The sequence below is a fragment of the Lagenorhynchus albirostris genome, chromosome 1, assembly GCF_949774975.1.
Source record: "Lagenorhynchus albirostris chromosome 1, mLagAlb1.1, whole genome shotgun sequence".
Classification (NCBI taxonomy): domain Eukaryota; kingdom Metazoa; phylum Chordata; class Mammalia; order Artiodactyla; family Delphinidae; genus Lagenorhynchus; species Lagenorhynchus albirostris.
The window spans coordinates 88,397,436-88,536,042 of NC_083095.1; the positions used below are offsets into that span (position 1 = coordinate 88,397,436).

At 40.6% G+C, this 138,607-nt stretch overlaps 2 protein-coding genes and 1 pseudogene across 16 annotated transcripts; 1 reads left to right on the forward strand and 2 right to left on the reverse strand.

The window, feature by feature from the left end:
* Positions 1 to 16,571: 16,571 nt before the first annotated feature.
* SLC30A4 (solute carrier family 30 member 4) lies at positions 16,572 to 49,217 on the reverse strand. Of its 10 annotated transcripts, XM_060149294.1 has the most exons (9): positions 48,679 to 49,217; positions 48,064 to 48,568; positions 39,989 to 40,135; positions 27,286 to 27,439; positions 25,622 to 25,823; positions 24,801 to 24,906; positions 23,884 to 24,018; positions 23,065 to 23,268; positions 18,059 to 18,181 (listed from the first exon to the last, which is right to left on the reverse strand). In XM_060149294.1, the coding sequence occupies exons 2-8, from the start codon at positions 48,452 to 48,454 to the stop codon at positions 23,114 to 23,116; spliced, it is 1,290 nt and encodes a 429-aa protein (XP_060005277.1). In that variant the 5' UTR covers positions 48,455 to 48,568; positions 48,679 to 49,217; the 3' UTR covers positions 18,059 to 18,181; positions 23,065 to 23,113. The 10 variants fall into 10 exon arrangements, 8 of the variants coding, with proteins under 8 accessions (XP_060005299.1, XP_060005290.1, XP_060005281.1 ...); XM_060149307.1 differs by lacking the exon at positions 23,065 to 23,268 and having other exon boundaries at positions 17,964 to 18,181; positions 48,679 to 49,216; XM_060149298.1 differs by having other exon boundaries at positions 18,038 to 23,268; positions 49,064 to 49,217.
* Positions 48,909 to 109,074, forward strand: BLOC1S6 (biogenesis of lysosomal organelles complex 1 subunit 6). 6 transcript variants are annotated; one of them, XM_060149358.1, is made up of 10 exons: positions 48,909 to 49,114; positions 50,843 to 51,110; positions 60,607 to 60,772; positions 61,122 to 61,320; positions 92,122 to 92,263; positions 96,546 to 96,633; positions 98,856 to 98,942; positions 99,651 to 99,766; positions 106,592 to 106,640; positions 107,317 to 109,074. In XM_060149358.1, the coding sequence occupies exons 4-10, from the start codon at positions 61,245 to 61,247 to the stop codon at positions 107,431 to 107,433; spliced, it is 675 nt and encodes a 224-aa protein (XP_060005341.1). In that variant the 5' UTR covers positions 48,909 to 49,114; positions 50,843 to 51,110; positions 60,607 to 60,772; positions 61,122 to 61,244; the 3' UTR covers positions 107,434 to 109,074. The 6 variants fall into 6 exon arrangements, with proteins under 6 accessions (XP_060005341.1, XP_060005335.1, XP_060005346.1 ...); XM_060149352.1 differs by lacking the exons at positions 48,909 to 49,114; positions 50,843 to 51,110; positions 60,607 to 60,772; positions 61,122 to 61,320 and adding an exon at positions 86,286 to 86,463; XM_060149363.1 differs by lacking the exons at positions 48,909 to 49,114; positions 50,843 to 51,110; positions 60,607 to 60,772; positions 61,122 to 61,320; positions 106,592 to 106,640 and adding an exon at positions 86,286 to 86,463.
* On the reverse strand, positions 66,015 to 67,011 carry LOC132507125 (large ribosomal subunit protein uL3m-like; annotated as a pseudogene).
* Positions 109,075 to 138,607: the final 29,533 nt, after the last annotated feature.

Below are 138,607 nucleotides of genomic sequence, written 5' to 3' on the forward strand. Positions count from 1 at the left end.
TTCTTCTTTTCCAATTTGTATTCCTTTTATTTCTGTTTCTTCTCTGATTGCCCTGGCTAGGACTTCCAAAACTATGTTGAATAATAGTGGTGAGAGTGGACATCCTTGTATTGTTCCTGATCTTAGAGGAAATGCTTTCAGTTTTTCACCATTGAGAATGATGTTTACTGTAGGTTTGTCATATATGGCCTTTATTATGTTGAGGTAGGTTCCCTCTATGCCCTTTATGGAGCGTTTTTATCATAAACGAGTGTTGAATTTTGTCAAAAGCTTTTTCTGCATCTATTGAGATGATCATATGGTTTTTATTCTTCAATTTGTTAATATACTGTATCACATTGATTGATTTGCGTATATTGAAGAATCCTGCATCCCTGGGATAAATCCCACTTGATCATGGTGTATGATCCTTTTAATGTGTTGTTGGATTCCGTTTGCTAGTATTTTGTTGAGGATTTTTGCATCTATATTCATCAGTGATATTGGTCTGTAATTTTCTTTTTTGTAGTATCTTTGTCTGGTTTTGGTATCAGGGTGATGGTGGCCTCATAGAATGAGTTTGGGAATGTTCCTTCCTCTGCAAGTTTTTGGAAGAGTTTGAGAAGGATGGGTGTTAGCTCTTCTCTAAATGTTTGATAGAATTCACCTGTGAAGCCATCTGGTCCTGGACTTTGTTAGAAGATTTTTAATCACAGTTTCAATTTCATTACTTGTGATTGGTCTGTTCATATTTTCTATTCCTTCCTGGTTCAGTCTTGGAAGGTTATACCTTTCTAAGAATTTGTCCATTTCTTCCAGTTTGTCCATTTTATTGGCATAGAGTTGCTTGTAGTAGTCTCTTAGGATGCTTTGTATTTCTGCAGTGTCTGTTGTAACTTCTCCTTTTTCATTTCTAATTTTATTGATTTGAGTCCCCTCTCTCTTTTTCTTGATGAGTCTGTCTAGTGGTTTATCAATTTTGTTTATCTTCTCAAAGAACCAGCTTTTAGTTTTATTGATCTTTGCTATTGTTTTCTTTGTTTCTATTGCATTTATTTCTGCTCTGATCTTTATGATTTCTTTCCTTCTGCTGACTTTGGGTTTTGTTTGTTGTTCTTCCTCTAGTTCCTTTAGGTGTAAGGTTAGATTGTTTATTTGAGATGTTTCTTGAGGTAGGCTTGTATAGCTATAAACTTCCCTCTTAGAACTGCTTTTGCTGCATCCCATAGGTTTTGGATCGTCGTGTTATCATTGTCATTTGTCTCTAGGTATTTTTTGATTTCCTCTTTGATTTCTTCAGTGATCTCTTGGTTATTTAGTAGAGTATTGTTTAGCCTCCATGTGTTTGTGTTTTTCTACGTTTTTTCCCCTGTAATTCATTTCTAATCTCATAGCGTTGTGGTCAGAAAAGATGCTTGATATGATTTCAATTTTCTTAAATTTACTGTGGCTTGATTTGTGACCCAAGATGTGATCTATCGTGGAGAATGTTCTATGCGCACTGGAGAAGAAAGTGTAATCTGCTTTTTTTTGGATGGAATGTCCTATAAATATCAATTAAATCTATCTGGTCTATTGTGTCATTTAAAGCTTGTGTTTCCTTATTTATTTTCATTTTAGATGATCTGTCCATTGGTGTAAGTGAGATGTTAAAGTCCCCCGCTATTATTGTGTTGCTGTTGATTTCCTCTTTTATAGCTGTTAGCAGTTGCCTTACGTTGAGGTACTCAACATATATATTTATAATTGTTATATCTTCTTCTTGGATCAATCCCTTGATCGTTATGTAGTGTCCTTCCTTGTCTCTTGTAACATTCTTTATTTTAAAGTCTATTTTATCTGATATGAGTATTGCTACTCCAGCTTTCTTTTGATTTCCATTTGCATGGAATATCTTTTTCTTTTCTCTCACTTTCAGTCTGTATGTGTCCCTAGGTCTGAAGTGGGTGTCTTGTAGACAGCATATAGATGGGTCTTGTTTTTGTATCCATTCAGCAAGCCTGTGTCTTTTGGTTGGAGCATTTAATCCATTCATGTTTAAGGTAATTATCGATATGTGTGTTCCTATGACCATTTTCTTAATTGTTTTGGTTTGTTTTTGTAGGTCCTTTTCTTCTCTTGTGTTTTCCATTTAGAGAAGTTCCTTTAGCATTTGTTGTAGAGCTGGTTTGGTGGTGCTAAATTCTCTTAGCTTTTGCTTGTCTGTAAAGCTTTTGATTTCTCCATCAAATCTGAATGAGATCCTTGCAGGGTAGAGTAATCTTGGTTGTAGCTTCTTCCCTTTCATCACCTTAAGTATATCATTCCACGCCCTTCTGGCTTGTAGAGTTTCTGCTGAGAAATCAGCTGTTAACCTTATGGGAGTTCCCTGTATGTCATTTTTCTCTTGCTGCTTTCAATAATTTTTCTTTGTCTTTGATCTTTTCCAATTTGATTACTATGTGTGTTGGTGTGTTTCTCCTTGGGTTTATCCTGTATGGGACTTGCTGTTCTTCCTGGACTTGGGTGGCTATTTCCTTTGCCATGTTAGGGAAGTTTTCGACTATAATCTCTTCAAATATTTTCTCGGTTCCTTTCTCTCTCTCTTCTCCATCTGGGACCCTTATAATGCGAATGTTGTTGCGTTTAATGTTGTCCCAGAAGTCTCTTAGGCTGTCTTCATTTCTTTTCATTCTTTTTTCTTTATTCTATTCCACAGCAGTGAATTCCACCATTCTGTCTTCCAGGTCACTTATCCGTTCTTCTGCCTCAGTTATTCTGCTATTGATTCCTTCTAGTGTAGTTTTCATTTCAGTTATTGTATTGTTCATCTCTGTTTGTTTGTTCTTTAATTCTTCTAAGTCTTTGTTAAATATTTCTTGCATCTTCTCGATCTTTGCCTCCATTCTTTTTCCAAGGTCTTGGATCATCTTCACTATCATTATTCTGAATTGTTTTACTGGAAGGTTGCTCTTTGCCTCCATTCTTTTTCGGAGGTCCTGGATCATCTTCAATATCATTATTCTGAATTCTTTTTCTGGAAGGTTGCCTATCTCTACTTCATTTAGTTGTTTTTCTGGGATTTTATCTTGTTTCTTCAACTGGTACATAGCCCTCTGCCTTTTCATCTTGTCTATCTTTCTGTGAATGTGGTTTTTGTTCCACAGGCTGCAGGATTGTAGTTCTTGCTTCTGCTGTCTGCCCTCTGGTGGATGAGGCTATCTAAGAGGTTTGTGCAAATTTCCTGATGGGAGGGACTGGTGGTGGGTAGAGTTGACTGTTGCTCTGGTGGGCAGAGCTCAGTAAAACTTTAATCCGTTTGACTGCTGATGGGTAGGGCCAGGTACCCTCCCTGTTGGTTGTTTGGCCTGAGGCAACCCAACACTGGAGCCTACCTGGGCTCTTTGGTGGGGCTAATGGCAGACTCTGGGAGGGCTCACACCAAGGAGTACCTCCCAGAACTTCTGCTACCAGTGTCCTTGTCCCCACGGTGAGCCACAGCCACCCCCGCCTCTGCAGGAGACCCTCCAACACTAGCAGGTAGGTTTGGTTCAGTCTCCCCTAGGGTTACTGCTCCTTCCCCTGGGTCCCAATGCACACACTACTTTGTGTGTGCCCTCCAAGTGTGGAGTCTCTGTTTCCCCCAGTCCTGTCAAAATCCTGCAGTCAAATCCCACTAGCCTTCAAAGTCTGATTCTCTAGGAATTCCTCCTCCTGTTGCTGGACCCCCAGGTTGGGAAGCCTGATGTGGGGCTCAGAACCTTCACTCTGGTGAGTGGACTTCTGTGGTATAAGTGTTCTCCAGTTTGTGAGTCACCCACCCAGCATTTATGGGATTTGATTTTATTGTGATTGCGCCCCTCCTACTGTCTCATTGTGGCTTCTCCTTTGTCTTTGGATGTGGGGTATCTTTTTTGGTGAGTTCCATTGTCTTCCTGTTGATGATTGTCCAGCAGCTAGTTGTGATTCTGGTGTTCTCACAAGAGGGAGTGAGAGGACGTCCTTGTACTCCGCCATCTTGGTTCAGGGCCTTTACTCTTGTTTTTGATTGTGATACAATTGACATACAATACCCTGCACATATTTAAAGGGTATAATTTTATAATACATGTATATGCCTGTGAAACAGTCACCACCATCAAGATGGTAAACATATCCATCACCCCTAAAAGTTTCCTTGTGTGCCTTTGTAATCCCTCCCCTTCATGCTTCCCTGTCCCCACCCATCCCCAGGCAACCACTGACCTACTTTCTGTCAGTATAGATTAGTTCAACTTTTATATAAATGGAATTATACAATATTTATTTTTGTCCACTTCTTTTGCTCAGCATAATTATTTTGAGACTCATCCACGTTGTTGTGTGTATGAATAGTTGATATACTTCTTGACTGCTCCTCCTTTGTTTCTGCATCTCCTCCCTTCCCTGATTAGCAACTGTTTGAATTTTCCCTTTGGAACTCAGGGAAGATCAAGGAGGCTGAATGAAGCCTATTTCCTATAAACAAGAAACAGGGGACACAGAAAGGACCTGTACCCATGAGGGCCCCACAGGGTCCTGCTTGGTTTCAAGACTTCTGCTCCTTCTCTAAAATCTGAATTTAATCATTCATCATTTATTGAGCAAAGATCTTTTGAGATCGACTTTGTGCCACTCATCGTGCTGGACACTAAGGATGGGATGGGGCAAGATAGATGTGGACCCTGTCCTCAAGGCACTCACAGTCTAGTGGACTCAGTTTGATTAGGCTATGGGTGTATTCAACATTGAAGTCCACTGAGGAAGGGGAGGAAGAATCCAATGTGATGATCAAGTAGAGTAATTCAGGTCTGTTTAGATACTCTTAACTTGGCCCCAGGAAGGGTGTGGGGTTAGGGTGAGGGATGGAGGCCCTCCCTGTCTTACTGATGAAATAAGTCCTACTGTCCTACTATGAAAATAAGAACGAGGGACAGGGACAGATGGTATGTTTGGAGGATGGGGGTATAGTTGGCGAACTTGATGTTTCAGGTAGGGGGATGTGTTGTTGGGGGGAGAGATGAGGACACATGCTGTCCTAGTACTAATTGCGCTTGTCCGAGGGACATGGTGGGGCACAGTAGGGGGACTCCCCATAATCTGAGCTCTCATTCTGTCACTAGGACATGATATACACACATCTCTACTTGGGTCTCCCTCTAGAGAAAAACTATTTTTGGTCCATGAGTTAGAAGGTGTGTGTTTGTTGAACCAAGAGGCTTCCTAAAAACTTTTACGTCCTTGTGTTCATGGCTTATCAGAGTCTGCTGTGGATACTTCCCCCAGAAGCAGCCCTAAGCACAGGATTTTGGTGGAAGGAAGAGGAAGGGGCTGAGATATGTCATCCTTGACCTGACGGTGTGATCTGTGCTGGGATGGTTATGAGTGACATCCTTGTGAAGCAGATCCTGCACCTTAATTGCATATTTAAGTCTGTGACTTTGAACCTGTTTTTAGGGTGTCAGGAAAGCTTCTGTGGGGCCAAGGAAGATCGGGAAACCAAAATAGGAATAATGACAGCTGCAGCCTCCACTGAGTGAGCACGAAGCATTTGCATGCATCATCTCATTTAATTCTCACAACAGTCCTATGAGGTCAGGTAATATTATGACCACCACTTTACCAATGAAAAAACTGAGCCTGAAGAAGTCAAATAATTTACCTAAGGTCTCACTGAGTGAACCTGGATATAAAGTCAGGGTCAGTTTTGCCCCAGTTAGGAGAAGCTGGTGTGTATGAAACGACCTGACATAAAACCTCTGATAACCGTTAGTTTCTTTCCATCTTTACATTGATCCCTTGATGAGAGAATCTGCCTGAGTTAGACTAAGTTGATTATATGTGTCCAGCAGGGACACTTGCAACTTCTCAACCCCGGAGTTGGGAGTGGAAGAAAGAGATGGCATTTTAACTGAGCATCAAGCACAATGTAGACATTTTATGTACAGTGCTTTAGTTCATCCCTAAAGCAAGCCTGTGAGGCCCAGGGTGTTATCCTCTCGCACAGCTGAGACTTTTAGGCCCTTGCTAAGATCACATAGCTATTAAGTTCACAGAGCTGAATTTGAACTGACTGCAGGCTGGATCCAAACCCTTTCCTTTCCACTGCACCATGCTGTCTCTCCTTAGTGTCTCACCAACAAAGTATACAAGAGAAGAGGCAGTAAGAACATAGCCCCTTGGGGTCTTTATTTGCAAAACGTGTTAGAAAGCCTCAGGCAATCCTGGGAGACATGGGGGCAGAGTTAAGGTAACCTGTCCATCCAGTTGGACAATCACTGATGAAGCAGGTACGTTCCTGCTGTGCCCCTCTTCACCCACATCCATCCCACCCACATAGCCGCCCACAGAGGCAGGTTCTTGCTGTGGCCCAGGGCAGCCACCCGGGGCCCTCAGAGAGCATAGCACAATACTGTACTAGATAACCCATGAGGCCAGTCACAGCTCTAATCACATCATAAAGGGTAACAGCATGGACACTGGAGCCTGACCACCTGGATTTGAATCCCAGCTCAAGGTTACTAGTCAACCTTAGGCGAATTTCTTAACCTCTCTCTGCCTCAGCTTCCTCACCTGTAAAACTGGGGTTATGATAACTCATAGGACTATTTGGTAGGATTCTCAAAAACCTGAAAAGCTTTTAGAACTGTTAATTACTCCAAATGAAACATCTTTTAGAACAATGCCTGGTGTGTACAGCGCTAAGCACTCAATCAATGTTTAAAAAATAATAAGTATTATTATTAAGTATAATATAATAATAATTATTAATAATAATAAGTATTATTAAGTATTAATAATAATAAGTATTGTTATTATTGGCTATGCCACGTGGCATGTGGGATCTTAGTTCCCCAGCCAGGGATCAAACCCCCGTGCCCTGCAGTGGAAGTGCGGAGTCCCAACCACTGGACCACCAGAGAAGTCCCCATTATTATTATTATTATTCAGAGAGCCAGACTGAGGCCCAGAAAAACAGAGTAACTTGTCCGATGAGACACACATAGCAAAGCTGGGATCAGAACCCATTCTCTGGCCTCTTAATCCAGAGCAGTTGTGTATACTTGGCTACACACTTTAACGCTAAGATTATTGATTTAAAATCCATCGATACTTTGAAAGTAGCCTGAACTGTTCCCCCATGTTGAAAATGATCACTTTATTCATTCATCTTTCAAAAAGAAAGAGTCTTTTATAAAAACAAAGAAGCTGTCATCAAGAAGACTAGAACTGATAGGAACCAGCTCAGTCCTACCGCTGGGCTCCAAGAGAGATCATCGGGCCCTGTAAGTGATAAAAACTGCTGGCTGTTAACACCAATTTAGTTGCAGTTAATTGCGTACTTGTCTTGGGTGTTTCAGAAAAGTGTCTAATTTCTGTTGCAATCTTAAAAAGATAAAGAAAACCATAAATACTTGCATGGCTGCAGTATAATTACACATATCATAAGTAGAAAAAACCAATTTGTCATTGGGAGATGGCCAATCTGGAACATTTTTCCGGAAGAGTAATTTTACAATAGGGTTTCAGTTACATTACAGGGAAGAGGTTAGAGCATTGACAGTGGGGGTTCTTAGGGCTCCTTAAAAATTTTCTGTGTATAAATAGATATTTAATGACTGTATAGTTTCCAACCATGGGAACATTCACCCAGCCCTCCTGTGTCTCTAACGTTGGAAATTCAAAGAGCAGACCTAGGTTCCACCCCAGGGGGCTTGTGCGTAATCAGACAGTGGTGCCTCTTCAGGGTGACGGAGACAGAATTAGGGAAGTGAGCACAGAGGAGGGGCTCCTAATTCACTTAGGGAGGGCAAGGAAGGCTTCTTGGAGGAGGTGATGCCTGAGGAGAGTCTTTAAGGATGAGTTGGTTTCTGTGAGGTAAAGAAGTTGGGGAAAAGATCTTTCAGGTAAAGAAGGGGGCAAGGGAGCAGAGGATAAGAAAGTTTGTCTTGTTCTGGGAGCTGCAAGACTGGCAGTGCTCAATTAGTGTTTTTAAAAAAATAAAAGCGCATTTGTGAAGAAATTAACTTGTAGACGATAGTTGACATTTGAGCTTTGTGTATTCTTAATACTTTATGTGGTTCATTTAATCCTCATAAAAGTCACATTAGGTAGAGACAATTATTATCCCCATTTTGCAAATGGAGAAACTGAGGCATAGAGAAGTTTAGTAACTTTCCGCAATTCTTAGGGTGAGAGAGCCAGGAGGGAAATCTAGGCTGCCTGCCAGAGTCCCTGCCTCTGTGTGAGCTCACAATGAAAGCATCTATTTGGTTTGGAGCTACCTAGTAACTAACCCAGATATCAACTAGATTTTGTGCACTCCCAACCAAGATGAGATCGACTTTAACCCATAATTCCATGACTTGTGGGAAGTTCATTGTCTTCCTGGAAATTTCTATGAATTACCAGAGGCTTGTGTTTTCATTTGTTTTGTTTCCTGTGGGTTCACATTCTCTATGCAGCATTTCCGAGCTGTTTGTCTCTGTCCTGTCTTGGTGATGGCTGACTGGTGGGCACAGCCCCTTCTTAATTTAGCCTTCCTTCCCTCCCCCCAAACCATGCATGAATTGACTTAAGATTTGGGGGGCTGCTGTGACCAATGGGTGCCATGGTATGTTGACTGTAACATGGACTGCCCCCACCCCCCTCACAAACAAGAACCAGGTGTGGACTGGGAAATGCAGTGTCCTGGCCTTAGAGGAGTGGCTGGCTACAGAGGGAAGGCCAAGAGGAGTCCAAGCCCTGTGGCTTGGATCCCAACCCTTCCCAGTCATGGCTGTGAGGGCTGAGGAATAAGGACAGGAAGGGCCAATGAAGGGAACATGCTGGGACCCTATTAAGTGCCATTCTCGTACCTCAAAAAACAAGAACTCAAGAAACAGAGTAAACTTTTGGCTACTTTTTTGCCAATCATGCATGAACTTATATAAGGTTGAATGTTCCTAAACTATTATACTTCTATTACTTTTATACATCTATTATTAAAACTTGGTTGTGATTTTAACTACATTAGTCTACATTGCATCCCTTTTGTACTACATGTTTACTAGTTACAACTATATTAAAGAGTTGTCTGTGGTTTCTATTCCTGCATTACTGCTCCACCTATAGGACTTTAGGCAAGTCACTTAACCTTTTCTGATCTCAGTTCCTTCATTTGCAAAATGAATATTATAATATTCTTCAAAGTACCATCACGAGGGTTAAATAATACATAAAAAGTGCACAGCGCAGTGTCTGAAGGGAAGCAAGGCAGTGTCTGAAGGGCAGTGTCTGAAGGGCTCAATACATGTTAGCAATTATTTCTCCCATTAACCAAAAGTTGACTGTGGTTTGGTATGGCTGATGCATGGGAAGTAGGATGGCAGTCATGGAGAGGATGGAACTGTGGGTGGAGAAGTCAGCAGTCACCAATTAGAAGGATTTTGTGTGTTTTTACCAAGAGGATGGGCTTTATCCTTCAGGCCAGTTTCTCAAGCCATCCCTAATGGGAGCGTGATCTATCTATAGGGGTGACCGTATGGCTCAACATGCTCTCCAAAAACATAATATTGTTTAATTTCCTGTTTAATTTTAAAAATACATAGGAGTTTCGTGTTCTATTCCATAACATGTTCAGTGGTAGGGAGGTGACCTTCAAAGAGCAATTCTTAGTTGAATGCTTATAAAATCAGCATCTGGAAATAGTCTCAATCTACTCTAGAAAAAAAAAAAATTTCCAACCAGTTGAACCAACTTTTTGAGATGTCCCGATTTCAATATCATTGTATCTTAAAGATGAGAATGCTTCTAAAACCAAATATATATCAATGGTTAAAACACTATAAATTCTGTAATACTTTGTCTCAGGGGATTTAAAAATAGAAAATATTCTTATACAAAAAAGCAAAGAGAGGATGGAATAGGCTCATGTTCTAATAATACTGAAACTCTGGTCAAGCTGTAACTGATTAAAAACCTGTTGGAACTAGGATTTGCCTTGTAGGCTTCACAGTTGAATATGATAATTAGTAAATGGAAGTCCAGGAAACTCTTGTCTTCACCCCAGTTCTGAAGTTTGAGGCCAAACATTCAATGCAATCACTGTTCAGAGGTAAATATCGCTGTTACCTTTATGCTGTTAGCAAGTTTCTTCTGAAAAGGAAGTAGGGGAAAGGTGATAGAAGAAGGTGGGGACAGAGCCTCAATCCTAGGAAAGTCAAGGGAACAGAGGTGGTCTGTCTTGCTCTAGGGCTAGCCTTGTTTCATGAGGTCTCTAAAAGTTTCCTATTTAAAAAAATCCTACTCTCTTAACAAGAAATACCTCAATATATTTTGGAGAAAAACCTACCCATACTGTCAGCATTTTGTTAAAGTGAACAAAAGTGTTAAAAAAAAAAAATTGGTCCTGCGTGCTGTCTGCCACACACAGTGGGGTGTTTCTCCGGGACCTTGCTTCAGACAGGGTGAGATGACACCGACCTTGGAGCCAGGTTTGCTGGGTTTGTACCCCTGTCCCAACATCGAAGAGCTCTGTGGCTTTGGGCAACTCAGGTAGCATGAATCTCATCAGCACAGAGAGAAAGCTTCACTGAAAACTCATTGCAGAGCGGCAGGGGAAGCCGGATTCCACGACGGCAGCAGCAGGGTTCGTGGCAAGAATCACGGCTTTCAGGCCGCCCCCGGCTGTCTCGTCTTCCTGCAGCTTGTAGATCCTCAGGCTTAGGAGCTGTTTCAAGCACACAACCTTGAGAGAGAAAGGTGTTCTTAAGACCTTCTGTACCGAATCCGTGACTGAACCCAGTGAAGACCTCTATATAAACGTTTAAGATTCAGGCCGCACATGCTGAGACCTACGCTTTTAGCCACCAGCTGCTGGAGACAGCCTCGTAGACAAAGTGCTACCAAGTCAGCCTGTTCTAGCTGAACAGCTATTGTAGACCCTCGTAATCTGACTTCATAATGGAGACCGCCACATTCACTGCTGTGTGGCTGACAAGGTCTTGGTGCTCCGGCGGGGTGTCAGGCCTGAGCCTCTGAGGTGGGAGAGCCAAGTTCAGGACACTGGACCAACAGAGACCTCCTGGCCCCATGTAATATCAATTGGAGAAAGCTCTCCCAGATATCTCCATCTCAATGCTAAGACCCAGCTCCACTCCACAACCAGCAAGCTACAGTGCTGGACACCCCATGCCAAACAACTAGCAAGACAGGAATACAACACCACCCATTAGCAGAGAGGCTGCCTAAAACCATACTAAGTTCACAGACACCCCAAAACACACCACCAGACGTGGTCCTACCCACCAGAAAGACAAGATCCAGCCTCATCCACCAGAACACAGGCAGCAGTCCCCTCCACCAGGAATCCTACACTGAATCAACCTTACCCACTGGGGGCAGACACCAAAAACAACAGGAACTATGAATCTGCAACCTGTGAAAAGGAGACTCCAAACACAGTAAGTTAAACAAAATGAGAAGACAGAGAAATATGCAGCAGATGAAGGAACAAGGTAAAAACCCACCAGACCAAACAAATGAAGAGGAAATGGGCAGTCTACCTGAAAAAGAATTCAGAGTAATGGTAGTAAAGATGATCCAAAATCTTGGAAATAGAATGGAGAAAATACAAGAAACATTGAACAAGGACCTAGAAGAACTAAAGAGCAAACAAACAATGATGAACAACACAATAAATGAAATTAAAAATTCTCTAGAAGGAATCAATAGCAGAATAAGTGTGGCAAGAAGAACGGATAAGTGACCTGGAAGATAAAATAGTGGAAATAACTACCACAGAGAAGAAAAACGAAAAAAGAATGAAAAGAATTGAGGACAGTCTCAGGGACCTCTGGGACAACATTAAATGCACAAACATTCAAATTACAGGGGTCCCAGAAAAAGAAGAGAAAAAGAAAGGGACTGAGAAAATATTTGAAGAGATTATAGTTGAAAACTTCCCTAATATGGGAAAGGAAATAGTTAATCAAGTCCAGGAAGCACAGAGAGGCCCATACAGGATAAATCCAAGGAGAAACACGCCAGACACATATTAATCAAAGTATAAAATATTAAATACAAAGGAAAAATATTGAAAGTAGCAAAGGAAAATCAACAAATAACATACAAGGGAATCCCCATAAGGTTAACAGCTGATCTTTCAGCAAAAATTCTGCAAGCCAGAAGGGAGTGGCAGGACATATTTAAAGTGATGAAAGGGAAAAACCTACAAACAAGATTACTCTACCCAGCAAGGATCTCATTCAGATTCGACGGAGAAATTAAAACCTTTACAGACAAGCAAAAGTTAAGAGAATTCAGCACCACCAAACTACCTTTACAACAAATGCTAAAGGAACTTCTCTAGGCGGAAACACAAGAGAAGGAAAAGACCTACAAAAACAAACCCAAAACAATTAAGAAAATGATAGTAGGAACATACATATCAATAATTACCTTAAATGTAAATGGATTAAATGCTCCACCCAAAAGACACAGACTGGCTGAATGGATACAAAAGCAAGACCTATATATATGCTGTCTACAAGAGACCCATTTCAGACCTAAGGAAACATACAGATTAAAAGTGAGAGGATAGAAAAAGATATTCCATGCAAATGGAAACCAAAAGAAAGCTGGAGTAGCATTCTCATATCAGACAAAATAGACTTTAAAATAAAGACTATTACGAGAGACAAAGAAGGACACTACATAATGATCAAGAGATCAATCCAGGAAAAAGATATAATAATTGTAAATATTTATGCACCCAACATAGGAGCACCTCAATACGTAAGGCAAATGCTAACAGCCATAAAAGGGGAAATCGAAAGTAACACAATCATAATAGGGGATTTTAACACCCCACTTTCACCAATGGACAGATCATCCAAAATGAAAATAAATAAGGAAACACAAGCTTTAAATGAAACAAGATGGACTTAATTGATATTTATAGGACATTCCATCCAAAAATGACAGAATACACTTTCTTCTCAAGTGCTCATGGAACATTCTCCAGGACAGAGCATATCTTGGGTCACAAGCCTTGGTAAATTAAAGAAAATTGAAATTGTATCAAGTATCTTTTCTGACTACACCGCTATGAGACTAGATATCAATTACAGGAAAAAAAATCTGTAGAAAATACAAACACAGGGAGGCTAAGCAATACACTACTAAATAATCAAGAGATCACTGAAGAAATCAAAGACAAAATCAAAAAATTCATAGAAACAAATGACAATGAAAATACGATGACCCCAAACCTATGGGATGCAGCAAAAGCAGCTCTACGAGGGAAGTTCATAGCAATACAATCCTACCTCAAGAAACAAGAAACATCTCAAATAAACAACCTAACCTTACACCTAAAGCAATCAGAGAAAGAACAAAAAACCCCCAAAGTTAGCAGAAGGAAAGAAATCATAAAGATCAGATCAGAAAGAAATGAAAAAGAAATGAAGGAAACAATAGCAAAGAACAATAAAACTAAAAGCTGGTTCTTTGAGAAGATAAACAAAATTGATAAACCATTAGCCAGACTCATCAAGAAGAAAAGGCAGAAGACTCAAATCCACAGAATTAGAAATGAAAAAGAAGTAACAACTGACACTGCATAAATACAAAGGATCATGAGAGATTACTACGAGCAACTATATGCCAATAAAATGGACAACCTGGGAGAAATGGACAAATTATTAGAAAAGCACAAACTTCCGAGACTGAACCAGGAAGAAACAGAAAATATAAACAGACCAATCATAAGCACTGAAATTGAGACTGTGATTAAAAATCTTCCAGTAAACAAAAGCCCAGGACCAGATGGCTTCACAGGCGAATTCTATCAAGCATTTAGAGAAGAGCCAACACCTATCATTCTCAAACTCTTACAAAATACAGCAGAGGGAGGAACACTCCCAAACTCATTCTATGAGGCTACCATCACCCTGATACCAAAACCAGACAATGATGTTACAAAAAAAGAAAACTATAGGCCAATATCACTGATGAACATAGATGCAAGAATCCCCAACAAAATACTAGCAAACAGAATCCAGCAGCACATTAAAAGGATCATACATCATGATTAAGTGGGGTTTATCCCAGGAATGCAAGGATTCTTCAATATACACAAATAAATGAATGTCATACTCCGTATTAACAAACTGAAGGATAAAAACCATATGATAATCTCAATAGATGCAGAAAAATCTTTTGACAAAATTCAACACCCATTTATGAAAAAACTCTCCAGAGGGCAGGCATAGAGGGAACTTACCTCAACATAGTAAAGGCCATATATGACAAACCCACAGCCAACATCGTTCTCAATGGGAAATATTGAAACCATTTCCACTAAGATCAGGAACAAGACAAGGTTGCCTACTCTCACCACTATTATTCAACACAGTTTTGGAGGCTTTAGCCATAGCAATCAGAGACAAAAAAGAAATAAAAAGGAATACAAATCAGAAAAGAAGAAGTAAAACTGTCAGTTTGCAGACGACATGATACTATACATAGAGAATCCTAAAGATGCTACCAGAAAACTACTGGAGCTAATCAATGAATTTGGTAAAGTAGCAGGATACAAAATTAATGCACAGAAATCTCTTGCATTCCTATACACTAATGATGAAAAATCTGAAAGAGAAATGAAGGAAACACTCCCACTTACCATTGCAACAAAAAGAATAAAATACCTAGGAATAAACCTACCCACGGAGACAAAAGACCTGTATGCAGAAAACTATAAGACACTGATGAAAGAAATTAAAGATGATACAAACAGATGGAGAGATATACCATGTTCTTGGACTGGAAGAATCAACATTGTGAAAATGACTCTACTACCCAAAGCAATCTACAGATTCAGTGCAATCCCTATCAAACCAACAATGGCATTTTTCACAGAATTAGAACAAAAATGTCACAATTTGTATGGAAACATAAAAGACCCCGAATAGCCAAAGTAATCTTGAGAAAGAAAAATGGAGCTGGCGGAATCAGAGATAAACTCATGCACATATGGTCACCTTAAATTTGATAAAGGAGCGAAGAATATACAATGGAGAAAAGACAGCATCTTCAATAAGTGGTGCTGGGAAAACGGGACAGCTACATGTAAAAGAATGAAATTAGAACACTTCCTAACACTGTACAATAAACTCATAATGGAATAAAGACCTAAATGTAAGGTCAGACACTATAAAACTCTTAGAGAAAAACATAGGCAGAACACTTTATGACATAAATCACAGCAAGATCCTTTTTGACCCACCTCCTAGAGAAATGGAAATAAAAACAAAAATAAACAAATGGGACCTAATGAAACGTAAAAGCTTTTGCACAGTAAAGGAAACAATAAACAAGACAAATAGACAACCCTCAAAATGGGAGAAAATATTTGCAAACGAAGCAATTGACAAAGGATTAATCTCCAAAATATACAAGCAGCTCATGCAGCTCAATATCAAAACAACAAGCAACCCAATCCAAAACTGGGCAGAAGACCTAAATAGACATTTCTCCAAAGAAGATATACAGATTGCCAACAAACATGAAAAGATGCTCAACATCACTAATCATGAGAAAAATGCAAATCAAAAGTACAATGAGGTATCACCTCACACTGGTCAGAATGGCCATCATCAAAAATCTACAAACAGTAAATGCTGGAGAGGGTGTGGAGAATAGGGGACCCTCTTGCACTGCTGGTGGGAATATAAATTGATACAGCCACTATGGAGAACAGTATGGAGGTTCCTTAAAAAACTAAAAATAGAACTACCACATGACCCAGCAATCCCACTCCTGGGCATATACCCTGAGAAAACCATAATTCAAAAAGGGTCATGTACTGAAATGTTCATTGCAGCACTATTTACAATAGCCAGGACATGGAAGCAACCTAAGTGTCCATCGACAGATGATTGGATAAAGAAGATGTGACACATATATAGAATAGAATATTAGTCAGCCATAAAAATAAATGAAATTGAGTTATTTGTAGTGAGGTGAATGGACCTAGAGACTGTCATACAGAGTAAAGTAAGGCAGAAAGAGAAAAACAAATAATGTATGCTAACACATATATATGGAATCTAAAAATAAAATAATGGTTCTGAAGAACCTAGGGGCAGGACAGGAATAAAGACGTAGACATAGAGAGTGGACCTGAGGACACGGGGTGGGGGCAGGGTAAGCTGAGACGAAGTGAGAGAGTGGCATGGATATATATATATACACTACCAAATGTGAAATAGATAACTAGTGGGAAGCAGCTGCATAGTACAGGGAGATTAGCTCCGTGCTTTGTGACCACCTAGAAGGGTGGGATAGGGAGGGAGGGAGGAAGACACAAGAGGTAGGGGATATGGGGATATGTGTATACGTATAGCTGATTCACTTTGTTATACAGCAGCAACAATGTAAAGCAATTATACTCCAATAAAGATGTTAAAAATAATAAAAAAATTAAAAAAACAAAAACAACCCAAAACCAATGTGCAGAAACGGGCAAGTGAAACACAGACAATAGGAATTTAAAATCAAACCAGAATAAGTCTTTGAAAAGTCCAGGACAGGAGACATCGAAGCTATTTGGTAACTTACAAAGTATCATCTTCATGTTTATTGGGTAATACCCACAGGCCAAACTTTACAGTTTACATTCTGTAAAAGTTACATGAGAGCCTTAAACCAGAGTGCTGCTTGAAAATGACATCTTTGGTTATATTTCACTGAACCTTATAATCTTAGGAGGTTTAAACATCTTAAACAAGATTCACATAGAGATGTCCTAAGGCTTCGTAATTCCTATTTATGCTTAGTTTATTTCACAGCTTATAACAATTATAATAGATCATAGTTGGAACTGAATTATAATAAAAATGTTATTCTAATATATTAAATAAAGCTGAAAGTTTAGCATAAATAAGAGTTTGTATGGCTGGTAGCCCAGATTAGGATTTGTTTTAGCATCTGACATGGACCCCAAAATATAACACATCAAAAACAAATAGAGCTAGGTATATAATCACAAAGAATATGTAACATATCAGTATTTACTAGTATAACTTATCTAAAACTGTATTTATTACTGTTTTCAAAAATAGTTGTCTTTTACTAGCTAGGTAACTGGAAAACTCTAAAGAACATACTCTTTTAAAAGACTGACAGCCAATTTTCAATTTACTTAGCAGATAAAATGTTTTTTGTTTGTGAACTCCCAGTTGGCACCAACTACATAAGGTATTCAACATATATACATTTTTATTTCCTTCATTTTTTTGTCATAACTTAAGTGAGAAATTTAAAAATTCAGGTGAATAAGCTTTACGTTGAAAAATAGTTTTTAAAGAAATACTTTACTTATTTATTTAGGCTGCGTGGGCTCTTAGTTGCGGCATGCATGTGGGATCTAATTTCCCGACCAGGGATCGAACCTGGGTCCCGTGCATTGGGAGCTCCAAGTCTTACCCACTGGACCACCGGGGAAGTCCTGAAGAATATTCTTAAATGATGCTGGTGATCATGGTGCTCTGGGTATAAAATGGCTTTGCTGCTGAACATTACATAGAACATATGGTACGTAGGTAATATTTGAAATCTTGCTACTCTTTCCCTATATTTCGGCCCCAAACTCCAAGGCGGATAAAGAAAAGAAAAAAGGTAAAGGGAGGAGAAGACCTTTTGGTGACTTGGGTAGCCGTCAGATCAACCAGTCACAGAAACTTCCAAGGGGGCTCTACAAGAGCTTGCTGCATCCATTTATGCTGTTATGGCCCTAAAATGGTACGATAGGGTACACCAGAGGCCAGCAAACTTTTTCTATAAAGGGACAGATAGTAAATATCTTATATTTGTCACAACTACTCAATTTTGCCACTGCAGCATGAGAGAGCGCCATGATTGAATGCGTGTGGATGGGTTCAGTGAGTTTATTTACAGACACTGAAATTTAAAGTTTACATAATTTTCACCTCATGAAATATTATTATTCTGATTTTTTAACCATTAAAAAAATGAGAAAACCACCCTCAGCTCTTTGGGCCATACAGACAGGCTGGCAGACGGGCCTGTGAGGCGTGCCGCCGACCCGTGGTCTGCACCGTTGGAGGCTCCTCAGGTCGCAACGCTCACACTTCCCGACGGTCCTCACCAAACTCACTCCCGCTAGGGCCTCTTTCTTTCCTGTCTGCCACTGTTGCTGGGGCTGCAGGGAGATTAAAAGTGATTGATATAAAAAGTAAAGGTTCTTCTAATCTCTCTTTTATCCTATCTGGAAGATGTTATTTCTTAAACATCTAAAAGGCATTACAATCAGAGATTATGCAACTAGATAAGGGGACTTCCCTGGTGGCGCAGTGGTTAAGAATCCGCCTGCCAAGGTAGGGGACACGGGATCAAGCCCTGATCTGGGAAGATCCCACATGCCGCGGAGCCACTAAGCCCGTGCGCCACAACTACTGAGCCTGCGAGCCACAGCTACTGAGCCCGCGTGCCAGAACTACTGAAGCCCACACGCCTAGAGCCCGTGCTCCGCAACAAAAGAAGCCACCGCAATGAGAAGCCCGTGCACCGCAACAAAGAGTAGCCCCTACTCGCCCCAACTAGAGAAAGCCCACGCGCAGCAATGAAGACCCAACGCAGCCAAAAAATAAATTAATTAAAAATAAATAAATAAAACTAGATAGGTTAAAATCTATTTTCCAATGCTTTTCTTTCTAAGAAGATTATCTTTTAAGGCCTATTATGATTATTTATTCAATTTAAAAAGCCTAGAAATTTAAGGCAATGTACACTTTCATTTTTTAATAAACCACATGGCAAAACAATACTTTATTTAATAAATGTATAGGAAATTACAATTTGAAAGTTGCAAATACAGTACATATACATATACTGTACTTCGATCTTAAATTACATGGACAAACTCCAGCTTCAAAATCTTTCTAAAATCAATCATTATGCAAAATACCTAGTTTCTGAAGGTGTATATGGAAAAGTATATACAATTTCTTAAACTGTGATATGGCTTACTTATTAACATACATTTATTTAGAGAAGCATAAGCTTTCCAAATATACATTATTTTTCAGGTGCAAAGCTGACATACTGGCACTTTTCAATTTTGTGTTGCAGTTATTTCGTAATATACTTAATTGCAATATTTAAATCGACACTGTCACAGGTTTAACTGGGAAAGTCTCCATAATGTTTTCCAATCTTACCAAAACTCAGAAAATGTTTGTTGGTCCTCACCACATGACTGGAAGAACGGGTTAAACCTTTTGTAAGCAAGAATTCAATGACAGGCTGGCCCGAATGTGTAACCCAGTTGCACACACACAATTCAACACCGAGGAACTCTCACAACAATTCTTCTCTCCAATTTGCGTGCTCCTATCAACATCACAATATCCCTGGCTAGCGATCTGTTAACATAAATCTGAAGCCCTGTCTGGTGGGATTCACAGGATAGATCTGTAGCCAGGGTTTGCAAATGGTATTTTGGTTATAGAGACATTAAGCTTAATCATCAATTTGGGGATCAGGCTGGCCTCCCCTCAACACAGCATATAGCGAGGTGCCACTATTCATTTGTGACTAATACCCAACAGGCTCAAAAGTGAAGTTTGGTTCAAAGACAAACTGAACCCAATGAACTAATCTTGTATCTATGAACACATTCTATAACTTTAAATTTACTGTACGTACGGTAGAGGCAACAGCAAAAGTGCCTAAAACCTTATTCCAAAGGGGCTCAAATTCCGTAAGAACGCCTTACTCATTACGGTGAACCAATTAATATAAACGCATAAGAAGAAAATAAATTTAGCTAATTGTGCTTGTTTCAGAAGTGAATTCTTCTCTCTTCTAAAGTAGTATGAGCGGTGGTTTGAGAAACACAACCCCGAGTCTTATCAGCAGTGATCTTGGCTTGCTGTTTGTTGTACAGTGCATCCACTTCTACCACACTTACTCTATAGAGCTCAGCATGCAGAGAAATCTGGATCAGGAACAACCAGCTGTTTAAAACAAGGTTCTTCCCTACCCAGAAACACATTTATAAGTGGTGCTTTGTCTCTGAAAGATGGTTTTTCCTCACATTAAAATGAAAGGGAAGCTCAAGTATCTGATCCTGCCTGAGTCTATTCTGGGAAAATTTTACTAAAGACAAACACTGTCGGTGAGGACACCTGGGTTCAAGAGACAGAACCAGAACATTGAGACTCCTAAGAGCAGAAAACTAGTTTTAGAAAAATGGGAACAAAGCACCCAAACTTGAAAACAGTAAAATAAGAAATCCAGTGATTTGGCAAATAATACTGATGGGAGCTGCAAGCTGTGAAAATCTGGGCTCACATTACACAAGAAATAGCTAATGGAAAACGTATGGAGGAATTACAAGCACTACTGGTTCTGCATTTCAAAGCCTTCTGAAATATGCCTTACTCAACTGCATTCCCCACATTATATTTCTAAAGCAGCATGGTCATTAATGAAACAATAGGTCTTTTTCCTAAAATAAATCAAAATGCTGCATCTGGCCAGAGCTGTGAAACACAGGTTATATACACAAGTAACTCTGATTATTTGCAAATGTTAACTGAAATACATTGCAATGAAGAACTGCCCAGTTTTTATGTTGTGATGTTTTCCGTGCAATATTAACAATGCTTGGTATTTATACAAACAGCCACTGCCTTTCCCAGGACAATGGAAAGCCCTTTCTGAGGGCTGGCTGAGGAGTGTAACTTAGGGCTGTAACTAAGCAGGTGAAGGACAGACCAGCTGTGCAGTTCCTGGTCCTATCTGCTAAGTTCACATCCCTCTCTGTGGGTCTTGTGAAGTTACAAAAAGTTAAATCTATCAATCCTCAAATCTTACCCAGTGGAGCACAAGTACAAAGTCTATAGTCTTTGCTACAAAAAGCAAAGCACAGGAAACTTCATGTGTGCCTCACTTAAAGGAGAACACTCTAATTAAAATTTACAAAAGTTTTCAGTGTTTCTGCATTTTACAAGAGGATCCTTTCAATCCTCAAATGGATTTTAGACTGTTTCATCAAATAACTTTCCAAGGAATGAGTCATCATGAAAAGTCATATATAGCTATTTAAGATAAAGGAAAGTTTACAAGAAACAAGCTCCATAGATATGAGGAACAATTAGCAAATATGGGGAAATTCATTAGCATAATTAGCATATATAACGCATATTCTTTTCGTTTCTCTTGCTAGGTACTCAAAGTCCATAAATACCCAGATGTCCACTGAAATGCCTCTCATTTATTCTTACTTGCCCTCTGTATTTTAAATTTATTTTGATTTAAACAGTTTATATGCTTACTGAAATTTTTGAAAAATTCAAAGCATTATTTTAAATAGATTCACAGTAAGAATCCCATAAAGTGAATTTTCAATTCAATTCAACAGACACTGGGTTTTATTAGGAGCCATTAATCCTCATCAACCCTTTTATTGGATACCATCAACTCAATAAATTTTTAGGTAAATCTAGGTTTTATCTTAGGTTTATCACATAGTGAGTTTCTTGGTAGGAAGATGAAATCTGTTTCCTATTCTTCATTTATATCAGAAGTCAACTGCATGCCCACCTGGGATTTCAGTTCACAACTTGTCTAGTACACTCTACTCTGATTCTGAGGAGTCAAAGAACCATATCCATTCTTGGGATAAGAAACTCTTCCTCTTGAAAATGGATTTCTAATGTGCATAAAGATAATCTCAAAACCAACAGTTGCAAAATGAAACATGAATATTCACAGCTGCCTCTTTAACACAACTGTTACCAATTAGTTGCATTTGCTCTGAAAACTTTTATGCTTAGCCTCCCTGCAACACAGATTTCATGTCCATCCCCATTCCCCTGCTTTAAAAAACACACACACGAGGTCAAAAACCCTTGAAAATTTTGTTTTCTCAGAGTAATATCTTGCCCCAATCCCTCTGGGAGTTTCTGTTAAGGTATTATTATTGGAAAAACTTCAAAATTACATCCTAGGGTTTCTGGATTCCATGGAGAATCCCTAATCCATATCATCCAGCCAAAATTCTCTGGAGGAATGTGGTTAATCTACACATGAGAGGTGAAGGGCACACTGAACCTTAGCTTCCCAGAGTTTTACCCTGAAAGGGCTCACACAGATTAACTGGCATGGAAGCAGGAAGGAAGCAAGGTACCAAGCAAACTTTCTGTACAAAAGGTAAAGCAGTTCTTAAAAGGACAGAGGATCATTGTTTACCTTTTGCAGTCTCTTGCTGTTCTTAAAATAATTCCATGAACAACAAGTGATTTCGGGAAGACTTAAATCTGAAACTCCACACCCCATCCTCACTCCCATATTTTGTTTTAAATTATCATATAGTAATTTGAGTTTATGATTAACTTCTGCTATTCAGAATAATAGTGAAAATATTTCCTAAACAATTTAATGACAGTGACCACAATATGTAAAGATTGGGTTCTGATAAGGTTACAAATAACCAAAAATGCTAACTTTGAGATTCAAAACCCTGTAACGTCTGGAAAAAATTGATTACAAATTGTTAACAGTAAGATTAAGACTTATTTGTGAAATCAAACATTTCTGAAACTCTAGGAATACATGCTTATTCCACTCTCTGGATAATTAGTAGTACTTTCTGAAATCTGCTGAGAAATAATTTTGGTAAAAAGAGAGCTGGGTGTCAAATTCCAGAAGCTAGGTTCAAGATTACATAATAAAAAAATTCAGTTTTCCAGCACTAGCTTGATATAAAATGGCCTTTAAAAAGGATTTTTAAATGCAAATACTGAATTCTTGATGCTTCCTTTAAGACATGTACTGTCATAATTAATGAAGTACGGTCTCGGATTGTCTTCTATGAGGTATCTGTAGAGTCATGTCTCATTCTGTAAACAGTGTTTTAGAAACATCTTCATCTGAAAATCATGGTGAAGTCTCATTTTGCCATTAAACAGAAAGTAGCACTGTCAGGCTAGAGTGACTGTTTTGAGAGACCGGTGCTTGATACTGACACAGCTGTCAGGGATTCCATTTCTCATTTAGGTGTGCATTTATTGCTCTTACATCTGTGACTGCAGGATAAATAAGGCGGTAGTCTCCAAAATGTATACAATTAGGGACTGGAACTCTGACAGTTTGCACAAGTTCTGTCCACTTCTTGCCTATAACTCTGAAGCTGAATAGTACATTTATACATGCCAAACGTGTTCAATAATAAATGCTTTGCTTTGGACTGTACTTCCTCCCATTTAGATGAACTTCCAGGAACTGCAAGGTCAAGAAAATATCATTACTATTCATTGTATACAGTTACACATTAGTGAACAAGACAAAGGGCAAAAACAATCTTATTATACTGTGAACAGATTTTTATTAGTTTGATTTCTACCCTCTTAAAGCTATTCTGTTAGAGAAGTATTTCAGTTTACAAAGCCAGAATGACTTCTCATTATTCCAATCTCTCTATTCCACTCTTGGGTAGAGAAAAAATACTAGACATCAATTACAAGTCTTTCATCTTTTGTAGTTTTTAAAATAAACCATATACATGTATTATTTTGATAAAAAAATAAAAAGCTGTGAAATGATATAAAGAAATAAAAACATAGAGTTTACTTTCCTTATATAGAAAAAACATGGTAAATATACTTTGTGCCTTTTATCTGAAGGGAAAATAATCAATTTGTAATATCTCATCAAAGAGATAAAAATTATTGCTCTGCCAACAATAAATTGACCTGCAACTCACGTTCTGAAGAGCCTCACCCTTCCCTTAAAACATATCTTTCCATCAGAAAAGTCTTCCTATTTAATCATAAGCACAGATGTTTAATTCCAAAGATAGAAATCCACCAACCCCAGCATTCACCGTCAGCAACATACTTAGCTGTATGTGTACTGTGGCAGTAGGTTTTCCTGAAGTGAGAGACCAGATATTTAAATCTTCCACTGAATATACATCTTCTATTTTCATCAAAGCTTCTTTGATATAGTCTACATTCAAATGGCTTGGTACACCTATTCAGAATGTATCATTTATAAGTAAAGGTTATTTTGAGAAAACATTTATATATTACTAATAGGACATTTTTTAAAAAAAGAAACCAAATGGCTTTACCAAATTCAGTTTAAATGAACACTTTATAATATATTAAAACTTTAAGATAAACTATGCACACATATAGCAGGATATATACAAGAGGTTAATAAATACTTAGAAAATGTTCATTCTCACTAAAAAGAAATGTCACTCAAACCAGATGACTTCATCTAATAAACAAGCTAGGATAGACAAAAAAGAAAAACGAACATACAATAAAGATAAACCTACTTCTGAGAACTTATAGCTAAATGCTTATACTTAATATCAGTAAGGCAGGGATGTTGGAAATAGAATAGCAAGTTAAATGGGAATTACAGACTTAATAAATAAATTATTAAACATAACTGTATTAAGAATCATGAGCTGCATTCTTGTCCTAGGTCCACAGTTTATTAGCAGCATGACCTTAATGAAGTTATGTTACCTCGCTGAGCCTCAATTTTCTTGTTGGTAAATGGGAATAATAATGTCTGCCTTGCCTACTTTTCTTGGCTATTGTAAGGATCAAATGGGTAATAGATGGGAGAGTGCATTGACTCTCACATGTTTTTTACATGTAAGGTGGTATTATAGACTAATAAGTATCAGTAAAAAGAAAGACATGGCTCCTACCCTGGAGTATTCCTGCCCCTCACCAACAGCCCCAATCTGATTTAGGGAAATAATAAACCCACAGTGGGGATACTAGAGATCTTACCTTCTAGTATTATAACTACTGTGTCCCATACGATTCGAAAGGTTGTAAAAGCCACAAGTAATGAAAACACATATGTACAGATGGGATCAGCAATCTTGTATTCTGGCTGAAAAATGACAGATCAAAATTGCGTGATTAAATACAGACAGTCATAAAACAGTCTGTAAAGCAAAGTAAGGCATACTCTGTCCCCTGTTCTTTAGCAGCACTGGAGCACATCTTTAAAACTTGGATAATGCCAATTGAGAAACGTCTTCACTCTTTCCTAGACTGTTTAAATGCCTTTCTTTGTGAAACCTATTGTATTTCCAGAAATTTAGTCATTTGTTCCACTGTTTTCCTCTGTGCTTTCTCTAAATCTTCCACCCAGAACCATAGACTATCAGAGCTGGAAGGAGTTTTAGCAGCCATCCATCTGGTCTAAGCCCCTCATATTAAAGAGGAGGGAACTCAAGTTTAGAGTTGAGGGACCTGCTCAAGGTCAAAGCATTAAAGGCAGAGCCAAGACTAGAACTCAGATCTCTGGATTTCCAGAGCACTCCAGTGCACATTCCAGTACCTAGCAGTTGAGTGACAAGGTTTAGAATTGAGTTCTTCAGTGAAGGCACCACCAAAGCCAACAGATAAGTTACCCCGTGAGGTTGATACTATTGTGTTTGGTGCTAATAAAAGAGATATACTGATAGTTCAAGTATGCTTGCATAATGCAAAATGAATAGGACTGGCACAGGTGTCTAGTATACTGATAAGACAGTCACCTTTAGTTTTAATGTTGAAATTAAATATATATTTTAAAATAAAAATACTAGCAATCATGTTACCTTGAATCGTATGATGTATGCAGCTATTAGCACACCAACACTCTGTACCAGATCCCCCAAGGCATGTACAAATGCAGCTCTCACTGCCAAGCTATCCTGCCCATGGTTCTGTCCACATCTAGAACCTGTGGTAGGAGAATTTGAAGGCAGGGAGTGGGAATGGGCATGATGGTGACCAGATTGGTTCAATAGCAACCCCATTCTGTTAAAAATAAAAGAAAAGATTATTATTCTTCCTAATATTATTGACAGAAATATTTGTTACTAATCAGACACTAATGAGGCAACATGGAACTCATTCATTTAATAAATACTTGAGCACCTATTATGTATCAGGTACTGTTCTAGGTGTTGGGGTCAAAACAGTGATAAGTCAGACATATCCCTATCCCAGTGGAACTTACGTTCTAGTAGAGAGGGCAGAGAATTAACAAATAAATACATAATGTACTGGTGGGCAATGCGAATGCTTTGAAGAAAAGTAAAGCATTGCAAGGAGGTGGAGAGTGATGGGGAGTGATCAGAAAAGGCCTCACTAAGATTCTGAGTAGAGACTCCAATGAAGTCCGGAAGCAAATGGTGGTGGAAGAGTGTTCTAGGCAGAAGGAACACCAGGGCGAAGGCCCTGAGATGAAAATGTGCTGTATGTGTATGTGCTTAAAAAAGCAAGACAGCCATGGTGGCTAGAATAAAGTGAGCAAGAGTGTTGGGAGATGAGTTGGAGGGGTGGCTATGGTAAAAACTTTTGATTTTATTCTAAGTATTAATGGAGGCCACTAGCACAGGGATTGGCAAACCATGGTCTGTAGACCATAGTTGGCTCACTGCCTGTTTTTATAAGTTTTTTTTTGTAAATAAAGTATTATTGGAACGCAGCCATGCTCATTTGTTTACATACTGAATGTGGGTGCTTTTGTTCTGTAGCCGCAAAGTTAAGTAGCTGCCAAAGAGGCTGTATGGCTCTCAAAGCCTAAAATATTTATAATCTGACCCTTTACATAAAAAGTTTACTGACCCCTGGTCCAAATGATTAGGTATGTAACTTAAAGATTTTGTAGTTTTTAGGAAAAAAAGTTGGTAGTTACAAAAAAATCTTATTAAAATAAAAATATTATAAAAGTTAAAAAAAACTTTGTCCTACTTAAATTCCTGATTGTTAGGCAAACTTCAGTATACCTGAGCAAACCCATGAGAAATTTGTAATTCCAATAGTGTTTTATTAACATTTAGAAGAAAAATTAATGTACTACATAACTTTAAAATACATTAAAATATCACTGCAGGCTACTGAATGCATACATAATAGTCTCTAAGTTCACAGTACTTGAAAATATTAATGTGAAAACAATATAGAGTATATGATACTACAATGGTGGATACATGTCATTATAAATTTGTCCAAACTCATAGAATGAGTTTTACACCAAGAGAGAACCTTCAAGTGAACTACGGACTCTGTGCTATAATGATGTGTCAGTGTAGGCTCATGGTTTGTAACAACTGTACCACTCTGGTGGGGGATATGATAACCGGGGAGGCTATGCATGTGGGGGGGGGCAGGGTATATATGGGAAAGCTCTGTGCCTTCCGCACAAGTTTGCTTTGAATCTAAAACTGCTTTAAAAAATAAAACCTATTAAAATTTTTTTAAAAATAGAGCTTACATCATATTAACTGCAACTCCAACAGCTGCGGTAATGAGCATTATATCTCCATTTATTTCATATTTCATATGGATAGTTCTTTGGACAGCTTCATACAGGAGGAATCCCATAAGTATATACACCAACAGCACACTAATCATAGCTGACAATACCTCTGGAGGGAAAAATATAAAAAATAAATACATTTGCAGAATGGTCATTATACTTTATATATACGAAATACTGTACAATCTCTTACTTATATCTTCTTTCCTCTAAGGAGATAAAAGCACTACATTATTTTTGTCATATTATTCTTCCTACTTAAAAAGTGATTAGTAATTTGCTTTGCATCCTCCACTAATTCACTCCCACCACTCCCCGCCTTCTCCTCATCTCTTTAGGGTCAAATTATGTATATTTACAGACTATACACATGATAAAAAAATGAAAAAACTGAGAATAAAATTTGTAACGTACTTGACCACAGGCTAATTTCCCCATAGATGAGTATACTTACAAATCAATAAAAAAGTGAACAACCCATAAGAAAAATGGGTAAAGGACACAAATAGTAATACACAGAAAATAAACAGAAATGGCCAATTTATCAAAATCAATCATAATACAAGAAATTCAAGTAAGAATTCCTTTTTGCCCCTTACTAAATTGGCAAAGATTAAAAAGTTTGATAACAGCCATAGTTAGCAAGGATATACTGGTGGAAGTATAAAACAGAACTATCTTTTTGGAGAGCAGTTAGTAAAACTAATAAAATTTTAAAATGCATATATTCCTTATATTCTAAAAATCCACCCAGTAGAAACACATCCAAATGTATGCAAAGGTATCTACAAGGTTTTTTACTGTAGCTTTGTCTGTAGTATAAAAAAAGATCTGGAGACATCTTAAATGCCCACCAATGAGGAACTTAATGGATAAATTATGGTATATACATATAATGGGATACCATAGAGCCATATATATAAATATGTATTTTTAAAAAATTAAAGTATAGTTGATTTACAATATCATGTTAGTTTCAGGTGTACAGTAGAGTGATATATATATATTCCTCTTCAGATTCTCTTCCCTTATAGGCTATTACAAAATATTGAGTATAGTTCCCTGTGCTATACAGTAGGTCCTTGTTGGTTCATTTATATTTAAAAAAAAGAAAAAAAATCAGGCAAATTGATAATCACAAGAAAGACAGACGAGAAAATGTTATACCTGAGAAGTGAGACTAAGAGTTTGGGGAATTTATTTTTCACTTTATTCTTTTTGGTAACGCTTGAAAAGTTTTAAGTTTTTACTACAAACACATTTACCTTTAGACTAAAGAAAAACAAACCCATATTTTAAGGCATGTATGAATGCATTTTGACTCAGGATTTCCTTTTCCAGGAGTGATATACACACTCTTGCCAACTGAGCTGCACATGTGCAAAATGAGGTATGTTATGAAGCTATTTATCAAACATTGTATATAATAGCAAACAAGTGAAAACAATTAAAAAAAAGTGATTAGTAGGGGCCTTGTAACATGGAATACTATGCAGCTTGGAAAAAACCATTAGGCTGTTCATGTTCTGATAAGGAGTCATCTTCAAAATAACAGTGTTATGTGAAAAAAGAAAAGTATACAACAGTATGGTATGTTAGCATTTGTGCAAAAAGAAGAAAGAGAATATATAAATAATGATCTGTACATGCAAATTCTGGAAGAATATACAAAATACTGATAAAAACTGATTATGAGGAAAATGGGTGGCTAGGAGACAGGGATGACTTTGCACTATATATGCTTTTATACCATGTGAGTTTTCTACCATGTGAGTATGAAGTAGAAATAATTTTATATCTTTTCAAAATAATAAAAATAGGGCAATGTACATTTTAAAATAATTATTATATAAAACTAGTGTTGACACTCAAAACAATAATAGCAAGAAAATACACAAATTTTTTTTCTTTAAAGAAACCAGATATTAAACTTTTAAGTGTTAAAAGTTAAAACAAACTGGAAAATTGTTATCTGGGTCAACTCATTGCTCAAAGGTTAAAGGCAGTTCAAGTATATTGGACTATGATCATTTTTATTCCACCTCATAAATTACAACACAGAAAAACTAACTAGCAGTAAAAAGTTTTTTCCCAAAGACATTTCATTAATGTAGCCAAAACCCTAATAAAATTCTGTGCATCAACAGGTACTGGAATAAGACAAAAAACATACAACTCCTATTCAAAACCATGATTCATGTATTCCTGATATACTAATTATCATACTTCATAGGAGACACAGGCTTGAAGAAGGCAGAGAAAAAACCCCAACTGAAATATACAAAGCTGTGGAGAGACTACCATATCAAGTCTAGACTCTAAGCCCCTAAGGATATAACCAAGTTACATTCCACATCACATTTACTGTAGCATTCAGCAGAAAGGCTGGCATGTAACATGTACTCATATATTTGTGGATGGATCTGTAGACTAAAGTTAGTTAGGCTGAGCAAGGGAAGAGAAAGGGGTATATATACAATTCAGAAGGTAAAGCTAAATATGAACAATAATTATTTACTAAATCCCCCAAAACAAGAATAGGTTAGAAGAAAAGAATTAAACCAAATAGGGACTTCCCTGGTGGCGCGGTGGTTAAGAATCCGCCTGCCAATGCAGGAGACACGGGTTGGAGCCCTGGTCGGGGAAGATCCCAAATGCCGCGGAGCGACTAAGCCCATGTGCCACAACTGCTGAGCCTGCCCTCTAGAGCCCGTGAACCACAACTACTGAGCCCACGTGCCACAACTACTGAGTCTGTGCGCCTAGAGCCTGTGCTCTGCAACAAAGAGAAACCACAGCAATGAGAAGCCCGCGCACCGCAACAAAGAGTAGCCCCCGCCTGCGGCAAATAGAGAAAGCCCGTGTGCAGTAACGAAGACACAACGCAGCCAAAAAAAACCACATAAATAAATTAAAAAGAAAAAGAAGCCAAATATAAGACTGAAAACACATGGAATTTCTTGTCTTAAGTTATAACTGCTGATGTCAACATATACATATATAAATAATATAAAGAAAGAAGAAATAATTAAAAAATTTTGAACTATAAAATCTCATGTACTAACGGTAGGCTCCTCATTTTACTCGTGAAGAAAGAGAACTTTAATTCTCTTTAATATTGGTATGTAAAAAATATCAATCCTTCTCAAACTCTTCTGAAAAAAAAAAAGAAGAGAACTCTAACCCTGTGTCAAGCTTGAAGCTAGCTAGCAGTTAGGACACCAAAGTTTTAAAAGGTGCCTTAATCAAATTTTTAATATGAAATTATAAAGCAATATACTTCATAAAGATTAACAGCTATACAAGTTAATGACAGAGAGATGTGATTGCTTATGAAAATCTAAAACCAATAATTAAAAATTTCAAAACCCCTTGTAATTAGGTTGGCCATACTTTCCAGTTTTCCCAGATAGTTCCAAGTTATGCCTGTTATCCTGGTATAATTGTTAAAAGTGTCCCATTTAACTCTCAAAAGTGTCCTAGTTTGGATGATAAGATATATTGTTACCCTAGTAGGTCTGCCAGATAACATAGCGGATGCCCAGCTAAATCTTCATTTCAGATAAACAACTAATTTTTTCCATATAAGTATGTCCCCTGCAATATTTCAGACATACTGTCATCCTGAGAGAGAGAGAGAGAGAGAGAGAGAGCAAGCTAAATCTGGCAACACCCACATCCCAGTGATAGTTTTCCTAAACACTGAAAATGATCTTTTTGTGAACCCTCAGATAAGGCAAAACCACATTCAAAATAAAGTAAAATGAAAGTCAAACTAAAGCATAAACAAAGCTCTTGACAAGGAGGATTCCCGCCCTTTGAAGGCCCTAGGTCCCTGCAGCTGAAAACTCAGTTTTCCACCACACAGTTTTCACCCATGTAAGTAGCACAAAGGATCCTAATGCCTGCCCCTAGTTAAGAGTAATGGAATTCAACTGATTCCTAGAAATTCCCAAAATGACATATTAGGATATTGTTATTAAAGATATGCCTTATTCAGCAATTAATAGGAATATGCCTCATATCTAGTTTCCCTGGTGAAAAGCAAAGACATTCATCTGTTATTTTTTTATTCTAATGACCTGTCAAAATGTCTTCTAAACAGAATACTGATAAATGCAAAAGCAAAAACCTCAAAATTTTAAGTAGATTTTTAGGGCTGAGATTTATAATTGAGAAGTATAAGGTACAGTAATACCATATAGCTAAAATTCCTAATAGTAGTTGTATGATCATTCTGATAAAATGAACAAAAAGCTCTTTCACTGTGAATAAATTAAACTTTGGTGAAATATCATGAGTAGAACTAATTAGTGTTTGAATTTTTTTCATAGTATTTTAAATATGATGGAATGCAGATAAATATAGGCAGGATTTTTTTTCTCCCACAACATTTAAGAGAGAAGGAAGCTTTCAATCAACAACCAAATTATGACTTGCTCCAGTCTTCTCATTCTTGCCCTGTTGCCCTGGGCTGGTATCTGGTCACACAACATACAGTAAAATTTTTCAAGATGAAAGGAGTGCACGACAGGTGGATTTTTCATTTTCTAAAGGAGACCCAGGAACTTCCATAAATGAAACGCTGGATTTCTGTGAAAGTTACTACCCTATTCATTTTGGACAAACTTGACTAAATGGAAATTTAGCATAAATGAAAAACTCTTGAAATAGATTTTTATGGAAATTCTAGAAACCTATTATTATAGTAGTTCTAACATATTTTGCTATTTTATTCTACACACAAATAATTATATCACTCCACCTGGCTGAACTGTAGCATTGGAGGATGGAGTAAGATGAATGAATATGTGTTTTTTGTTATAACATCACTTGGGTCTTTTTTTTCAGCTGAAATATAAACAAATGTTTATAGTCAATGATATAATAAAGACCAAAATATACCGTGAATTTCACATACAGAGAATAAACAGTTTTGATTTGAATGGCTAATAAATAGTAAGAGCAAAAATTAAATGGGAGAAAACACAGATGATTATCAAGTTTTGATAGGATAAAATATGAAAAATGTTTATTGCACATTTTAACACATCTATAAATTGCCAAAACTAGAGGTTTTCAAGGTTCACATGAAGAATATTGAGTCCTTCTCTGACATCCTGTTATTCTCCATCATAGTACCTTATTCTTTCTCTTCACAGCATTTAATACAATTTATGATTATGTTGTGCTTATGTACATATTTACTGCCTGTCTCCCCACCTTATAACATTACTCATTCATTCAACAGGTAACTTTTGAGCACCTACTCAGTGTATGAGTAATAATCTGCTTCAACTATGTAAACCACACTCAACTCAAGCATATTTGCTTTTTAACGAGTGCTGCCTAGATGTACTGGCCTATCATAACTGTTATCTTTGCTAATGCTATGATGCCAATAATGTATATTTCCCGTAAATTATATTACACTTGTCTTTCTGTTGCCTCATAGTAAACATCTAAAGTTCAGGTTTCAGAGGTCTATAAAAATGAATAGGGAAGGAAAGTGGAGACATTGTCTTCTACTTTCTTTTTGCTATTTCTCTTTTCTACATTCTTCTAAAAGCAGATAGGAAGGAGAAAAGAAGGAAATCAGTGGGCTGTACTGGATTTGCCTAGGACCTCCAAACTATTGATAGTATTTTAATTTCACCTCATCCACAGATGAGGATGCACTCAGGATAAAGACATCATGTAGGATTTCAGGGGCCCACTGTTGCCACCAGAATGCTAAGCTAAACTGCAAAATTTGTCTTTGGATCCTCTCACCTCCTACTCTGAATCACCTCCTGTTTCCTGCCTTCATACCATTCCCTATAGCCCACATCCAAGGTGCCCAGTGTGCTCAAGTTGACTTTTGGCTATCCAGTGTTGACCACCTCATTCATGTCTTACTCCTGCCTCAGTAAAAATTCCCATTTCTAGCATGTACCTATTCTTTTCCTATAGATGTTCATGTGATATGAAATAACTCTAAGATGTGAATATAATAGGAATAACTCTTGTCAGGGGTGGGAGGAAGTTGTTAAAATGAATCACTAGGGAGAAGCATTGTGGGGCTTTTTTTTGCTGCACGTATGGGGGAAGAGGTTTTTTTAGCTGAATACTTTCTGTTCCTTTAGTAAGTATCAGGAGAAAAATAACAAACTACGTAGAACTAGCATTATAACCATCTACCTACCTCAGGACAACCATCATCTAGTCAGATCTGCCAAGGTCTTTGTTCAGTAGAATGACACACTGCTACTAAAGATCCCTGCACTGTCACTTCATTATTAACCTAGGCTGATGATTTTATTACCAAAGTAAATCTCGCTTTTTATTTCAAATACAGACAACTCTGCTTACTACGGTCCTTTCACATGGTCACTATCTTTATCTAATCCATGCAGTCTCTTCAGCCCAAGAACTGGAATAGTCATATAAATAAAGTCAATTACACTCATAATCCACAGAGAAAGATAAAAGTAGAAAGCAAGCAAGGGATTGGGCTGTTCTCTTTAGAAGAGCATGTCCCCTGAGACATAGGCTATTCTTCCTAAGGATTTGTGGGATTTCTCCTACAGTGTGGCTTCATGAAGTTCTAAGTTTTAGTAGCTTCCAGAATAAGAAGACATACCCAAAGTCAAATAAATCCAGGCATTTAAAAATAACTCACATATAGTTCCTACCCTGCTCTCCCTCTTCCCACAAAAGAGCTGCCATTGTAGCTCAGTGTAGTATAATAAAGAAAGAAGAAAAAGAAAAACCTTGAATGATTTTACACAATCTCTGAGTTCACATGAAGGAAAGAAAGTACCAACAGAATGGACCTGACTCCTGGGACAGTGAGTTTGGCTTACCCCTCAAATCTAAAACTACCTTTCTCTCACCTTGACTGAATGATTTTTGCTAAAATAAATTTTGTTATATTGTCCCAAATGTTACCAAAGACCTGAGTTAAACAGCACATCTTTAAAAATTGTTATTTAATCATCAGGGTGAATCATCTTATTCTCCTCCTACCTAGCTGAGACAGTTTTGCTAAGAGGACAAGAATTCCGATTAGGGGGAGGGGGGAAGGCAGGTAGTTTTGGAGCATGGAGCATTTTGAGAGATATAAAAAGTCTGGGTAAGATGATAAACCGGCAGGTAGAAGAGGGAAGGAAAAGAAGACTAGAACTAACTTTTACTGAGAATTTACTCTGTGCCAGGTACCATGTTAGGAACTTATACATTATCATCCGTATTTTACAGTAAAAACCCATACTTAGATTAAATCATTCTTCCAAAGGTCATATAGCTAGTAAAAGTGCAGATCTCAGATGTGAACCAAAGACAATTTAACCACAAAACTCTAAAAGAGGTTAAGTACCAAAACAAATAGGATCAGCCCCTGACTGAGATAAGGAAGAAGAAATTCCCTTCTGACTAGTTTCTTAATTGGTCCAAAGGACCTATAAGCCAGGCTATATAACCCAGCTATGTTACAGATCAAATAATTTTTTATAGTTTGTGAGCATAAACAGATTCAGAATTACAGATAAATGTTTTCAAGTCCCAAATATTTTTGTCCCAAAATTTCAAAAATACTCCTACTCCCAGTTTAGAAATTGGTTTAATTTAACCCAAACACAAATGATTTGTGGATCATGAGCTATACTAGATTATCTGTTTCAGTTTTCATAACCATATTTAATCAGCTTGAATACGCAACAATTTGATTAATGATATCTTATACAGCACTTATTAGTGCCAGACCCATGGAGTTTAATATTTTCTGTTCCTGTCCCTACTTAATTCATGGTCTAGAAGGAGACATTGTTTCATAAAAATATCTATAAAAATGTGATAAATGCTATTAGGCATGTATAAAGTGTTATGAGAAAACAAAAAGAAAATTTAGGATATGGTACTACTATTATCTGACTCTCATTCACAGACACACACCTCCAGGATGCTGCCTTTGCATAAGAAAGTGTGGCAGGGAGCGGGATATGAACATATATATGTATTTTCTTATACTTTCAAAAGGAAATGCTGGAAGGACAGGCCAGAAACTAATTAAAATGATTGCTAATTAGGAGTGGGGCAGGAGGATGGGTTGGAGGGGACAGAATGAAAGCGAGGCTTCTCTGAGTAAATCTTTTCTTTTAAAAAATAATTTTTGACTTTTGTGACATGTTTTACAGATTTACAAAATAAATCAACAAAGAAAAAACCAACTCCTGTCCTACCACCCATGCCATTAAAACAAAGCAAATTCAACAACACAGTAATAAACCAGAAGTTTCTTAGGGGGGATTCCTTCTGCAGTGTTCTTTAAGACCTGAATTCCCAAGTCTTGGTAGTAGAGGTCATAAGAGGCACACTATCTAAATGTGTCCAATGTAAACAAACCTTTCCCTACAGAACTTAGAGAGATTACTCGTGAGGTGGTGGAATTTTACAGCACACAAGGATAGCCACTGCTTTGGTTTATAGCTTTATTCAATTCTACATATCTTTGTTGTCTTTTTAATCCTCCCCACATCATAAGTTTTTCTTCCATTACTTCAAAGAGCAGGATAAGTGAAATAAGTCTTATCTAGATATATCCTTATAAGTTTTTGTAATACAAAGAAGAAAAAGAAGATCCCAAAAAGGCCCTGCTAGTGTGAGGATGTGATTCCCTCCCTAGCTCTGGAAAATACCTGTCTATATCTTAACAATTCTCTTCCTTTTATTTTTTAGATGACTTAAAAAATTTTAGATAAAATTCAAATAACAAAATTCACCACTTTAACAATTTTGAAGTGGACAAATTCAGTGGCTTTTAGTATACGCACAGGCTGTGCAACAATTACCACTATCTAATTCCAGAACACGCTCATCACCCCCAAAAAGAAACCCTGTACCCCTTAAGCAGTCACTCCCTTTTATTTTGTAAGTCTCTTTTTCTGAGATTCTTAATAATACAACTTTGGACCTCCCAGATTATTCTTTTATAGTTTTAAACTTTTTCTTCCTGTTTTTATTTTTTTGTTCTGTATTCTGGGAGACCTTTTTTTTTTAACTATTTAAAAAAATTTATTGAAGTATAGTTGATTTACATTGTGTTAATTTCTTCTGTAGAGCAAAGTGACTCAGTTATACATATTTATATGTTCTTTTTCATATTCTTTTCCATTATGGTTTGACAGGATATTGAACATAGTATAGAGTAGGACCTTGTTTATCCATCCTATATATAATAGTTAGTTTGCCTCTGCTAATCCCAAACTCCCATTCCATCCCTCCCCTACCCCTCCTCCCCCTTGGCAACCACAACTCTGTTCTCTATATCTGTAGGTGTGTTTTTGTTTCATGGATATGTTGATTTGTATTGTATTTTAGATTCCACATATAAGTGATATCATATGGTATTTGTCTTTCTGGGAGACTTTCTTTTTTTTAAAATAAATTTATTTATTTATTTATTTATGGCTGCGTTGGGTCTTTGTTGCTGTGGGTGGGCTTTCTCTAATTGCGTTGAGCAGGGGCTACTCTTCATTGTGGTGTGTGGGCTTCTTATTGCGGTGGCTTCTCTTGTTATGGAACACAGGCTCTAGGTGCATGGGCTTCAGTAGTTGTGGCTCATGGGCTCAGTAGTTGTGGCTCACGGGCTCTAGAGCACAGGCTCAGTAGTTGTGGCGTATGGGCTTAGTTGCTCCGTGGAACGTGGGATCTTCCCGGACCAGGGCTCAAACCCGTGTCCCCTGCTGGCAGGTGAATTCTTAACCACTGTGCCATCAGGGAAGTCCGAGACTTTCTTGATTATATTTTCTAGTCCTTCTATCGAAAAAAACTTTAAAAAAATTTTAGTGATATTTCAATTTCAAAGAGCTTTTTCTGTATGTTTCTTTTTCAAAACATTTTACTGTTTTATTATTCTGGGTATATTAATAAGATAATTGAAAACATTTTCTTCTGTTTCCTAAGTCACCTCTCTTTCCTGTAAGACAAATTTTTGTCTGTTTGTTTGTTTTTTAACTTTCTTTCATGCTGCTGGTTTTTCCCATTTTCTGAAAGATCCTTGGGTGTCCGTTCACATTTAGGGTAATAGGATAGGGAAACTGTCCTTTGCAAAAGGGAAATGCTGGAAGGATAAGCCATAACTATTTAAAATGGTTACTAATAAGGGGTGTAGAGCAGGGAAGACTAAGACAAGTGTATTACTTTAGTGTGAGTATGTGGGGAACCAAACTAGAAGGCTGGAGAACCCTGAATTCTAGTATGAAAACGAATTATTTTGGAGCATCAACATTCACACTAAAAGCCTCAGCTTTCTCCAAACATTTGATTCAATTTCCTTCTGGAAGAACTATGTGGTGTTTACATGGGGGAAAATGCGGACCGCCTGAGTGGAGGTGGCGGTGGGAGGAAGGTAGGGACACAGTGGACTAGTGGGAGCAGTCTCTCATTTGCAGTCATTCAATTAGTCTTGTTTTCAGCCCCAATTCTCACATCTGCCATCTCTGTCCCTGAGTCTTCTTTGGAGTTCTGTTGGGCTGGTCCAGTTCTACCCTAGCGTTCTCCAGGCTGTCGCTTCTTGGCTTGTTTCTTTCTTCAACCCACTCCCATCTACTTTCCAACTTCCAGAAATTTCTGAAAATGTCTTGTTGATTGGTGACTCAACCATTTGCTTCTCTGTGTTGATTTGGTACCTTTTATTTCAATGGACTCTCAAATGCTGACCTCTAGTCCACCATCTTGAAGTAGTACTTTTAAGGAAAGGGAAAAATTTGACTTTCTATAGAAATGTACAGAAATACAATAGGACCAGTCAGTTCTATTTTCTTTCATCTTTTCATAGTACTTGTTATCTATGACTATCTAGATAAACACTAAGTACTTCTCTGATATTTAATAGAATTTTCATGATTATGGGTTCTTATCATTTGTAGAACTTTCTATGTTCTGGTATTGCATGTTTCTGGGGGAGAATTCCACTGTTTTCATTAGAATTCCAAGGGGTCTATAACCTAAAATGAATGCACTCTCTCAAATAGTGTTAGAAGGTAAAAATCCCCATTCCACAATGCTAGTTTGAGTTTTGCTCTTAAACTGCAGGTGTTTAAATCACACAAAAATATTAAAGTTTAAGAATAATTTTGAAGTTTTTTAAAAACCCCAAGGCAATCAGTAAACAAATGGATGTATAATGTGTCAGCTAGAAGTGGGAGTTTTTTTTAGGAACACATCCAAATGCATTATGTGTTATTCAGTTGCTTAACAAATAACGGAAAGGCCTCACTCAGGGCTTTACTGCTCTTGTACAGCAGCTGAGGGTGCTGAGAAATGGGGATGCCAGATAAGTTCCCAAACTTACGACCTGGATAGCTACTTGGAATACAGCCATTCAGGTAAAATGTCAAGTTTTACACTAGAAGACCCAGCTACTAAATTATAGGAGACCTAGATGTTGAGTTAAGATTAGGCTAAAAAGTAACAAAGAAGGGGAGGAACTGAATGGAATATTAGCCAAGAGTGTCATTGTCTACACAAAATAAAACTACAAGATGTTAACTCTGGTTCTTTAAGACAGGTTTTGCTGAAGCTGCCTAAATCAATTTTTGGGTTCTAAGCAAAAAATTGGTCATATGGCACTTCATATACTAATTCAGGTAATTGTTTTATATGTATTTTGACAATAAGTAAAAATTAAAAAAAACACTAACATGGCAAGAAGAGTTGTGTGGATAACAATGTATGATTTTAACCTCTCTTAATTAAATATTAATATTTGTTCAAAATAGGAAAATATAAATATGTGTGCATTGTGAAAGAAAAAAAATTCAATGACACTTATTAAAACATGGTAAAGAAGACTTTAATACAGTTGGGGGGAAGCTATCAAGATTGGTATAGGGAAGCCTTGTTGAAAACAGGCCAGGGTGATGAGACATCACCTGGGAATAACCCATCAAATATTGAGAGTGGAGGTTCTGTTAAATTGGTTTGGCAGGGTTCTTCCTAAAACTAGATTTAATGAGGAAGTACAGAGATGGGCTTAGGAGACAGCTCAGGAGACTGACAAACGTTTGGTCAAGCAAAGAATCTTTGTTAGCATTTACAGTTAATGGCCACAATGAAGGTCAGCCATACAGTATGTTATACATATTATAGTAGTGCCTAAAACCTGGGTTATAAGTCGCTTTGGTTGGAATACCTTAAGAGAAAGAAAAGCTAATGCTCATTGATGAATTAAATCCATGTGGTTTTGCTTGGTTCGATAAACTGAAGGTAAACTTTTTTCTGTTAACACCTTCAGGACACAAGGAACAACATCTGAAGATTAATGTTTACCACACAATTTTTTTTTTTTTGGCCGCACTATGCAGCATGTGGGATGTGAGGTCTTAGTTCCCCAACCAGGGATCGAACTCATGACTCCTGCAATGGAAGTGTGGAGTCTTAACTGCTGGATTGCCAGGAAAGTCCCTGATTACCGTGTAATTTTATATGTGTAAACTATTTAGCTAACTGAACTGCATGTACCCTGGAAGATATGTATCTGAATGAATCTTATTTGTCTATTTTCATTTGCTTTGTTCAAACAGACTATCATCAGAAAGATTTCAGTTAATCAAAGGTTATAGTTCATTGTGGTTTTACTATAAAATTTTATAAACCAAAGAAACGCCCAATTACCTACCTAAGCGATGAAATCCAAAGGTGAATCTTTTGGTTGGTGATTTTGAAGACAGCCACAAAGCAAGCAGGGTCAGTATGATGGCACTTAGGTCAGTTAACATATGAAGTGCATCTGTCATGATTGCTAGGCTATTTGCAATGTATCCACCTTAGAGTAAGGGTGACAGGAAAGAAGGAATAAGTTAATTAAAATAATAAACATAAGCAATCAAACCAAAAATATGCAGCATCCTACAAAACATAAACTTCTAACTAAAGTTAACTAAATACTTATCCTATTGCAATTAAGTCAAGGTATCCTGAAATTTTATGCAAAACATTAACTATGCATATTTTTCTAATGGTGAAGATGTCCATTTCCAGGAACAGATTCTCTGAGGAGTAAATGACCTTAAAAAATTTAAGAGCCATTAAATGGGGGCTGACACAAAGAGAAGTTTTGTGTGTTTAGCAATACAGTTTTTACTCAACCTACTAATTCTACTATTAGACAGTGAAATTAATAACCACCATATCTAAATATTACAATAAAGCTGAACAAAAGGTAGGTATTCACTTGTTTGGGAGGGTTTGAACATAAACTGAAGAAATTTCACAAAATGTTCATTAGTTCAAAACAAAAGATAAAAATTAACTGATTCTCTTCGGTATAAACAGCAATGTCTCCTAACAGAGGGATAAAAGATGGTATTTAGAATACAATTTTTATATTAGTTTTCCAGTATTATGTATTATTATACATAATAATAATGTGTATATTTCATATATGTGGATGTGTATATGTATTTTATATATGTGTGTATATATATATATACATAATAATATATATATATATGTGTACATATATACATATATATGTACTTATTTATGACCATTATGGTCAACCAATTTTCCTAGCACCATAGAATAAGTTTTTATAATATAATACAGGGTATTCAAACTTTTATGTATATCAGAATCACCTGGAAGTTTTGTTAAACTATAAACTTCTTGACCCCACTCCCAGAATTTCTAATTCAGTAGGTCTAGATGGGGCCTGAGAATTTACATTTCTAACATGTTCCCAGGTGATGCTGATGCTTCTGGTCTTGTAACCACACTGAGAAATACTGTTATAATGTATAGCAGAACTTCATGATCAGGATGTTGTGACACATAAGTGTGCTGAGATGTTGATTCCCCTATTCCTGGGATGTGTATGCAGAGTCAAGAGCAGCAGGAGAACTGGGGCTGGTGATCTTGTAGTCACATCCATTTACTCCAGCCAGTGTGCTCTATAGAAATATCATTTTTTATGTATTCCCTTACATGAAAAAGCTGGAATCACTGACAGAAAATACAGCTTGGCAGTTAATAACATGGGGCTTTGAAATCTCAGAGACTGAGCAAGTTACTTACCATTTTTGAGGTTCAGTTTACTCATCTATAAAATAAGGATAATACCCTAAAGCCACACTGTGCAATAAAACTGAGATGATGGAAATGCTCTATCTGCGCTGGCCAATGGAGCAGCAACTAGTCACAGGTGGCTTTTGAGAATTTGAAATACGGCTAGTGCAACTAAGGAATTGAATTTATTTAATTTTTGTTAACCTAAAGAGCCACATGTGATGATCACCAGCAAAAACAGCAGAGTAAGGACCTATGAAAATCATCTCCTCCATAAAAGCCATAAGAACGTGGGCAAAAATTGTCCAAATCAGCATTCTGAAAACTATGGAAATTAAACAAAGGCTGATACAGGTAGCATTTATTCAAGGAAAAAGGCTGAATCTTGGTAAGAAGCTCACTAGCTCTGTGGCACTTTAACTTGCCTTATACCCAATCTCCCCCTCTTCAGTTCTATGGTAGCCTTGAAAACTAACAAGCAGCAACCACAGTGAAAACCTCAGCCTGGCAGCCACTGCAAGGAATAGGATGGCGTTAGAGCTCCTTAAAAGCTCCATTGCGGGCTTCCCTGGTGGTGCAGTGGTTGAGAGTCTGCCTGCCGATGCAGGGGACATGGGTTCGTGCCCTGGTCCGGGAAGATCCCACATGCCGCGGAGCGTCTGGGCCCGTGAGCCATGGCCACTGAGCCTGCACGTCCAGAGCCTGTGCTCCGCAACGGGAGAGAGGCCCACGTACAGCCAAAAAAAAAAAAAAAAAAGCTCCATTGCCAGGAAATTGTCATTATTTGACCTGTCTGGTGGTTCCCTGGGAGACTATACTTGCAAGGCTCTTTTTATTTGACTTGACTTGGAGCTTGGCCCTGGTGCAAACCTCGGTCAGTGTTTGTCAAAAACTATCAGAGGCAATTGTTTAACACAGCAGCTGCCTGAAGCAATAATAAGTGTGTATCATGTGTTCTGAAATTTTACAATGATGTACCTGGTGTGGGATTATTTTCATCCAATTTGGGCTTTTATTGACTCTTTTTTTTAAAATTTATTTATTTTATTTATTTTTTGGCTGCATTGGGTCTGCGTTGCAGCGCGCGGGCTTTCTCTAGATGCAGAGTGGGGGCTACGCTTCGTTGTAGTGCACAGGCTTCTCATTGAGGTGGCTTCTCTTGATGCAGAGCACAGGCTCTAGTGTGCGGGCTTCAGTTGTGGTGAACAGGCTCAGTAGTTGTGGCTTGTGGGCTCTAGAGCACAGGCTCAAGAGTTGTGGTGCACAGGTTTAGTTGCTCTGTGGCATGTGGGATCTTCCCAGACCAGGGCTCAAACCTGTGTCCCTGGCATTGGCAGGTGGATTCTTAACCACTGCGCCACCAGGGAAGCCCTATTAACTCTTTCTATCTGGAATTGTATACCCTTCAGTTCTGGGGAAATTTCTTTTTCTTTTTTTTTGGAAAGGATTCTCCTTTTTTTTTTTTGCGGTAAGGATTCTCCTTTTTTTTAAAAAAAATACTTGGTTGCGCTAGGCCTTAGTTGCGGCAGGCGGCCTCCTTAGTTGCGGTATGTGGGCTTCTTAGTTGTGGCATGCGAACTCTTAGTTGCAACATGCATGTGGGATCTAGTTCCCTGACCAGGGATCAAACCTGGGGCCCTGCATTGGGACCGTGGAGTCTTAACCACTGTGCCACCAGGGAAGTCCCTGGGGAAATTTCTTAAACTGTGTTGTTGATAACTTCTTTCCTTCTGCTTTCTCTATTCCCCAGACTCCTATTATTTGGAATTTGAACTAATATACTAATTTTCTTGCCTTTTTTCTCCCATTATCTTCTCTTTTTGCTATATTCTGTGAGAGGTGACCTTAATTCACCTTCTAATTTGTTTGGAGTTAAAATTTTAAATGTTTGTATTAGGGCTTCCCTGGTGGCTCAGTGGTTGAGAGTCCACCTGCCAATGCAGGGGACACGGGTTCGTGCCCCAGTCCGGGAAGATCCCACATGCCGCAGAGCGGCTGGGCCCGTGAGCCATGGCCGCTGAGCCTGCGCGTCCGGAGCCTGTGCTCCACAACGGGAGAGACCACAACAGTGAGAGGCCCGCATACTGCAAAAAAAAAAAAAAAAAAAAAAAAGTTTGTATTATTCAAAAGCTCTATTTTCTACTCTGAATTTCTTTTAAAAAGTAGCCTATTCTAGTTTCATGGATTCATGATCTTATTTTATCTCTGTGGATACTTATTGTATTATTATACTATTATATCTGACTGGCTCTTAAACAGGTTTTAATGAACTTTCCTTATTTTAGCCTTCCTCTTTAACCACACTTATAGGGGTACCTGGTACAACCAATTCTGGGCCTGCTTAGGATTCTCTAGTGTAGTTCTCAAGTGTAGTCCTCAGGGTCAGCAGTATCAGCATCTCCTGGGAACTTGTTAGAAAATCCTCAGGCCCTACCCTACCCCAGACCTACTTAATTAGAAACTCTGGTCCAGCAATTTGTTTTTTAATAAGTTGTCTAGGTGTTTCTGATGCATTAGTGTAAACTAGATTGGTTCTTGGCTTTCCCCACTGCTTGTTTAGGAGTTGGCTTTCTTGGGTCAAGTCAGTTACCTCTTTTACCTGATTCCTTTCTAGTTTGTGTTGCTAGAGTCTCCTCTCAGGTTTTCCCCACCTGTGTGGAGATATATATATATATTCTATATATATATGTGTATATGTATGTGTGTGTGTATATGTGTGTGTGTGTGTGTGTCTGTGTATTTTAAATCCTTTTATTGTAGTTTAAGAGAGTACAACTAGATGCATGAGTTCATTTGCCATCTTTACCTGGAAGTCTATTTGCATTCATTCTTTAAGTTTTTTCATTCCCAATAAAATGCAGCTGTTAAAACAATCAATAACTGTTACTAAATCCAGAGGATATTTTAGTTCTCATCTTATCAGGCCTCTCAGCAGCTTATTCCATTTTGAAATACTCTTTTCTTCAGTTCTGGGATACCCATTTGCCTTCTGCCTGACTTCTAAAGTTGTAGTTCCTCAAAACTGGGGCTCTCTAGATAATTTTTTCTATTGCTATGGCATTACATACTGTTTCTCTCTCTGCCTTGACCTCCCTTCTGAATGACAGACTTATATGTAACAGCTCACTAGACATCTTTGTCTATTTCACATACATATGATACTTAACATGCCTAAAACAACCCTTGAGCCCATGCTTAAATCCTGCTCTGTATTTTCTCCCTGGTTCATAACTGACATACATTCCCATATGCTCAGCTGCTTAGGTAAGAAATTTCAGAATCATTCCTGATACTGCTCTCCCATCAACTCTCACATTCAAACCATTAGCCATTTTGCCATTGTTACCTCTAGAATGTTTCTCAATCAGTACATTTTTCTCCATCCACTCCAGTTCAAGCCATAATCATTTCTTGTCTGGACCTCTGCAAAAGTATACTTGCTTCCACTCTTGTACCCTCCAATCCACTCTCCATATGAGTCAGAGTAATCTTTTAAAAAGATAAATCCCATCAGGTCAATCTCCACTCCAAAGCAGTCACTGGCTCCCCGTTGTACTTAGAATTAAAGACTAAACTCATTTAATATGGTCTCTCATGACCTCCCTGGTCTGGTCCCCCTGTCTCTTTCCCTCTTACTTACTACATTCTGGCCAAACTGGTCTTCTTTTTAGATCCTCTTAAAGAATTGAAGGTTTTAGGAGTTTTGAACTTGCTGTTCTCTTTGGTCGAAAACATCTTCCTCCATTCCCTTTGCTCAAATTACTCCTAATATTCTTTTTTTTGGTTTAACTGTATGTGGCTCATACATAAACCATGTCCTGCTGGACATGTCTAAACTATGTCTTATAGTATCTTGTTCTTTTTCTTCACAGTACTTAAGGCCATTTGAATTTTAAATTTGTGTGTTTATTAATACCTATGTCCTCCACTACAGGAAGATATAATGTCCTCCAAACATTAGATTAAGTGTTTTAGATAGTAGGGAGCATTAAGTTTTGTTCTCCATTGTATATAGCAAGTACTTAAAAAATACTTGCTGAATGGAAAGAATTGATCTTGCCTAAGGTCTCAGAGCAAATCCAAGATTCAAAATCAAGTTTCCCCTTTCAGATCTTTAAAATACTTCATGGTAAAATTACTCCATACTTCCTACATAAGATGCTTTATTTCTAAGTGCTTTCGACACACTTTAATAAATGCTCTACTGTATACAATTCTATGTAACATTCTGAATAATATTGTTAATGTCTATTCTAAGTACTAGCCTCTCTACAGTGTTTAACAAAAGATTTTCATATTTGAAAATAAAGTTAGTATTTGAAAGGAAATACTTATTGTAGCTTTCACAAAACATCATTTACCAAGTAAGAGATTTAAATAATGCTAAGTCAGGACAATTATATCTTAGTAATTTTTATAGGTGTAAACTCTAATTTTAAGGGGGAAATTGTGATTAATGTGATTTTAACTTCAAATATTAACTTCAAGAATCACTAAGTCTGAATGACTCAATATTCTAACTGGGAATTTGGGCAAGTCATTGACTCTTTTTTTTAAAAAAATAGATTTATTTATTTATTTTTGGCTGCATTGGGTCTTCGTTGCTGCACGCGGGCTTTCTCTAGTTGTGGCGAGCGGGCTTCTCATTGCGGTGGCTTCTCTTGTTGCGGAGCACAGGCCCTAGGTGTAGGGGCTTCAGTAGTTGTGGCTCACGGGCTCTAGAGCGCAGGCTCAGTAGTCGTGGCGCACGGGCTTAGCTGCTCCGCAGCATGTGGGATCTTCCCGGACCAGGGCTTGAACCCATGTTCCCTGCATTGTCAGGCGGATTCCCAACCACTGAGCCACCAGAAAGCCCCAAGTCGTTGACTCTTAATCTGCTGACCATGCCTTATCTGATCTGTTTCACTTCTGTCTTTAATTTCTTCATAGCTTAAACATTTATAATTCTCTAACAGCAATTATTAATTAATTAAACAAAATTTTATTGAGTGTTTACTCTGTGCTAGTCATTGTGCTAGGTGCTGGTAATTCAGCTTATATTTCAATGGACACTGATATTAAACAAGTGAATATACAAACAAGATAATCTCAGGTGCTGAGGGCTTTTAAAGCTGGGGAAGGAACAGGGGAGAAGAGAGGTTGACTTTAGGCAGTTGGAAAGGTCTCTAAGACGTATCTTTTGTGATGAGACACGAATGACAAGAAGGCAGCCAAGAGAAGATTTGGGAAAAGGCAGTCCATATAAAGCAGTGCTTTTCAAATTGCAGGCTGTGACCCACTTGTAGACCATGAAATTAATTAAGTGGGCTGGGACCATAATTGAAAAAACAGTAGAACACAGCACATGAAGTAAAATTTTTGTTTTAGTTATTCATATATTTATACAAATGTATATGTGTGTGTACATACATACATACGTATGCATGCATGCCTACACGGGTCACAATGTTAAGTGTATTTCTTACTATAGTGAACTCAAAAAAGTTTGAAAGCCAGAGGTAGAGAGACCACTCAGTCTGAAGGTCTTATGGGCAGGAAAACAGCTTTGTGAGTCATAGGGAGAAAGAAGGCCAGCATGGCTGAAGTGAGCACTGGCGAGAAGTGGTATGAAAAGAGGTAGGAAATGTATATAATTTTCCTGCACATAACCTCCAGCCAGCATCTTAAATCTGGACTGCCACCTTTGTTCTTGTCATGGTTCATCATTAAGAGAACACAGGAGGGAATTCCCTGGCGGTCCAGTGGTTAGGACTCCGCATTTTCACTGCTGAGGGGCAGGGTTCAGTCCCTGATCCGGGAACTAGGATCCCAGAAGCCACACGGTGTGGCCAAAAGAAAAAAAAAAAAAAGAACACAGGAGAATAATCTCCCTGCTTTAACGTCACTTTATCAATTGTCACTAAAAGAAGTTAGCAGTTACACTAATGTGACTCTGAAATTAATATCTAAACTGAGCATGTATTTTATAGTAAGACTGCATTACTTGAGTAATTAAAAATGAAAAATAAAACCAAGTTCTATAAAACCCAGGGGAGCCTTCTGGCCTTCAGATCCTCCTTATAATGAAAAATGGTGAGGTCAGTTAGCATTATTTAGCTTTGCAAATTTCTTGAATATAAATACAAAAGGAAATAGTAAGAGACCACTTAATTCAAATGTAGAGGGAAAAAAATCAAGACAACGGGACTGTAGATGTAGCTTTTCAATTACCCACTTAAGTGTCCTCATAATTTATTAATATTTAACCTCTGGGTCCTCTGATCTCTTAAAAAAGAAAAAGGTGGAGCAGGTGTTCAGTAAGGTCCTTTCATACTGTAAAATTTTATGATTCTAAATAATTGTAGAATCATTTACTATTTAAAAGGTTGCAAAAATTAACCTGGTGTTTTATCAGATTTTTTGTTTAAAGAGGAAGTTACAGGATATATAATGAAGATAATGTCCTTAACTTTACAGTAGATGACACAGTGTTTGGAGAATCAGAAGAAAAGGTCAGAGTTATCTTTGGAAGTTTGTTGTACCTAGGTTGATCTGCACTTTGGAACCGTGAGGCCTTTTCACATCAGTATATTGATAAATAACAAGCTTCCTAAAAAGAAAGTTTAAACGCCAAGTTATGTGTAACTACAGCTTGACAAAGACTCTCCAGGCAAGGTAAATGGAAAGTGAGTTGGCAACACAACTCACCTACAAGTTCTCCAATCATGAAAAGCAAGTAAAGAACGGCAGCAATGGTCAATCTGGTTTTCACCTTTCTCTGCGTCAGCAACTCTCTCTGTTTGCTGCAGTTGTCACAGGGGTCCACCTTCAAACTCAGCTGACTGTTGCTCAAAGGTAAGTCCTGGTCCAGCAAGGAATCATCGTCGGCCTGGAGGGCCGGGTGCGCCCCGTTAACAGGCCTTTCCGGGGTTTCAGAACCATCGTCGGCCACCACAACTCGAAGTTTGTTAAATCGAGAAAGCCCCTCATCCCCCACCTCGTCCGAGAAATCAAAGGCGCTGGTGTCATTTAAAAACAGCGGCGCATCGTCCTTCCTCAGCAGAGATTTGAGGCGCTTCCACACGCCGGATCCGGCCATGGCAGAGGCTGTGCGGCCGCGGCGCCGAACGGCTCGGTGCAGGCGGACGGCCGGCGGCTCCTACTTCACCCGAGTGCCAGTTCCCGATGGCACTGCCGCGCGTCCCTCCCCATCCTGTAGAAAACGAAACTCATTATAAATTAAAAGCGCCCCAACAAAGCCCACAAGTTCCGAAGCCCGGGGCAGCGGGGGAGCCGGGGCTCCGAAAGGGGGGAGCGCTCTACCTGGGGCGCCGCCGCGGTGCCGCAGCTCATCTCTCCGCCCCCGGCCGGCTCGGCGGGGCCGGCACGCACAGCTCGGCCCGGGGCTGCGGGGCAGCGGGGCCGTCCTCGCGCCTGCGGCGCCCACGACTCCAGGCCGGCTCCCCGGGTCTGGTCTGACAGGTTCGAGGTCGGGCGCCCGCGGCCGCCGCCCCTCCCCGCCCTGCGCGAGGCCGCGCGCGTGCGCTGGAGCAGCCGCGGGCGAGGCGCGCGAGGGAGGAGTCGGCACGAGGACACGCAGGCCCTGCGCGCTGAGCAGGGGCGCACGCGAAGGACGGGACAGGGGCGCCCCTCGTCCCGCTCCTGGATGCGGATCCCGCGGGCCCGCCTCTGCCCGGGGGACACTCACAGGCGAAGCCCCAGTCTCCCGCGCGGCCCTTCCACTTCCCGAGGCTGAGAGGTATGAGCGGATGGAGCTGGAGTCCGCGGGTTAAGTGGGTAGATTCGAGCGGTCCCGCCCACCCGGGGCTGGGCGTTGCTGCCGGGAGTTCGCTCCACCGAAGGAGGGCCTAGAGAATCCTGGGCTGGGATTTGGGTTTCTGATGCTCGACAGAAAACGAATTTAGCGTTTGCTTTTAAGTGGGTTGCTGAGCCGCTTTTGTCTCCTCGAATTGCTGCCTCTCTGGCAAATTGGCAGAATTTGCTGCGCAGCGAGGTCAGCTTGGAGAGGGCAAGGCTTGTGGTCGTCAGCAGTTCTGTGTCCTGCGTTATATTTACTGTTTTTTTCAGCAAATGTGTGTTGTCCTCTGTGTGCTCACCGCCAGGTTCCTTTTGCCTCCAAGGTATTTACAGTATGGACTAAACCCCAGCACAGAAAATCTAGTAGAGGTGTCTGTACTGGCCGTTGGTTTTGTTTAACAACAAGATTTAAAAAGAATTAAGTTTTTAGTAGTAGCTTCTAATTTAGATCTACATTTTAAGGACAAAATGAAGTGACAATAAGCCCTGCCTCCCGCTTCTCCAGCGATTCCCTGGATGGGTTTTAGGGGATTCGGAGGCCTTAAAATTTTGTGGGTATATGTATTTTCTTGAGTAAGTCCCTTAGCTTTCATCATATTCTCAAATGGGCACTCAAGATTTAAAACAACAACACTGTTAGAAGAACTCATAGATCAAGCCTCTAGCTTCTACTTGGAGTTGAATTACAGTGCAAACTCCCATTTATCCAATGTTTAGAAATGTATTCTGACAACAGTCTACATGAATTACCAAATTTCAAGTTACAAAAAATACAATAGAAAGTCATATGAAACATCATTTTCCTCTGAAGATCCCGATGATACTTTAGAATCTTGCACGTCTCTGGTGCAAGAGCAGCAACTGTTTTTGGAATCCAGGGCAGTCCATCACTTTTGAATGCCCACAATATTCCTGCAGAGCTGCAGCCATGGGGGTCAGGTCTAGGGAACTGGGGGTCAGAGATCCCCTAGTTCCCTAGACCCAGAATACTCAATAACCAGGGGACCCAGGTCATTATCGACAGAAGGGAGAAAGTTTCCTGAAGGTTGCTTTCTTAATTCCAAATATCTTAATCCACCCAGATTGGGAGTAGTTTCTTTGTTGTTTTTACTTTTAGTTTGTTATATTGCCTGACATTCTACTACTGAGAAATACAAATGAATAGAGCAAGTATTTCAGGAATGTGATCACTCTTTAGTATACATTTTGCAAATGAGATTCCATTTAAGGAATGGGGATAGATGTTTTTATTTTTTATTTTATTTTATTTTATTTTAATTTTTTTTGGGATAGATGTTTTTAAAGCAAGATGAGGCAAGAGCATGGATTTTGGGGGGTATTTACAGTAAACTTTGTGGGGAAGGGCTGAAGCTCCTCACCTCAGTTTATTTTTACTATTTTGTGAACTGAGTACCTAGAGAGAGTAATGGGAGGACAACAAAAACTATAGGGTATTTTAAGGTATGTCCACAAATTCTGTGACATACTTCTCATCAATAGGTAGAGCTTAATTCCCCTTCCCACTGAGTGTGGGCTGCTCTTAATGTATAACTTGTGTCTCATTATGAACAGAATATGGGTGAAGTGACAGTGTGTGGCTTATAAGACTAGGTCATAAAAGGCATTGCAGCTACCTTCTTGTTCTCACTCTTGGATCACTTGTACCTAGGGAAGCCAGAGCTATCATGTCATGAGGAACTCAAGCAGCCCTGTGGAAAGGCTCACATGATGAGGAACTGAGGCCTCCTGCCAACAGCCATGTGAGTGAGCCATATTGGAAGTGGATCCTGCAGCCCCAGTAAAGCCTTCAGGTGACTGTAGCTTGGGTGATGCTGACTGAAACCTCATGAGAGATCCTGAGCAGAATCACCCAGATAAACCACTCTCAGATGACCCACAGAGACTATGAGATGATAAATGTTTATTGTTTTAATATGGTAAGTTTTGGAGTAGTTCGTTACACAACAATAGATGACTAATATAGTCTATATCAACTTTCCTCTAAGCCACTCTCAGATGACCCATAGAGACTATGAGATGATAAATGTTTATTGTTTTAATATGGTAAGTTTTGGAGTAGTTCGTTACACAACAATAGATGACTAATATAGTCTATATCAACTTTCCTCTGTACCAGGAAAGATACCTTTCTTAGTCTTTTATCACACATGGGCTCTTGTTCCTAGGCCTGCCTTGGGCTAGTGGCATGGTTTCTATCATTGAACTTTAAAATGGGCTAAATAAATAGACTTCTGTGAATAGTCTTGGAATGTAACCACCATTTTCAAACTTATGTCTATGTATTCAGTTTATAACAGTAGACAAACCAACTTTTGAAACAACCCATTTATAAGCTGAGTACTGCCTGCAATTCTGCTAGCTCTTGTTCAGTATGCCATTCTTTTATAAGAGACTTAATACTTCTTTTTAGTGTGAAGAGCTTTTCTGCATGGGCAAATGGAAAAAGTTGTCAATGATTTAGGCTATCTCTTAACCAGGTAACCCATAATACACAGATTGTTTAGTTAACAACAGAGGCCTGTCATTTTAACTGCAGGACGCATATCTTGGGGGAGTTAACTGGAATAGATGCAGAATACCCTATATCAAAACCTGTTTTCTGGCCTAGATATCTCTTAGAACAAATGACAATGCTGAAAATAATACTACAGCTAACGTTTACTTAAGGCTTGTTTATGTGCCAGGCACTATGCAGGGGACCTGATTTACCTGAGCTCATTTAATCCTTACAACATCACTATGAAGAAGGTATTGATTCAAAGCATGGGTCTTGGAGTCAGACAGCTTGTGTTAGAATCCTGGCTTTACATCTTAGGGTCCTATAATTTCTGGCAAACTATTTAACCTCTTCGTGCTTCAATTTTCTTACCTATGAAGTGGGGATGATGATGGTACCTGCTTCACAGGGCCGTGATGAGGGTTAATGGATGTAAAGCATGTAAAACTTAGCATACCTAGTTCCTAGCACATAGTAAGTGCTCAATTAATGCCAGCTATTACTATTTTTTTAAGTAGGTGGAGACATGGAACCTCAGGGAGATTAAGTAACTTGGCCACAGTCGTGAAGCTAGCAAACAGAGCAGGAACTCAGTTCCCGGTCAGTTTGATTTCAGAGCTCAAGCTCTTAACCATCACTCTACACTGTCCCTCTCGGTTTCTTTCTGCATAAAAATGGAATGATCTGCAAAAAAGCATCTAGACTTCTTGCGGTATGTTAGGAGAGATCCCTGTTTCATATATGAAAGATTTGCCAGCACCTGGAGACCTCTGCATTGTCCGGTGAAATCCCTCTTGGGAATGGAGGGGGAGAAAAGTGAAAAGTTTTTTTAAAACTGAAATGTGGAAAAGGTGCTTCATCCACTTAGTCGACAGGTTCCAATGCTGCATATTCCCCATCATGAGAACTCCTTTCTCCATTGGAGTATGTGGCGATAGGAGGTTCCCATAGGATGTTTTTGGAATGTGTTCCCTTACCTTTTTCAGGAGGGGATGAAAGCTGTTGGGTGGGCATGAACAAGGGTTAGTGATGTGATACACCACTACGGTGAACGGTGAACGTAATCATTTCTTCTTTCTGTGGGTTACTCTAGTAACAGAGAGGCTGGAGATTCAGTTTAACCCCTCCTCCAAGGAAGAAGAAGAAATACCAGAAATAGATTGCCTGAGGACAGGCAGTTGCCTTCTTGGATGGGGAGGAGATAAATGAGAACATCTCTGGCCCTTGAGACCATCTACCCTGTCACCAACCTGTGAGCCAAAACCTAACAACACCACGCTTAGTCAAGTTCATTGTTTTCATATCTTTGTTTTTGTCTTTGCTTATTGCTTAAATTAAACATTCCTATGGATTACTCTAACCATGTCTGGCTGAAATGAGAGGGAATAACGAGGTCCCAGCTGGGACGGTAATTTGAGAACTACACACGCCAGTCTTGGAATCTGGAGGTGGTGGCTGGGCTGAGGGAGCTTGAAGGTGAGGGTGGAACTTGTAGAACCTGGTTCAGCTTCTAATTTTGCCATCCATTCACTATGATCTCTAGCAGTGTACTATTGCTGAGCTTATTTTCTTGTGTGTTAACAGTGGAAAATAATAGTTGTCCTACCTATTTCATAGGGACACTGTAAGAATGCAATGAGATTCTGTATGTGAAAGCGTCCCCTTACCTACTTCACTAGTGAGAACTATTAAAGACCATGCCGTCTGAACCAAATTGCAAAGCAAGGGTACAGACAAATGCTGGTCATGAAATATCTTCCACTTGTGCCTGTCCCTTCTCAGGACTGCTACACTCCATCCTTGGTTTATTAATAACATGTTTTGGCTCACTTAGACCTCTAGGTCACCACCACATACGCTTCACTGTTAAAATTCCTTTATTTCTCTCCTAGGCTCTGTTTGTGTCCATAGCACCTAACATCGTGCTCAGAGCAGGAACCCTGTAAATACATGTGGATTAATGAAAATATTCTGTTTATAGAGAGCTCATCCATGACTTTAAATTCCCCTCTAACAAACATTTCTATTTCTTTAAGCTGGTGTGTAAAGTCATTTGTACGAAATTCTTATTGGTGAGGTCAATGTGTCTCATAATGATTAGAGATTATTGATACACTAGTAGTCAGTTTGTGTTTATACTAGACTTATTTCAAAGAACATTATAACGTTTATGAATTAAGCTGGGACAGAGAAGCAACTGCAGACAAAGTGACTCTTTTGTGGCCTCTGACAACTGGTGGCTTTAAACAATGAAGGCCATTGTATAAGAACTCCCTCCCGGGGTTATTGTGAGGATTAATTAGATTAAAATCTACAAAATGCTTTGACTTTTTCCCAGAATTCTTTTATAAATAAAGATGGCTTTAATTTTTTTAAAAGTATCTTTATATTGGTCCTCCTAGAATCAAATGAAACAAGTTCACCTACTGTTTAACTCTCTGTATTCCCTGAAGCAAAAAGCCAGACTAAGCCAACCTAAATTACCTTTAATGGTTTTAAGTGGGCTACCAGTGCACACATGACTGAGCAGAATTTAGTACGCTAATCACAAAGATCTTGGTGTATGATTTACATGACACAATAATGCCTTGTAATCACTATGCTACATGGTCATTAGATATTAGTTACTGTAATTATTACAGCTGTTTTATACTGAGCAACAAAGTTTTACTCTCCTCTTTGTTATTTATATTTTAATAACTCACATTCTGCTCGTTTACAAATAGGGTTTCAGGCAGCCTTCCCTTTAGTAGTTCCTCCTTATCTTCAAACATTGCAAATGTTGAAAATTTTCCCTGATACCGGGTACTGTTCGATCCCATTGTTTGCACAGAAACACATACAGACACCAGATAAAAGACAGGAGTCCTAGATCCAATTCTCCAACAGTTGAGGTTCCTTGGGAACCCCTTTACCTCAGTTTCTTGGTCTCCTTTGTCCCCAGTGACCCACCTGGCCCATGCAGTCCCTTTCCCTGACCCAGAAGGAGCCACTCTGCACATTCTGGTTGATGGGCTGGAGGCAGCAGATTCTCTGGAATAGGCCCACATGAGGTCTGGGGAACAGTAGGACAAGAGGCCTGTTGGGGGGCTTCCCTGGTGGTCCAGTGGTTAAAACTCCGAGCTCCCAATGCAGGGGGCACGTGTTCCATCCCTGGTCGGGGAACTAAGATCCCACGTGCCACATGGCGAGGCCAAAAAAAAAAAAAAGGCCTGTTGGGTAGACCAAACTGCGCCTCAATGGCATAGTATTTATTTTGAATTAAATTTATGGCCAACAGAAGAAGGGACACTCTGAATCTTCTGTCTTCCTGAAAGCAGAAAATAAATCTCTCATGTGAAAGGTACACTCCCTGTGTCTGGAGATAGGACACCTTTATCGCCAAAGGTAGGGAATTTGGGCTGAGAAGACTATATAAACAAATCTTACTGCTTCTTTAGCTTACTACCCTAAGCCCAAACCCTGTCTTGATTCTTCACTAATTGGGCACCCAGAACCTAAGTGTCTTTGTCCTGTCAATTCCTTACAAATTTGTTTGTCTAAAAAGTATAAAAGCTGCCTGCTTTGGCTACTTCTTAGGTCTCATTGCTATGGGTCCTCCATGGGTGTGAATTAAAATTTGTTCCTTTTTCTCTGTTAATTTTATTATTAATCCAACCACACGAATTCAAGAGGGATAGAGAGGGAAATTTCCCCCTCCCCAATAGACCCATTGTAAATGAGGAACCCGTCTGGCAGGTGCCCAACTGTCCTGGTTTGCTTGGGACAGGGGGGATTCCCCGGGCATGGGGCTTTCGGTTTACCAGGATGAGTTTACCTCTCAGCGAGAACAGATTCCGGAACCCTGAATATTTAGATTCCTGAATGCTGGCTGTGTCTTTGCTGGGCCGGGAGAGTATCTTACTTGAGAAAGATACCTTATTCCTTTTGGGCCCGCAGCACACTGGGCTGGGTGTTCTCAGGGAACTCTGTGGATGTGACTCCTGTTACATTGAAATGGAAGAGATCAGAGGTGTCCAAGAGAGAGGCCAGCCACACCAGGTAGTGCCTCCAGTGACCCTGTTAGAGCCTCCAAGGTCCCAGGTCAGTTCAGTAAGCTTTGCAGCTGTGGAAACTACCCCTAAGGATCAGGCTGAAGAAATCGGTGTACGCCCTACTGCTCAGAGAGACTGAGGAAATTACCGTGTGGCTGATGACTTAATTATCCTGAAGGATACACCTCTCCTGTTGCCCTGGATGCCCCCTTCACAGGACCAGTGATATGGGAAATCAGGTTACCTTAGAGCTAGAGCAAAGGTGACAGGGGGTTTATGTGATATTATTTCCAGGCCTCTTGGGCTCTCCTGGCCTCTTAAATGCTCCTGTTTTCCCCCCTGGGCTGTTCTTCCTCATCCTCGGTGGCCGGCTAACTCCTGTTCAGCCTTCAAACCCTGTAGGTTTTGCCCAGTTTCCTCCTTCTTTCCCTCCTTTCTCTCCCTCCCTCCCTCCCTCCCTCCCTCCTTCTCTTCTTCCTTTTCTTCTTTCCTCTTATTCAATAAATGTTATTTGAGTGCTTATCATACGCCAGTAATTAAACTATAAAGTATTGAACAAGACAAAGTCTAGCTGATAACCCATCCCGCAGTAGTCCTGTATACACACCACACATTGTAAATCTTTATCACTAATTTTTCCCGAGATTACATGCAGACTGTTGCTATCTATATCTAAATGTAACAGTTAAGTGAAAGTGCAAAATAATATAGCCTTTCTTCTCAGTTGAATTTTAGTTTAGTTTTACTGAAATCACTCCCCGGGCCCCCATCCAGGGAAGTCGTCAGATAACCAACTCCATCCATTGTGTACTGATTTTTATAGTCTGGGGCAGGAAATCCACACAATATTACTCTAGCTGCCTTCAGTCCTTGCCATTGTGCTTAGTTCTGAGTTGTGACCTCACAGCTCAGAGCCCTGTCTTCATTTTATAAATAGTTTGGGTATTTTTATCCCAAAGTACATTACTTTGCACTTGTTCCTACTAAAGCTCATTTGTCATTTGTCTGAACACATGCTCATATTTATAGGCGCTTCTGACTAGCCCAAGGACTGGAAAACTTATTCTGTAAAGGGCCAGATAATAAATAAGTTTAGCTTTGCAGCAATACCCCAGTGTCGGTGGCACAGCTCTGCCGCTGTGTCGTGAAAGCAGCCATGGAGGATAGTAAACGAATGAGCAGGGCTGTGTTCCCATAAAACTTTATTTATGGACACCGAAATGTGAATTTTATATGATTTTCATGCGTCACAAAGTATTAGTCTTTTGATTTTTCCCAACCATTTAAAAACCATTCTTAGCTTGTGGGCTGCACAGAAATAGATGCTGGCTCGATTTGGCTCTTGGACTGTAGTTTGCTGACCCTGATCTAGACCAATCGCTAGTTAGAAGTGTTGTTAGGGATTTTACTGCATACTCCGTCCACCTGATCACGTACACATTATCAGTGAGCCCCTTCCTAACACATGTGCTGGAGGATTCAGGCTGTTCACTTGGGTCCATCAATCCCTGCTTCCCAACATTCTGTTAAGGCAGCCTAACTGTCCTCATATAGGTGGGGTGCAGCTGGGGTCCCAGAACCCACCAGAGTGCTCTGCTTGTGGCTGCCCAAGCCTCCCAGTGACTCTTGTGAAAATGCATTGAACTTTTCAGAATGGAAATCTGACTGTGTCTCCACCGTTGTCTCACCCCCAGCTGAGTCACTCTATAAATGGAATCTGCACTGAACCTGCGTTGTTTGAGGCTTTGACCACAGCCCTTGTAAGTTGCAGCTGCCTTATTTGGAATGCTTTTCTTCACCACTCCTTTTCCTAATCAATTCTAGGTAGACTCTGGGGCCAGTCTCCCCCATGGCACCCGTGGCACCCCAGGTCTAGAGGAGTCCATCTGTTACATGAGCTAATGCCTCACTTTGTACTTTTATTTTCATTAGTGGCATTACTTGACTAAGAGCTGCCTCCGACTCCCTTGTTAGACTCTGCTCTATGAGAGGGGAGCTGTCTGTCTTTGCTCACTACTGTATCTCCTGCACCTGGCCCTCTGCCTGGCACATAGTAGGTGTTCAACAAGCATTTGTTGAACAGAGGCGCCAGAACCCCAGTAGACCTCATCCTGTTGGCTGGGGCGTTGTTGTCTATGACAGCCTCCGCCCCACCCCCCCCACCAGCAGAGCGAACTGGCATGAATTACAAGATCTCTTTGAGCCTCAGTTTCCTCCTCTGTAAAATGGAGGTAATAACTATTATCATCAGGTTGTGGTGACTTAAAGAGATAATGTACCTGGCACATGGCCTGCCCCAGTTATGGTGAGATTAATGTTAGTCCCCTTCCCCACTTCCTCTCATGGATGTCAACTCCATGGTTGCCTGACGCCTAACTACCTCTTGCCCAGATTCCTCAAGCGCACAGGACTCCACCTTCCTGAAGAGGCGTTTCCTCTGAGAAGTCCAGAATTAGAAATGTGACTACCACACCCTTCACACATCTGCTGCCTTTCCAGGAGCTGCCACTTGGACCCTCAAGTTCCCTCCCCCTACTGGAATCAACAGCCCCCCCCATTGTTTTTGCTGCTGAGCTAGTTCTTTATTGCCTCACAAAACATTCCAATCTCACAAGACTTTTATTTCAGCCTCTCCTTTGGAAACCTGTCAAAGGTTTTCTTAAGGTCTCAAAGTGGATGATATTATGCAATTCCCTTTTATCACATGCTATTTACTCCTTAAAAATTAACTAAATTTGTCAAGTTTTACCCTTCTTGCCATTCTTCTCTGAAGTTAATTTTATGTGTTTAGCCTGCCTGTTTCACAAGGAAACCATAACTTCCCAGGTTCGCTCCAAGATTTCTTAATGATAATGAATTTTTTTTTTTTTTTTGGTCGCGCTGCGTGGCATGCCGGATCTTAGTTCCCCCGACCAGAGATCAAATTCACTCCCCCTGCATTGGAATCATGGAGTCTTAACCACTGGACCACCAGGGAAGTCCCAATGATAATGAATATTATCATGTAATAAAAATTATAATATCTTACCTGCTATATAAAAATATTAAAAAAATAAAATTAAAAAAATAAATTACAATATTTTGAGCCCAGTACATGACAACCACTGTGCTAGGGACCTTACATACATCATTTAATTTAATCCTTATAACAACTGTACATAGTAGACACTATTATCCCCATTTTTGTACGTGGAATGAAATTTATTCCACGTAAAAAATGAAATAATGGAATAATGAAATTTATTAGCTTCACAACTAGGAAATGGTGGAGTCAAGATTTGTCCCAGCCAAGTGTCCATCATCTTTCCAATCTGACATTTTCCTCCCTTCTTATGCTTGGTGGTTGGTGATGGTGGTGGGAAAGTGTGTATGTAACATTCTCACTTATATAATCTTTTGGGGGAGCAGCCACTTGTTATGACTGGTTACCCATTTTGGCGAATGGTCCTTCAGTGTCACGTTAGAGTTCCATCAAAACTCATGTAGGTCTTGAAGTATTACCCTTTGATTTAAACCGCTCATCATCCGTCTGTCCAGCCTGTATTTCTTAACAGGTTAGCTTAGTCTGTTTGGACTATTATAACAAAATACCACAAATCAAATGGCATATAAACAACAGAATTTTATTTCTCACATTCCTGGAAGCTTAGAAGTCCAAGATCAAGGTACCAGCACGGGTTGTGTTCTGGTGAGGACCCTCTTCCTGGTTCATGGCTGGCCCTTCTTGGCTGTGTCCTCACATAGTAGAAGGGGCTAGGGAGCTCAGTGGGCTCTCCTTTATAAGAACACTAATCCTTTACGAGATCCATACTGAAGTAAGTGGGGATGAAATGACTTTGGTCTAGCATTTGCTTTAAAATATTTTATTTTTTGAAGATTTTTTTTTGAGTCTTTATTGAATTTATTACAATATTGCTTCTGTATTATGTTTTGGTTTTTTGGCTGCAAGTCATGTGGGATCTTAGCTTCCTGACGAGGGTTCGAACCCGCACCCCCTGCATTGGAAGGTGAAGTCTTAACCACTGGACTGCCAGGGAAGTCCCTTTTTTTTTTTTTCTCTCTTTTTAAAAACTATTTTAGTTTTAAAAAGTATGGAAAAGTGAAGCAAGTATAGGATTCGATAATTTAACTTGGTTAATGAGTATTCTACATTATTCATTATACATTATATAATGTTATACATATTCATTATACTATTTTTTCTGCTTCTTTGTGTTGGAAATTTTCTTAATATAAAATTTAAAAATATAAAGAAAATGACAATAATTTACAGAGAGAAGTAAAATAAGCTACCTGGATGTTCAAGTTACCTTCACCAAGAATACAACATGGAAAGCTAATTTGATTTAAGACTGCTGGGTACACCTGCAGTCCTAGCAAGGGGCGTTAGCTGGAGGATCCAAGCTAATGGCTCCATGCTCTGGGGTCATTTCCACCAAGGAGAGTCACCCACTGGGGGGGCCTGGCAGGACTCCCATCCCTCAGACTTGCTTGAAAAGTTACTGGCTTTCTCTGAGCTGCCCTAGGCCAGATAGAAGCTGAGTCTTCTGGCTTGTAGGATTCTATCTGTGTCTAAATCCAGAACATCACCTCACTACTATATTGCTATAATTTCTGTTATTTTTGTAACATGACAATGTGTACCACAAAAGACGATTGCCCTGTTAACCATATAAGATGACTGAACCATCCTTTCTGTTTTCCACATCTTCCTCCAAAAACAATTCTGTTTACTAAATTACAACTCCAGTATGGTCCCATCTCCCTAAGAATACAACCAGAGCATCTTTGAGTGCCCCCGAACTCTCTGCTTACTCATTCACAGCTTCCTGCTTTACTCCAACAGACAACTGATCCTCTCCTTTGTGTTTAACTTTTTAGAGGATGGCTTAGTCTCTCATTTCAAGTCTTGAGGGGCACCTCACGGTTGTTCCCTCCCATCCCAGCCATGTCTCCAATGGAGCTGTCCATTATCCATCACAGTTAAAGCCTAATCAGCTCAAGACCAGCAGGAACAAGCCTGTAGTCTGACAAAATCAGCCTCACGGTAAGGGGGTGCACTACAGAGCTGTGACGTGCTGCCCTCCACAAAGGACCTCTAGCAGCTGTATTCTGTTTTTTTTTCACTGAAACATTCTTTTTCTTTTCTTTTTTAATTGAATGTAAGATTCTTTAAATTCTATAGTGCTTTACAATTTTCAAAAGTTTCACATGTGATTTCATAGAATCCTATAATAATCTCTTTTTCCTATCCCCTACCCTTATGTTGTCCCTCCCCCTCCTTCCCTCTTCCCATTGGTAACCCTAGTTTGTTCTCTATATCTGTGAGTTAGCAGCTGTATTCTTATGGGATGTTTAGATTAATTACAGAATGAACTTTCCTCACATGTCTACAGATGAATTAGCACCAGAGAGATCATTTTTACAGAATGACAGCTCGCTTCAAGAGCACAGAGTGAGGGCTCCAGAGGCCTCTGGGTCTGAGCTCTCCTGTTTGACCCCTGTACCCTGGGACTGTGATGGTCACTCAGGCAATGACATTGACCCATCTGTGGCCAGGAGCTCCTGTCTCCCCTTCTGCTCTTCTGTCCCAAGGTAAGTTCCAGGGACTGTCTCAAGACTTAGACATCTGATATCTACATCCATCCCACTCCCCATCCCCATGTCAGGCACTTAAATCCTGTTCCAGGCTGAGGGGTGGGTGCCTCTGTTGCTGCCACCAGTGGCAGCAGGGATCTGTTTCTCCTGCTTCCAGCTTCTGGTTTTGCTTTAAGACCTCATATTCTTGGGATACATGACAGACCCTGCTAACTCAACTGCTGGTTCAGCTTCTGTTCCTGCTGGCAGCTCCATTCCATCAGATGTCTTAGGGGCTGAAACCTGAGAAGCGAAGGGCAAGGTGAGGATTCCTGGCCTTGCAGCCTGACCTGTCTGCCCAACTCTCTGCCTTGTTTGCCCTTCACCAGCTCCAGGAGTGACAGAGGTGGCTAAAGAGGCGCTAATGCTACCCCCATGGTTTACAGTGCATTTTCACAGGCATGATTTAATTTGATCCTCTTTCAGATCTGTGAGATAGTTATTCCTGTTTAAAGAGATAAGAAGTTAGGGCACCATGAGGTTAAGTAATGTGTTTACAGTCATAGAGTTAATTGGCAGCAGGACCATGATGTGAAGTGAAGTATTCTGTCTCTTGGAGGAGCTTTTCTGTATCTAAATCCAATTTATTATTAAACCACTATATTTCTATAATTAAAATATTATTTGTAGCAACCAAGTTATAGTACCATAGAAGATGACTCATTATCAGTAGCAGGCTGAGATTGTTCCAGTAGCCAAATGCCATATTTCATTTTCATCCATGTGGTGAATGTACTATTTTTTCCTAATTTTTCATCAGGAAGAGTCAATAGATAATATATATAGTTGATAAATCAAGAAAAAGAGGTATAAATATATTACATACAGTTTCAGTGGTAATCAACAGTAGAACTTAAGACAGAAACTACTAATAAAACCTCTGAGTAATGGGCATGGGAGCGGTGGGGTTGGTGGGGATGGATGGTGGGAGGTTTTTGTTTCTCATTTTAGGCGCTTCTGTACAGTCTGAGTTTTTAGAACATGTGCGAGTATTACTTTTTTTTTTTAATAGATCTTTATTGGAGTATAATTGCTTCACAATACTGTGTGTAGTTTCTGTTGTACAACAAAGTGAATCAGCCATATGCATACATATGTCCCCATATCCCCTCCCTGTTGGATTGGAAGAATCAATATTGTGAAAGTGACTATACTACCCAAAGCAATCTACAGATTCAATGCAATCCCTATCAAACTACCAATGGCATTCTTCACAGAATTAGAACAAAAAATTTTACAATTCGTATGGAAACACAAAAGACCCTGAATACCCAAAGCAATCTTGAGAAAGAAAAATAGAGCTGGAGGAATCAGGCTCCCCAACTTCAAACTATACCACAAAGCTACAGTAATCAATACAGTATGGTACTGGTACAAAAACAGAAATATAGATCAATGGTACAGGATAGAATGCCCAGAGATAAACCCACGCACATATGGGCGCCTAATTTACGACAAAGGAGGCAAGAACATACAATGGAGAAAAGACAGCCTCTTCAATAAGTGGTGCTGGGAAAACTGGACAGCTACATGTAAAAGAATGAAATTAGAACACTCCCTAACACCATACACAAAAATAAACTCCAAATGGATTAAAGACTTAAAGGTGAGTATTACTTTTAAATAAAAATTTAAAAAATAGGAAATAGAAATGAAATAAAATAAAAAGTATCCCATCAGTGAGAGATTGTTTAGTCATACGTAATACTAGGCAGCCAGTAGAAAAACCAAGGTCCATCTATACAAATTTTAAGTAAGAAAAACAAACTGCAGAATGGTGTGGTTAGGATAATATCATTTATTCCGAATATTGTGTGTGTGCATATGCATGGGAGTGTACCTGCACACCAAGCTGGGAGGATATATATCAAAGTGATAGCAAAGTATGGGGATACATGGCAAAGTGGGGAGGAGAGAAAAGACTTTTTAAATATTCTACACTTTTATATACTGTTTTAAAATTTTTTTTATTTTATATTGGAGTATAGTTGATTTACAGTGTTGTTATACTGTTTGTTTTTTCAAGGAGCATGCATTGAATATGAATGTATGGAACGTTCTGCAGGTTCAAAGCTAAAGTGATTCTGAGTGTGTCCCTTTTCTTTTTTGCTATGGAATAGCCAAGTGTCACAGCACTGTGTTAGGTATGAGGGTGAGGATATTACACTGACCTGTAGGGAGGAAATTCACTGGTTCTCTGCTCCTTAGTATTGTTACCAAAGGGAAGTTTGTGAATTGAATCACTCCACTGTCATGCCTTACTGTCACCACAGAAGTGACCAAAAGTCTGATTTCGTGTTTCTTTTTATATAGTTCTGTTTCCTTCCTCTGCTCGGTTTTGAGCAAATGTCACCAAGAGTGTGTGGGATTTAAATCTCCAAGTCTAGTATCTGATGATTGTGGCAAGGTATTTGTCTCACACTTTGGAGTTCTGGACTTGGGGGTCTTGAGTAACCCCAATACTTGTTAGAATCCTTTGGCAATTCAGTTATTTTTGTATTTTATTTTATTGTGGAAAGAGCACTTAACATGAGATTTACCCTCTTAACAAATTTTTAAGTATTCAATATATTATTGTTGACTGTAGGTATGATAGTTGTATAGCCTATCTCTAGAACTTATTCATCTTTTAAATTTTATTTTTTCCTTCCAGTTTTATTGAGATAAACTTGACATACAACATTGTATAAATTTAAGGTATACAGCATAATGATTTGATTCACATCATGAAATGATTACCACAATAAGTTTAGTGAACATTCATCATCTCATATAGTTTAAAGAAATAGAAAAGTAAGTTTTTCCTTGTGATGAGAACTCTTAGGATTTACTGTCTTAACAACTTTCATATATAACATATAGCAGTGTTCATTTTATTTATCATGTTGTACATTTCATCCCTAGTACTTATTTATCTTGTAACTGGAAATTTGTACCTTTTGACTGCCTTCATCCAGTTCCCCCTCCTCCCACCCCCACCTCTGGGAACCACAAATCTGATCTCTTTTTTCATGAGTTTGTTTTTGAAGTATAATTGACCTACAGCATTATGTTAGGTCCTGTTACACAACGTAGTGATTGTATATTGCTGTACATTTCAAAATTATCACTACAATAAGTCTAGTTACCATCTGTCACCATACAAAGATATTACATAATTATTGAATGTATTCCCCACACTGTACATTTCATACCGTGATTCATTTATTTTGCATCTAGGAGTTTGTACCTCTTAATCTTCCTCACCTATTTCTATCCTCCACCCACCCCCTCCCCTCTGGCAACCACCCTTTTGTTCTCTGTATCTATAACTCTGTTTCTGTTTTACCATGTTTGTTCATTTGTTTTATTTTTTAGATTCCACATATAAGTGAAATCATACAGTATTTGTCTTTCTCCTGTCTGACTTGTTTCACTGAGCATAATACCCTCTAGGTCCATCCACATTGTTGCAAATGGCAAGATTTCATTCTTTTTTATGGCTGAGTAGTATTCCACTGCATGGTTGGGGCTGAATCCCTGCCTGGCTAGCTGCTTGGCCTGAGGCATCCCAGTACTGGTGCCAACAGGCTGGTGGGTGGGTCCAGTCCTGGTGCTAACAAGCTAGAGGGAGGACTCCAAAGTGGCACTTGCTAGCACCAATGTCCTTTTGGTAGATGATTCTCCAAAATGGACGCTGCCAGTGTCTGTGTCCCCAGGGTGAGCTCCAGTTGCCTCCTGCTTCTCCAGGAGGCTCTCCTAGATCAGTAGGTGGGTCTGACCCAGGCTCCTTTTAAATTACCGCTTCTGTCCTGAGACCCAGTGTGTGTGAGATTCTGTCTCTGCCTGTTAAGAGTGGACTCTGTTTCCCACAGCCCTCTGGGTCTCCAGAAAGTAAGCCCCACTGCCCTTCAAAGTCAAAACGTTTTGGCGACTCATCTTCCTGGTGTAGAACCCCTGGGCTGGGGAGCCTGATGTGGGGCTCAGACCTCGTTTTCCTTGGGGAGAGCCTCTGCAATTGTAATTATTTGTGGGTCACCCACCCCCGGGGTATGAATCCTGGCTACACCACGTCTCTGCCCCTCCTACCCTCTCATTGTGGTTCCTTCTTTATATCTTTAGTTGTAGGAGATTATTTCTGCTAGTCTTCAGGTCTTTCTCATCGATAGTTTCTCTGTAAGTAGTTGTAATTGCGGTGTGCCCATGAGAGGGGGCTGGCTCAGGGTTTTCCTACTCTACCATCCTGGCTACTCCCTCATTTTCCTTTTAATTAAAAGAGGTTATATTTATGAACACTTTAAGACAACTTGGGAATTATGCAGTAAAAGAGAATAAATCCTTCAAATTACAAAGATTTTGCTAATATGCAAACTGCCAATCCATCTAAATTTGGCATATCCTGTCTACTTAAGTAGTAATTTTTGTTGAAGCAGTAATTTTTTAAGTAGTAATTTGTTTAAGTAATAATTTTTCTAACAAAATTCAGTTGGAGAACCAGTGATATATTTATGCCTTTGACAAAGGTAACAAGTATGGTATTGCTGTGGTTGAGAAAAGAGAATATAAATCCTGGCTATCTTACTGTTCTGGCTCATCAAAACTCAAAGAACATGTGAGGTTCTGTCATGTCCAGTGAGGTTAGGCTGTATGTATTCGGGTTACATACTGTGTTGTTACATGTTTTTATCATATAAATGGTCTGGTTGTTCCTCTTCTTCTCCATTAGGAAAATATATAGGGAAAAATAAATTTTAATAGGAATCCTTATATGCAGGCAGTTTAGAATCTCTGAGCAATTTTTATGTCCAAGTACAGAGCCATTTACATAGCTTATTTGGGCTTTGGATCCACACTTGCAGTCCATATGCTGTGCTATCTGTGCTTCCCATTTGTCCAGGCATTTTAGTTCCAGGCCAGACTCTGGCAACATCACGGGTTGAAATTGTTCTAAGTCTCCTGTGGATTTTTGTTTGACCGTGAGTAGGAGGCTGGCCTTTAAATCCCCATGTTGTCATGATGCCTTGAAAACCTTTACCAATATCGTTTTTGTTGTGACATTCATATACTGTCTGGGAGAAAATGAGCAGCGTAAGGAGGAGTGCCTGGTTTAATGACAGCGTTGTCTGTTACATGAAAGGTTTTAACTTTCCATACTGGCAGCAATCCAAGTTCTCAGTAAATTTCCAATAGAGATGCAGAGCTATAGACATGTGTTACAGTTTTTCCTCCTACAGTTAGGGCTGCCATTTTCCCATTCTGGTTTTCCTTTGGAGTATATTTTAGGATGTGATAGTCTTGTATCTTAAGTAATGTGACCATATGCTTTTGACCGTCCTTGGTCCATAAAGGCATCATGCCCAGCTTCAGTGTGATAAGGCCAACTTTAGAGAAACCTGGTTCCCAAGGATATAAAGGCCATGGTTTATCTTTCAGAGGACGCAGTTTACTTACTAATTGGGCTTTATTTTTATCAGAGATCAACTGCTTAACAAATGGGACATTTTCTTTGCAAAGGTGCTTGTCCTAGCAAGTACAGCTCTTGCTGTGGAGACTTCTAAGCAGAAGCCAGATGTTTCTTCTCTTCCCCAAGCCCCGAGCAGCAGCCAGGCTGCCCGTGCCTCAGGTCAGTACCTGGGCATTGGTTTGTGTCAGCAGCCTCCAACCAGGCATTCTGTGGCTGGGAAGGGGTCCTCCTGAGACACTTCTGGGCGCCCTACCACTCCGTTTTCAGGGCTTCCCTGCTGTGAGTCAGCTATCTGGGAGCCATTCATCCAACAATCTGTGAATTAGAACTTACTCCTCTTGCTTAACGGAAACTTTCTGCCTGTTGTAACTCCCCATTTCCCTCACCCCCAACCCCTCACCACTCCACTCTTTGATTATATGAATTTGACTATTTTAGATACCTGATATCAGTGGAATCATGCAGTATTTGCCCTTCTATGACCCGCTTATTTCACTTAGCATAATGTCCTCAAGATTCATATATCTTATTGCATATGGTAGAATTTCTTTCTTTTTTTAAAGGTGGAACAGTATTCTGTTGAATGTGTATATCACATTTTATTTATCCATTTATCTGTCATTGGACATTTGTTTCCACATCTTTGCTACTGCGAATAGTGCTGCAATGAACATAGAAGTGCTAATATCTTTGAGATCCTGATTTCAATTCTCTTAGATAAATACCCAGAAGTGGGAGTGCTGGATCATATGGTAGTTCTGGTTCGAATTTTTTGAGGACCCTTCATGCCGTTTTCTATAGCAGTTGCGCAGTTGCGCAGTTGCGCATTCCTACCGACAGGGTGCCAGGGTTCTCATTTCTTCTAGTTTGTCCAGTTGGTGTATAATTGTTCATAGTCGTCTTTTATGATCTTTTTAATTTCCACGACATCAGTTGTATGTCTTTTCTTCCATTTATGATTTCATTTATTCGAACCTTTTCTTTTTACCTTACTCAGTCTAACTAAGTAAGGTAAAGAAGCCCGTGCACCGCAATGAAGAGTAGGCCCCGCTCACTGCAACTAGAGAAAGCCCACACACAGCAAAAAAGACCCAAAGCAGCCAAAAAAAAAAAAAAAAAAGAAGAAGTTATAACTAAGAAAATAGGGCTGTTAGTGTAGAATAGAGATAGTGTGTTCTCTAAGGTCAGACAGTCAAGTCTTCCACCATTCACTACAATTTATATGATCATTGTAATAATTTATATAATCAATATGTGCTTAGACATTGGAAACCCAAAGATGAAAGAGACAGACTTACTTCTTCTCACCATGGCATGTACAATCACATATTTACCTGGGTGACCATGGGCAAGCTGCTAACCTCTGTGAGCTTTAGTTATTCCATTTGTAAAATAAAGGCAATATTACTGTTATATTCCTTCTAGGGTTCTGGTGGAGCCTAAATGAGATTAACCATGTAACACAGTGCCTGTCATATACTAAGTGCTCAATAAATATCAGTTTGTCTTTTCTAAAAGGTTTACTAACCATTCTTGGTAGCAACATCCAGTTGCCGATTCCTTTAATTTTTGGTACAGTTTTAACTCTGTCTAGTTTTGGATCTCTAACTTTTCTCTTATTCCTGGTTTTTCATCATGCCCATGTAGTTTTCTTCTTAGAGTCCCTTGAAGGCTGCACCATTTTTTTCTTCCTTTCAATGCTCGTGTATATTGGCATCTTTTCACTGACTTATTTACTGACACGCTTATTTAAGTGAGTATTTATCCAAGCATTTTATTTTTTCCAACTTACATTATATTCTTGCTCTTGAGTTATTCAAATACATACTTAGTTTAGAATACGTACTAGTTTCTGGAAAATTTGCCAGAATTATTCATGATATTTGGGGAAACCCTCTAGATATAGAAGGAAACCAATTTCCTCTCTGCTCTTTTTTTTTTCAGGTGCATTTGATTTTGCAGATGAGTCTGGAAGCATTAGTTGCAAAGGTATGCCTTTGCCTGTCTGGTTACATGAAAGTATAGAAATGTACAAAGAAGCTAAAGTAAGCTTGTGCTGTTCTGAGGAAGAGCTTTCATGCAATCTGCATATACTAGGTTCCATTAGAAAGTCAGTATTCCCTCTCTACCCCACTGCTGCCAATAACTAAAGCTGTTGAAGAAGAGTGAGTTTGGGGTGTGTCTCCCCACCTTTTCTACCTTTCTTTGCTTTGAACTCTCAGCGTCCTCTGAGAGTGTTCTGTCCTTTCTTTTATTTTCTCAAACAAATCCTTCCTTGGGCAGAATTGTCGAATGAACTCCCCTGTCAGCATTCCCTTTGCTGCCTGCTCCTCCTCCTTTACTCCTCTGTGAAGGCCTCTCCCCTCTTCTTGCCCAGCCCCCAATCCTCAGTCAGGGTTCAACCAGAGAAACAACCAGTAGGAGATATATTTAGAAATTTACTGCCTGGAATTGGCTTACATGATTGTGGTGGCTGGCAAGGCACACTGGTAGGGTAGGCCATCAGGAAGGGCAGACTGGGACTCTTGGGCATCAGCTGAAGCTGTTATCCACAGAGGAGTTTCTTCTTCAGAGAAACCTCATTTCTGCTCTTAAAACCTTTTAACTGATTGAATCAGGCCCACCAGATTATCTTCCATAAAGAATCTTCCTTAAAGTCAACTGATTATGGATTTAATTCACATCTACAAAACACCTTCACTGTAACACCTAAATTAGTGTTTGATTAAATAACTGGGGACTATGTCTAGCCAAGTTGGCATATAGAACTGACCACCACACCTCATTTCCTTTAAGATTTGGCTTTCACATACTGGCTTAATGGGTAACTAAAATGTTAATTGATGGAACCTGAATACCTCTCGGGGATATTTTCATTTTATGAAGGAATCTTTATGAACCAAAGGAATGAAACAATAATAATAATAAAAAAAGCTAAGGTATGTGTGATTTGGGGTGGAGTAGGGATGAGAATGAAAACTACTGCCTATTCAAAAGACCAGGACTGCCCACAGGTAGAAGGAAAAACACTGCTACTCTAGAAGATTTGGGGCAAATAGTATTGAAAGAGAGATAACTCTTAGTAGATGAAATATCTAGTTACTTGGAATCATTATTGACTGTGACAATCCTGAGTTGTTTCTTATGTCCGTGTGAATCCCATTGCAAGGCCCAAGTGACTTTAAAGGAGTCCTTGCTGAAGGGGGAAAGGCCATCTTACTGAGAGAGAACTGGACCCCAGCCAGCAGAAGGCATCTAGTATTAATGCTGGCTGAGGAGGAGGGTACACTGATTCTCTCTTCTTTCCCACTCAGTAGCTATCTTGTTGCAGTCATGCCTACTTTTTTTCTTTTCCCTTTTCCCCAGTCTGCTAGCATACTCCTGTGAGTGAAACGAAAGCTTTTTTTATTTTTTAATTTTTTATTTATTTTTGGCTGTATTGGTTCTTTGTTGCTGCGCACGGGCTTTCTCTAGTTGCGGCGAGCGGGAGCTACTCTTCATTGTGGTGCATGGGCTTCTCATTGCAGTGGCTTCCTCTTGTTGCAGAGCACGGGCTCTAGGCACGTGGGCTTCAGTAGTTGCAGTGCACGGGCTCAGTCGTTGTGGCTTGCAGGCTCTAGAGCACAGGCTCAGTAGTTGTGGTTCATGGGCTTAGTTGCTCTCTGGCATGTGGGATCTTCCCAGACCAGGGATTGAACCTGTGTCCCCTGCATTGGCAGGTGAATTCTTAACCACTGTACCACCAGGGAAGTCCCCGAATGCTTTTTAATGTTATTTTTAAAGCAGGCATCCATTGATTCTATGGCAAGACTGCTAGTTGCTTTCCAACATCCACTTTCCCCTTCTTCCCAATGTTTAACCTGTGTACATGGTTGTTCTGTGAAAGACTACCACTTGCGGCCTCTCAACGACTAAGTGTGGCATGTGGCAAAGTTCGTTCAATGGGATTTGTGTGGAAGTATATACCTAATTTCAGGTCATGGCATGGAGAGGGGTGTGTCCTCTCTCTCCAACCCTTCCTTTCTATCCTGCTGCCTGACATGTGGACATGGTGGGGTTCTCTGGGTCATACAGATGAGGCCAACACTCAAGTGATGACTGAGTTAACAAGCTGCAAGGAGTCTGTGTCCCTGTGTGTGAGAGATAGACTTCTATCTTGTTTGAGCCACTGTTACCTTAGTCTTTGTTATAGCAGCTGAATATGTACCCTAACTAATATAAATCCTACCATAGGCAAAATACTGAAGTAGGCAGTGAATGTCTAAAGATGAGTAAAACAACTTGACAGTGCAAATCTTTATTTATTTAACTTATTTATTTTTGGCTGCGTTGGGTCTTTGTTGCCGCGTGCGGGCTTTCTCTAGTTGCGGTGAGCGGGAGCTACTCTGCATTGCGGTGCGCGGGCTTCTCATCATGGTGGCTTCTCTTCTTGTGGAGCATGAGCTCTAGGCGCTCAGGCTTCAGTAGTTGTGGGACGTGGGCTCAGTAGTTGTGGCTCGCAGGCTCAGTAGTTGTAGCACACGGGCTTAGTTGCTCCACGGCATGTGGGATCTTCCCGGACCAGTGCTCGAACCTGTGTCCCCTGCATTGGCAGGCGGATTCTTAACCACTGTGCCACAGGGGAAGCCCGACAGTGCAGGTCTTGAGAAAGTTAACAACCTAGTGAGAGAGACAAGTAAAATCTCAATAACTATAATAAAGGGTAGACTATGGTAACTGTCTGATTGGAGATATAAATAAAACCTGGTAGAAGAGATTAATTCTGGTTGCAGTATTAGGAAGGACTTCTTAAATAATGTGACATGCAACCTGGGATTTGGACAGTGAGTTGAATTCTGATAAATGGAAGAGGATAAATAGGGCATCTCATGCAGAAGGAATAGTATGTGTAAAAGCAAAAAGACAAAAAATGCACACGTATATAGAAAATAACCAGCAGAAAAGGCAGAATGTCGGTGAATGCAGAGGAGGAATAGCCCAATTAGATAGGAACCAGATTGTGATGGCCCGTGAATGTTATATTAAGGAATTTAGTTTTGGATGTGTTGAATTTGAGGTGGGAATGGAAGGAATGTCCAGTAGGTAGCAGGAAATTAGATTCTGAAACTCAGAAATGAGGAGCTCAGAAGTGAGGTGAGAACTGGGATGTAGATCTGGGTGTCATCCATATCTAAGGGACGAAGTGAAATAGACAAGGAAGAAAGTGCAGAGTGAGGAGAGGGTGAGGAGGAAACATAGGCCACATCTTTTTTTTTTTTTTTTTTTTCTTTGCGGTATGCGGGCCTCTCACTGTTGTGGCCTCTCCCGTTGCGGAGCACAGGCTCCGGACGCGCAGGCTCAGCAGCCGTGGCTCACAGGCCCAGCCGCTCTGTGGCATGTGGGATCTTCCCAGACCGGGGCACGAACCCGTACCCCTGCATCGGCAGGTGAACCGTCAAGCACTGCACCACCAGGGAAGCCCCAGGCCACATCTTTTGAGGTGTGAGGAAGGGGAAGATGGCAGAAAAGGAGTCAGTGAAGGAAACCAGAGCGTGATCAGATAGGAAGGAAGAGACTCAAGGAAAGGTATGGTCATGGACATCAAGGAAGTCGTAAATGACCTCAGTTTACTCCTTTGTAGTGTCAAAATCATACTTTCATTATTAACCCATCGTTTCCTCAGCATTCCCGTCTTAGAAGCAGATATCTTTAAGAATACAGTAGTTATCTAAATTCTTTTGGACTTCTTCAATACATCCTGCTTTTCTCTTGGCTTGTGAATCTGTAGGGTATGAGCAGAAACTAACCATAGTGGATGCTATGGTGTGCTGTCTGGATCCCTCCTTCAGGACGGAGGTGCTAATTCTCCTAGCTGTTGGGCATGTTGACTGCTGATGGCTCACACATCTGAGTTCCTTGCTGAAGGGTGCTAATTTGCCCGAATTCACACCTGTTCTCAGGGTATGCCTGCATCCAGTGATTAGTTGATGCAGGGGTACAAAGGTTCAGCCCCTTGCCTCTATTTGAGACAACTCAAAGCGTCATTTGTAGCTCCAGAGCTCCTCAGAAGATCACCTGAAGCCTCTGATGCAACTCCTAAGCAGTTCAACTCATCTCCTTCCACCCCATCCTACTTCCTTCACTGTCTTACAGGTATTGTTCCTGAAAGTACCCTCCAGTAAGCCCCCTGCATGGAAATCTATGCTTCAGAATCTGTTTCTGAGGGAATTCCATCTAGGAAAGTTGGTGCCCGTGCTGTCTTAGCAATGACAGCCCATTGGCTGGCTAGCAATGTGGATTCCATCAGTGGTAGTAGATGGAATGTTGATGGTGCATGGCATGCTGCATCTGTGCAGTTGTTAAAACTTTCACTGGTGGTGAGCTGGGATAGAACTCTAGTGGAAGGGATGTACTGCAAGGTATAATAACTTAGGTCTTTGAGATGTTTGGAAGAAGTAGTAAATATAAGGGCTACAGAATTAAATGGCTCTTGCTGTATGCTGTTGAAACATTGGAGAAAAAATAGTGAAATATTGAGGGTGATTAACCTCCAATTCATGCTGAAATGTGAAAGCCAAAAGCCCTCCTTGGCAGCATACAAGCAAACTCTCAAATCCTGCAGTCAGACATCAGCAAAAGTTTAAGATCAGGACCTGGACTTTTGTTTTGTTTTTTGTTTTTTTTTTGCGGTACGCGGGCCTCTCACTGCTGTGGCCTCTCCCGTTGTGGAGCACAGGCTCCAGACGCGCAGGCTCAGCGGCCATGGCTCACAGGCCCAGCCGCTCCGCGGCATGTGGGATCTTCCTGGACCGGGGCACGAACCCGTGTCCCCTGCGTCGGCAGGCGGACTCTCAACCACTGCGCCACCAGGGAAGCCCAGGACTTTTTAATAGCAGCAAAACTCCATCGAAGAATGAATTCTGAGCCATGACAAATAATGGTCTTGAATGAGTAGGAGTGGAACCCTGAAACTTGAGATGGGGATATCTCACCTGGGTTGATGAAGTTAAAAATCTTTAATCCTCAGATTTTCCTGGACCCTCTGGGCCTGAACAAGTAGGCCTTTTCTTCCTTTTAAAGGCCAGTGATCCTTCTGTACTTGAAGATGGTGTAGAAGCCCTTCCCTTGTAAGATAATATGCACCCACTCCCCATAGTCAACCCCCATCTCCCATCCTGGCTACCAGACTAATTAGTAGGGTCAAGTAACAATATAACCTAGCACTTCCCTTAGCTTCTAAGGGAGGAAATGGACCATATGCTAAAGGAGCTACCGGATGTAGCCAACATGTATTGGCAGGAGCTGAGTGAGTATATATGAGACTGGATTCTAAGGATGCTGGTTTAATGGGGGTGAGATAAGGTATAACATTGGATAAAGAAGAATTTATGAATATGGGAGCATCCTTCTATAACACAGGCTTTAACACCTTGGAAAATAGTGTCAACTTGCTGCAAGGATGGTTTTTGAGGAAGATTTGAAAAAGTGAAATAGAAAATTCACACTGCTTTGGAAGACAGTAAGAGATTAAAAGGCTCAGAGTTATGTGCATTCTAGAGTAGATATGAGTCTGAAAAACCTTGCTGCTGCCTATGTTCTGAAAAAGAATTCAGATGATATTCCATTGGCTAAAGTGGTAAGGAATGTGCTGGTAAATGGGGCACAAGAATCACTGAGAAACTTAATGGTAACTATCTCAGTGTTAACTAGGTCAGGGCTTCCGAAGTGATAGCCATGGGGATGGTAGGATCCTAAAGTAACATAGGCCGAGTAGTAGCACCAAACCCATCAGAAGCAAAGTGGATGCAATTATAATGATAAGCAGAAAGGGTAGAGTGGCCCTTAGAGGAGTCTGACACAGAGAGCTATAGAGGTTAAGAGATCGTGTGTCTAGGGTCAAGATAAATGGACAACCAACAAGGAGTTTTGGGTATTGCTCAATCTGTAAAAATAGAAAGAAATCAAGAATGGATGATCAGGAGGCAGAGGGCCGCCATGCAAATAGAAAGTCGTGATTCTGTGCCGAGTTTCTGTATGTGAGTCAGTTTTCAGATCCAAAGCCCAAAGGGTATAGTCTGCTTCATTAGCTGTATCCTTGCCGGAGAAGATTAATATGATCTCAGGTACAGACTGTTGATGTGATGAATTCATTTTTTTCTGTCCTAGTAAGGAGAATAAGAAGCAGTTTGCACACAGATGGACACAGCAATATACATTTATGTTCCTGTCCTAGGGCTATGTTAACCTTCCATCCTCTGATATAATATAGTACAAAGGGGCCTGGATCACCTGGAGATGCAAGATATCACATGGGAACAAACTAGTGGTTACAAATGGGGAGAGGGAAGGGGAGAGGGACAAGATTGGGGTAGGGGATTAAGAGGTACAACCTATTATGTATAAAATAAATAAGCTGGGACTTCCCTGGTGGTCCAGTGGTAAACAATCTGCCTTCTAATGCAGGGGACATGGGTTCGATCCCTGGTTGGGGAACTAAGATCCCCCATGCTGCAGGGCATCTAAGCCCGTGCGCCTCAACTATAGAGCCCGCGTGCCGCAAACTACAGAGCCCACGCGCTCTGGAGCCCGCGTGCCACAACTAGAGAGAGAAAACCCGCACACCACAACTAGAGAGAAGCCCACACGCCACAACACAGATCCCGCATGACGCAACTAAGACCCAACACAGCCAAAAATAAATAAATAAATAAATAAATAAATACTATAAAAAAAGCTACAAGGATATATTGTACAGCACAGAGAATACAGCCAATATCTTATAATTTTTTAACATCTTTATTGGAGTATAATTGCTTTACAATGGTGTGTTAGTTTCTACTTTACAACAAAATGAATCAGTTATATATATACATGTGTTCCCATATCTCTTCCCTCTTGCGTCTCCCTCCCTCCCACCCTCCCTATCCCACCCCTCCAGGCGGTCACAAAGCACTGAGCTGACCTCCCTGTGCTATGCGGCTGCTTCCTACTAGCTATCTACCTTAGGTTTGGTAGTGTATATATGTCTATGCCTCTCTCTCGCTTTGTCACAGCTTACCCTTCCCCCTCCCCATAATAATTTTAAATGGAGTATAATCTATAAAAAGTTTGAGTTACTATGTTGCACACCTGAAACTGATATAATATTTTAAATCAACTATACCTCAATTAATTACAAAACAGATTTTAGTTCATCACAGTGAAGAATCTCTTAACAATTATAAATCCTCAAAAGTAACAGGCCACTTAGTGAAGTAATGAGTTTTTCATCCCTAAAAGCTATTCAAAAGAGGTTGACAGTAATTAAGGATTTCTATATTGGAAATGAAAAACAGCAACAGAGTTATAGACACAGAGAACAAAAGGGTGGTTGCCAGAGGGGAGGGGGTGGGTGCAGGATAGAAATAGGTGAGGGGAACTGAGAGGTACAGACTTTTAGATCAAAATAAATGAGTCATGGTATGAGATGTATAGTGTGTGGAATATAGTCAATAACTATGTAATATCTTTGTATGATGACACATGGTAACTAGACTTATCATGATAATTTTGAAATGTATAGTAATATCAAATCACTATGTTGTGTAACAGGAACTAATACAGTATTGTTGGTCAATTATACTTCAAAAACAAAAAGCAAACTCATAGCAAAAGAGATCAGATTTGGGGTTACCAGAGGTGGGGGTGGGAGAAATTGGAGGAAGGGAGTCAAAAGGTACAGACTTCCAGTTATAAGATAAATAAGTACTAGGGATGTAAGTTACAATGTGATGAATATAATTAACTGCTGTATGTTATGTATGAAAGTTGTTAAGAGAGCAAATCCTAGGGGTTCTCAGAAGGAAAAAATTTTTTTTCTATTTATTTAATGTTGTATCTATGGGAGATGATGGTGTTCACTAAACTTATTGTGATAATCATTTCATGATGCACGTAAGTCAACTCATGCCGTACCTCTTAAATTTATACAGTGTTGTATGTCAGTTATATCTCAGTAAAACTGGAAGAAAAAAACCACTGTTTAAGAGAGCCTGTTGAGGGGGTGACATGGCAAGCGCAGCCTCTATTTGTTGAGAGTGGTCCTCAGTCGACAGCCAACAAAAAAATAAGGACTTCAAGTCCTACACGTGCAAGGGACTGAATTATTGAAACAACCTAAATGATCACTTCCTCCTTGAGCCTCGAGATGAGGATGCAGCCAGCTGACACTTTGATTTCAGCCTTATGAGACCCTGAGCAGAGAACCTAGACAAAATGTGCCAGACCCCTAGCCCACAGAAGCTGTGAGATAATACATCTGTGCTGTTTAAATTACTGAGTTTGTGGTAATACGTCATGCAGCCGTAGCAAAGTAATACAGGCCTTGTAAATAGTTCTCCCTCCCAGTGTTTCTCCTTTGTCAGTTGGCATGATATTAAGCTTTGTCAGTAGGAGGCGCTGGAGAGACATTGCAGGAGGAGGGTTTTTTCCTCTCTCTTCTTGATTCCCATGTGCTGCTCTCACTGGTGCTCCTGAAGTGTACGCTGCTTCTACAGCTCCCGGCTCCTGCAGTGCACGCGGTTTCTGCACTGTCTGCTACTGTGTGCCAATAGCACACGGTACCTCCCTGTGGGTAGTTTCTTCTAGCGTCCCCTAGAATGGCTTTGCAGTTACGAGGTGGGGCATCTCCCTGTAGCTGGCCTCCCTCAGTATCTCAGCAAGGTCTGCTGGTGTGGTGCCATAGCAAGCTTCTCCACCATCCAGTGAGCCATAGCTGTTCTGTCTCCAGCAAGATCTGGATCTTAGTCTTGGTGAGCCGGGCGTGGATCATACTTGCTCTCTCTGAGCCCCAGAGTTGTAACTGCTCCTTATATTTGCTAGTATTGTGTTGTTTAGATTTCTCTTCATTTCCTACTGGCCAGTCCTGCATTACTCCAGTGTCTATTATAGTGAATAATTCTTTATATTAAACCTTCTCCATTCACATTACTTGGTGTTTTCTCTCCTGACTGGACCGTGACTGGCATACCCGACAAAGCTGGAATCCTGGTAGGACTCCCCAGTGGGGAGCTAGGACCAGACAGGAGAGCCAGTTGCTGCTTCAGTTGTCTCCTGAGGCAGAGAGGAAGGAGGGACAAAGACCCTGATTTCTTCTTTCCTCTCTCCTTCCAATCTCTCAGTATCCCAGCCTCCAGTCTCCATCAGTACCCCCCATTCACCAAACCCATCTGGAAGCCAGCTGACACAGGGGCCAGAGAACATGGGCACCTGCAATACAGAGCAGAACAGGGAAAGGTGAGGAGTGGGTCTGAGGGCCACCAGGGCTGGAAAAATCCTGCATAGTCACTGACATTAAGGAATTAGTTGTACTAGGTTAATGATGAAATATAGAGGGATTATATTGATCTCTAAGTAAATTAAATGAGTGTATTTTTCTCCTGGAAACACATAATAAAGACTTTTATGAAATCTTAAAAGGAAAAATGACATTTTGAAATCTTTAGCTGTTGGGCTTCCCTGGTGGTGCAGTGGTTGGGAGTCCGCCTGCCGATGCAGGGGACGCGGGTTCGTGCCCCGGTCCGGGAGGATCCCATGTGCCGCGGAGCGGCTGGGCCCATGAGCCATGGCCGCTGAGCCTGCGCGTCCGGAGCCTGTGCTCCGCAACGGGAGAGGCCACAGCAGTGAGAGGCCCGCGTACTGCAAAAAAAAAAAAAAAAAAAAATCTGTCTGAAATCTTTAGCTGTTAATAAAAATTAATGCTTTTAAATGTGCTCTTTCATTAGTAAATTAAGTGAGCAGTTTAGAAAAATTACTTTGGATGAAGATAAGTAAATAATTAATTGTAAAGACAGTACTTTCATAAAGTAATTCAAAAGATGTTGACAAGAAATTTACAGGAAGCCCAAAGACTAGAGCAATAATTTAAAAAATAAGTTGATCCACTGGAATTTTTAAATTGAAAAAGGAATTGGAGACTCTGAACTTTCTGTATTATTGACCTCATATTACAAGAAATTGAATTTTTATATATCATTTCACCATCTGGTCTGAAGGATCTTTGGAAATTATTCTTGTTTAGCAACAGAAATACTTTGAAGATCTTGAACATTTATAGTAACAAATAAGGATTATTTTGGAAAGCTAATGTATGTACTACTTTTAGCAATTTTGAATTAAGCAAGATTAATATATACTAGCTAATTTAAATAAATCTATCCTAAAAAGAAAGCTGAGCACTGGAATAATTTATGCTGCCTATAGTCGCTGATAATCCCACTTTCTGCATCACATAGAAAGAGAATAAAGCAGTAATGGTTGGTGGCCACTTTGATATCTACACACTAAGATAATAAATGAATTTTGTGAAAACCCCAAAGTGGAAGAATCATTGTCTTTTGAACCAAGATAAGCATATTAAAAGAGAATTTTAAGATGTAAAGTTCTTCAATGAATAAAATTTTCACCACTAGGTTTACTAATAGTCCAGAAGCAATGATGATATTTAAAATGATTACCACTCAATATTATGAATATTCCTTTACTCATGAATAACATCATGAGTCAGACATCATAATGCTAAAAAGAAGGAGAAAATAAGACACCTCGTTCCCCGCCACCACCCCCCGCCCCCCCCCGCCATAGAAGCAGACTATCGACAGTGGTATTGATGGTAAAGAAAGCCATGGGTGTTGGTAGTGATCTCTATACTTCAAGACTCAATCATCTCACTCTGCAAGTCTGGAACTTCAGTTGCCAGCTTAGCCAGTGGAGATTTTCCCCTAAAAAGCTACCTTATTGTATAACATCGACTTGTACAAAAGAAGTGAGTTTGTAATAAAACGTAATTGCCGAACCCTCTGATACTTAATTCATTTAGTCTCTCTTATCTCACCATGGAAGTCTACTTAAGAAGCTAAATAACAGTTGAAGGGTTACTTCAGAAACCTAAAACCTATTTAAGAAACCAAATTAAGGTTGGTGAATATATGTAACTGATAAAGTTAATTTGTATATGGGGACCCACCAAATGGAAGCCACCGCAGTGGCCTGGCCCATGTCACATAACAAAACCTAAGTCAGCCTACACTTACAGAAACACCTGTCGAGGAATCCTAACGTATACTGCTCGCGATCCTGCAACTCAGCCTTAGCTAGCTTACCTTACCCTAGAAAATAGGAGCTGCTGGCCTTACAAGGAAGTCCCAACTTTCTAGCCAATCATGCCCTGTTTCCACATTGCCTCTTCTTTATTTTTTTTATTTGTAAATTTTTTTGTTTTGAAGTATAGTTGATTTACAACATTGTATTAGTTTCAGGTGTACAGCAAAGTGATTTGGTTTTATATATATATATCTATATTCTTTTTTTGATTCTTTTCTATTATAGTTTATTACAAGATATTAAATATAGTTCCCTGTACTATACAGTAAATCCTTGTTTATCTGTTTTATAGATGGTATTGTACATCTGTTAATCCCATACTCCCAGTTTATCCCTCCTCCCCCTTCCCCTTGGGTAACCATAAGTTTGTTTCCTATGTCTGTGAGTCTATTTCTGTTTTGTAAATAATTTCATTTGTACTGCTTTTTAGATTTCACATATAAGTGATATCGTATAATATTTGTCTTTCTCTGTCTGACTTACTTCACTCAGTATGACAGTCTCTAGGTCCATCCATGTTGCTGCAGATGGCATTATTTCATTCTTTTTTATGGTTGAGTAATATTCCATTGTATATATGTACCACATCTTCTTTATCCATTCCTCTGTAGATGGACACTTAGGTTGCCTCCATGTCTTGTCTAACGTAAGTAGGGCCACTATGAACATTGGGTGCATGTATCTTTTTTTTAAAAAATTTTATTGGAGTATAGTTGATTTACAATGTTGTATTAGTTTCAGGTGTGCAGCAAAGTGAATCAATTATACATATACATATATCCACTCTTTTTTAGATTCTTTTCCCATATAGGCTATTACAGAATATTGAGTAGATTTCCCTGTGCTATACAGTAGGTCCTTATTAGTTATCTATTTTATATATAGTAGTGTGTTTATGTCAATTGCAATTGCAAATTAAGCCCTCGTTGGTCACATCGTTTGCAAATATTTTCTCCCATTTTGTGGGTGGTGGTTTTGTTTATGGTTTCCTTTGCTGTGCAACATTGCCTCTTCTAATGTTCTATAAAACTCACTCTTGCTCTAAATCCCTCTGTACAAAAGGTTCTTACTCCCCCAATCCATGGATTGTTTTCCTTTAAATAAAGGACATCAAACTCATTACTGAATTGTTCTAGTTTTGTCATTTGACATAAACGAGGCACTAATAACAGAAATAATACTGTTTCTTCTGGCATGTAATACGTACTCAGGGACCGCTATTATTTGTAATAGTGCTTCACAGCTTACAGATCCTTTTCATATGTCTTACTGAGTGTTTAATTCTCACAAGAAATATGTCAAGTAATGGGTCTGGTATTATCTCCCTGTCTCTTTTACTTATGGGAAAAAAACCAGAGAGATTAAGTGACTTGACTAAAATCTCATAACTGATATAGTTGATATCTATTGCTTTGGTTGGGCCAAATTCCTTTCTCATTTTGGTAACATGACTCTGATTTTCCTTTAAGGAACTACACCTGTGCCTTTCTGTAACTCCTAGCAGGACTGTCAATCAAGGGGCTTTGCCTCTTTCTGTTACATATGACCCACACTAGCCCATCAGATCTCTCTATATCCCCCTGGATGCAGAGACTGCTCCTTGGTATTTACCTGAAGGCATTGAAAACTTATGTATGCACAAAAACCTGCACCTGGATGTGTACAGCAGCTTTAGTCATAATTGCCAAAACTTGGAAGCAGCAATGATGTTCTTCAGTAGTGAAAAAATAAATAAACTGTGGTACATCCAGACAATGGATTATTACTCTATGCCAAAAACAAAGTGAGCCATCCATCCACGAAAAGACATGGAGGAACCTTAGATGCATATTGCTAAGTGAAAGCAATCTGAAAAGTCTACATACTATGTGATTCCAAATACATGACATTCTGGAAAAGGCAAAACTATAGAATAAAAAGATCAGTGATTGCCTGAGATTAGAGCAGAGGGAGACATGAATGGGCAGTGCACAGAGGATTTTTAGGGCAGTGAGTCTACTCTGCATGATACTATGGTGGTGGATACATGTCATTATACTCATCCAGTTTCATAGAATATACAACATGAAGAGTGAACCCTAATGTAAACTATCAATTTTGGGGGATAATGATGTATTAATGTAGGTTTATCAGTTGTAACAAATGTAGCACTCTGGTGGGGGACGACCTGATAATGCATGACAGTACAAGGTGTCTTTGTACCTTCCTCTTAATTTTGCTGTGAACCTAAAACTGCTCTTTAAAAAAGTCTCTCTCTATATATGTATATGTATAGCTGAGTCACTTTGTTATAAATCAGAAACTAACACACCTAAAAAAGAAAAAAAAAGTCTATTTTAAAATGTCAAAAGCTGTTGCTTTTGACCACTGCGTATATTTTACAAACTTTTTGGTGGCAAGGGTAGGAGAATGTGTTGGTGAAATAATCCATGGAAGGATATGTTTTTTAGATAATGCAAGAAAGGAATGATGGAAATGTAGTAGAGTTGCATAGGGTGGAAGAATTTTAGTACTTTGCTAATGTGAAAGAATATTTCTCATGTAAATGTAAGAAAAGTGGTTAAAACTGCTGAGACACCTTTTCGGGTTGGTTAACCACAGACAAATGGTAAACTGTTTTCTTTTAATACCCCAACTTCTTTCGTTTTCTACCTTCAGTTCCCTTCTTTCCTTTTATTTTTTTGCAAGCACATCACCCTATATGAATGTTTTCAAATTTTCAACACTTTAATCCACTAGAAGGATAAGGTCATGGGCGGCTGTAACATCTTTCTCCTGTATATTTTCCCCTTTTCCATCCCTTTTCTCTGCAGCCCCTGGTCCCTGCATCTTTCTTGCTCAAATCTTTTTCTCTCCCTACCCCCATTCTTTCTTTTATTTTTGGAAAAGGATGGAGAGAGATGAGGGGAAGGGACAAGCAAATCCTGTGAGAGAATTAGGTCAAACTGGGATAGATTTTTTTATCAAATCTTAGCACATTCTAAATATAGGACACCTGATCAACAGAAGGAATAGAAAATATTCACGTATTAACATGTTTATTTCTTTACTTGAATCTGCTACCTACCGACTCCCCTTTTGTTAGCAAAAATAATGTAGGAAAATTTAAGGAAAACAGAAAAAACTGAAAAATGGATAAAAGCGTTTGTATATTTATTGCATAAGATTTGCTCTCCCTCTTTTGGATTTTAAGTTTCTTGAAATCCAATGGACTTAGTTTCCTTTTGCTATGAATATATACAGCATTTAGCTCTTTCTGACTATCATTTCTTTGGACTAACTTCTCCAGAGCTATATGACTACATTTTGTGTTATCTTTTGTCATTGTAAGTTCTTTTGCTCTAAAAGATTATACAACAATTTTCTCCATTAGGTTCTTTTACTAACCATTTAATCTATGTTATTCTTGTCTTCCCCAAAAGACAGCACCTCGAGGTCCTTGAGTCTGAAGTATACTTTTGCTACTTATGGTGTCTTTGTTTTTCCTGTTGGAAGCCTTTACTAGTTTTTGTCTGCATATTACATTGACCTGTCCTTCAAGGTACAGCTAATTTCCTCTATTAGGTTTTTAAAATTTCTCTAGTCACTTCCCAATCATGCACTACACAACTGCACACCTGTGGCTGGTTGAATAATGCCCCCTGCAAAGGTGTCCACTTTCAATTCCCCAGAATCTGTGAATGTTACCTTACATGGCAAAAGGAACTTTGCTGATGTGGTTAAATTAAGGACTGTGAGATGGGCAGATTATCCTGGGTTATGCTGGTGAGCTCAGTGTAATCACAAGGGTCCTATGAGAAAGAGGCCAGGATAGGAGAGGAGATGATGCAACAATGGTAGTAGAGGGAGAAAAGGCAATGTGATGTGAGGCCGTGAGCCAAGTAATGCGGCTGCTCTCTAGAAGCTAAACAAGGCAAGGCAGAGGATTCTTCCTCAGAGCCTCCAGAAGTAACTAGCCCTGCCGACACCTTGATTTTAGCCCACAGAGACTGATTTTGGACATTTGACCTCCAGAACTGTAAGGTAAGAAATTTGTGTAGTGTTAAGCAAGTCTTTGGTCATGTGTTACAGCAGCAATAGGAAACCAATATGACATCATTACGTATTTTATATTCTTCTAGGTCTGTTCCACATAATTTAGTACTTTACTGTCAAACTCTCTAATTCTACTATGTGTAATTGGTAGAATATAAATTCCTGGTGGACAGGAACAAGCATTTTTACCCTTGTTTTTTTTTTTAAACACCCTACAGTGCCTAGTCTCGTCTTAGGTACTCAGCTATTTGAAGTGGGTTATAACTTTGGTGCATAAAAGAGAATGGCGACTACCAATGGGGAAATGAAAGGCATTTCAAAAGAAATATATAACTCAACAAACTGTGTTTACTTCCTTGGCATCAAATTCCAACCTTTTGATTTTGAGCTTTGTGTCACATGCAGTGCTAGGTGCACAGTATTTGATTAATGGAGGCTGGAATACAGAGTGCCCTCAACAAGCACTTGATGCACTGAGCTGAAATCTGTGGGGGTAAAGAAGGAAAAGGAGAAAGAGAAAAGCAATGTGGGTCTGGCAGAAAGTCCTCCTTGTCTATTTGGCCGATTCATTTTTGTCACATTAAGTAAAGTTAAAATGCTTTACAAGAACATTCATTCTTTTAAGTGTTCTTTTTTGCTTAACATTTTAATGTTCAATTAATTTCATCCATTAAATTTAAATAACCAGTATTTAAAAGTCCAAGTAATATGCTTAATACTGTGCTAAGAGATAAAGAGGTTACAGACCACCTGTAGAACAAGGGTCTATTCCAGAAGGTCTTAGTATCTAGTTAGGAGATAATACTTACAATCAGCTAAGGTTACCAGGCATTTATCAGGTGCCATCTTGTGTGATTCAGACTTTGGAGATTATAGATATTTGGAATTTGGGGCTCGAAAATCAATACCTCATTCAGCAAATACTCATTGAGAACCTATTATGGTTTTCTGTGAATAAGAATTTCTGTTTGGAGTTTGCAGTTTGATAGAGGAAGAGAAGTAACGAATACAAGAATGGATTAAGTGCTAAATAGCAGGAGGATGCTTTGTAGTTGGGAAAAGGTTATTACTTTCTGAGAGTTGAAAGGGGAGGCAGGACTGTGAATGATTTCAAAGTAAAGGTATTATTTAGGCCGAGCCTTGAAAGATGAGTAGGACTTTGAAAAGAATAAAATATTCCGGGCATGAAAGGGCATAGTTCTCAAAGGATGTTTGAAGGGTAGTACATTATTTTCCTATTTAAGTAGTAACAAATAACCACAGACTTAAAGCAATACAAATTTGTATGTTATCTTCGAGTTCAGTAGGTCAGAAGTGCAATACAGCTCTCACTGGGATAAAATTGAGGTGTTGGCAGGGCTGAGTTCCATTCTAGAGGCTCTAGTGGTGAATCCATTTCCTTGTGTTTTCTAGCTTCTAGAGGTCACTGGTAACCCTCTTCCTCTATTTTCGAAGCCAGCAATGTTGCATTGCTCTAGTCATTCTTCATAGTCACATCTCCCTCCTGACTCTTCTTGTGCCGCCCTTTCCCAGTTTGAAGGCTCTTGTGATTATGTTAGTCCCACTCAGTAACTCCGGGTAATCTATTTTACAGTCATGGGCCTAGCAACCTTAATTACGCTTTTGCAGTGAAACAGCCTATTCACAGGTTCTGGGGGTGAAGTCTGTGGACATCTTTGGTGGGGGCATTATTCTGCTTACCACAGGTAGTGAGGAGCAGCTAACCTTGAGAGGAAAGAAGGCCAAAAGAGGAAGGGGTACAAGTGCACTGATAAGGGCAATGGGGAGCAGGTGCAAGTTTTTGAGGTTAGAGATAAATTCTCATTTTTTTTGAAAACAGCTTTGCCTGCAACATAGAAAAAATCGTTTGGACAGGCAATTTTGGGGTGCAACAGGAGGCCACTATTACAGTCTAAGAGGGTCTAAGGTAAGGAGGGCATACAATCAACAAGAGGAGAGACGAATCCTGGCAGACCCCCAATTAGCAAAGCTGAAGAGACCTAAACACTGAATTTTTTATGGGTCCAAATCTCAGGGAAAGCACGCAGTCCTTCTTCCTAAGGTGTTTCCTTAACAAGGACACAAAACTGAAAAGCTGCGCCTTCCCGTCACCGCCCCTTCCATCCCCCCACCACCATCGGAGGCAGGGATGTGAGCCCCGCCCAGCTGACTCTACTGACACCGACCGACCAGACTAGGACGTCCGCCCGGAACCCCCGAAGCGCGGTGGGTGGGTGGATGGAGGAGGCAAAAAGCGGGAGGGCGGACCCTCGGTCACGTGCCCCGAGCTGTTTTTCCGCTTCCGTCACTTCCGGGTGCGACCGTCGCTTCTGTCCCGGTGGGCTCTGTACGCGTTCGGTGCTTCCTTACTGTACCTGACAGTCTGTACTACTGCCCCTTCCCTGTTCCCAGCGGGAGGGACATGAGTGTCCCTGGGCCGCCTTCCCTGGACGGGGTCCTGGCAGGGCCACCCGACGGCCTGGAGTCCGGGGGCCCGACGCCGGGTACGTGCTGTGGGGCGGGGCGGGGCGGGCGGGACCCGAGTGGGTGGGTCTCCGGGCCGCCCCGCGGGAGTAAGATGCTTTCGGCAGCTGCCGACCCGAGGCTCTGTGCCCAGCGCTGAACTAGGGAACCTTGCCGGCTCTCCTGGCCAGAGGAGGAGGCAGGAAACGAGATCTGGGGGGAAGCGGGGTTTGGGGTGCTGTTGGTGGGGGTTGATGGTGATGGCATTCTGAGTTTGTGTATTGACTCCAGCACACTGTTGGCTATTTGTTACACGTTAGTGGTTGAGGATGAATTTACCAGAAGGATGATTGGTTTGTAATTCAGAGAATTGATGTATCCAGTAGTATTGCACACTCACTCGTGAAATGATTATCTTGCGTTTTGACCTTACTGCGTCCTTCTTCCAGCAGTCTTTCTCAGCCCGAGTTTGAGGAGAGATTTAAACCCTAATGGCCTAGGGCATCTATTGAATGTAATGAATGACTTCTGCATCCATAATGATACTATCTTTGTACTATCCTAGGGAGAATTGAGAAGGTAGTCACTCAAAGCAGTTTCTGTGTTCTGCGGTTCAGATGAGGAACCCTAGGTGAGAAAGGCTTCAGGACTTTGGATGTACCTTTACTTGTACTTCCTGTTCCAGAAATATAGGGGTTACCCCAAAATAGCGCTCTCAGCCCTTTCTTGGTGGTGCTTTTCCTCAGTGACCTCCCTCTCTTCACACCTTCCTAAGTTGCTTCTGTAAATATCACTTCCTTGTATGTAAGTGCAGGTTGGGTCTCTCTCTGCTTCCTCCTCCATCTGCTTGCTGGGTACTCTGACATGGTTATTTTGCACTAATCTCACACACAGCATGTACATAAATAAAAGTAGATGTCTGATCCTATTAATGGTGCCAAGTCACTATCACTTGAAACTTTGACATTACTCTTGTCTCTTTCCTCCCACTTGCCTCCTACCTCTGTTTAGTCCAGGGGATTCTACTGTACAATTTCCATCTCCTCTTTGCATTTTCACCTTTACAACAACAGTTGTAAGGCTAGTCCACCTCCAGTCTCTTACTCATTCCATCTATCCCACTGTCACATCACTGCCCCAAGATAAAGCTCCCATCATGCCATTTCCTTGCTTGGAAACCTTAAATGGTTCCTTACTAAATTAAGGGCCAAACATATTATCTTCGCATTCAAGGGTCCTCATAGGCTGGCCACATGGTCTTAGAGCTCACTACTGCATATGTCTCATGCTCCAGACACCCCAAACTAACCTCTCTTTCCAGAGCCATCCTATATTCCCACCTTTCCTCATGCTGCTTCCTTTACCCATATTGCATCCCTTCCTCTCCTGCCTTAGAATTCTTACCCATTTGGAAGTAGTAGCCCTCATAGGTTGCTGATGGAAGTGTAAATTGGTGACATCTCTTAGGAAAGCAGTTTTGCAATGTCTATTTTTTTTTATAAATTTAGTTTATTTACTTTTGGCTGCGTTGGGTCTTCGTTGCTGCGCGCGGGCTTCTTCATTGCAGTGGCTTCTCTTGTTGCAGAGCACGGGCTCTAGGCATGCGGGCTAGTTGTGGCACGTGGGCTCAGTAGTTGTGGCTCACGGGCTCTAGAGTGCAGGCTCAGTAGCTGTGGCGCACGGGCTTAGTTGCTCCATGGCATGTGGGATCCTCCCGGACCAGGGATGGAACCCGTGTCCCCTGCATTGGCAGTCAGATTCTTAACCACTTTGCCACCAGGGAAGTCCCTGCAGTGTCTATTAAAAAATGCATAAACACCTTGTTCCATTAATCTATTTATAAGAATTTATTCTATAGAAACAGTGATATGAATATGCAAAGACAAGCAAGGAAGCTCACTGCAACATTGTTTGAAAAAGCAAAAAGTGGAATAGGTGTCTTATTTTCTTTGTCTTAGTCTACTCGGGCTGCTATAATAAAATAACATAGGCTGGTGGCTTAAACAACAGACATTTATTCCTTGAAGTTCTGGAGGCTGTGAAGCCCAAGGTCTAGGTGTGGGCAAAATATGTTCCTGGTTAGGACCCTCTTCTGATCTTGCAGATGGCTGCCTTCCACTGTGTCCTCACATGGTGGAAGGAGAGAGTTCTGGTCTCTCTTCCTCTTCTTTTAAGGTCAATAATCCCATCATGCGGACCCTACACTCAGACTCATCTAAACTTAATTATTTCCCAAAGACCCCCACCTCCAGATACCATTACATTGGAGGTTAGGGCTTCAACATGTGAATTTTGGGGGAAGGACACACTTTAGTTCATAACGATAGGGAACTGGTTAAACAAAATGTGGTAGAATTCTGTTAAAAAGAATGGAGTAGATTCATACATGTTGACCATATCTGAGATATATATTTATGAGAAAACTTGTAGAACAGTATAAACAAGATTTCATTTGTGATAAAAACAGGGTTTAACCATGTGTATGCAAAGACAATTTCTTGAAGGCTATGTAAGAAACTCCAGAGTGACTCTCTGTGGAGTAAGGTAGTGAGGAGTATTTTTACTTTTCAGGTTATACCCCCTTCTTTTGTATTTTAAGTTTTTACAATGAGTAACAGTTAAAAAGAAGAAAGAAAGGAATGAATATTCTATCCATTCAAGCTTCAGCTCAAATGCCCACCACACCTCCTTTAGGAATTATTCCCTGATATCCCTGATGAAAGTGATTTCTCTAATCTATGGCACTTCTCACATTCTCTGATTCCCCTGTATTGAGCTTTTTCAGGGATGGGGACTTGCCTAATTTATTGTTGTAACCTCAAAAACTAGTACATAAAATGTATGTGCAGCAAATGTTTCTTGTCTCCCACAATAAAGTACCTTGAACTTAGTGAATAAATGTGTGTAAAAACATGAGAAACTTCAACTCTTCCAATAATTTAACCAGAAGACTGGGGCAGGGTAAGGGGGTTGGTGTGAGTTAAAATGTATATATAGTTTAAGGAAGGCGTATTGGTTGTTATTCCTTAAAGTTGAAATATCCTTATTTGGTTGTTTCTGTTTGTCTGTAATACTTACGTTTTCTATGTATATATATGTATATGTATGTACATATGTATATACATATGTATATACATGTATATATATGTATACATATCTATGTATATATATATTTAAATATATATATTTTAAGTATATATATATATTTAAATTTATTTATTTTTAAAATTTATTTTTGTCTGTGTCACGTCTTCGTTGCTGTGTGTGGGCTTTCTCTAGTTGCGGTGAGCAGGGGCTACTGTTTGTTGCACGGCGTGGGCTTCTCATTGCGGTAGCTTTTCTTTGTTGCAGAGCGTGGGCCCTAGGCGTGTGGGCTCAGTAGTTGTGGCTTGCGGGCTCCAGAGCACCGGTTCAGTAGTTGTGGTGCCTGGGCTTAGTTGCTCCGCGGCATGTGGGATCTTCTCAGACCAGGGCTCGAACCCGTGTCCCCTACATTGGTGGATTCTTAACCACTGTGCCGCCAGGGAAGCCCTTCTATATTTTTTATTTTTTTATTTTTATTTTATTTTTATTTTTATTTTTTTGCGGTATGCGGGCCTCTCACTGCTGTGGCCTCTCCTGTTGCAGAGCACAGGCTCCGGACGCGCAGGCTCAGCGGCCATGGCTCACGGGTCCAGCCGCTCCGCGGCATGTGGGATCTTCCTGGACTGGGGCACGAACCCGGCAGGCGGACTCTCAACCACTGCGCCACCAAGGAAGCCCCCTTCTATATTTTTTAAAGAGAGTTGCTGCTGTTTGCACTGTTATTGTAATCAAGCCTTTAGCAATGACATTAATCATAATAATATAATATATATAACATTAATGATATATTTTATTCACTTCCCATCTGATGAAACATCAATGGCAATATCTGTAAATGCTTCACTTTTCCCACTATATTTTTATTTCACTTGTGGAGTGCTTCAGTTTCTAGTTAGCTCTTACTTGTTTGAATATTGCCTTGCAATCTAGAGAATTCCAAAGTTGGTTCATATGTTTCTCAGGATCCAAATAAAAACCATGCTAATTTATTTTGATCTCTAAAAGCTAATTTTGAATATGACAGCATGTTGTTTTCCTCAATCTTGCCAAAATTTAAATCTGTGGTAAAAACTATACTTGGAAATGAGCTATAAGCAATGTATTGTGATTAACGTATTTTGTATAATGATCTAATTTGATGTTATGGATTATTACCAGATTATGATTAAAGAGGTGTTTCAGAGTTTAATATTAGTTTAAAAATGCTTTTGGAGTACCATTTTAGTAATGTGGCCATTTCACTTTTTTTGTTTTTAATTCTAAACCAGTGATTCTAAAATCTTACAAATCATTCATTGAACCCTGTTTAGAAATTGTTTTGTACTTTTCTCGGTAGGAGTAGTGATAGATGGGTATTCATGTTAGACATTTTTGAATGCCTGGTACAATGCTTACACTGTTATTATTCAAAGGAAAGGTAGGAATAAAATAGTTCCTGGCATCAAATCTAAATTTACACAGAAGACAATTATTATACACTATTTTCTATGGTAAATTAAGGTTCTGAATTTCAAGAGAGGAGAAATTCTTAGAAAATTTCTTTCCTGCTAACAAATGACAAAACAACCCTCCCTTTACATGTAACTATCAAGCTCTATGCAAAATAAATGTTGACTCATATTACTTCCATAGAATTGAAAAAAAAATATTTTTAGGTATTGCATTTATTTAAAAAAATTTTAAGTTTTTTTTTAATGTGGACCATTTTTTTAAAGTCTGTATTGAATTTATTACAATATTGCTTCTGTTTTACCTTTTGGTTTTTTTGGCCGGGAGGCATGTGGGATCTTAGCTCCTTGACCAGGGATCAAACCTGCACCTCCTGCACTGGAAGGTGAAGTCTTAACCACTGGACTGCCAGGGAAGTCCCTGCATTTAAAAAATATATAATCTCTAGGGGCTTCCCTGGTGGTGCAGTGGTTACAAGTCTGCCTGACAATGCAGGGGACATGGGTTTGAGCCCTGGTCCGGGAAGATCCCACATGCTGCGGAGCAACTAGGCCCCTGCGCCACAGCTACTGAGCCTGCACTCTGGAGCCTACGAGCCACAATGACTGAAGCCCGTGAGCCTGGATCCCGTGCTCTGCAGCGGGAGAGGCCACCGTAGTGAGAGGCCTGTGCAACACAATGAAGAGTAGCCCCCATTTACCGCAACTAAATAAAGCCCACGCACAGCAACAAAGACTTAACATACCCCAAAATAAATAAATTAATTAAAAAAAAATTCTGCAAGCTTTTGGAAAGAAGAATTTCTTGCTTCCATTCAGTAACTGTTCCTTCCTTTTAAGCCTCAGACTCCTTTAATAATTCATCGAAAACTCTAAATCTCCTTCCCTGAAAAATACATACACATATGGAATTTTGCGTGTGTTAACGTTCTTTTCAGCTAGACTTTACCTTGTACTAGTAGCTTTAAAATATTTTTTGAGTGCTCATAACTTGATTTTTAGAGGATGCTCAGGAAGTAAAAGTTAAAAAAAAAAAAAAGGATACCTATAGTATCCTGTGTGTGTGCTCTGAACTCCACTGCCAGCCTCCTTTCCTTCCTCCCTGCTACTTTCTTACCCCATGTCAGTTTAAAAGCTTCCTAAATTTGATTTTTTGCTTGGGGACAGGTTTAAGTGACACTTCTCCAGATGAAGGGTTAATAGAGGACTTGACCATAGAAGACAAAGCTGTGGAGCAACTGGCAGAAGGCTTGCTTTCTCACTACTTGCCAGATCTGCAGAGATCAAAACAAGCTCTCCAGGAACTCACGTGAGCTGAAAAAAAAAACATAGATGCACTCATTTTTTCTCTGGCATAGTCATAATTTACTGTATAAGTAAAGTATATACTGTATTAGGGATAATATTTTGTAACATTTAATACAATGGAGTATTTCTGTGTCTTTTGTGTTAGCAAATGGGAGTGGAGTAATCTAAATTACATAGTATACATGTAATTTAGATTACACAGTAATCTAAATGTAAAAGGTGAAGTGAATGCTCCTAGAGTGTTTGGTCTCTTCTGAGAAGTACCCCTAAATCTTATCTAGACTCTTTGATTAGTTTTGGTGTCTCTCCACTATTTTAGGAAAGAATCGCCTCTTGGGGATGTTGCAAATGGGTATACACCTGTTTCTGAGTAGAGCTGCAAAATTGCCTCTGTAAGAGTCACAGTTGTTTTCAATTGCTGGTTCACATGAGTTGCCAGAAATCCCTAATTATCTTTTTTGGAGATGACCCATTTCATTCTTAGTTTATAACTCTACTAGCTAAATAAAGGATTGGAGAATAAGAGAGGAACAGGATAAGGAAGAATGGAATCCATAAAGTGTAATCAATATGCAAAAATATACACTCGGATTTTATCAGCTGTCACCCAGAAACAGCAGCCTGAGCTTCTTCTTCCTCTTGGGTCAGGACCTCTCTGGATTGCCCAAGCTGGCCTATTATTTCTTTTTTGTGGTGGTCACCTTTAAACTGGCTATGAACCACTGCTGCTCTAAGACTTACTCTTTGAAAACTGTTCTCAGCGGCCTTTATTAGGGCAAAAGGAGAGGAATAATCAACAACTATGTCCGTTTTTTAAATATTAGTAACTAATGTTATAATCCTTGGGTTTGAAGATGATAAATGAATATAAAAGTGGTACTGTGTTCTACTACATGTAGTACCCTACTGTAGTTACGGAAGCTGGTAACATTCTTAGTTTTCTGCTAGTTCCAAGTAAGATTATTTTTATTCCCCAGTGTGTGGTATATCTTGTATTTTAACACCAGCCAATCCTTGTGGCAGAAAAGTCAAAGATTTTGTGGGTGAGTTTGGATGATATATGATAGACTGAAGGAAGGTAAGAAACTCTGCAAACAAAACATATCTGGTAATACTTTATTTAGAGGAAGTTAGGAATCAAGGTTTAATTGGAAAGTTTAATTGATGAGGACATGGGCTAAAATTTAGTGTTTCAATAACCCCATTTATCTTCCTAGGCGTCTAGACAGTGATGATGATGATGATAGTAAAATCAGCTACTGTTTATAACAGTTGAATATGATGAATAAGCAGTTACTAAACTTCTTGAGTGTTAAGGAAAGATAAGCAAACTTCAGAGAAAGAACAAAGAGAAATATATGGGTCTAGTAAAGAGCTTTCTACACTGTCTCATTGATCAGTGTATCTGTTCTTTCACCAATATCCTGCTGTCTTGATTTCTGTAGTTTCTGTAAGTCTTGAAATTTGGTAATGTACGTCTTCCAACTTTGTTCTTCTTCAGTGTGTCTTAGTTATTATAGGTCTTTGCCTTTCCATGTGAATTTTAGAGTCAGTTTATTGATATCTACAAAATAACTTTCTGGGATTTAAATTGAGATTGTATTGAACCTATAGATCAAGTTGGGAAGAATTGATATCTTAGCACTACTGAGTTTTTTATTCCATGTACTCGGAATATCTCTTCATTACTTAGATATCTCTCATTTCTTTCATTAGAGTTTAATAGTTTTTGCATATAGATCCTATACATATTTTGTTAGGTTTATACCAGATTATTTCATCTGATGGGTTATTGTAAATGGTATTTTTTAAAATTCTGATTGTTCATTGCTGGTATATAGGAAAGCAACTGACTTTTGTATATTAACCTTGTATCCTGAAACTTTGTTATATTCACATATTCGTTCCTGGGTTTTTGTTGTTGATTCTTTGGGATTTTCCACATAGGCAATCATGTTATCTGTGAACAAAGACAATTTTATTTCTTCCTTTCTAATCTGTATACCTTTTATTTCCTTTTTTTGTCTTATTGCATTAGCTAGGACTTCCAGTAAAATGTTGAATAGGAGTAGTAAGAGTGGACATCCTTTCCTTGCTCCAGATCTTTAGGAGGAAAGCATCTAGTTTCTTACCACAAGTGCAATATTAGCTGTATGGGTTTTTTAAAAGATATTCTTTATCAAGTTGGGGAAGTTCCTCTCTCCTCCTAGTTTGATTAGAGTGTTTTTAATCATGAATGGTGTTGGACTTCGTCAAATGCTTTTTCTTCATCCGCTGATAAGACCATATGATTTTTCTTCTTTAACCAGTTGATGTGGGTTACATTGATTGATTTTCAAACGTTGAACCAGCTTTGCATACTTGGAGTAAATCCCACTTGGTTGTGGTGTATAATTCTTTTTATACATTGTTGGATTTGATTTGTTGATATTGAGGAGTTTTGCATCTATGTTCTTGAAAGATAATGATCTATAGTTTTCCTTCTTGTAATGTCTTTTTAAAAAAAAAAATAAATTTATTTATTTATTTTTGGCTGCGTTGGGTCTTCGTTGATGCTCACGGGCTTTCTCTCCTTGCAGTGAGCAGGGGCTGCTCTTTGTTGTGTGTGGGCTTCTCCTTGTGGTGGCTTTTCTTTGTTGTGGAGCATGGGTTCTAGGTGCGCAGGCTTCAGTAGTTGTGGCTCGTGGGCTCTAGAGCGCAGGCTCAGTAGTTGTGGCGCATGGGCCCAGTTGCTCCATGGCATGTGGGATCTTCCCGGACAAGAGCTCAAACCCGTGTCCCATGCATTGGCAGGTGGATTCTTAACCACTGTGCCACCAGGGAAGTCCCTCTTATAATGTCTTTATCTGGTTTTGATTTTAGGATAATGCTGGCCTCATAGAATGAATTAGGAAGTACTCCCTTTACTTCTGTTTTCTGAAAGAGATTGTGGAGAATTGGTATAATTTCTTCCTTAAATGTTTGGTAGAAATCGTCATGAAGCCATCTGTTCCTGGTACTTTGATTTCTGGAAGGTTACTACTTATAGATATAGGCCTACTTAGATTATCTGTTTCTCCTTGTGTGAGTTTTGGTAGTTTGTGTCTTTCAAGGAGTTAGTCATTTCCATCTAAGTTATCAAATTGGTGAGCATAGAGCTACCTGTAGTATTCCTTTATTATCCTTTTAATGTCCATGGGATAAGTAGTGATGACCCCTCTTCCATAAATTATGTTAGTAGTTTGTATCTCCTCTCTCTTTTTCTTTGTTAGTCTAGCTAGAAGTTTATCAGTTTTATCAATATTTTGGAAGAACCAACTTTTGGTTTTGTTTATTTTTTATTGTTTTCCAGTTGTAACAGTTTGTTTTTGCTGTCCTGCTTGTCTTGGATCATTGGCTTGCTGGGTTCTCCTCTCATCCATTCTGGTTTCACCTTCTGTGGTCTCCAGTCAGAGCTGAAGGGACACTTATGACCTGTAGGATATGCCATACTCAGTGCTAGATGGTGGGGATGTTTTAACTGCCCTTCAGTCTCTTCATTGCTATTTCTTTTTTTCATTGTTGTTCTCTGTTTAGCATACTTCTGCAAGCACATCATGTCATATTTTTCTTTGTCTGTAGTATTCTTTAAAATATTTAATTAAGTGACCCCCACCCCCCCCGCAGTGTCACTTATTCCTGTGATCCTAGCATTGGTTGATCTGGAGAAGAATATTAGAGAAGTTGGCTTCTCTTCCTCAATAGCAAGTTTTGAATCAGATTTTATTGAGGAGTCTTAGAAATTACTTGGTCTGACCTTCTTACTTTGTAAATGAAATTTAGGTCCAGAGAAACTAAATTTCCAAGATCACACCAACTGATTATTATCCCTTGATACTGCATTTTTTTGCAACTCTAATCTAAAAAGTCACTGCTCCTCTTCCTTTATGATGATGTTACAATTTTAATATATATAAAACATCAAGTTTCTTGGGCAAGATAGTATAAAAAAAACTTTTTGGGGGATAATACAGAGAGTTGTTAGGAATAAGTAATAAAATAATTTTAAATGGTTTGATGTTATTCAAATCTGAAATTGAGGCAAGAATAAAAGACGTATTTAATTATCAGAATATTGGAATATTATTTTGGCTTTGGAATATTATTTTGAAAAAGATTATGATAAACTAAATAAGCCTTGGAGAGTCAATAAATTTCCAACTTAATTTCTACTTTTAACATTAACCAAGATGAATGTGGTTGCTTTTAATGAACCATCACTTAAAGTATGTAAAGTTTATTTTGGCTGTGTGCTTTTGTTTCAGACAGAACCAAGTTGTATTATTAGACACACTGGAACAAGAGATTTCAAAATTTAAAGAATGTCATTCTATGTTGGATATTAATGCTTTGGTAAGTATGATTTAGTTGACATAGCTTAATGACATCTTATTTTAGAAATAGCTAGGTTTATCCTCCCAACTTTGTGCTTATGTATGTTTGAAATACTTACGTATGTTTTCCTCTAATTTTTAAAGTTTAGAATTTGTTGTTTAACAGGAAACCTTGATTTACTTTATTAGACCTTCTATTATCTTGAATTATTAGCTTTCAAATGTTGAACTTGTGATAGGAAATTGAACTTATATATGAAAGTCTGGAATAGATCTGCTCATAATTAAAGACTAATAAAAGAGAAGTAAAAGTAAGGAACTTTGGAGGTACTATTTTTCCCCTTAAGGAAAGCACATCTTTCTTTATCAAGTACATGGTTTTTAAAATTAGTATTTATTTAATTGTATGGCATTTTCATAATGTCATAACAAATTAACACTGAAATAGACTGTTTGAGGGTCCTTTACATCCCCTTTATATCTTTCAATTTAAGTGACAGTAGTTGAATTTCATCAGAAACTTTATAGCTTTTTGATGAGAGGAACTAATACTCTTTATTTTAGGAAATGGAGAATTAACAGAAAGAAGGAACTTGTGGCTACCTTTCTCTTTACCCGGAACATTAGAAATAGCTTAGTTTGCATGATTTTGTGGACTTTCATATATACGTCAAAGAATGGACTTTTCATTGGAAAAATGTGGCTTATTAATGTTTTCCTTTTATAACAATCAGAAACCAAGTCCACCTTCTGTAGTATTAGGCAGAGGCCTGTGGTAGTAAATACAAAGTCTTCTACTCAGTAGTTCTTGATTTGTGAAGGAGGTGGTCTTTGTCTTCTGCATTGAGTTCATGTTGCAGCAGAGCTACATATTTGTTGAATGAATGAACCAAGCATATGTAATACTGACGCTTCCATCTGAAAGGGCAGAAACTAAGTCGCAGAAACTAAGTCTTGCTCTTTTTCCTTCTCTCAGCCCATGAGTGGTGGTTTTTTTATTGTTGTTTTTTGTTTTTTTAATTTTATTTTTGGCTGTGTTGGGTCTTTGTTCCTGTGCGTGGGCTTTCTCTAGTTGCGGCAAGCCGGGGCTACTCTTCATTGCGGTGGCTCCTCTTGTTGCAGAGCATGGGCTCTAGGCGCACGGGCTTCACTAGTTGCAGCACTCAGGCTCAGTAGTTTTGGCTTGCGGGCTCTAGAGCACAAGCTCAATAGTTGTGGCGCATGGGCTTAGTTGCTCCACGGCATGTGGGATCTTCCCGGACCAGGGCTCGAACCCATGTCCCCTGCATTGTCAGGCGGATTCTTAACCACTGTGCCACCAGGGAAGTCACCCAAGAGTGGTTTTGATTGTTATTCAGGAACTGAAAAATAGAAGCCCAGAGAGAGAGAAAGAGGGTCTGTAAGCTCTAGAGCTCATCAGACTCTGACTTTACTTATAGCTACATTAAGGCTGCTAATCTCTCTACTGGCACTTCTTTCCTTTTTTTTTTTACCTGATCTTCTCTTTCTGTTACCTTCCTTCCTAAGAATGAGGTGTTTCTTTTTCCTTCTCTCCCATCTCTGGCTGAGATGGAAAGTCTATACTTATCACTCCTTGGGAAGAAAAGTGTCCTTACAGAGATTGTTCTCCTTGGTCTGACTTCAGAAGCCCAAAGAATATGATCAGACTTGTCCACAGCCTTCTCAGGGCTCTCTGGCCACAGCTTGGTTTTTCCTGATGGGCAGACACTTCACTTAAACTGTCCTGTGTACCCTGGCTCAGTCTCTCCCTTGTAAAGGCAGTAGAGAGTGTTTTACTTTTCTTAAATGAAACTGATAGCATTGTTGGATAGTCTTACTAAAATTTTAGAATTATATTGCGTGGTTTTTTTTTTGAATTTTATTTTATTTATTTTTTTATACAGCAGGTTCTTATTAGTATATCAGTGTATATATGTCAGTCCCAATCTCCCAATTATATTGCATGTTTTTAAGGCAAAATGTTATCTGTACAGAATATAAATGTCTATTTTATGTTTAGTAACTTTTAATCAATCTGAACTGAATCAAGTATTCTCAAAAGCCTACTAGTGGTTTAAATTAAATTTGAATCTTGGAATTAAAATATGGAGATAATTAGATCTTCAAAAATTTTGACAAATTTAGGCAGAATGAACTGTAATTTAGGTATTGATTTATTTATCCATTTTGATATTTCAGTCTGTTTTAAATTGACTTTTAAATTTACTTTTCCATCTTAAGTTCACTGAAGCTAAACACTATCATGCCAAGTTGGTGAATATAAGAAAGGAGATGCTGATGCTTCATGAAAAGACATCAAAGTTAAAAGTGAGTTGAAAATTCTTTCACAGTCTTTATAGAAGTAGAGGTTTAATTGTCTGTTTTTCTTCAGTATTCATTTTCTGACTTCTTATATATTCATATACAATAGGATACTTAATTCATGGTACATTGTTTTCTTTTAAAACACATTCTTATTAACCCCACTCTGGGCTTTTCTACTAATAGCTGGGCTGGTGGGCTCACATTCTCTGAATATGTCACTGTATTTCTCATTTAATGGTAAGAGTTTTGAGTAACAGAATTTTTTTATCAAGGAGACCTTAAATTTCCCAGAACATTTAAAAATTGTGAATCACTATATTGTACACCTGTAACTTATACTATACAGCAACTATACTTCAGTAAAAAAAAGTTACCCTGAATGAATTTAAAAGTTAAACATGAAATTTATTATTATTTATTGATTACCTTAAATCAAAGCACTATTACTTAAAATTTTTTATTTTTAATTTAATATTTAAAGGTTACTTTCCAGTTACAGTTATTACAAAATATTGGCTATATTCCCCATGTTGTACAATACATCCTTGAGTCTGTCTTACACCCAGTAGTTTGAACCTCCCACTCCCCCACCCCTATATTGTACTCCCCCATAAACCACTAGTTTGTTCTCTAAAACCACTACTACTTTTAAATTAGGCCATAACCTATAAGCCTTTTGCTCTCTTGGTTTTTAAATTTTTTTTGACTTAGAAAAGAGCACTTAAACTGCAGCAGAAGAGGCAAAAAGAAGAGTTGGAAAGGGAGCAGCAACGGGAGAAGGAATTTGAAAGAGAAAAGCAGTTAACTGCCAAACCAGCTAAAAGGATGTGAGAAGTTGGATGTTTGTGTCCTTCCTTCCCCTGTTCATGTTCTGGATTTAAGATGACCCAGTGTAGACTGAAGTTAAGGTAGTGCCTTATACCATTGTGTTATGTTTTGAAATCCTTTTCCCATGAGTGCTGTCTCTCTATCTTCATTTCAGCCATTCAAGAAGCTTTTTTTCCTAAGTAGAAGACATAATATCACTTGGTTTGGATATTTTATATGTAATTTTTCAACTTTGTTTTGCTTTCTAAAATTCATTATTTTGGCCTTAAGTCACTTATAAACTGGAAAATGGTTTAATAGTCTAGACTATAAGTGGTTAAAAATTAGTATGAATTGTTTAACTTCTTAATAAGTGTGGATTTAAAAGTTTCAGTTTCTCATTTTATGAAATGAATTGCCTTTCTGGCAATACAGCGCTGGGTTTTGGCAGTTGCCTTTTCATTGTTTGGTTGAGAAGAATTGCCAGCTGTTTAATCTCATATGCCACTGGAAAAGAGGTGGTATAAGCCTTTGTGAAGAACATGATAGAAAAGTGTGTACACAGGAAATAGTAGCATCTTAGACATAGGATAGGTGAGCAAGATGCCGTGTAGATTCCACTAACCATATACTATATCTGCTTCCTAGCTTTGTTGTTGCTGTTTTTTCCTTATGCTGCTTCTGGGTTCAAAGTAGATTATATCTATTCCTAAAGTTTGGCGGGGGTGATGTAGCTTTCACACACTCAAATGTGTTTAAATGTTTATAATTCTTAGTAACAGTCATCACACACTGTGAGATACAATTGTCAAGCTGATAAGATAATGAACCCGGCTTTCCAAGTGGAAAGTCTTACTGCTAGTCCTAGCTATCCTCTGATTTGCTGTGTGGTCTTAACATGTGGTTACTTTTTCTGTGCTTTTAAAAAAAATTCTTAAGGTAGAATGATACATACCAACTACCCATTTTATAGATAATGACAAGAATGGTGGAAAATTAGTAAATAGCTTCTTCACAAAAGAGGCAGCATGATACCTTTAGTGTTTTCTAGATCCCCCTCCCCCAATATTACATGTAGAAATTTATTATGTGAGGGAAATATTATGAAGTTTCATTGTTTTAAATTGAGAGTGTATTATTCACTGTTTTAGTTTTACTTAATATCCATGATGTCCAATCTCTTACATAGAGACTGTACAGATTAGATTACAGATTATGATTAGAATGTGTATCTTTTATAATCTACGTTACATTTGGTAAGCTGGAATCACTCACTACCTCTGATCACATATCAGGCTAACCAATGATGGAGAAGGCATTAGATTTATGTCGAGTGTTAAGAACTGGTCTGTTTAAAGGTTTAAAAAATTTGTTTGAAAACCTTTCCCTTCTTTAGTGAGTGAATTATTATCTCACAATTCTCTTGGTTTTGACCTTATGTTTAAGAGTATAAATATATTTTATTTTTAAAGGCTATGTGTTGCCCTCAAACACTGGCTAAAACTCCTAGGGCAGGATCATTAGCACTGGCAGGACAGTGTCACCTAAACTGCTGAATGTACTCATTGATAACCTGACAAAGGCTGTGCATTGTTTCTTAGAGTGATTTGTGGTGGCCAACTGCAATGATTGTTTAAAATGCTGGTTCCTGGACACCACTCTCAATCTATTGAAGCAAATCTGTTTGTTTTTCTCTTTTTTTCCTTTTTAAAAAGTTTCCTCAAGTGATTCTGATGTACCTTATAAGTTGAGAACCGCTGGTCTAGTCAGAGGTTTCCACACTGGGCTGCATATTAGCACCTGGAAACTTTAAAAAAATATACTCTTGAAGATTATTACTCATTAGTTCTTAGGTAGGGCCCATGCACATTTTAAAGAGCCCCCCAGATAAGTCCAATGCAAGGAACCACTGGTCTAGACTTTCTAGTGATTTATATTTATAAGGAGTGAAATAGTTTGAAAGCTACCCAGTAACTCGTGGGATTAATCTTATTAAATAAATTCTTAAACTGCTGCTTTTGATATAAAGTCAGATTTAAGACTGAAATAAATAGCAGGCCGGAAATAGGTATAGAATTCTGGTTAATTGAACTTTTGTGACCTATATTTAAATAAATCATGTTTATTGAATGAATGGCAAGGCACATGTACTTTTAGAAATGTATTACTTACATTTTGAAGATTTTTTAAAATGTCAAGAATATATATTAGGATCCACTATTTTTAGGTCAATTGTAAATCAGAAGTACTGTTACTTTGGTAATTAAAATCTAAAACTTTAGCTGTATCTCAGTAGCGTACAAACATATCTGACTAAAACTGAACAGAATCCTTATAATTAGTCTTGCTGTATTTTTGCACAAAATTATGAATTGGTACTTGAGTTGAAAAAATTGCCTATGGTGTTTTAGTTGAAAAAAATTGCCTTTGTTTTGAAACTATATCATATATGTACTGAACTAAAGTGATGGGAGTTAATTTTGTATTTACTTTGTAGGAGGTATCATGTAAATATGCAGACGTTGAATGTAGTATGGATTGTGTCCGCAGTGAATTTTTGGGTGGATACAGTTTATAAATATGCCAATTATATACCCTCATATACTTGTCTGATTTTGAGCTTGTAAAATGAGGACTCCTTTTTACACATTTAATAAAGAAAAGAAAGGTCTATGAATTATCCAGTATCATTTATCAAGCACTGGTGTGCACACAGCACTGTACACTTCCCTTTATGTACTTTATTTCAGACATTCCTTTCCTTTGCTTTCCTCTCCTGTCATCTTCCTCTTAATGTTCTCTGCAGGTTGTGTCACAAAATGACTGGTCGGCTCATGAAATCCTTTTCGGAAAGGTGATTGAAAGTGTTACGAAAAGATTCTACCAATAACCCAACTTCATAAAGTTCTTCACTATTTGAGAATAAGAATAATAGCTACTACTTTTGTTTTTTTAATTTATTTTTATTTTATTTATTTTTGGCTGCGTTAGGTCTTTGTTACTACGCACGGGCTTTTGTCTAGTTGTAGCGAGCAGGGGCTACTCTTTGTTGCGGTGCTTGGGCTTCTCACGTTGCGGAGCACGGGCTTTAGGCACGCGGGCTTCAGTAGTTGTGGTTCCCGGGCTCTAGAGCGCAGGCTCAGTAGCTGTGGCGCATGGGCCCAGATGCTCTGCAGCATGTGGAATCTTCCCGGACCAGGGCTCGAACTCGTGTCCCCTGCATAGGCAGACGGATTCTTATCCACTGCGCCACCAGGGAAGTCCCTAAAGCAATGATTCTTAATCATTAAACCTTCAGACCTCACTGTGCACATATTTTTAAAAGTTACTTAGTTTCTAGGCTTTCCTTTTGGATCAGGATAGTTCCTATTTTACATATTTGTTCAGACATTATGCTTGTACAGATGAATCAGATATTTAAGATTTGTTCTATTGATAGCTTATTCACACTGTTTTAGCTCTGCTTGCATGTATGAGGCCAGGTGCCATCTAGTCTTCAGGTTAACATTTGGGTGAAACTAGGTTTATTTTCATAGCCATTAAGAGAGTGAAGGGGAGTAGTCAAGGGAGAGGGTTCTAATGACTAGTTTAAAAAGCACTTAAAGCAGAAATTCCAAAGAAATACAATGTGAAGGAAGGGCAGTCAAAGAGAAGATCGGTGAAATTTGGAGTGGGTTGGGGATGGTAATAGAGAAAGAGAAAAGGAAAGGCCAAGTCTGAGGTAGAAGGGAAAGGTGATGTGTCTTTTACGTACCTTTAATAAAGGAGGCTTATAGGCTTGTGAAGAATAATAAATTAATAATATCCACCTGTTTTAAGATGAGATTGCCCCCTACTGTCACTTCATCATAAACTGAAGAAAAGGTGGTAGCCTGCTGTTCATTCTGGTTTAGATAATGTATATTCCTAAAGTGCTTCAGGAGGCCTGCAGTGCTCAAATTTGGGTAAGCGTGTGTGGGTGCTGCTCACTCCTATTCCAGGTTTGACTTTTATTAGGACTTTGGAAAAGAGAGTCAAAAAGTATATTGAACATTTAGTACAAGAGAATAAATACTAAGGAATAAAAACATACATGTATATAGACCTGAAGTTTCCTGGCCTCTGCTTTGATCATAAACCTTTAAATTTTAAAGGATATAGAACCTTTGTAATATAGTGGTTAGGATTGTGGACCTGAAGTCAGACTGCTGTGGTTTATATTCCTGCTTGATTTTTAGGGCCTTGGACTTGCTTAAACCCTGGGTACCTTTCAGTTTCCTAAACTGTAAAGGTGGGATAAGTGTTTCTGGCTTCATAAGGTTATAAAGTTTTATGATATCCATGTAAAAGCCCGTAACAAAATAGGAAGAGCTCAAGAAATGTTGGGTGTTATATCATGGTATCTTGAAGTCACATATTCACATGTGGGGATGGTGCTTATTTTGCCCCTTTGTGCATGCCTGTTTTTGTTCACAGGATTTCCACTAGGATCCTTGGTTCTTTAATATCTTCCTGTTAGACACCTATTTGTTTTTTGCAACTCAAATGTCTCTTCCTTATGGTTTTTCAAACCACTTCCCAAAGAATTTTTTTCTTGTGTTCTGTAGTACTTAATACATTTGCCTTAGCATTTACAGTATTGTTATGTGTTCACATGTCTCTCAAGATCGAGGATATTTCTTAGTCATTTCTGTTCCATGGTGCAGTAGTGCCTGGCCTATAGTTATTAATCAGGGTTCTCCAGAGAAACAGAATGAATGTGTATGAATGTGCAGTAGTACCTGGCCTATAGTTATTAATCATGGTGCAGTAGTGCCTGGCCTATAGTTATTAATCAGGGTGCAGTAGTGCCTGGCCTATAGTTATTAATCAGGGTTCTCCAGAGAAACAGAATGAATGTGTGTGTGTGTGTGTGTGTGTGTGTGTGTGTGTGTGTGTCTGTGTGTGGAGAGAGAGAGAGAGAGAGAGGTAGACGTAGACGTAGACGTAGACGTAGAGACATAGAGACGTAGAGACATAGAGGTAGAGACAGAGATGTTTATTTTAAGGAATTGGCTTATATGATCGTGGGAGCTGGCAATTGCAAAATCTGCAGGGCAGGCCAGCAGGCTGGGGACACAGGGAAGAGTTGATGTTGCAGCTTGAGTTCAAAGGCAGTATGGAGGCAGAATTCCCTCTTTCTCAGGGGGAATTTTCTTAGTCTTTTTCTTAAGACTTTCAATTCATTGGTTGAGGTCCACTCACATTATGGAGGGTAATCTTAAAGTCTGCTGATTTAAATGTTAGTCTCATCTAAAAAATGCCTTCACAGCAACATCTAGACTGATATTTGCCTGATATTTGCCCAAATATCTAGGTACCATGGTCTAGCCAAGTTGTCACATAAAATTAGCCATCATGATTGAGACTGAATTGATAGTAAGAGAAATAAACAGATATTAAAAATAGCTATAATAAAAACCTGGATTACATAAATGCCAAATAGGGACTATTAAAATAAAAAGATAGGGACTATTAAAATAAAAAGATTAAGTTCCTGAAATTGAAACATGGCTTGGGAGTCTGTAATCCTTGGATAACCTGAGCCGCTTCCATCCCTGATTACATACTCAATTAGACTTAAAAAAAAAAAAAAAGATAGTCCCAAAATCTTGGGAATAAAATGAGCTCAGAGATAATATGTGTACGGGACTGCAGAAAAATAGATGCTACATCAATTGTAGCTTTATACCTTCTATATTAATTAGGGGCTGTTCAGTTTTCTTAAAAATGGCTTCTAGGAAGAGGTGGGCAGTTTTAGAGCAGGCTCAACAGATGAGCACATCTTAAAATTAAAACCTGATGAAGCACAGAAGGGACAATGCTGCCATCTTGTGGTACTCTGCTCCCCTATTCAGCAAATTCTGTATTGTCTCAACTAGTTTGATGAAGTTTGGCCTAAGCGTTTTCAACTATAGTGTTTTTGGTAAGTCGGGGTTTTCTGTATGGTCTGAGTGAGATGTTTGAAAGTGATCTGTGAAACATCAGGTTTAAAACTACATTTTTCTAACTTTTTGAATCTTTTAGTTTGATGTTAGGCTTGACGGTCGTCCCCCGCCCCCCCCCCACCGCCCTTCTCCCATCGTCTATCATCATCCACCATGCTCAGAATACTGTTCTAAGAAAAACATTCCAGGCCAAAGATCTTGCTGTGGGCAAAGTTCTCAGGAGTTCTGTGCTTTTATTCACCTGACTGTCCCCATTGGGCCTTTGCTGATAGGATCTGGTGTTAACACGTGGCCCAAGGGCAGCCAACCCATGGGCTCAGTGGTGGAATAATTAGCCTGGCAGGAAAAACTCTGCCTAGATGGGGACGTAGAGTATCTCATTGGCCTAGTCGGTTACTGTCTTGGGAATATGTATTAGAATACTCGGAGAGAATCAGCCCTTTAGTAATTGAAGGAGAAATGAGAAGACACACGGAAGCAGACAGAACAGCTGAGTGTTATGTGGGGAGGAGTAGGGATCCATGAACTTCTACTTCTGAAAGGGGACAAGGTCATAGACCCCTCAAAATATCTTGGATCCCGAGCTATTTTCCTGTATAAGGCTCTGTGTGACCTGGGTGCTGGGCTTTTCTTAGGTGCCTATGGGATTTAATTACTGGGCTAAGATTCCTGTTTTCCACAGTACCACCCTCCCATCCCCTACTTCCCTTATTTATGAGATAAACCTTAACAATTCTTTATTTATTGCAACTTTAAGCATCTAGCGTTGTCATTTAGTTTCCCTAGCATGTAATATCTTTCAAAGTGTTTTAGTGTGCACTAATTTAATAATAAGGATGCTATTTAGGAGATTATATGTTTCCATGCCTGCTAATCCAGGAGTTCAAGGAAGAAGATAACACTGACCAGCACACTGACCAGCACCCAGGTAGGAGCAGTGCTGCTGCCAGCCACACACCTACTCTCATTGCTTGCTGGGGTTTTTCTCTTGTATTATCCAGTTTCCTAGAGTGTTCTCATCTCTGGCTGGATTTCTAATCCCACATCTACTTCCAGCTCATTCCCAAGCCTAAAGTTCAGAGCCCTAGCTCTGTTGAGCATCTGTTATATGCCAGGTGCTTTATACACGACGTCTCATAACAACAACTTTAGCAGTTACCACCCTAACACCATATCCTTATCAGCATTTTATAGATGAGGACACTTTACAGATGAGGACAGCTGAGACACATTGAGTCTGATAACTGCCCAGATCACACAGCTGCAAGTGGTGGAGCTGAATTTGATTCTGGGAGAAACCCAAAACTACCACATTGCTGGGGAGTTTTCTTGGGCTAAAGACCCTAGGACCAGAGATAGAAATAGGCTTGGGAGTTTTACTTTAAATCTTTCTCTACAGCTATACCAGTGATAGGGAATTATGTGGACAAACCATCTGCTAATTTGTTTAATCCAGTCTGATAATATTGGAAGAAGTGGAGGAAGCATGGGTTTCCCTGTTAGGAGAGAGCCTGGTAGGAAGAATGCACAGAACTCTTCTTTGATTTTCCTGCAAGGCTGTTTTAATTTTAGACTGACTCTGAAGCTCCACATTTCTGCAATAGAAACAAGCAACGGTGAGACTGCACCTGGGTGAGATGCGGCTCAGGAGCCTTCCCTTGAGATGCTGCTACTGCTGGAGTAGACGGAAGAAGGGCAGAGCTGCTGGGAGAAGTGAGTGACTCCAGAAGGGCCAGGACATTCCCATTACAGCTGCTTTGAGACATTCACCACCACCACCGCCTCAAGAAAGCATGGATGTTGCCTTGCTCGGCCTGCATTTCTGGGTCTTCATTTCTGCCCACTCGGCTCCATCTCTGTTTGCACTTTTATGGCTTTGGGGGAAGAACACAGGACGAGAAGCCAGATTTCCTCACTGGAGGCCCCTGAGCAGTTCAGTTTCCCTCAGGGGTAAACATGCAGACAGGAGGTGATCCCTAAGACTCTTCCGGCCTTAACATTATGAGACACCTTGTATCCCATGGCTCTCAAGGAATGTTGGTTTATGGGCTGTTGCTTCACCAGTCCATCTGCTTGGTGCAGTGGCAGCATCCGGGCAAAAGCACTCATCTCAGATGAGATTTTTGTAGCCTTTAACTACCTCACAGCCTGGACCTCAGAAGAATCCTAAGGTCCGTGAATTTACCCTCGCACAATGAGGGAGCTGGGAAGAGATCGCTTCTGAATGAGGGCAGATGTACCTTTCCTGTCTGGATTGAAAGAATAATGGCGAGGAGAGAGGAGGAGAGGCACACATGAGACACCTTGCCTCTCTGCAGTCCATCCCGGAGCCTCTTATTCTCCTGATTCACCCTCCTTTCCTAAGAGAGGTGTCGTTCTGAGCAGCAGCTCTTGCCCCCTTAGAAGTTAGACCTGTTATTAAGGATGCAGACTGGCATGTAAATCAGGCTTTGACACACCCACCCTAATCTTCATTCTGTGCTCCTGTCGTCACCGTGAGACTATGTCTCACACACCTCTAACTAGTGGACCATAGCTGACCAAGGGCTCTGGCCACAGTGCTCTGAGGCCCCCCCTGCATTTGTACTGAGGCACGCTTTCTCCAGGCTGCCTCCACCCAATGGTCCGCTCCCTGGGAGACATGGGACTTCTGTGATGTCAGCTTTGGCTCAGGGACTCCCCATTGGCTTTGATGAAATTCTGCTTAGCAGTTTAGGATGCTTCTCCCCAACCTCTGCTTCTCTCCTTCACTCCAGCAGACAGTCCAGGAAGGAATAAAGAGGCTGAGGAAAGTGGACATGCTGGAAGGGCTCTATTATGTAAGCCAAAAGACCCACCAGAGGGTGCATCCCTTGAGAGGACACACCAGTCACCAAGCTATCAAAGTGTACTGATGAGAGGGGCACCAACATCACTAAGAAGTTCTGGAGGATGGGGATGATGGAAGGACAGACGGTTACAAACTTAGCTTGTTAGCATCTATGGGGTTCATAGAGGCCAAGAGGTGGCACTTAGCTGCCAGAAGCCAGGAGGCCATAATTACCTCCCTCACCAAAAGGCAAGGCCGGAGGGCAATCAGTGGGCTTTGCCAGCAGGGGGTTGTGGAGATGGCTAATGGGACACCGTGTCGATTTTGCACCTAGGGGCAAAATAGGCAGACAGTTGACAAGATGCTTAGCATCTGTAACGGGGTCAGCAAACTTTTTAGGTAAAGGGCCAGAGAGTAAATATTTTAGGCTTTGAAGGTCACATGGTCTGTGTCACAGCTGCTCCACTCAGCTGTTTATAGCACAAAAGCAGCCATAAATAATATGTAAACAAATGTATGTAGCTGTCTTTCAATAAAACTTTGTTTACAAGAACAGGTGGTTGTCTCGATTTGGCCCATGGGGCCATGTTTGCTGATCTTTCATCTATTTAAAAAAAAAAAACCCAAAACACGGGAGTTCCCTGGTGTTCTACCAATTAGGATTTGGTGCTTTCACTGCTGTGGCCTAGGTTCAATCCCTGGTTGGGGAACTGAGATTCCACAAGCTGTGTGGTGTGCCCCCCCAAAACAAAAACAAAAACAAAAAAACACAACAAAATTGGAGCAAGAGGCTGAGAGCAGTCACTTTAAGAAAAAGTCATGATCTCTTGCTCAGTTCTCAGACTTGAGTCAGTTTTCAGATCTGGAACCCATTGACTGAAGAAGTGGCTGGAGGACGGACCCTGCAACACTGTGGCAAGTATATACTGTGGCGATTCCTCCAGTCTTTCCTCAAAAGAATCTACCTATGGCCATTTACTTGGGTTATTGGACAAAGGTTCTGAGCTGACACTGATACCTAGAGACCCAAAGGAGCATCCTGGCTCTCCTGTTGGATTGGAGGCCTATGAGGACCAGGTGAAAAGTGAGGTCCTGGGTAAAGTCCAGCTTACAGTGGGCCCACTGGATCCACAGATCCATGTAGTGGTCACACTGTATCTTTTCCCACCACTGACCCCTCCAACACCGTGGGGGTCAGCTGGCAGGGCTACCTGCACTGCGCTTGGACCTGTTGCAACACCCTTACCTGCTCCGGCCCCACTCAACACTGTGTCGCTCAGTATGTGGGCCAGAGAAATATCCCTGGGGAACACAAAGAGGTCTGTAAGACAGTGTGCTTCCTTCTTTGTGACATGGTTGTAAGATGCAGCAATTTGTCTTCTGCTTTAGAAAGGGCTATCCCAGAATACCCTTGACCAGTAGACTTCTGAAAACGTCATTGAAATGGTCTGTTTCTGACTCTCCATAGGGTTTATTTCCCATCCTCTGAAGCACAAGCATCTTACTGACTGTAGCATTCTAGCCTCTTCTTGCTTGTCCTGTCCAATCAGGGAAGTCATCAGTGTAATGGATCAGTGTGATGTTCTCTTGGATATTTAAGAGGTCCAGAGTTCTCAGACTATAATATGATAGGAGGTGGGAGAGTTAACATAACCCCGAGGCAAACTGTAAATGAATATTGTCTGTTTTTGCTGCCTACAGAGCCTCAACCGGCATTTCTGTCTGGAGGCTTAAGGAATGTCTGATCCACAGGTATGGAATCTCATAGAGCAGAGCATCCAACCAGGGGATACACTTTCAAATGGAGGGGGTGTGGGAGAGGGTCGTGACCAGGGGTCCTCTGGTTGTGTTGTGTACTGCTCCACTCAGAGGTAACTGGCCCAATGGATTGGGAGGGCCTTCTCTACTCACAATTGAAGCGTCAGCTCTGAGAAAGCACTCTGAAAGGATGGAATGCCGTCATTCAGAACAAGGTGTCTTTATTAAATCGGAGACCTCTGTAGGGTGCTGTGTCCTCAGTAGGAAGGATATAAGGGTCTGGAAACCAAGCGGTGGGAGCAGGGATGGCCTTGTTTACTGTCATTCCTAATGACCCGCTGCAGAATTTTGTGCTTCCTTTCCCTGCAACTCTGGGCTCTGCATGGTTGGAGTTTCTGGCCCCCAAAGAGAACACACTATTGACAGGGGCACAATAAAGGTCCCATTGAACTATATGGTAAAGCTGCTGCTATGGGGTAAAAAGTTCAAAGGGCACTTTGAACTTTTTGTGTCCAGGGACCAGCAGGCAAGAGAGGAGTTGCCGTGGCAGCAGGGGTAACTGACCCTGGTCATCGGGAGGAGGAAGGCTGCTTTTACACAAGGGGAGCAAGGAGGAATATGTGTGAGACTCAGGTGCTTCAGGTGGGCATCTGCTGGACTCCTTCGCTCCGTGAGAACTGTGAATAGACACATGCAGCAACCCAACCTGAGGAGGGTTTGATTAGCAAGTGTTCAGACCCCTCAGGAATAAAGGTTTGGGTCACACCACCAGGTAAGCCACCAGGACCTGCCTATGTGAGAGCTGAGGGTAAAGGGGATGTAGAATGGATAGGGGAGGGGGGAAAGGGGAGACGGTAAGTAAAAATGTGGCCTTGGGATCAACTCTAGTGATCTCAGGGGACAGTAACTTACCCAGTTTCTCCCTCTTCTGAGTTGCCCCTCAGGAGGGAAGGCCCACAGGCCCATGAGGAGCTGCTCCCTGCACCTGCGTGGAGAAGTAGATCTATAGGACACAAGGGGTGACTGCGGGGACAGGAGACATGGTTCCCAGCCCCTCCAGGGAAATGCTTGCTGCCCAGAACCTCAGCTGCGCAACTTCAGAGCCTCCCAGTGCTCCCTTATAGGTGGACTTCTCCTGTGTTGTTCAAACGTGCATAGAAAAGAGATAGATGAACTAGTAGAAGATTTGCTACCTGCTCCAGGGGTCAGGAAAGCCTTAGGTCCTCATACTCTCCGCAACTCCTGAGTTTTTCACTGACTACTATTCTCCCGGTGCTTATCAAATGCGAGTCACAAGTTTACTGGGCCTTTAACAGCCCTTTGGGGCAGCCTGTTTTAGCTTCTTTTGACACTTCTACCTGGGAACCATTCCATGGAACCCAACACACTTTTACTGGGAAAAAGACATTGCTAAGTCCTGGAGACAAGAAGATGTAGAAGACACAGTTCCTTCCCTCAGTGGCTTTATGTTTTTCATGGAGAGATGCAGTTTGTCACATTATGCATTACTTTATTAAAAGGGGTAATAAGTAACCATGACACGAAGTACCAAAGGAACAGAAACTGGTAATGATGGGACTCACTGCTGGCACGAAGGCAGGTTTGGGAAGAAGCATCTTGAAGGAACCGATGCTGACAGGGAGCCAGCCCTCAGCTACAATGGAGCCCTTCCTACACACCAGCTCTTGATCTTGAGGCAAAAGGAACACCCACAAGCATTTATTTGCCCTGGAGGATACATTGAGACCTCCCCCACTTTTTGCTTCATCTCTTGGGAATATCACTTCCACTCTTAGTTCCAATTTTATGTCTAAGGGGCACTTTGCAGTGCAGTATATCTGTACTGTAAATAGTTAGCTTTTGTACATTTCCGATTACTCCCATCTTTGAGAAATGAGGTCTAATATTCTTGTATTAGACTCAATACTATACTGTTTCACTTGCCTTAGGGCAGACCTGTAGAACTTACTTTTCAGTACCTTGTATAACGCCTGCCTGAACACTGGATAACAATAATTCCTATAATACTATAGTTACTTTAGTAACTACAATTTACTGAATACTTATTCTATGCCGGGTATGGTACCAATCACTTTATATATATTAACTCATTTAATTTTCATAAGGATACTATGAGGTAGGTACTCATAAAAATACCCATTTTACCGATACAGTTAACCGAGGCACGTCAGTTCATTCTTTCTGAGAGTGGTGGTGTATGAACACAAAGGTAACCTTTGGTCTTCATAGTCCCACATACTCTGAGGTATTTGTGGCCCAAAAGTCATAGTGTTTTTTCCTCCAGCATATCCTTGACGTAGGAGGACATATTTATTCCTATCATGTAGATGAGGAAATTTAGGCAAAAGGAATTTCCCAAAACTGAGTTTATGAAGCTAAGTTTCTGAGAAAGACTTGATTCCACTCTTATGTCCTCAGAGACCCCCTTGGATGGAGAGTCTGAGTCTGCCTGAGCCACACCGTCATTCTCCAGCACTCTAATGTACTTTTTTTTTTTCCTTAAATTTTTGACTGCATCGGGTCTTAGTTGCGGCACGCAGGCTCTTCCTTTAGGCACACGGGCTTCTCTCTAGTTGTGGTGCGTGGGCTCCAGAGCGTGTGGGCTCCGTAGTTGTGGCACACGGGCTCTCTAGTTGTGGCTCGAGTGCTCAGTAGTTGCGGCACATGGGCTTAGTTCCCCTGCAGCATGTGTGATCTTAGTTCCCTGACCAGGGATCGAACCTGCATCCCCTGCATTGGAAGGCAGATTCTTAACCACTGGACCACCAGGGAAGTCCCTCTACTGCACGTGTATTTAGCAGAAGTCTTTGTTGTTCTAGGGCTGAGGGTTTTCACTATCATACCACCTTGCGTATATAAGTAGAAAACAATATATAATAAGATCTAATATGTACGGAGCCTATAGTTGCCATCTTCCTTTTTTCTTTTTTCTCTTGGCTGCCTAGTATTCAATCCCTTTCCCAATCTGGGGGAAATACTCATCGTAAGAATCCTGATGGAAGTCAGAGGGGCCATGTACACTCTCTCCTTCCTCTGACAGCTGTGGCGCTGGCCTTTGACATCAGTTTGGTCAGTGGACACTTCCATGAGGACTTGAATTCTCATTCCCTTTATATTTGTGTCACTTACTCTGGAGTCATTTGCCAAGGCAGGGGGAGTATTCTGAGGGCTGCCAGGCTGTTCCTGCTGAAAGATGGTGTTGCGTTTTCTGCTTTTTGATTTTGTAGAGCTGCTGATTCCTGTGCACTTTTCCTGCCATCATTACTTTGTCATTTTGAGGGTAGTGTGAACCCCTGAAAGCCTTTTCTGTGTAAGTTATCCAGAGCTGCTTGCCTTCAACCAAGAGTGCTGATTGAGTTAGAGCTCTTTGTAGTTTGTGAAGCACCTCCATATGCATTAGTGCTTCTGGTCTGAAAAACAGCTTCATCTTCTATGTAACAGATGAGAAAACTCCAGCCACCCTGTAGCCTGATAGCAATTCTAGTTTTTATTTGACATGCAGAATGACTGTGATGAAAACAGTACATTCAGGAGGTGCTGGGGCTGCCTTTAAAACACACCTGGCATAATACACACAATCATTATGCTCTGTCTGCCCACCCCCTTCCGCTTCTGAGAGTGCCTGGTGGTCGGGCAGGATGAACACTGTGTGCTGGCGGGTCCCTGCACTAGGACCTTACCCTGGCTCACACACATCTCGCTGCAGCTCCTCAGAAGCTTTTTGTCAGCTGCGCTGCTCTCTCAGCTAGGGAGGGTTTGCTGGGGCCAGGGGCTGAGGCTGCTTCTCTAGCTACTCAGGGAGGGGAGAATTTGCTACGGAGAAGGGACGAGGGTGGGACGTGCTGATCCGGCTAAAGCAGGGGGTACTATTTAAAGCTGCATGCCTGCAGGAACAGCCTCTTCACAATGCTTCCTCCTGCGCCTTCCTTTTCCTATTCTCCAGAGAGCACTTTCCTCTGTTCCGTTCCCCGTGCCCACCCATTCCTGTTGCCAGCCCTTCCTGCTCACTAGCCTGCGTGTCTTCCCAGAGCCCTGCCAGTTTACTACTCTGTCTCCTGGATCTTCTTGAATTGGGGTCTGTTCCCATTCGTGCCCGCCCCGCCTATCACTTCCTCTTCCCGCTCTTTAACAGTGCGTCTCTTCGTTTCCCTTCTCCCCAGGTGCACTTGCGCTACTTGGCAGGCCCCACATGGGTAGGAACCGAGTCTGAGTTTTTCAACAGTGTATGGCCAGGCAGTGGGCACAGGGCTTGCTTGATGCATAGCAGGCAGGGACCCAGGGATCATGCATCATATGGAAGAACGACTGTGTGAGTAAGCGAGCGAATGAGTGAACGCTCAGCTCCCCCTCTTCCTGGCTGTCTCATGTGACAGTCCCAGCTCTTCTTCAAAGGCTTAAGAGAGGGCTTAGGTGAGATAGTAGGATGAATACAGGTAGAAGCCCCCAGCATGTGGGATCTGCTCAGGACACCTTTCTTAACTCTGAATCTGATTTCACACCACCAACCTCAAACCACCCAGCAAGCAGCACATCTCTTGTGATTCCTTCCTGCCTGCCCCCTTCCCATCTAAACCAGGGCTGCTGCTGCTGCTTTTTTTGTTGTTGTTGTTAAAACCAGGACTGCTGATGCTTTTTTTTTTTAATTTTTATATTGGAGTACAGTTGGTTTACAATGTTGTGTTAGTTTCAGGTGTACAGCTAAGTGATTCAGTCTTACATATACATATATCCATTTTTTTTCTCAGATTCCCTTCCCATATAGCTCATTACAGAATATTGAGTAGAGTTCCCTGTGCTGTACAGTAGGTCCTTGTTGACTATGTATCTTATATATAGTAGTGTATATACCAAGCCCAAACTCCTAATTTATCCCTCCCCACCACGTTTCCCCTTTGGTAACCATAAGTTTATTTTCAAAGTCTGTGAGTCTGTTTCTGTTTTATAAATAAGTTCATCTGTATAATTTTTTTTAGATTCTACATATAAGTGATGTCATATGATATTTGTCTTTCTCTGACTTACTTCACTTAGTATAATAATCTCTAGGTCCATCCACGTTGCTGCAAAGAACATAAGCCATTCTTTCTTATGGCTGAGTAATATTCCATTGTATGTATGTACCACATCTTCTTTATCCATTCCTCTGTCAGTGGACATTTAGGTTACTTCCATGCCTTGGCTATTGTAAATAGTGCTGCATTGAACATTGGGGTGCACGTATCTTTTTGAATTAGGATTTTCTCTGGATATATGTCCACGAGTGGGATTGCTGGATCATTTGGTAGTTCTGTTTTTAGTTTTTTAAGGAACCTCCATACTCTTATGCATAGTGGTTGTACCAATTTACATTCCCACCAACAGTGTAGGAGGGCTCTGTTTTCTCCACACCCTCTCCAGCATTTATTGTTTGTAGACTTTTTTGATGATGGCCATTCTGACCAGTGTGAGGTGATAACTCATTGTAGTGTTGATTTGCATTTCTCTAATAATTAGTGATGTTGAACATCTTTTCATGTGCTTTTTGGCCGTCTGTATGTCTTCTTTGGAGAAATGTCTATTTAGCTCTTCTGCCCATTTTTTTTTATTGGGTTGTTTGTTTCTTTGATATCAAGCTCCATGAGCTGTTTGTATATTTTGGAGATTAATCCCTTGGTCACTTCGTTTGCAAATATTTTCTCCCATTTTGTGGGTTGTATTTTTGTTTTGTTTATGGTTTCCTTTGCTGTGCAAAAGCTTTTAAGTTTAATTAGGTCCAATTTGTTTGTTTTTTTCCATTACTCTAGGAGGTGGATCCAAAAAGATATTGCTGTGATTTATGTCAGAGAGTGTTCTGCCTATGTTTTCCTCTAAGAGTTTTATAGTGTCTGGCCTTACATTTAGGTCTTTAATACATTTTATTTTTGTGTATGGTGTTAGAAAATGTTCTAATTTCATTCAGGTGGTGGAACTGGGAGGTGAGGTGGGGCATTTTGGAAATACACAGGGGCATTTTTATTTGTCAAGGTGATTAGGACACGATCTGTTGGCACTTAGAGGGTGGGAGCCGGGAATACCAACATCCTGTACTCTGTGGATAGTGCCATACACAATTAATTGTCCTGAGTCCTGCATGATTTCTGGTGCCCCCTCTTGCCCCAACATTTAAGTATAAAAAAAAAAGGAAAGAAAAACAGGTGGGTTGATTGGAACACAGAGAAGAGGCAGAACCAAGGGAACAGTGGAGGTGGTGCCTGTAATCCCGGCCTTCCCCACCATGGCAGCTGAGCCTGCAGCCCCAGAGAACCCAGGAGTAGCAGGGGAGGCAGTACACATGACTCTGGCTTCCTGGCCACAGCAGTGCCTGCAGCCACAAGTAGCTGGGCAGCAGTGGCAGTGGTACCTAGGATACCGGCCCACCAGCTGCTGAGGTGCCTGTGACTCTAGCCCCGTGGTCTACCACCTGCAGTGGTGGACCCTGCAAACCTGACAACACTGGACACGGCAGAGGCACCTGCATGACCCCAGCCGGCCTCCACCCTCCCTCCCAGTGGTAATGGAGCCTGTGACTCAGGGGATCTTGGACGCAACAGAAGAGCCCACCATCCTGGTGCACAAAGCAGCCACATCAGCAACACTGACCCCAGAGGAACAGAAATGATAAGGAGGGCAAGGGGCCACCCCTGTGACAGAGGTGGTAGAGGGTGGGAAGTACTGATTCTCAAACATAATTTATCAGAGGCAGCGCAGGTAAGAGAAACTCAAAACTTGTCCTATAGTGCCACCTACTGGAAAAACAAAAGAAAAGCCTCTAATTTCTAAGCTGTTGAATTGTTAGAATCGCGCAGAAAGTTGTTGGCTCCTTCACCAACACCGGCAGAGGAACAATTCATCGAACACCATGAAGAACCACAGTAACACCATACCACAAAAAGAAAATGACAGTTCTCCAGGAACCCAGCTTAAAGTCACAGAATATTGTGATCTCACTGGTAAGAGAATTCAAAATAGCTCTCATGAAGAAACTCAATGAGCTATAAGAAAACTCAGAAAGGCAGTTCAGTGAGCTCAGGAATAAAATTAGTGAACAGAAGGAATACTTTACCAAAGATGTTGAAACTCTAAAAAAGAGCCAAACAAATTCTGGAGCTGAATAAGTCAATAAATGAGATGAAGAATGCATTAGAAAGCATTGAAAATAGAGCAGACCATGTGGAAGAGAGAATTAATGAGCTTGAAGATAGAAATCTAGAAATGATACAACTAGAAGAGGAAAGAGAAATGAGATATTAAAAAAGTGAGGAAATTCTGTGAGAGTTATCTCTTTTAGGAAGGGTGACATTAGGGTAATGGGTATCCCAGAAGGAAGAAAGTGAGAAGGGAGCAGAGAATTTATTTAAATAATATCTGAGAATTTCCCAAACCTGGGGAAGGAACTGGTTGTAGAAGTCCATGAAGCTAAGAGAACATCTAATTACCTAAATGAAAAAAGACCTTCTTCAAGACACATTATATTAAGATTGTAAGAAGTCAATGACAAAAAATCGACTTTTAAAGGCAACTGGGGAAAAAAGGATGGTAACCCACAAAGGAACCCCCATTAGGCTTTCAGCAGATTTCTTAGCATAAACCCTACAGGCCAGGAGGAAGTGGAATGACATTCTTAAAATATTGAGAGATAAAAGCTGTTGCCCAAGAATACTCTATCCAGCAAAATTATAGTTCATATACAAAGAAGAAATAAACACTTTCCCAGACAAACAAAAGTTGAGAGAGTTCATCATCACTAGACCTTCCTTATAAGAAGTGTTGAAAGGAGCTCTTTACCAGAAACAAAAAGGCAAAAGTACGTAAAACTTTGAGCAAGGTGATAAATAGAACCAGAAAATTGCAAACTCTCAATCAGAATAGGTTTTAAACACTTTATTATAGCATAAAGGTTAAAGGGGGGAGCAGAAAAAAGTAACTATAACTACTTCAACTTTGTAACAAGCTCACAACATAAAGAGATAATTTGAGACAACAAAAACAAAAAGGGGGAAAAGGAAGAAACCCATATAGGTAAATGAAGATACGATGCTATCAGCAGAAAAAGGATTATTTTACCTATGAGACATTGTATACAAATCTCATGGTAACCACAAAACAAAAATCTAGAGCAGAGACACGAAACATAAAAAAAGAGGAAACTGAGAAAAACATCATAGAAAACCCCCAAACTAGAATAGCAGACAGAAACACAAGGAAAAAGAAACAATGGAGATATAGAGCAACCAGAAAACAAAAGGTAAATGGCAGTACTAAGTCCTCGTCTATTAATAATCACCCTAAATGTAAATGGATTGAATTCACAAATCAAAAGACACAGAGTGCCTGGATGGATTAAAAAACAAGACCCAACTATATGCTGCCTCTAGGAGACAAACCTCAGCTCCAGGGACACGCATAAGCTAAAAATGAAGGGATGGTAGATGATACTCCAAGCAAATGGCAGACAAAAGTGGATGTAGCCATACTCATATCAGACAAAACAGACTTCAAGCCAAAAAGATAACAAGTGACAAATATAGACAGTACATAGGGACTTCCCTGGCAGTCCAGCAGTTAAGACTCCGTGCGCCCAATGCAGGGGGACAACTTTATTAGGTTGCTTTTCCGAGCTCTTACCTCTGTGATTGCCTCAATTTTAAGTTTGCTAGGGTTCCTCTTTAAAAAGAAAAAAAGAAAAAAAAGTTGACTGAAACAAAAAATTCAAAAAGAATTATTCGAAATTCACAGAATGAAATAAATGTAAAAGAAACGTAATTATACTTTCAAGGGACTTTAAAGTTTGTAACACATCTGAAGTTATAAAAGCTTAAAATTGCAGTAAGACTTCTGGACACCCTATATATGTTATAAAAAGGTGCTCTAGATCTGGTGTGGTCGAGGACCACTCACCTACACTTCGCACCTACTTAGAGCAGCCAACTGAAAACGTCCAGTCATCAAAGTAGGACGCAACGTGGTGTGGAGACCAGTGTCTGAAAGCCAGCTGACCCTGACCTCCACCCTGAGGGAAGAGCGCTGCTCCGGCGCTTACCAAGGCAAGTTTTGGGGCTTCTCTGAGCCTTGGTTACCTTATCTGTGAAATGAACCCGGGAACAGTTGTCTCTCTGGACAGTCTTGGGAACCAGATGAGAAGCCCAGCAGGGCTCACTGGACGACCCAAAGCAAACCGCCAGGGCCTCTATCCACAGCCCCGCCTTCACCTTTGTTCCTGCCAGTTACGCAACGGTGTAGGCACCCGGGAATGGGGGGTGCGACAGGTGGCCTCCGTGCCCTCCTATGTCGCGCCAAGGGCACCCGGCCGCGCTCCAGGGTGCGCTGCGGGTAGGGGCGTCTGCCCTGCCGGCAGCGCCCCGGGCCCTCTGGACTCGCGTCCCTGGCTGTACCCTGTGAGCGCTTGAAGCCCGGGTGCAGCTCGCACTTGGCCTTGGCTCCCCGGCCCGTGGCGCCGGGCGGGGCAACGGCGGGACCTTTCCGGAACTTTCCTGGGGTGGGGGTGGGGGTGGGCTCGCTCTCCCCGCCTCCAGCTTCCGCCCAGGGCCGGGCGGGCCCCAGCAGAGGCGAGAGCCCTCGCAGGGAGCGGCTGCTTTTGCTGCACCAACGCTGTGGCCGGAGGCTCTGCGCACCCCTGGGTAAGAGGCATCCTGCGGCCTATATCGGGCACTTGGCCAGGAGAGGGGGACCGGGCGGGGACAGAGATCACCCATAAGGCCGACTGTTAACCCAACTCTGTCCCAGCAGCTGGGACTGCGCGGCCCCTGTGTGTCGGGTTACATCCCTCTTCACACTTTTCTTCCCCACCCCCGGCATCTACAGCTAGTGCTGCCCTTACTGGAACCCGGGTCTTGGGACTCCTTCCGGCAGTGTCGGGCCTCGGGGTCGCGGAGAAGCTGACCTGCGAGGGGCGGTTAAAAACCCGAAGTATCCGTCGTCTTGTGTATGGGAATTTCTTGGTATCTTAGTGTGTGGGAATTTCTGGCACCTTCCGCTTGTTGACACTCAGCATGGTTCCCAGGGCGCAAGGGGTGCTCAGCCCCCGGGGGTAGGAAGTCTGCTTGCCCACAGTGGGGCACATTTATCCACACAGCTCGAGGCACGGAGGGGCGCTCAAGGAATCAGCTTCAGCTGCGGCTGGAACCAGCAGAGGAGAGCATTTAGGGCACGTGCTGAGCAGGAACTGGTGGAAAGGGTAGAAAGGGTCCTCTCGTGGAATTGGGGTCCTTTCCTTTCCTCTTCGCTTCTCTCTTTTAGTTATAAAAGAATCCCAACCTAGCTTCTTACTCAAAGACACAGTGAGCAGAGCCTCTGGATTTGCCTGGGCTGCCCATTGCTGTAATGTAGGGTTCTGACCCATTTTTCTGCCAATTGCCACTTCGGCATTTCTGGGAAGACTAAGGACCACTTTTTGGTGCAGTACTTTTGAAGGTGTAACATAAAAGGCATAGAATTATAAAGGAAACCTATTTCAAAACACTTGTCAACATATTAAAAGAATTTATGCAGTAGTATATGTGCCTTTAGAAAAACGAATGCATTAAGTAACATGATCTAGCAGTGGATCTAATAGCTATCATAATTTTGAAATAGTAATGAACACAAATAATATTTCAGGATTTGGGCAATGCTTGTAATGTAAGAAAATATCTGTGATTTCTATTGGTGACACAGTAATAGGTACTACTGGTACTGCTGGGGTTTCTTGCATAAATATATGAAGAAAGTGCTAAAGTTCAGTTAGAGTTTAGTGAAAATAAAGATAGAAATTTTTTTCTTCCACCCAAGTTCAGGAAGTCAGGTCACATGGCTTCTGGTCTTGACACTTCCACTGACTAGCAGCACGAACTTGTCTTTTGGACTTCTTTTCACCTTGGCTTCTTCATTGTACAGTGGAGATAATCGTACCTTCCCAAGTATTTAAGGTATCCAGTATTGCACCTGGCACAGAGGGGTGAGATAGGTACCATTTATTAGAACTTGTCTCCCTCACTAGACCCCAAGCTTGTGGCAATCACCATTATGTCCCCAATCCTGGTACATGGAATGTAGTCAATAAATATTGTTTGAATGAATAAGTGCATTGGAGAGGGTTGCTTGTAACTACATCTAAAAAACCCAGAATTTATCCAGGAGACAGCTGGTGGTTTGCGAAATGACTCTGCTTAAAATTCGAGCTGCTTTTTCCTACTGGCTGAACAATGTAGAAACACATCTGGAGCTGGAGGGCTTGAAATGTCAATCAGGGCCTATGGGTCTGTGCGTGTGGGTCTGTGTGGCTGGTGTTTTGCCAGAGAAAATGAAATTGAGTGTTGATAGGAAACTAGAACTCCTTTGCAGAACAGTTTCTCCTCCATCTTGCCTGTGTCTAGGCCTGTTAATCTGATGTGATGTAACGCAGGAAATTGTCTTATAGGGAATGGAGACAGACCCATGATGAGGCATTTCTGGACACAGATGCACATTTCTCTTTTCTCTTTTCACGTTTCCCTGCTCCGTCACCCATTACATAACTCCTCTATGACCCTTGAAGATTTGGTAAAAAGGAGCAGAAGGTGAAAGTTGCTACAAGCTGCCTAGACTAGACCTAAAGCCAACTAGTTGCTTCTTAATTCCCAGCCTTAAAAGTCTATGTAATCCAATAAATGTGGATGGTAATAGGAAGAAGAAAAGTAGATCCAGCCAGTGAAGCCTGTGGTTTACTTTGTAAAATTGCTAAGTTGGGGCAGAGAGATGGGGAGAGAACTTTGTAAAGAACAGTAAATTTAGAGCACGCTGGGTCTGTCTACGCCTGTAACTTTGAAGAGGGCAAATGCTGGTGTTATGAACTGAATTGTGTCCCCTCAAAAATTCATATGTTGAAGCCCTAATCCTCGTACCTTAGGATCTTACTATTTGGAGAGAGGGCCTTTAAAAAGGTAATTAATGTCAAATGAGATCATAAGCGTGGGGCCCTAATCCATTACGACTAGTGTCCTTATAAGAAGAGGAAAAGACACCAGGGGTGTGCAGAGACAAGACCATTTGAGGGCATAAGAAGGTCCAAGCCTAGGAGAGAGGCCTCATGAGAAACCAGACATGCTGACACCTTGATTTTGGACTTCTAGCCTCTAGAACTGTGAGAAATCAATTTCTGTTGTTTGAGCCACCCAGTCTGTGGTATTTTGTTATGGCAGCCTGAGTAGAATAATATACAGGCTGAGGAATTTTACATTGAATGTGAGCTCTTTATTCTCTTTCTTCCTTTGTTGCACTGACCTTCAAGGCCATGTGTTCCAAATGATGTTGCTAAAAGATGGAGGAGGAAGGCTCAACCCAGATAAGTTTTCTCGTGTCAAGCCGCTGATGTTTCTGGTTCAATTTTTGCTGTGGGATAGCCTGATGTTAATCAGGCAGACTAATTCAACCTGGACCTTGCCCTTTGAAAACAAAAGCTAAGCATCTGACCTTTTGGTTCTGCAGGTCCATGGGATGAGCCCTCCTTGAGGCAGTGGGTGCCACATGTCTGGTTGCATGAGTGGGGTTGACTCCCAGGGTAACTGAGAATCTCAAGGTGAAAAGAGTTGGTTAATATATCAAAATATTATACTGCTGCAATTACATAGGGCCCCAAGAGGCCTTGCTCTTGAACCTCCAGCCTCTAGAACTGTGAGAAAATAAATTTCTGTTGTTTAGCTGTGGGTTCTCTCTCTCTCTCTTTTTTTTAATGGCAGCTCTAACAAGTTAATATAATTTGGCACTCTATTCTAAGTCGTGATCCCAGCAGGTCCATCACTTTCTCTTAGGACCCCTCTCCTTTACCTACCCAAGAATATCTTATGCTCTCTTTCTACAGACACTCTGTATTGTCCCTTGGATCCTGTCTGAGGTCATTAAGGCCTTCTTCACCTTCATGGTCCTGACTGTTAGGAAAACAGTCTTAAGCAAATGACCAGCCTAGCTGCTGAGCCATGTACAGAGCAGATGCTTTTATAAATGCATGGTGGGTGATGGGATGATGGTGTTGGTGATCATCCTTAAGTACCATGGGGTAATTCCTTTCCAGTCATAATGAATTTACAAATTTGACCCTAGCCCAGCCCTCAGGGAGCTTTCATTCTGTGTAGCTGGGAACCAGCAGCTCTAGCCCAATCTACAGTAATGGAGAGGGAATAGCTGTGTCTTTATCCTGGGACCAATCCCTGACTTCTGGAAGGGGGAGGCCTCAATCTTGGGGCCTATGGTGATTTCAATCTATGATACTTTCTTTTTCCCTTGGCAGTTTGCTGTAAGGCAGCCCATGGTGTCTTCATAGGAAAATGGTGTGTTTTAACAATCACCTTGTTTACAGTATAGATTGTGAGAACATCCCAAGGAGGTGCTGCGTTTAGTAAATGTGGTTTTGTGTTTCTGTGAGCATGTGCGTGGTGCTTTAAGTGGGTGACAGCCCATCCTATTTTCTGGCCAACTGGGTTTGCACGATAATCGTGAGCCTTTCAAGGTCTAGGTAATCAAATCCAAGCTTGTTTTGAGTCATAGAGTAGGAGGGACCTTTAAAGTCAACTGGACACATCCACTTATTTTACGCTCGTGGAAGAGGACTCAAAGTGGTTGCGACTTGCCCGTGGCTCCACAATGTCTGTTTCCTCACTTATAAACAGGGATGATAATACCAACGTCTCGGGTTGTTGTGAGAAATTATGTGATTCACAGTGTAATGCCTGTCACATAGAAAACCTTCAGTAATTTTTTCTGATGTTTTTGTTGTGTCTGGGATAGTGCACAGCAACTGCCCAGTGAATCATGGTCAGCAATGGTGCTGGTGTCAGACTCGGGGGAAGAGAAAGGGAGATATGGTTTCCATTCTGATTATGTTCAAGGCTTGGTTACAAACCATTGTCATTCTTTGCTGCAGTAGTTTAGAGCTCCAGTCAATTTATGGAGTTAGTAGGACAAGTATTCACCTTTGAGTATCTGCTTGTGAACCTCTGTTTCCCTTTTCCCCTCGTTTAGAGGATCACAGAGTTTAAAAAAGGAAGGGACCTTTGAAACTACCCAGTCCAATCCTTTATTCCACTGATGAAGAAAACATGACCCAGAATAGTTAAGTACAAGCCCTACCTGGCACTACCAGGTATGTGGACTTGGGTCTCCTAACTCCTGACATGTCCTCAGACAAGGCTTTTGCAGGAATGGGAAACTGTGTCATTTATTTAGACATAGGAAAGACGCTAGCTTAGGGAACCTGGCACACCTGTTACTGTGTCTACCCCCTCATTCTATCCTAACCATTAAAGTATTGAACTTGGCATCTCTTCAATCACGTTCAAACAACACATGTGTAACGTGTAATTAAAGAGTCTCTTCTCATTGTGTTAAGACCTCACACGCTGGATTCCATGGAACAATATGCCTGACAAATTGGCCAGTCCCTGTTTATAATGAAACTCCACTCCTCAGAGGCTTCTTGTATGTGAAACTCTGAGTGGGCATTCCAGCACTCCAGAGGCTGATGAGTAATTTTATTGTGATCGTTGAATGGGTTCAGGAGATCAAGGCAAAGGTGGATCCCTGCTGTGTGACTGGAAGCAAATTAATTCCACATTAGGCCTCCCTCTCCTGTGTGTCTTGTTGTACAGTCTCAGGATGGACACACACAGGCATATGCAAACATTGAAACCTTCAGTATACTTGACTAGAGGCCAACTGTGAATGGTGGGGTTGAAGGGGAGCTAAATTGTGATGATTTATACACTAGAACATGAGTGGTCAAGCTCCCACTGGCTAAAATAAGCAGAGAAACAAGGCACTTCCCCCCATATAATTCAGACAAAACCTTTAACTTTCAGTTGAAATAATCCAGTTGACTGTCTTATTGTTTCTTTTTCTGGAGCCGTAATGTGAGAGAATTCTCTTTCTGTAAATAGGATTTTTATTTTCTGCTTAGCAAATGTATGGTTTGGTGAAGTTGTCAGTCCCCCCCATTGCAAAGCTCTCTGATTGTAAAATGAACATAGGCTAGGGAAACTTGTAGGAAATTTCTCAGTAGCAAAGGGAGCCACTGTTTCATTGCCATGTCCTCATTAGTAACTTTTTTTTTTTTTTTTTGCTGTACGTGGGCCTCTCACTGTTGTGGCCTCTCCCGTTGCGCAGCACAGGCTCCGGACGCGCAGGCTCAGGGGCCATGGCTCACGGGCCCAGCCGCTCCGCGGCATGTGGGATCTTCCCGGCCCGGGGCACGAACCCGTGTCCCCTGCATTGGCAGGCGGACTGTCAACCACTGCGCCACCAGGGAAGCCCCCTCATTAGTAACTCTTAATCAGTAATTCTTTAAAGAAAATTCCTACAGTTTCCCCCTAAAGAGTTAGGGAACTAAAAAACCCAGTGTGACTCAACCCTGAGTCATCAGGGAGCCGTCCGGGATTGTTTCTGTTGCCTGGACGATTTTCTCTTGGTCCACTACTAGAGCACTACCTTCACAGCTTCACGTTTAAACAAATATTTGGCATTGTAACAGCTCTAGAGGTAGAGTTCCAACATGGCCCTGCAGGCCTAAATGAAGATTGCCCCATTTTCTTTATTTGTTAACAAAATAGTAATCCAGTTCCTGAATTCAAGGGGAGGTGAGCTGAGAGGAAGGGCGCCACCTGCCTAATCCCTTCTCGGGCTCAGCTCCTTAGGCTCCTTCGTTCTCAGGGCCCTCAAGGGGCGTGGTTTCCTTCTCTCTCACCCTGCTTTGGATCTTCACTGCACTCTGAGTAGTCCAGTACTGTTACTTACACCGTCTCTCCAGTATAGCCACCCGAACAAGGTCCCGGTTCACATCCTTCCTTCTTTATCCCCTATGGCTAATTTGTCACAAAAATTCCTTCAACATCTGTTTTGCATTCACACCTTCATCTCTGTTCTCCTGTCTATTCGAAGCCCTTGCTGGTGCCTGAATTTCTGAATCAGCCATTTAATGGACCTTCATATTCCTGGTCTTCCCTGGGACAATAGACTCTTCTTATTCATCCCGGGTTCCGCAGTGCTTAGCCCAGTGCCTGGGACATAGTAAACACTCAAAAATGCTGAACTCAACTGAATTACTCTAAGTCATCCTTTCGACTCCCCCCCCAGGGGGTCTTTTTCAGTTTCCTTAAGAACTTCCAAGGGCTCTCACTGCCTTTAGCGGGGACCACAGCTCGTGTGCAGCTAGGGCTGAGCAGTAACAAAGGAGTATCGTAGGCCACGTGGGGCTGGGTGAGAGCTGGAACCTCGTGCAGGGTCCAGGTGGGCAGTGATGGCTCAGCTCCAGCCCAGAGAGTTGACATGTGAGAATGTGGGTTCAGTGTTGTCAGAGAGGTCAATAATCTGGAATCTCAAGGGTAAGATATCCAAAAATTTTAATGTTGGCACTAATTCAAAATTTAAGCAGAATTTGTGAGTCAAACAGAACACAGCTCTGGTCTGCATTGGGCCTGCAGGTTGCTACTTTGTGACCCCTAGATGAGATTACGAATTGTCTAGGATTAAGCTTCCAACCCCAAATTTTACTTAATATGCCTATACAGTCTTATTTCTCTGTCTTCCCAGTTGGCACCAGCTTAGGCTCCCTTCTCCTTGTCCACAGTTATGCCCTGCTCATTCTAGCATTTGGGATTCCATCTCCCAAATCCCTAACTTGTCCCAAACTAGCCCAGATCGGCCCTTGCCTAGACTTCCCTGTTTCTGCCCACACAATGCCTCTCTCTTCAGCTGCCATGATTCAACTTTGGCTCCGTCCCCACAGGGGCCCCTCTTACCTCTCATCCAGTCATTCTCTTTCCCTTACCTCTGTCTTATCTGAATCTTTATTTCTTTTTTTTTTTTTTTTTTTTTTTGCGGTACGCGGGCCTCTCACTGTTGTGGCCTCTCCCGTTGCGGAGCCCAGGCTCCGGACGCGCAGGCTCAGCGGCCATGGCTCACGGGCGCAGCCGCTCTGCGGCATGAGGGATCTTGCCGGACCGGGGCACGAACCCGTGTCCCCTGCATCGGCAGGCAGACTCTCAACCACTGCGCCACCGGGGAAGCCCTTTATTTGTATTTCTAATGCTAGCACTGAATCAGGCCCTTATCATTATACCTGGACCTCTGTACTAGTCTCCTAACTGATGTCCAGAATTGGTTTTGTCTCTCTTTTGATTTAATTTTCTCCTGGACACTAGATTGATTTTCTCAAAGCTTTCCCCTCTGTTCTGAAAAGTTTGATATATAAAGCCTCAGTTCCCTAGCATGGCCCTTTATAATCGGGCTATGATGTTTCTTTATTATCTACTCCTCTCAATATCAGTCATATCTGGTTGGCCTTCCCAGCTTATTAGTCAGGGTCTTATGAAACACTTGGCACACTCAAACAGTGCTGTTAAGAAGGGTTTAATGAAACAACTATTTACAAAGATGTGGGCAGGGTTAAAGGGAACCAACAAGAGTGGTGAAGCAATGGTATTGACTTGGGGCCTGAAGAAGCAAGTAGAGGGATTACTAGAACCCTGAGTCAGGGCGGTAGCTGAGGGGAAGGCCACCCCACAGGAACCAAGGCCTTCAGCTGGAGGAATCCAGCATTGCTCAGCTGAGGCTTGGCTGCGAGGGGTCTGGGGAATAAATACCCGAATTTCATTCTTTTCGCATCCTCTGATCTCCTGGTGCCTCCCACTGGCTGATTCCAACTGGAAGCCAGAGGACCAGGGAGGCCAGCTGATGCGCACCTTGCAGGTCAGCTCCCAGGGTTTGGAGAGGGCAGAGAAGGCTGGAGAGAGGTCTGGAGGGCAGTAGCCTACTCTTTGATTCATTTACCTATGCTGTTCCCTCCCATAGCATCTTCACCTGTCCAAATGCTGCCAATCTTTTACGTGCTGCTCAGATTCTGTTTCACCAAGTTTTCATTGATGATTTCTTCTCTCCTCAAAACACCTAAGGTGTTTAGCTCATACTGATTACATTGTACTTTGCTTCTGCTAGTTAAATCTAAGATATGGGATATAAACCCAGATTTTTGGAAGCCGGCGCCAACTTTCCTTCCCCTAATCCAGAGATGATGTAGGTGGTGGAAAGTACAGGTGCCTCATTTTCTGGCAACTGTCCCTGAGGAGGTGGCTAGAGAGTGCTGCACTCCTGGTAGGCTGCCGAGGTTTTCTGCCTGTTGCCACCAACTCTTTGGACCCCAGGGTTGACAAGAAGGGCCCAGATACTCGATAAGTGTTGTGGGGATAGATGGGACCAGAGTTAGAACCAGAGTCTCCAACCATCAAGAGGTTTCAATCTCTCTCAGAAAACAGATGCATCAAAATGCCAACAAATAACAGTGACCACAAGGAAGTTCCAAGAAGGGCAAGACAGGTACCATGACTTGTAGAACCAACCTGGGCTGGAGGGACTAGAGAAGCTGGGACTTGGACTGCACTTTGGGCCACGGCTAAGATGAGGAGACAGGAAGGGGCATTTCAGAAGGGAATAATAGCCGGGGGTTAAGGGGCTAACGTGTACTCCATTCCACTAGAATGTAAGTTGCGTCAGCACAAGGACCTGATGTGACACGTTCACTGGTTTTTTTCCCAGCACAGCTCCTGGCGTAATGAAGGATAGGATCTCAGTAATTGTCTTAGTCTGTTTGGGCCGCTATAAGAAATACAGTAGCCCCCTGTTATCGGTGGGAGAATACGTCCCAAGACCCATCCCCCTCCCCCGGCCCCAGTGGATGCCTGAAACCATGCATAGTACCGAATCCTGTATATACTATGTTTTTTCCTCTATGTGCATACCCGTGATAATGTTTAATTTATAAATTAGGTACAGTAAGAGACTAACAATAATAAAATAGGACAATTATAACAATGTACTATAATGACAGTTATGTGAATGTGGTCTTCAAAATATCTTGCTGTATGAATTTAATGCCTTTTCCATCCTAACTAAGCACCTATCACACCGGGGCTGTAACTTTGGCAGTATGAGATGCAACATCAGTACTAACACGAATTTCTTTTTCCTTCTTCATAATTTCATGGATAGAAGATTCATTCCTACTGTAGACCTTAGCAAACTCAGTATATGATTTCTTTTATTTTCTTAAGTCAAGAACTTTCACCTTTTCAATTAGAGGGAGCATTTTACATCTTCTCTTCGGCAAATCCAAATTGCCAGCATTGCTCCTCTTGTGCTTTGGGGCCTTCATTAAGTGAAACAAGGGTGACTTGAACACAGCACTGAAATACAGTTGATCTGATAACCGAGGTGGCCACTAAGTGACTAAGGGGCAGCATACGCTGGACAGAGTGATGATTGATGTCCCAGGTGGGGTGGAGTGGGATGGCGTGAGATTTCATCACACCACTCAGAATGGCATGCAGTTTTGAACTTATGAATTTTTTATTTCTGAAATTAAAAATTTAATTTCATTTAATATTTTTGGACTGAAGTTCACTGTGGATAATTGAAACCACAGAAAGCAAAACTGTGAGTAAGGAGGGACTAGTGTACCACAGACTGCGTGGCTTATAAACAACAGAAATTTATTTCTAACAGTTCTAGAGTCTGGAAAGTCCAAGATCAAGGTGCCAGCATAGTTGAGTCAGGGCCAATGTCTTTTCCCTGTGTCCTCACATAGTAGAAGGGGTGAGGGATCTCCCCGGACCTTCTTTTATAAGGCACTAATCCCATTCATGAGGGTTCCACCCTCATAACCTCATCACCCCCAAAGGCCTCACCTACTAATACCATAACCTTTGGGAGTTAGGATTTCAACCTATGAATTTTGGGAGGGCACAAACATTTAGAGCATAGAATGAATTAGCAGATGGATGGATTTATTCAGTACCTTTGTATGTCAGATGTGTACACAGTGAAGGAAGGTAGTACTTAATTAATTCAGAAACACTCTATTGAGTGTAGAGGAAAACACAAAGCACTAGGACACATCCCTACTCAAGCTAGAAAGGGAAAGGTGTACACACATCTCACTACCTTTAACCTTCCAATATTTAAATTAGACATTCTAATGTTAAAAAAAAACTTTCCCTTGGGGAATCCTGTGGTGGTCCAATGGTTAGGACTCCATGCTTCCACTACAGGGGGCCTGGGTTTGATCCCTGGTTGGGGAACTAAGATCCTGCAGGCCACACAGTGCGGCCAAAACCAACCAAACACCTTTCCCCTGAAATTTGGCTCACCTTTTTATTGGCCTACCTTATCAGTAACTGGCAAGCTCTGCTGTTCTTCCATTAGCATCTAAAGCTAATAGACTGGGAATGGGACCAGGACTGGGTGGGGAAATTTCTGTCCATCTGCACAGGTCCTTGTCTGTAGTAGGTACTCAACGAATACTTGTAGAAACATTCTTAGATACAGCAGAATTGTGGCCATGCAGATTTCATGTAACTCTTTCTTTCCATAAAGATATGATTGCACATTTAGCATAGCTAAATGTAATTTAATCTGCATACCTTTTGTGTAGGAAATAAATCTGTAAATAAAAATATAGCTTAGGTGATGTTTTTTGAGCACTTCTGGCTGATGACACCTCTCTTTTATCAAGGTTAAATGGCTAAAATATATGGGAAAACTTTCCTTGTTGGAGAAGATATCCCGTTTCAGTACATTAATAGAGTGGGACAAAAGAGAGGACCGCCCGGTGCTGTATTCTTCAGGAGTAATTATTGCATTAAAAAATCATACCGTAGCTATGTTATTTAGTTGCAAAACTTGGCTCACTCACTCACATAATTATAGCATTCAACAGTAATATGTAATTAAATTGCTTTTTAAATGCCACCTGACAGTTCAGCGAGTTTGTAAGGAGAAGGAGTAGAGCAAAATTTGTTAAACATGTAAAATCTTTCATCTGACTGGACAGTAGTGAATGCACTTTAGTGTATTAAAATGTACCTGGGACTTGTTTTCAATGAGGCATGGTGAAACCAGCACATCAGGAGATGACCACCATGAAGGACAAAGTTTTGACTCCGAGTTCCCTAGGAATGGGAGGCCTGGTACACCATGTACCCGGGCCACATGGCGAAGCATGCAGGTTGGTCAGGAGGCAGAAAAATTAAGGAAAACCTGTAATGTGGTTTTCATGAGGCAGGGGGAACAGGCGGACCAGGTTTGGGATTGGCTAATTTGAATAATTTTAGTGGGCTCTGGCGTATAGGGACTGCCCTGGTTGTCTGATGTCTGGTCCTGGGATGATCAGGGCAGAAGAATGTTGCCTTCTGGAATGTAAAAGCCAGACAGAGGAAGTGGTTCGGGTATGGACTCTGGGTTTGTTGGCTTTACTTATCAAAGGTGTGCTCCTAGACTGCGTTGTGTGCTGTCTTTAGGAGTTGGTTAGCCCTGAGAGGGGCAGTCTCTTTAGGATTAACAAAGCCCCCAAATGTCAAACAATCATAAAATACAGAAATTAAAAACATGATTAATACAGTAGGATTCAAAATATCTCCAGGAAGGTTTCATGAAGTGTCTTATTCAGTGCCATTGATAAGTGCCACAAATATGCCTACATACTTGCATGTACTTCAGATTGAGATGAGATCACATTAAGCTACCATAGCATTTGGGGGGCAGTGTTTGGTATTTTCCTGGCAATCCAGTCACAGTGACAATTTCCTTCCTGAGATTTTTTTCCATATTTGGACCTGCCCTTTGATAGTTTAAGTCAGAGGGTGTGATGGCCAATATCCTGTGTCAACTTGACTGGGCCACAGGGTGCCCAGATGTTTGGTTAAACATTATTCTGGGTGTGTCTATAAGGGTGTTTCTGGAGGAATCAGTAGACTGGGGAAAGAAGATTGTCCTCCTCGGTGTGGGTAGTGTCATCCAATCAGTTGAAGGTCTGAATAGAACAAAAAGGCTGACCCTCCCACGAGGAAGAGAGAACCCTTCCTGTCTGCCTGCCTTGACCTGGGACATTGGTTTCCTCCTGCCTTGGTACTTGAACTGAAACATCAGCTTTACCTGGGTCTTGAGCCCGCTGTTCCTTTGGACTGAAACTCCACCGTTGCCTCTCCTGGATCTCCAGCTTACTGACTGCAGATCTTGGGGCTTAGCCTCCATAATCGTGTGAGCCAATTTCCAGGAGTGCCCTTTGTATAATAGGGAAAGTGATGATGTTTGCTTTGGTTCTCTCCCTCTCTCCTTTCCATCCCCTCCGGTTTAATCCTGGTTTTGTCCTTTTTTGGCTGTGTGGCCTTGATGTAACCAGTCTCCTGGAGCCTGACTTTTTTCAGCTGGTAAAATGGGGATGATATGTCTCCCTCTAGTGCCTCGCATAGTGCCTGGCACATCGGAGTCTGAGATGGTGCAGTGGTGAGCCAGTTTTACAATAGGGGTCAGGATCTAGCTTCAGATTATCCGAAGTAGCCATGGTATGCTGGCAAGGGGTGGGAGGGGCTTTTGCAGAGAACTGGTAGAGGGAGGGACCAGGCCAGTTCAGTGAGTCCCAGAGGGGTGGGTGGGCAGAGTGCCCTAGAGGAGTGCAGTAGGCACTAGAGGTGGATTTACCCAGAAGCAAATGAAGTTTAAGCTTTTGGGCCTCTCTCTTGCACAGGTCTCTGTGGGTGCTGGGAGTTTCAGGAGCGGAGGGGTAGCCAGGTTATAACCAGAAAGCATTATGCTTATGTTTCTGATAAACTGCCTAAAAGAGATCTCAGAAAAGTCTTGACTCACCAAGGATCCAGACATTTATTTGGACTTGTTTTCTCATTCCAAGTTAATATTAACTATCTAATTTTGTATTTGTAATTTTGGGTCTCCAACGTGTATAGGCTTCAATGCCCATAAAACCTGGATCTGCCCCTGCCTGGAGGACTGCCCTTCTGGGGGATGGCATGTGGAGCCCCAGCAAAGAGGTCATCTTGAGATTCGGAGCTGGGAGAAGGTCCAGACTGGGAGCTCTCCACCTCTGAATTGCAGGCTCCCGCTAATGCCTGCATTGCTGCCCCAAAGGGCATTCAGAAAAAGTTGCTGTTCATGGAAAGGACTCACTGTAGCTCTGACCCTGCTGCAGATTCAAGTGACCTTTGGAAGATCACCTCGGCCCTCGGAGCCTCAGTTTTCCCATTTGTAAAGTGGTATCGATACCTCCAGTGTAGACTCAGGTATGGGTCCCGTGAATTGTAAAGCTCTAGGCACTTGGGAGGGAAGTATCATAATTGTGTTGCTACTACTTGTATTTCTGTTACCTTGCTATTACTTGAAATAGGCTTAGACCTTAACATTTCAGTGACTAAAGAGCAAAGGTAATGTCCACCCTGACACACTGTTTTTTGATTTCTGTTTTTTGCTGTTTCATTCATTCGTTCATTTTAATTTTTTATTGAGGAAACTTTCCAGCATATACAAAAATTCACAGATTACCACAAGGAATGCCGATATATATATCCGTCAATTGGCTTCAGATTATTATCAACTCTGAAATAATGCCATTTGCAGCAATGTGGATGGACCTAGAGATTATCATACTAAGTGAAGTAAGTCAGACAGAGAAAGACAAATAACATGATATCACTTATATGTGGAATCTAAAAAAATGATACAAATGAACTTATTTACAATTACAAAACAGAAGTAGACTCAGACATAGAAAACAAACTTATGGTTACCAAAGGGGAAAGGAGGGGGCAGGGATAAATTTGGAATTGGATAAATTTGTATTTGGCAACAGATACAGACTACTATATATAAAATAAACAACCAGGACCTACTGTATAGCACAGGGAACTATATTCAATATCTTGTAATAACCTATAATGGAAAAGAATCTGAAAAAGAATATATATATATATATATAAAATGGAATCACTTTGCTGTACACTTGAAACATTGTAAATCAACTATACTTCAATTAAAAAAATTATTATCAACTCATGGCCAATCTGATGTCATCTACACTCCTACCTACTCACCTCCTGTAATATTTTTGAGCAAATCCCAAATCATTTAAACTGCAAGAATCCGAGTATTTTAAAAATTTAAGGGCCCATAAAAACTTACATCAATACTATGATTCTACCTCACTCATCCCCCAAAAAACTTAAAATTTTTTTCTTCCAATTTGTTTAGTAAGCTAAAATTTAATATCATATATTCCCTCCCAACTCACTCCCTGGGGCATAAGTTACTTTACATTTGAATTAAATAAAATTCAGCTGGTAGGCATTTTCCCTGAATTATCTCTTAGGTCTAACACTGTGAGAACTCAATTGAGGAGTAAGTTTGAATTAAACTCTGCTCTTTAATCAGTGAGGTGACCTTAGGCAGGTGCTCTAACTTTACACTAAACCTCAATTTTCTCATCTGTAAATGGGGATACTAACACCCTCTTTACAAAGTTATTGTCTCTGAGACAGCATAGGTACAACTAGTAAACACTCAGTAAATGTTAGCTGTTATTATTATGATAGTTTCTCCCTACTTTTTCTTATCGAACCCTGTCTTCTGGAAGTAATTTTGTTGAGAGATGTACATAACTGATGATAGGCTTGGCTGATTTAAGTTAAGAGGCCCAGCAAGCCCAAGGGGGAGGAGCGAATGGAGGAGGAAGAGCCTTCCAGGAGTCTTACCACCTGGGCACTAGGTGTAAGCCCAACCCATGCTGTGTAGACAAGGTTCCCTTGTGTCTCAGAGACTGGGACCCACAGGGATCCAGACCCTCAGGACATCACAGCTCAGCATAAGCTTGGCTGGGAAGCTGGAGGTCCAGAGGTCAGGTAGGAGGAACGGGGTGGGTGGTGAGAGGTGGAGGCTGTTCATTGTCTGTTTTCCTCTTTGATTTTTGAAGTTTTCTACAAAGACGATATAATAAAGGTTGGCCTTGTAGTTATTGAAACCGAAAGCAATGAGGGCCCAGCCTGGCATGGGCTTGAGATAAGACAGTTGTGACCCATACAAAGACCCCCTGTTTCCTCAAGAGCAAAAATAGCTGAAAGATTGACTGAGTCTTGCTGGCCTGTTGGGTCTTTCATTAAGATGCTCTGAATAAGCCTTGTTTAGAGGCCAGCTCTTTTTGAACTGGGCCAAGTGTCCTAGCTGACACCCGGTGAGTGGCATGCACGCGGCATAGGATCAGAGAGCTCTCGACACTGGCAGTCTGCGGCTTGTCCCAGAAAGGCTGGCTGTGAGAGGTGGGGGAGTCCCAAAGACTTGTCTAGACCAGGGGGTCTGGAGTCAGCAGCCGGTGATGTAAGTAGGAGATGCCTAACAGGCTGTTTTATTTTTCAATCAGCAGGGATTTTACTTCAGTCAGACTACAGCTAGAACAAAGCATTTATTTTGATTCTTTGAAGGAAGCCCTCAATTGATTTAGCATTAATTGAATTTTTATCTAACTTAAAAGCATGACGTTATTTAACTAGGACATGGATTTGTTATATGAAATACATTTTTTTCAATTAAATAAATGTGCCACTTGTTAAATGAAAGTTAATTTTGCCCTATTTATTGATCCTTTTAAAGAGTGGGTGTTTCACCTTGTAAGAGGGTAGAGAGGAAGCAACTGCATTCGTCCGCATCGTTAGTGGGTAATTCTTATTTCTTAACCTAGCAGGTAGATGTGTTTCAGGCTCCCTTCTAGGGAGACTCAGAGACTTAGATTTATGCTCCTTAGTTATTTTGTTGACAGAGGTTTTTTATTTCTTTTCTGTTGACTTCAGGGTCAGGTTTGGCCTTTCCTTTTTTTTCATTCTGGTTAAGATTGTGTGACCTGCTTCCTTCGATTGTCTGTTTTTTTGATTGTTGCTCCAGACTTTGTTTAGGTCAATGTCAGAAATTTCTCTTGGTTCCTGTCGATATTTTCTGACGCTACTTCTAACACCAGGTGTATGTCTTTTCCAACACCAGCCAGATCTCTGACACCAACTGAGTGTTCAACAGTTCAGTTCTGATGTTAGCTCCCAGAGCTGCAAATGGCATCCCAGGCGACCCACACTTCTGCCTGCCTGACTACAAATTTTGGGGCTCCCAGGACGCCCTCTTAGGTTTGATAATTTGCTAGAATGACACACAGAACTCAGGAAAACACTTCACTTATGCTTACCAGTTTCTTATAAAGCTTATTTCAACTCAGGAATGGCCAAATGGAAGAGATGCGTAGGGCAAGGTATGGGCTGGGGTGGGGGGAGAGGGTGGGGGGGTGCCACAGAGCTTCCATGACCTCTCTGGGTGTGTCACCACCCTTCCAGCACTTCAGCACGTTCACCAACCCCGAAGCTCTCAGAATCTCATTGTTCAAGAGGTTTTTTTAAAAAAAAATTTTATTTATTTATTTTTGGCTGTGTTGGGTCTTTGTTGCTGTGCGCGGGCTTTCTCTAGTTGCAGCGAGCGGGGGCTACTCTTCCTTGCGGTGTGCGGGCTTCTCATTGCGGGGGCTTCTCTTGTTGCGGAGCATGGGCTCTAGGCGCGCGGGCTTCAGTAGTTGTGGCACGCGGGCTCAGTAGTTGTGGCTCGCGGGCTCTAGAGCGCAGGCTCAGTAGTTGTGGCGCCCAGGCTTAGTTGCTCCACGGCATGTGGGATCTTCCTGGACCAGGGCTTGAACCCATGTCCCCTGCACTGGCAGGCGGATTCTTAACCACTGTGCCACCAGAGGAGCCCCTGTTCAAGAGTTTTTATAGAATTCAATCTCCGGCCCCACTTCCTCCCAGAGACTGGGGGCAGGGCTGAAAATTCCAACCCTCTAATGACATGTTTGGTCTTTCTGGTGAACGGCCTCCATCGTGAAGCTATCTAGGGGTCCCATCCTGAGTCGCTTCATTAACATTAACAGTTGTGGTTGAAAGGGGCTCCTTATTATTATTTGCTATTGAATAACAACTCCTGTCACCCAGGAAATTCCAAGGGTTTTGGGAGCTTTGTACCATGAACAGGGAATAAAGTGCAAATATATATATTTTATTACACCACAGTTGCAAAGTGGGATACTAAAAAATTATGATTATTGTCCTGGGTTTTTTCTGGTCTTTGACCTTGTATCATGCCCTACCTTCTCCATAAATAGCATTAGATTGTGGTTCTGGTTTTTCTGATCCGAAAGTGAGGATGACATTACATTGTTAGAATGGGAGTGTTCCTGAGATTTTCAAGTGTTTTCAAGCTTGGAACATTTCCTCTAACACGTTCTTTTATGTTTGTGAAATTTTTGTTTATGGTTCAGAAGTGAAATTTGACTGCAAAGACCAGGATATTCTGCTTGATGACTGTTTTTAATGAAGTTGATAGAACTGGTTCAGAGGACTTTGTGTTTATTTACACTGAATCCAGAAATAGGCTATGGGTAACTGCTGAAATAAAACAGAACCAGCCTTCTTGGCTGAATGAGGGAAATATTTGCATAAACTCTTCCTCTTTCAAGAGGAGAACCATGGGGTATTAGGCTGGAAGGGAATTAGGAGGTTGAAGAGCCTCAGATGGCGTGGTTGCAAAGCAGAAACTTAGCCAGGCCTCCTTTTAGATCATTATTTTGTAACTCTTTCCATGGAGTTAAGATGTTGTGTCAGGACCATGAAAAAGTGGTTTCCCTAAAAGGCAAGTGAGGAGTTTTGCTGTGATTCCGTTGTTCTGTGGACATATAGAAAGGCAGGATGTGATGACTGTCTATTCACCATAAAATATCTTCTTCCCTAGCAAACAGCAATATCCTACTTGGTGATTTCCTCCACTCCTCAATGATTAAGAAACAAAGAACAAACAAACAAAAAACCCAACCAAACAAATAAAACCAAATTGAGTGATTTTTAAAATTTAAAGCTCATTAAAGAAAACGTGAGAAAAGCACATGCAAAGAAGAGGGAAAAAATCAATTATAGTGTTATCAAAACATTGCTAATATTTAGGTGTCAGTACCATGCAAAAAATGGTTTCCCTTTTGTGGGAAGTGTGGAAAAGATATCTGGATTTTTTTCATTTAAGATTATCATGTAAGCACTGTTCTGTTGTTATTGATAGAGATAATAGATATAGTGGTTTAAAGCAGAGGCTCTGGCACTGAAGTGCCCAGGTTCAAATCACAGCCCACCATTTGTGAGCTCCCTGCCTCAGTTTTGTCATCTGTAAAATGGGGATGATAATGACAGCCATCTCACAAGTTAAATGTTTATGTAAAGGACTTAGTACATGTTTGTGATTGTCATCAAAATAGATTTCATTATTATAACATTAATATATGTGTACAGTAGAGATTTTATAAGATACAGAAAAGCAGAAGAAATCAAAATCACCCATTGTTCTAAAACCCAGAGAAAAACCACTTACCCAGTGTTAACATTTTGCTATTTTTTTTAAAATACACTTTCTCTTACATAGTT

Coding starts and splice junctions, on each gene's coding strand:
- SLC30A4 (XM_060149298.1), bottom strand. CDS start 48,454: ATGGCCGGATCCGGCGTGTGGAAGCGCCTCAAATCTCTGCTGAGGAAG. Junction 24,019..24,800: donor AGTAGTTATAATACTAGAAG/GTAAGATCTCTA, acceptor CATTCTGAATAG/GTGTACCAAGCCATTTGAAT. Junction 23,269..23,883: donor CACAGTACACATACAGCTAA/GTATGTTGCTGA, acceptor TTGACCTTGCAG/TTCCTGGAAGTTCATCTAAA.
- BLOC1S6 (XM_060149352.1), top strand. CDS start 86,382: ATGAGTGTCCCTGGGCCGCCTTCCCTGGACGGGGTCCTGGCAGGGCCA. Junction 86,464..92,121: donor GTCCGGGGGCCCGACGCCGG/GTACGTGCTGTG, acceptor GCTTGGGGACAG/GTTTAAGTGACACTTCTCCA. Junction 99,767..106,591: donor GCCAAACCAGCTAAAAGGAT/GTGAGAAGTTGG, acceptor CTGCTAATCCAG/GAGTTCAAGGAAGAAGATAA.